Here is a 143,016-nt window from a genome sequence, read left to right as displayed (position 1 = left end):
CCCCTGTCTTGACTGCCGAGACCTTCTGAGGATTCCCCAACTACTTCTTGTAAGAAAAACAGACACCCCACCCTCACCCCCATCCCATCACGCGCCCGAGGAATCAGAGTTACAGAGGATCAAAATCAGGTTCGGGATTTAGCTGGGCCTCCAAGCCCCAACAGATAAAGGGAGCCAAGATGGAGGCGGGCGGGCTGTGTGGGCAGCCGTGTCTTTGCTTATCTTTATCTAAACAGCACCGCTGTTTAGATCCTTGGAGCCGGCTGCAGGCCCTCTGGCTTGCATCCTGGCGTGCGTGCACAGACTCTGAGGAGAGGAGGGGGTCGCCTCCCCCAACCGCCATGTCCACTCTAGGCGCTGAAAGGAAAGGTCGACCAGAGGCCTTCGGAGAGTTCCCTCTTGCTTCTAGGCTGGGTCGGTTGGCGTCTGGGAGAGAACCAGGGAGGTTATTGCCCGCGAATGTGCCCCACAGGACAGGTGAACGGGGCAGGCCTGGGACCTCGATCCACATGGGGCAGGCGTGGGACTGTGCCCTGCTCGGGAAAAGCTGAGCATCCTGGTCTGTACCAAGTGTCCCTGGCCTTGGCCAAAGCTTGCCTTTCTCCATCTGCTTCTCACACCCTCCGGGATCCTTTGTATCGTCTGTCTGTTTATTGAAGGAACAATCACTCCTGACGCCCGCAGGGTGTGAGCCTCCCATCTTGGCTTCTTGAATTCAGAGTTCAGGAGTGACCTTTGTCGGGGATGCGGACCTCGTCTGTGAAATGTTTGGCAGTGGATCACGTTCCTCAGCGGTCAGCCGGTGGCTGTTACGTGTCTGGGAACAGAACCTCTTCTGTGTGAGCAATCTTCAAAAATGACATGGGAAGTGCGTAGTGTGAAAAATTCCAAATTTTCCAAATTGCACGATTTCCAAATCAATTGCTGTCCCCAAATCAGCTTAATGCTGTTAAGGCCGTGTTTTCAGAGGCTGGATACTCTCTCACCTAAGTTCTATCCAAAGTCAAGGAACAGAAGATCCAGCTCAAGACAGAGGAAAGCATAAAGGAGTTTATTGGATCTTGTATCTTGGAAGCTGGAAGAATAGGTCGGGCATCAGGGCTGGTTTGGTCCAGGGACTTAGAGAGGACATGAAGAACAGCATTTTTTTGCTTTCTGTCTGCTCTGACCCTGTTGTCTCTGAAAGTTTCCTTTTCAAGCCGGTCTCCCTCCTGGTGGCAATATGGCTGTAGTAGATCACATCACATCCTGGCCTCTGGCTGCCCAGTGGCACATCAGTGGGCACTCATGTTGGATGGCAGTGAGAAGGGCTGTTGCAGGTCTAAGACAAGGCTAAGATGCATAAGAGGCTAAAATCTGTCCTTGAGGAGTCCCTGTGGGGACCCACATGGGCAGGGCTTATTATCCCCATCCAGGCTTTGGCTTCCCAACAGTCAGTTGTGAAATAACATGCGTAGGCACAAGATTGGTGGGCTTTCTCCCTGCCTCTGCAGGGTTGGGGCCTGGAGAAGCCAGTTGGGGTTCTGCCCAGAACAAAGAAGGAGCTGTCTGCCTTGGGGTTTTGGAAGGTGCCGCAGCGAACACAAGGTCAGGGACCAAGCACCTGCATTTCATACTAGGTTCCCTCCACAATGCCACCAGCCACCGGCTTTGAAAAAGGAAGACAGCACAGATTACAACACAGGGGAAGGGCACCGCTGGAGAAGGCGCGGGACCTTGGGCACTGAATGGCGAGAGCTTCCCCCAGCTGCCCATTACCGTAAGATATAAGTGCCAAAGGGGCAGGCTCTTCGATTTGCTTTTACTCCCATGTCCCAGGACTGAGCTTAACACACAAACACACACACACACACACACACACACACACACACACACACACACGTCACACAATCAATTTGTTTGGAAGAAAGAATGCCACTCAGGAAGCAATTCCAAAAGTCTGTGTTTTACCATTTTTTATAAACAACCAATAACCAGTTTTCACCGATGGCCATGCCATCCTATATCCAGGATGTGACATCTTGAAAGCGTCTAACCTTTGCATCTGTGAAACTCACTTTTCTGAATCACAATGTTTAAGACTGCAGGAAGGTCTGGGATGGAGCCCAGGAATCTGCATTTGTAACCAGACAACTCAAAAACAAAGTGCCGTGTGTGGGAAGGACTTAGTCCTGGAAGCAATATTTTTGCCTCAAGATAGAAAGGAGACATCCCATGAGTTACAGAAGGTGTAGGAGATGGGCCAGTGGAGATGCCAGTCACTCCACAAGTTAAAGAAGAAAATGCATATCGAGGTAAAAGACAATGTATATTTCACTTTCAATGAGAAGGAAATGATGTTTGCAGGCAGATCAGCCATTCAGCAACAGAACCTTTTCATCATGCCATGATTAAAGGTAAGGCATGCGGTCTGCTCTCCATCTACGCCCATCCGCTGCACAGCTGGACACGGCCCAGCTGGGAAAATTATTGCCAAATGTCATGGGATCTCGCATGCCCGGGTGGTTCCACCATTTGATTGGAATTTTCTGCCTGGGACGGATGGGTGTTTGGGAAATTACTGTGCTCCCCTGAGCATACAGATGGTGAGACCCGTGTGGGATTATTAGCCAAACTACTGGTCACAATGACTCATTCCTCCTGAGCCTGCTCTGCACAGTATCCGCTCAGCTGAGCTTGGCCTGATCCCTCCTTCTGTCATCTGACTTGCAGACGGCTGCCTGATCTCCTCTGATAGACTGTAGTTGACGTCCCCACAAACCCTGCTCTTTCATCAAAGGGTTCGGCTCTACGCCACTGGCAGAAGGCAGGGTGGGGCGACCAGGGAGCAGACACGCTCCTGCAGGTCAGACGGAATGAGCGGATTTGGAACAAACCTTTGGCGTAATCTTTGCATCAAGCCCAGGACGACTCTACCGTTGTCATAGGGCAGACGTGCTGGTCGGCAGCTTTAAGCAGCAGCGGGAAAGTGAAAGTTCTGAGATAACTTTCCACAAATGTGTGTAAAAGATAAGGATTCTTGAGCCTGAGTGTCTCAATTTTTGAGATATATGAAGAAAAAAAAGTCCACATTCAAATATACCAGAAATGACCTAAATCTTGGGATTTTAAGGCAGGCTCAAAAGCAAATGCACTACATGGAGACTAGAATGAAAAGAGGAGCTATGTTGGCACAAAAAATGTTTGAAATTCACATACATAAGTCTGTAAAAAGCTCCTAGGAAGTGCATATTGTTGAAAAAATGTGCATGCATTTTAGAATCTATTTATACCAAAATTAAATTTACCTTTCAATATGTAAATTCCATGGACTTCGAGGAACTTTGGATTTTTTTTTTTTGAATGAGAATTTTAAGCTGCTATTTATTTTTATTTGGGAACTAGAGTGAGAGAGAGAGTTGCCATCTATTGCTTCATTCTCCTAGTGCCTACAATGGTCCAGGGCAAGACCCCGGACCCAGGAACTCAACCATGTCAATTTACATGAGTGACCAGGGCGCAACTACCTGAGCCGTTGCCTGTGACTTCCCAGGGTGTGTATTGGCAGGAACCTGGAATCAGGTGTGGGGCTGGAACTTGAGCCAAGATATTTTGATGTGCGATGGGGGTGTCTTAACTGATGTCCTGACTGCTAGGTCAGATGATTGCTCTTCCAATGAAGTTTATTTTCAAGATTTATTTATGTATTTGAGAGAGAGAGAGAGAGAGATTGATTCCATCTACTGGTTCATTCTATAGATGGCCACCATGGTCATGGATGGACAAAGCCGTAACCAGGAACCAGGAGTTTCTTTCAGGTCTCCCACGGTGGGTAGCAGTGTTCCAAACTCTTGGGCCCTACTCTCCTGCTTTTCCAGGCACATTAGCATGGAGTTGGATCAGATATGGACAGCCAGGACTCAAAGTGGAGCCAGTATGGGGTGCCAGCACTGCAGGAGGCAGCTTTACTTGTTACACCACAATGCTGACCACTACATGAACTTTTGGAAGCAGCTTCATACTACTTGAATGCAAGTAAAATTTAAAACTAGGTTCCTGCGTATACATTGATAGTAGGATAGAAATAAGCCAGTGTTCTTTTTCTGAGAGTTCATCAGGAAAGGTGTTCTACAAAGGCTCTCTGATGACAGCCATGCTCAAGAAGGGCTGGGTGAGATGCAGACCATGAACCAGAGGCTAGGACCAATTAGCTGGGAAGGGCTTTTCAAACCTGTGATGTCTGAGATGCTGTCATGTCCACCTGTTGTCTCCACCCCAGCTCACAGCTGCCATGCTGGACCATGGAAGAGCCATATGGGATGTGGCTGTCCGGATCCACCACTGTCCCACGTAACCTGTCTATCTTGGACTCGCAGTGCCCATTCACAGCAGATCCTCACGCATCACCTGCTCTGCCCTGGCTCCTCCCCCATTTTCTAGCAAACCACACCTGCTTCTTTCCAGTGTTTCCGTTGGGACCATCAGAGTCCTTCTGGGAAGGAAGGGATGAATGGAAATGCTCTTCAAGAAAGTGGGTCTGTTAACCTTAGACAGTCTCCCTGGTTTATCAATTTTCACCTCTAGGTGACCTGGTGAGAAAACACCAAGATGCTCTGAGGAAGCTGGGCAGGTGGAGAACCTCCTTGATGACCTGAGCCTCTCCCTGCGATGTCCAACACCATGCTGGCTTAGGAGGCTGTGACAGTGAGTAAGCCACCACGTCTGCCCGCCAAGCAAGGGATCCATCTGTGGGGAGGTGGAAGGAACAATGAAAGATGAAGGTGATCATGAATGACGATAGCATGTGCTCAGCCTCATCTCCTCAGAAGAGGCAGCTGTTGGTGAAGGTGAAGGCCAGGGAGTGACAGACAGGGTGCAGAACCTGGGACTTGCACACTGGTCCCTGTGGCTAAGGCTCAGGTTAGAGAGGAGTGAAGAAGAGGAGAGGCAGAGGAGGTAAGAGAAGAGGCTTTGGAAGCCATGGGGAAACATGAACAGGCGAAGGGAGAGATGTCGGTTCTTTACTTGTTCCATCTGCCATACTTGCACCCCCAGCAACTGCTGTTTTCCGAAGCTAAAACATACCACCCCGTCTTCTGTCTCTCCCTTCTCCGTACTCGCTGCAGCCTTCCTCAACCTTATTCCAGTATACACAAGCCAGCACCTGGGCCCATGAGAGCTGTTGATGGTGTCCACTGAAGCAGTGGCCTTGGCCGTAGAGGCAAGAGCTAGGAAGATAGAAGCTTCCTGCTCAGTGTCGACCATGGAAGCACACATGTGAGTGAAGCCATATGCAATCCCTGCTTTTGTGGCTCTCCCTTGTCCTCTGGGGCAGACAGAAGCCAATCAATGTTCATGTGCAACTGTAGCCAGTGCTGTATGGAGTTTGTGCTGTGATTCACAGCTTGTGGTGTGATTGGTCTTTCAGTGGGGATGGCTGGAAAGTGCTTCCCTGGGAAAGTTTTGCTTGATGTGCTTGAGCTGAACTGTAAGAATGAGCAGTAGCTCAGTCGGAAGGGTAAGGCCGGTATTGTGGTCATTTAGGGAGTAAATCAGCAGATGGAGGATCTTTTTCTCTACCTTTTAAATAAAGTTGTGTTTTTTGTTTGTTTGTTTGTTTGTTTTAAGGGAAGGTTTGGATGGGTTTTTGGTCTAGTGGTTAAGTTGCTCCCATACCGCGTTAGAGTGTCTGGTTTGAACCCTGACTCCACCCCTAAATCCAGCTTCCTGCCAGTGCACATCCTGGGAGGCAGTAGGGGATGGCTGAAGTCGTTGGATTCCTGCCGCCCCCATGGGAAACCCAGATTGAGTTTCTAGTCCTTTGGCCTCGCCCTGATCTAGCCCATGCTCTTGTGAACATTTAGGGAATGAATCAGCGGATGGGTGCTCTCTTTTTCTGCCTCTTAGAGTGAAGGTCGTCCTGGGCCCAGATCATAGAGGAACAGAGCAGAGGGGCAACTCTGGTTGGGGAGGGAGGAGGCGGATGAGGCTGAGAAAAAGAAGAGCAGAGCCCATAAAGCTTTCTGGGCCGGTGAAGGAGTTCTAGTTTATGTACATAGTCTTTGAGAACTCCCAAAGTCCATTAAAGTGGGGAATGTGGTGGGGATGGGTTTGTATTGGGTAGGCCACACGTTGCTTCTATGGAAATGGCATATGGAGTCAGACAAGCTTCCAGAAACAGGACAGGAAGCTCAGAGCTACGATCTGGTTGGTAAGACTGGAACCTACAGTGCCTATCTGGGGCTTTGGGAGAAGAAATGGAAGAAGTAGGTGACACGAGGGGGCCCTTGACTAAGCACACTGAATGTAGTAGATACATGTGCCATTAAACAGACACTGTTCTTTCTTTTCTAAATAGAACTGAGACCACCTTCTCTGCCCACAGGTAATTCCACATTACAAGAAAATGCAGAAACAGTTTACTTTTAAAGTGCAATTTGATGTGTGTGGGGGGTGAGGGAGAAGCAGGTGTTCACAGCGGCAGCTGCTAACACCTGCCTCTTGGGATGCCCGCCTCCCATTGCAGTGTTTGGATTTGAAGCTTTGCACCACTTCAGAACTGGCTCCCGGCTCAGGGAAACCCTGGAAGGCAGCTGGTGATGGCTCGAGAGTGTGGGTCCCTGTCACCACATGGAGGTCCCAGCCCTTGGCTTCAGCATGGCCCCATTCCAGCTGTTGAGGGTGGGTATTTAGAGAGTGAGCCAGTGGGTGGAAGATCTCTTTGTGTCTTCCTCTGTATTGCCTTGGCCTTTCAAATGCAAAATAAATGTGCACATTTTAATATACATATACTTTTGTCCCTACATATATGTATATATATGTACAAATAAAATTTTAAAAATACAACATAGATTTCCAAAGACAGTTATAATCACAAAAACCTGTCTGAAATTAAGAAACACCCTGGAGATTTCAAAAAGAAAGCCCATTAAGAACGTTGGAAGGCCTGGCGCAGTAGGCTAGCGGCTAAAGTCCTACACCCACATGGGAGACCTGGAAGAGGCTCCAGTCTCCTGGCTTTGGATTGGTGCAGCTCTGGCCATTGTGCCTGTTTGGGGAGTGAACCATTGGCAGAAGATCTTCTTCTGTGTCTTTCCTCCTTTCTGTATAGCTAACTTTCCAATAAAAATAAATCTTAAAAGAAAAAAAAGAAGGTCAAATTATCTATGTGTATGTGACACGATTAAAAAAAAAAAGAAAAAGCATGGTGGGAAGGGGCAGAGCTGTCCTTAACCCAGATGTCCACTTGCTCCTCCCGTTTCTGTCTCGTGGCACATAAGCAGGAATCATCTGGCCCGCAGGTGCACAGGACTGTGCAAAGGAGTCAAGGAAGCTCCTGGTGCTCAGTTCTGTCTATAGGCAGGGTGACACCTGACACTTGGGAACAGGGTAGGGAACTCAACCCCCACACTCAGGTCAAAGGTCACGGTCAATGGTGGGAAATGCCTGCTGGCAGGCAGTCTGTTCTGAGAACATTAGGCGTAACAGGCATGGTTTGAGCGAATGTCTCTCAGGGTGGAACTGTGAGTGGGTAATGGAGTCCATGAAAGGAGGAATCAGCGCAGCACGGTAATGAGCAGACACAGAGGTGGGCAGATGCCCGGGCCGGCGTGGAACATTGGGATTGCATTGCACCAAGATTTAACAAAACCCTTCCACTGGGCTGAGATGGACTGGCTGAAAAATGCAGCCTATTTTTGTTTTGCTTGAAGTTTGGAATATTTTGGAAGATTTCACCTGAAGACAATAGTTCTCAGTTCAATTAAGCATACCTTATGACTGACAAGATCAAGATGCTTTTGACATCGAATGGCCAGGAGCCTGGGTCTTACTAAGCTTTCTACCATGGACTCTCCTTGCCTCTATGGTGCCTCTCCCCATCACAGCATCTTGGGATTGTTCAATCCAAAGCACCAATGGTTCTAGAGTTAGTCCACATGAAAAATAAGACAAGTCAGGGAGCGGGGCGATAGGAGCTGCAGCTGTGACGCTGTGAGTTAAGCCACTGGCAGCAATGCTGACATTCCAAATATAAACACCAATTAGAGTCCTGATCACTTCACTTCCAATCCAATTCCCCACTCATACATGGCAAAGCAACAGAAGATGTCCCAAGTCCTTGGGCCCCTGTCACAATGAAGATCTGCATGAGGTTCCAGGCTCTTGGCTTTGCCTAGCCTAGCCCAAGGCCGCTCCAGATTCTTAGAGAGTATATCAGTGGATGGACAATTTATTTCTGTCTGTCTTTTTCTGTAACTCTATTTTTTTTAAAGGAAGGGAAAATTCAATGAAATAAGTGAAGTTGGAACCCACTGAGGAAGAAGGAGGCGAGATATTCTCTTGCTGTGAAACCTGGAGAGCTAGCAGGAAGAGAGGGCTGGGCCAGGAGGCAGTCCTTGTGGCCGAATCACGGAGTTCGCCTGAGTCCACTTCTTGCTGCTAACTGGCTCTGAAAAAAAAAATCCATGGGTTTTGAGAATGTGCAGCACACAGTCAAGAAAGAGAGAAAAATGTATTAGTAAAGCAGAAAGAATGTTGCCGTCAATCCATGTGGGCTGTTGTAAATCCCTTGGAGCAAGGTTCAAGGGAGACCGCAGAGTGACAGGGGCTGGGCTACTGCAATGTTCAGATTCCAAGAGAGGTGTCCTCTGTGGACTGTGTGTTGGGAGGGTTCCCTGTGCTGTGTCACACTTCTTTTTGAAATTAATTTGGAAGGCAGAGTTACAGAGAGGGAGAGACAGCAGGGATCTCTTCCCACTGCTGGTTCATCCTCTAGAGGATCACTGACGTTAAGACATAGAATAGCTCCCTCTTCCTAGAAAGTTATTTGTGATGCTTTTGTAAATCCTTATTTTCCAAGGGCAATGAAAAGTACGCTTCTGAATTCTGTCACCGCAGATTAATTGTACCTGTTCTTGAGTTTCCCCTAGGTAGTTTGTGTGGTACTTTGTTGTGTCTGACTTTTTGAGGGTGCCACAGCGCTCTTGGGGTTCATCAGTGTTGTGGCACGTATCAGCTGTGACATATTTGTTACTGGAAAGTAATCCATTGGGTGCACGTATGCTAATTTACTTATCCATTCTCCCGTTGATGGACATTTGATTGTTTTGGGTTACTGTGAATAGATGTTCTGTGAAGCATTGTACACAAACCCTTTTAAGAACATATGAGCACTGGTTCATGTCCCAGCTGCTCGCTCCAGTTCTGATCCAGTTTCCTGTTTATGGCCTGTGGAGGACAGCCCAAGTCCTTGGGCCTCTGCACCCACATGGGAGACCCAGAAGACATTCCCAGTTCCTGGTTTCTGATCGGCTTGGCTCCAGCCTTTGTGGTCATTTGGAAAGTGAACCAGCAAATGGAAGATATTTCTCTTCCTCTCTCTCTCCCCCTTTCTCCCTAAAAATCTGCCTTTCAAGTAAAAGCAAATCTTTTTAAAAAAAGAGCAATGTTTTCATGTTGTACATTTAACTTTATAAGAAGCTGCCACACCATTCAAAGTAATTCCATTTTATATTCATACCAGCAATGATGGGAATTGTGGTCGCTGTCTATTCCTTGCTAACATTTAGTGGTTTAACTGTACTTATTTTAGTAAACATAGATGGTAGCTCATTATGATTTTAATTTGCATTTGCCTGATGACAAAAGATGCAAAACTCTTTGTTAAAAAATGTAGGTGTGTCTTCATATTTGGAAGGAGAGAGAAAGAGAAAGAGAGAAGAGATTTTCCTTCATTGGTTTGGTTTTGGTTTATGCTGGCAACATTCAGATCTGGGCCAAGAAACTCTAACCTCCATCTGGGTCTCGCATGCGGATGGCAGCAACGCAAGTATCTGAGACTTCACTGCCTCCAGGGAGCACACTAGTAGGAAGGTATAATTGGCGGCATAATTGACTCATAAACCTTGGCCCTCTGCTCTGGAAAGTGGGTGTTCCAAGAGGTGTGTTAACCACTGTACCGGCTGCCTGGCCCTTCAATGTCTTTTCATGTACTTGCCGGTCATTGGTTTACTTCCTTTATGGAATATCTGTTCAGAGCTAGTTCCCATGTTGAATTGGGCTGCTTATCTTTTCATGATAGGTTTTTGGGAATTCTTTTTACATTATATTTGTACTTTTATATTCTGTATGAAAGTCTTAGCTAAAGTAACCAGAGACCATTTCTTCCTGGCCTATAGTTCTTCTTCTTTCCATTTTCTCAATGTTATCTTTTAATATTTATTTATTAATATAAATAATAACAGGGAGATCTATCTATTTGCAGGCTCATTCCCCAGATTCCTACAACGCTGAGACAGGCCCAGGCTGAAGCTGAACTTAGGAACTCAGTTCAGGTCTCCCATGTGGCCGGCAGGAACCCAGCCACTTGACCATCATCACGGTCAATCAGGCTCCATATCAGCGAGAATCTGAGTCAGGAGCCACAGCTGGGACATGAACCCGACTCCCCAATATGAGCCAACGGCATTCAACCTACGGTTTTAAATGCCCACCTTCCCATGTGGTCTCTTGATGAGTAGATTGTTTTTGATTTTCGTGCTATCCAATTTATCCTTTTTTTTTTTTTTTTCAAATGTTCCTGCTTTCTTTGTCCTTTCTAACAGTTTTTGGCCCAGTCTCCCATTTCCCCCCCTGAAGCCATGTGCTCTCCTCTTTCAAGTTCAGACCAAGCATCCATCCAAATTAATTTTGTTGTAATGTGTAATTGTGATCAAGACTCACTTTTCCATACATTTATACCATTGGCCCCGTTTATTGAAAGGCCTTCTTTTCTTTCATTGAATTGCCCTGGTGCCTTGGTTGAAATCATTTATCTGTGGGCAGACCTATTTCCGGACTCTTTTTGTCCATTAATCTATTTCTCTGTGTACTGTCGACAGTTTCTTTCTTTTTTTTTTTTTTAAAGATTTATTTATTTTTTATTACAAAGTCAGATATACAGAGAGGAGGAGAAACAGAGAGGAAGATCTTCCGTCCGATGATTCATTCCCCAAATGAGCGCAACTGCCAGTACTGCGCTGATCCGAAACTGGGAGCCAGGAACTTCTTCCGGGTCTCCCACTCGGGTGCAGGATCCCAAGGCTTTGGGCCATCCTCGACTGCTTTCCCAGGCCACAAGCAGGGAGCTGGATGGGAAGTGGAACTGTCGGGATTAGAACTGGCGCCCATATGGGATCCTGGCGTGTTCAAGGTGAGGACTTTAGCCGCTAGGCCACGCTGCCGGGCCCTACAGTTTCTTGATTATTGAAGCTTTGGCACTGGTTAGTGTGTCTCCTTAAGGTTTGGTAATTTCTTTTTTCACGATTATTTTGCATTTCCACATGCATTTTTAAACAAGATTGATTTATTTATTTTTCGTGCAAATTCAGATATGCAGAGAGGAGGAGAGACAGAGAGGGAATCTTCTGTCTGATGATTCACTCCCAGAGTGGCCACAACAGCCGGAGCTGCGCTGATCCGAAGCCAGGAGCCAGGAACCTCCTCCAGGTCTCCCACGTGGGTACAGGGTCCCACAATTTTGGACCTTCCTCAACTGCTTTCCCAGGCCACAAGCAGGGAGCTGGATGGAGAGTGTGGCTGCTGGGATTAGAACCGGCACCTACATGGGATCCTGGCGAGGACTTTAGCCTCTAGGCCACTGTGCTGGGCCCTCCACATGCATTTTAGAGTGTACTCTGTTCCTATGGAAATGCCCTTTGGGTTTTGATTGCCATTAATCTATGAACCAGTTAGTGGGGGAGGGACTAAAATCTTAACAGCAATGTGTCTCAAGGTATGAACTTGGTGTAAACTTGAATTATGCTTCGACCCTTTGAATTTCACAATGTGCATATACAAGCAGGGAGTTGAAAGGGAAGTAGAGCGGTGGGGACACGTACCATGGGATCCCGGTGCATGCAAGGCGAGGATTTAGCCACTTGGCTGTCATGCTGGGCCCAGGATGTGTATAGATTTTCAAAACACATATTTTCATTGACTTAAAAAGACTCTTCAGATAAATGGTTTTCAAAAATTTTGCACTAAAGTAAACTTATGCTTTTATTCCATTTGCTGTGAAAATGTTTTTGGAATCCTCTGTGTATGGTGGTGGTCATCTTTAGTCAATAGAAACCTCATTAACTCTGCTTCCCATGAGATGAAAACCAACTTGGCTCTAACAGTTTCATAGGAACACAGGTAGTATGTATTTAGCTTGGTCCTGGGACGAGTTGGCAGCAAGAATGATTAGAGAGGGTCATGGTTTTTCCAGATATTAAGTTCAATATGGTGCAAGGCACTGGCAGAAAAGAGATGATTAAAAATGGAGAGAAGTACCCAGAGCTAATACAGCATGCCAAAGAGAGACAGACTGGGTGAGCTTTGCTGAAGTGGCTGATTATTAGCAAAAATTGACTATTAGGCAGATGCAAAGCCATGTGAATATACTTTCTTAATGGCCATGTGTCATTGAGGGTCAGATCTATGGGTCTGAAAGACTTGTAGACCTTCACTCTTGTGACTGGTCACATGAGTGGATATTTTACTATATTAGGAACCCCCCCCCCCCAACAGTAATAACATAATCTAAATCAAGCTGCCGTTCATGGGCATTCATTCTATGCTAGAACCAGCCTGCCATGTTATATATGTGAGGGGCCTTCAAGAAGTTCATGAAACACAGGACTGAAAGAAAAGTTTATTTGGACACCAAAAAGTTTAGAAATCTATGCACATATTTTTCATGTGTACACATTTCCATCAACTCTGAAGACCTCTCATATTCCACTTTCACAGTGACTGTTTTTATTATCTATTTGAGAGAGGAAGGGAGAACGAGAGAGTGATGGCAAGCATGCTCATCCATTGGGCCAGCCTCCCAATTCCCCAAGGTCTTCTGTGGGGCCAGAGCCAGGATCCCACAACTCAGTTCGGGTCTCATTCATTCACGGCTGGCAGAGAACCAGGCATTTGATCTACCATTTGCTGTCTCCCAGGATGTACATGGACAAGAAATTGGAGACTGAAGCCAGAGAGGATATTGAACCCTGCTATTTCCACAGAGGGCCCAAATCCCTTAACTGGTGTGTCTTAACTGCTTGGCCAAACACCCATCACCACCCTGTTGTGCCAGGAAATATTTGTCATCTCTTACAGATGAAGATGTCAAGTATTTAAGTGGCGAAGTGGACCAGGGCTATGTGGACTGCTAACGAAAGAGCCTTTGCTCTAAGCGCTGTGCCCGTGCGGTGTCTCCACACAGCATTGATCTCTGTTCACTCTGATCTCACAGCCTGAGTGCCCTCGAGGACCTCATCATCCTGGGGGAAGCCCCAGTGATGTCTAATTTACCTCCTTGGCAACTCTTCTTCCCCATAAATCTAGAGTAAGGCCAAGCTGACTTCTCTGTCAGAGTCTCCACTGCGCCCTCATTAGCCCAATGGAGATGGACCACTGTGGCCACTGGGGCTGGAAATTAGACTGGGGAAATCCCTGGCGGTGTTGAGGCCATTAGGACTGAGCCTGGGCTCACGGCAGGGCTTTTAAGTGCATTAGAGCACTCTGCGTTGACGGGCCTGGTTGCTCTGCGCCGGCTGACTTGTCAAATTACCTCTCCTCCATAGGGCTCACCTGACGCTGTTGAAGCTCTTTCCTGGCACCAGGAGTTACCGGTTCATCCTGAGGGAGTTACAGTCTTGGCCTTTTATAAATGGCTGAATTGAGTCCGTGTGGAATTGGTCCCTTCAAATGCTTAAGGTCTACCAACTGGAATGGTGCTTTTCTTTGTTCATTGTTTGGGCCTGAAGTTTCAATCTGGAACCTGAATGAACCTCCAAAGGAAGCTGGGTTCTAGAATCCAAGGTTAGTAGAAAGAGGACTGGAAGAAAATGCTGGATTGGGGGGGTTGACAGTCATTAACCCATGTTCCTAGGACGCAGGCTGGGTGTCTAACACCATGAAGTTGTCCTTGTCACTCTGCCACAAGTAGTTAGTTTTTTGGAAATGGCTTGCTACTGGTGATGGCTGAACCAAGTAAATCCTGTGACTCCACTCTGTGTACCATCTCTCCACCTGCTAAGGGGAGTGGCTAGTCAGAAGGGGAGGAGCAATGCATGCCTCCACTATGTCACCAATCTGCCCATTCCCACAGCCATTCCCTCTACATGTTTTGTCTGTGCGACTACCATGGGCTCCATGTGGTAATGGATAGTCGCTTTTAAAAATAAAATAAATCTTTAAAATAATGTAGGTAAATTAAAACATCACTGTACATTGCTGGGGGGGAGGGCAACAGACACTGTAACAGTGCTTGCTCTTGAACCTTGGTCTACGGGTTTAGATTCAGTGCACTGATGAGATAAAGGTTGAAGGCAGTAAGCAATCAAAATAATCAAAGCCTCTAGACGTGGTCCAGGTAAACAAGCTCCCAGCAGGCAGCAGTGGTCCCAGGGCCCCCGTGCCATAAGGCGCTAACAGAGAGTCCCTGAGCATGAGAATAAACAAGTCCTCTCTACAGACTGCAGCTGGGATTAGAGGAAGCGTCCATGTAGGGGAAATAGAGTTGGTTTGCCCTTGGTCAGTCCTCTAGAAGAAATGACTTTCTGCCGAATCCCTTCCCAGTGCAGGAAAGGAGCCTGAGGCCCCTCTATCCTACGCCTGTCTTTCTGAGGTGAAGGAGTCAAGCTGAGCTGTGAGTGAAGGACCCCAGGACAGCAGGAATGGGGACCTCGGAGGGCCAAGGGGAGACAGGTTCATGGGTGTGTTTCTAGATCCACTAACTTGGGGAAATGTCACTTCCTGGCTACTATTCACATACCAAGAGGGTCCCTGGAGCCAAGGGGTCTACTGACCTCTGAGTGTGCCACCCTCTACTTCTGTAAAGCTTAAGAAATGTAGGTAAATTAAAACATCACCGTGCATCATTGGGGAGAGGAACAACAGACCCTACAACAGTGCTTCCTCTTGAACCTTGGGTCTACAGATTCAGATTCAGTGCAGTTGGCATGGGGAGTTGGCTCCCAATGGGGGGCAGTTCAGGAACCTATGTTTTAACAAGACAGCAGAGAGATGCAGAGGCACATGGGGGATCCATGGAGATCTTTCTAGAAACACTGTCAAAATCCACTGACACGCACTTCTGGGTGATGTAGACTTGCCAGATGTGGAAAGGAGATCCTGGCACAGAGGCCTCAGGACAGAATCCTGAAGTACTTTTGCTGTTGCCATCCCAGGCCTGTCCGTGAGGCTTCCTTGCTGGTTTTCCAGTCTGAGGATGCAGGGTCTGTTGCCTGAATCCCTGCTCTTCATTCCTCAAAGTCTAACCCTGGCTCCTAGGAACCAGCTCTTTGCTTGCTGTCCTCACCTTCTGACCTTCACTGCCCCCTAGACCTTGACCTCATGCTGCCCACTTGCCAGGACTCTGTCTCAGTGGGGGACTGGGCCTTGTGGCACCTGGCTACTTGCAGATGAGTGTTTGCATTGGATGAGCCTGTGACAGATGAGGACAGGAATGGATGTGTAGCAGCTGACATAGTGGAACAGCAAGTTAGTGAGATTGCTGGTATCCCATATGGGTCCAGGTTCCTTTCACCTGCCCCGCCTCCAATCCAGCTTTCTGATAATGGACCTGGGAAAACCAAGAAAGCTGATCCAAGCTGTTTGGGGGCCCCGCACCCACGTGGAATGCTCAGAAGAAGCTCCTGGCTCCTGGCTCTGGATCGGCTCGGAAGTGCTGTTGAAGTCATTTGGAGAGTGAACTAGTGAATGGAAAATCTCTGTGTCTGTGCCTCTCTGTGTAAATATGCCTTTCAAATATATATATATATATAGTGAATATTTAGCCTAGCAATTAAGATGACTGCATCTCAAACTACAGTGTATGGGGTGGATTCCCAGCTCCGGCTCCCGAGACAAACTTCCTGCTACTGTAGCCTCTGGGAGGCAGTAGTGATATCTTAAGTGAGTGGGATCTGATCAGGTGAGTGGGAGGGCTGGCTCCAGCCCCAGTCCAGCCTAATCTGTTGCAAGCATTTGGAGAGCGAATCAGCAGGTGGGAGCTACCCTTGTCTTTCTCTCTCTGCCTCTTAGATGAGTAACAAAACTTAAAATCTGAAAAACTGAGGAAGATGGTGGTTTATGTCCAATTTTATGATTAGTCATTTATTTTAAAAGTTTGGGACAGGGAAGAAGAGAGATGATAGACAGACAGACAAAGAGAGATTACTTCTATCAGTATTTCAGTCTGCTAATGCCACAACAGGTGGGCCAGGGCCACAACTGGATCCAGGAGATAGAATGCAATCCGTGTTTCCTATAGTGATCGATGGCAAGAATCCAAGGACTTGAGCCATCACCACTGCCTCCCAGGGTCTTCACTGGCTGGAAGCTGGAGTGAGGAATCAGAACCAGGAATATCAAACTCATGGACTTCAGCGCAGGATGTGGATGTAAGTGAAATGCACTTTTTTTTTTTAAAGTTGTTGGTGGAAGACAGATGCTGAAATTTTCTGCTGTTTCTCTGACTTGTCCTTTGGGGAACATGGTTAAGCCATGCTCCTGAGTCAGGAGGAATGACAAATAATCTGTGCATTTAATTTCATTTGTCTGGGATGATAGCAGGACCCCCTACTGCAGTACCATTTACATGAGAAGTGTATGCATTTGTGTTTGACATGAACAAGTCTTCTCCTGGAGCTGGAGGGAAGACTCAGCAAAAACAATTTTCAGAGTGGTTGGTTGGCCTTTCTTCCAGCTTCTGAGACTCTGATTTTCCTGTAAGAAAGAAAGGAAGCAACCAAGACACTAACAACATAGCAACAACGGAGCAGCCACCCTGGGACACAGATCCACCCATGGATAAGGGAAACACCCTGTGAGTCCATCACTGGAGTTGTGGCCCAGGAAACATTTGGGGACCTTGAACACCCTCCTGGATTCTCAGAATCCACTGTCAGCGATGACCTCACCTGCCTATGCAAGTAACTCCGCTCAGGGCAACACTTTGGAAGGCCAGAGAACAGCAAATATCACATGGGCACTTCGGGTTTTTTTTTTTTTTTTGTTGTTGTTGTTGCAGCTTTGGTTTTTAAGACTTGCTTGTTTTTATTGGAAAGATTTGCAAAGAAAAGGAGAGACAGAGAGAAAGATCCTCCATCCACTGGTTCACTCCCCAAGTGGCCGTAACCATGGCAGTTGAACTGATCTGAAGCCAGGAGCCCGGAGCTTCTTCCAGGTCTCCACGCAGGTGCAGGGTCCCAAGGCTTTGGGCCATCCTTGACTGCTTTCCCAGGCCATAAGCAGGGAGTTGGATGGAAAATAGAGCAGCCAGGACACAAAGTGGTGCCCATATGGGATCTCGGCATGTGCAACAGTGGCACCCCTCAAGCAGGGGCAAAGGAAAGCATGGTGAGCAGCCCCAAAGCTGAATTTCCACAGACATGTATTAAAGAGAAAAGGGCTCAAGAGACTGCCAGAAATCACAGTGTTACACACCAGGGAAGAATGACTGTAGACTACTGGTCACAGGATATGCAAGCCAAAGGACGATGGAAGAACACAGGGCAAGTCATCATAGAATGTTACACCTTGGGAAATAGCTTCCAAAAATAGGTGTGGGCGGACTGTGTGTTGGAGATGGATATCGTGCATCTAAATTAATGACTCAGGAAACAAAACAAGTGCTGTCATTAATAAGCAGAAATAAAATGGAGAGTAAAAAAAAAAGCACTAATTAACACAAGAGAAGACAGGAAAAGAGAAAAGGAGACCAAGGGTAAGACAGAAGAAACAGAAAGCAAATGGCAGATCAGAGACTTAACTCAGTCCTTACGAGTGGTCGCGTTGCCTGTAGATAGCCCAAGCACACCAATGAAAAGTCAGATTGTCAGATTGAATTTCTAAAGCAAAGGATTAGCTCTATGCTATGTGCAAAAAGGCCACTTTAAAATAAAGACACCCGTGGGTTAACAGTAAAGAACAAGAACACATAACATGCACACACTAATTCATGCCCCCAGAGAGCAGCTTGATCTCTATAGCAGCTCATGTGGGAGGCAAGCTCCACTTTTACTCATGAATTTTTCATCCTAGGCATACACAGACACACATTTAATGCTTCTAATTTAAAAAATATATATAAAAAATTTTTTTTATTGGACTGGTCTGGGAATACCTCAGACAAAGTTTCTTTGGGCATCTCCCCAATCGAACTGCCAGACTCAGAACTCTAACCATGAAAAGACAGAAGCCAGAACAAGTCAACCACCCACCTCAGCCATATGTTGGCAGTGAAAAACTGGGCAAATGGAGACTCCAAGATGGACTATGTCAGTCAGTGGATTCTTCAACGACCTCTCCGTGCTTGCAGTGGCAAGATTGGCAGCAACTCATAACTGTTGAACTATCAAAACCACTTGAGCAAGACCCTCGGAGCATGCCCCACATCGGGGACCTGGGATGGATGGGAGACTGGGTGGGGCTTCTCCCTTAAAATCCCCTTTTACCTCAGATACATGAAGGAAACAATGTGGAAATAATAGTCTTACCCACTTTCCTGTAGCCTTTGAACATTTTTACCCTAATTAACTATGTAAAGATTGTAAAAAAATATAATAAAAAATGATTTTTTTTATTGGAAAGGCAGAGATACAGAGAGAGAAGGAGAGAGACAGAGAAAGATCTGCTGATTCACTCCCCTAGGGGCTGCAATGGCTGGAGCTGAGCCAATCCAAAGCCAGGAGCCAGGAGCTTCTTGTGGGTCTCCCATGCAGGTGCAGGGTCCCAAGGACTTGAGCCATCCATCACTGCTTTCCCAGGCCACAAGCAGGGAGCTGGATGGGAAGTGTAGTAGCAGGACTTGAACTGGTACCCATATGAAATGCTGTTATTGCAGGCAAATGATTAGGTTGCTATGACCCTGCATTGGCCCGTACACACATTGAATTCTTAAGAATGCCAACAAAACTCCTCTTACAAGTCTAGTTTAATTCTTACTGAAGCAATTTTTGTGTTATTTGTTCGTTTATTAAAGATTTATTTATTTTTACTCGAAAATGAGATTTATAGAGGGGAGGAGAATCAGAGAGAAAGATCTTCCATCCACTGGTTCACTCCACAAGTGGTCACAACAGCCGGAACTGAGTCAATTCCAAGCCAGGAGCCTCTTCCAGGTCTCCCACACTGGTACAGGGTCCCAAGGCTTTGGACCATTCTCCACTGCTTTCCCAGGCCGCAAGCAGGGAGCTGGGAGGAAAGTGAAGCAGCCAGGACATGAACCGGCGCTTGTATGGGAATCTGGAGCATACAAGGTGAGGACCTTAGAAATTAGACTAACATGCCAGGACCCTTCTGTATAATTTAAAGAATCACCCACCTTTTCCTGGACTCCCAGGACCTCAGCTTCCAACGATCAGACAGACACAGGCTTTGAAGTCTTTCAGTTTTTTCTTCCTTCTCTTGTACAAAGATTTTTTTTTTTCTGAATTTGTTCTTCTTGGAAGTTATTTAGTTGGCTTGTATTGTGGTAGAGCAAGTAAAGCTGCCACATAGGACGCAGTGTTGGCATCCTATGTTTGCACAGGTCCATGTCCCGGCTGCTCCATTTCCCATCCAGCTCCCTGCTAATATGTCTGGGAAAGCAGGAGAGGATGGCCTTTGGAACCCTGCACCCCTGTGGGAGACCCAGAAGAAGCTTCTAGCTCCTGGCCTTGGATCAGCTCAGCTCTGGCTGTTGTAGCTCTCTAAGGAGTGAGCCAGCTCTCACTCTATAATTCTGACTTTAAAGAAATAGACTTTTTTTTTAAAAAAAAATTTATTTATTTGAGAGACAGAGAGGAACAGAGTGAAGGACACAAATATAAGTGTGTGTGTTCAGTCACACAGAGGAGACAATGAGAGAGAGAGAGAGAGAGATCCCGTCTGTGGTTTCACTCCTCAAACGCCAGGGGACTAGGAACTCCAGGTCTCTCACATGGGTGGTGGGGACCAAACCACTTGAGCTCTCACCTGCTCTCCGCCAGGGTGTGGTTTAGCTGGAAGCTGGAATCAGAAGCAGGATGGGGACTCGAACCCAGGCCCTCTGATGTGAGATGTGGGTGTCCCAACCGGGGTGCTGGCCAAACTTCAACTTCTTTCTCTCTGAAACCTTAATGTTTCTGTCCACCATGCTGACATGACCGTGAGGTGCTTCTGGATGCTCACGGGAAATGGGAATAAAAGATTAACGTTTCGCACAAACTTCCAGGAACCTTCTGCATTCATGATTTTCAAAATGTTACAAATCACTGATGGATTTCCTACATTCAAAATCTTGTTTTCCAAACCATCATGCTTCCCCTCTTTCCATCCTCCCAATTTAAAAGCATCTTTTTTTCCCAAATGCAGGCACGTATTTTGTGTTATCGTTATTATGATATTGCACATATTGTTCATAGTTAGAACATGTGTTGCAATTCTGTTCTGCTTCTCTTGTTATGCCATTTTAAATAAGCACCTTACTTTTGTTTACTCAGTCATAGCCACTATGATGGATACAGCCCCAAGCGTTCTCAAAGATCTCCAGCCCTCCTCTCCTGCAAACAGCATGGATAAACCCTAGTTCTGTGCCTTACTCTACCAAATCGCCCCTGCAGCCTGGATCCTCCAATCAAGGAGGGAGCGGGTGGGAGCAGCCGTGAGCTGACTTTTGCTGCTCTGCTCTTCAAAGGGTGCTTCTCCCGCTTCAGAGACCAGGAGGGTCTTTCCATGGCCTAGGGGCTGGGCTGGGAATCTGGGGGGCCTATGGGTTCTGTATTCAGGGCTTTACACCTGCCCAGCTGGCAGCTTTGCCTTGTGCATTCCTGCCCAGCCTCTCCCTCGGCAGGTGTTGTACCTTCATACCTGCAGCTCCCCAGGGTGCTGGACTGGGGGAAGCAGCTTCTGTCCCCCTGTGGCCAGTCTGGGTTGTGCTTGCCTAACTCTACTTGGTTAGTGCCATTTGTCCCCAGATTGGGTGCCCTTCGTGTGTTCTCCCATGTGGCTTCGGGACAAACACAGAGATTAGCACCAGCCTGGCGTAGGTGAAAACCTCCTTTGGTTCATTGCAGCTCCATTGTTCAAGTGACAGAGATGGTCTCTTTGGGGTGAGAGGGAATGAGGGGGCCATTCTATCTAGGTTGCCTCCTATCACACGGTTGGGAAGATGGCCTTCTTAGGGTTCAAGGGCACCTTTCAGGGACAGCAGCAGTGTCTGCTTTCTGTAATCTCCCCCATGCTTTCCACAGGCTCTGGGAATCCTGCTCAGTGCGTGAGCAGAACCATTCCTCCTGGCTGTCTTCCTGATCCTTCTGCCCCTCCCACGCCACCCCACCCCCACTCCTGGCCGCGACCTTGGGTGGGCGCTGTCAGTCCACAAATTAGGCTTTGGGCGTGCATCTCCCTGTTTTGCCCAGACCGTAGCTGGAGATGGGGAAGAGGGGGCCCCAGATGCTGCTGGTGGGATGGGAGGAGGCCGTTATGGTCCATCTGGTCGCCAGGTGGGTTCTCTGAAATATATCAGGTACCTCGTGCTATTGGCATCTCTCCTATATTTTATCATCCTGCCGTGTGTCTGCTTTCTTCCAAGATTTGGGTTAAATTATGAGCACCCTTCTTGATGATCTTAGCCTGGGAGGACATGGGCTTCAGGAAGAGTCTGGAAGAGGAAAAAATAATAATCAGAAAAGCACTTTTAAAACCCAAGCAAATAATGTTGGCTGTGTGATAAAGTATTTTGTGATCCATCATCCTTGTATTTATTTAGATCTACTTAAGAATCAAGTGCAATGGAGCTGAAAGAATGAAGTTACAGTTCTTGCCCATCTTTATTCTAAGCAGTTGAGCAGGCTTCACAAATTTCACAAAAAACACGTTCTATATGCGCTCATTGGAGTGTTAATTTCCCAGGGCATGCCAAGTTCTAGAAAATCAGTGAAGGAACTAGTGTGTGGCACACCAGTTGTGACATTGGCATCCAATATCTGAATGTCAGTTTGAGTCCTGGCTGTTCACTTCCCGTCTAGCTTCCTGCTGATGCACCTGGGAGACTAGCAGAAAACGGCCCCGAGAGCTTGTAAGAAATCTGGATGAAGGTCCTGGCTGTTGGCCCAGCCCCAGCCATGGCAGCCATTCAGGAAGTAAACCAGTGGATGGCGGACCTCTTTCTCTGTCTCGCTGTGTCACTCTGCCTTCCCAGAAAGATAAATCTTGAAAAGAGAAAGCATGGAAATAAGATGCTTCAAAGACATACAGCATAGCATAAACCAGAAACTAAGGAAGAAATGGAAAGATTTCAGAAGTTACGCAAACTCCTCCAAAAGAACGGACAGGGGCCCAGACAAGAAAGCAGGTGTGCACATTAACCCTAAAGCCAATGGGACCCTGCAGGTGCCGAGCGGGGGGCAAGAGGGGAGAGGGCAGGGATAGCAGCAGCCCTAGGGGCAGAGGTTCATTTACCCTACGGAGGGGAGGAAGACCAGGTGGCTCCCGGTGGCGCCTCTCTGCTGGACTCTGTACTGGGATCCCGTGAGGGACACTGGAACAGAGCTGGTCCTCCAGACTCGGGGACTCTCCCAGTGGGGAGAGCAGAGGGGGCAAGGGTTCTAAGGAACGGAGACAAACTTGAGTGCATTCGCTGAAATAACTGTAAGGCTCCGAGCGGCTCAGCTCTACGATGCCACTGAAAGCTGGGTCTGCCTGGAGATCAGGGAAATGTGAGGCAAAAATCTACCAGTTACGAGCTCACACACCCCAGGGAGGATGCTGCCAAGGCCTTCCGGGGGCCAGGAAGGGGTTCAACTCTCTCCCTGAGATGGATCATTTTGGGAAATGTGTGGGGACCAAACTTGGAGCACAGACATTTGCTGCCAGGGTTGGGGACGGGAGGAGTTGGGGCAAGTGGCAGAGCTATATGGACGGGAAGAGGAGAGAACCGGGGCCTCCCTCCACTCCTCACAGTCAGAGGGAAGTAAGGGGGCCGAAATGGGTTCCCAGTATCACATGCGAGTGGGGCTGGGTGGCGGGGGTGGAGGTGTGAAGGGAGCAAACGCCAGATGGACTCAATTTTCTGTTTAAAAATCAGGTGAGGTCATTCGACAAGTGTCAGTCGTGGAGGACCGGGCTAGAATGGAAAACAGCAGAGCTCGGGCTGTTGTTTGAAGGTTTTTTTTTTTTTATCCTTGAATGTATTGCATGGGGGTGGCCAGGATTAGGTAATGGGTGATTTGTTTTGTTTTTAAACAGACAGGAAGGACCTGCAGGGTAGAAACTTGGAGGCTCGCTGGTTTCCTACGTGTTTTTAAGAAATCGCTGCTGCGTGTAGTCAAGATCTTTCAAAGCTGGGAACTGGGCAGGATTTCTTGTTGCCTCCCCAGAGGAGCAAGCAGGTAACGGGTATTTTGGATCTGTGAACTTTCACGCAGTGAACCTGCTCAGGTACCCTGCACCCAGGCTGAGAGATGCAGCGCCACCAGCAGGCATAGCCTCTGCATGACACCCTCCTCCATGCTCTGCTGCCCCTTCCCGAGGGTCACTGATTGCTAAAATCCCACACCAGTTGGCCTGGCCCTGAGTGAATTTCAAAGCCAGTCCATTCCTGCTCCAGAAGTGCACAAGTTAACGTTTGATCACTCATTGGCTGCTCACACTGTGGAGGGGGACACGGTTTATTGGTGTGTACACTGGGGTGTGTGTGTGTGTGTGTGTAGTGCAGCGCTCAAAGGTGGACAGGCATGCAAGCCCTGCCTCCCACAAGATAGAGGCCAGCTTACAGCTACAAGGATGGTAGGGGACAGAGAGGGGGTGTATCCTCACTTTCAATGTCCCCCAAGCTCCAGCTGCTGTGGACCCCTGGGTCCCCAGCATGGGTGGCTAGAGTGAGCGTCAGGGGCAAGGAGAAGTTAGCAGGATGGGGCATTTCCACTTGACCTAGCACCTGCTCACTAAGCTTTTTTCTTCCAGCTTAGGGTCCAATGAAAGGAGCACAGAGGCTCTAGTCTCCTGTGACACAGGGCAGCTCCTTCGCAGGTCAGGTGCAAGCACTTGATGTGATGAGTGGCCAGGACCTGCTGCACTCCAGCCACTTCCCAGGACTCTGGCTTTGCCCAGGGCCATAGGGGACCCTCCAAGGGGACTGGGCAATGAGTGTCAGAGCTTTGCTCCCGGAGGACAGAGGTTGGCCTTGGGGGAGGCACAACCAGTGCCAGGCCGGGCAGGCGTTCAGTGAATGCGTGTACAATGGGTACATCCAACAGCAGATCCCAATGTGTTCGGGAGCCAGGTCCTGGTTCTCTTCCAAGCTTGAGGCGTGAGGCTTCCACCACCAGAGCCTGAGATCAGAGTCAACTGCATCTGGTTGGCTATGTGCCATCTCTCTTAGTCCATCTCCTCATTGCTCAGCTGCTCCCGCATACCTCAAGGAGGGCCTGGCACGACCCGTGCACGTTAGGACATTTTTTTCTTTGCAGACTCGACTGCCCCCTAGGCCCTGGGCTTCAGGCCACTAGATCCGTGCTTTACTGGTGGAGCTAAAATCTGGCCCGGAATATTTCTGAAATTTGCCAGCAGAGAGGCTGAGAAACCGGGCTCTTTGAGACCAAGGATAGGGCGGGCGTGGGAGGTCAGCTCTTGGCCATGCAATCAGTTCCGCCACACCAGGAGCTGTGTTGACAGTTACCAGTGAGTGCGGCCTTGAGCAGTTGCTCCTTGAAACACGGTCCCTGAGCACTTACAGGCTGCAGGCAGCTGCTGCACCTGGAAGCTTGGTAGAAATGTGGACTCCCAGGCCCCAGGGAATTGCTGTGCACACTGCAGGCGCGCATTCAGTCTTGTGCATGGTCGCGTTCAGGGTTTCCCATTGAGGGCCTACACTGCCCCCTATCGTCTGTAATCATAACGGCACTCAACCGACTCGGAAATTTTGATTGGAAATGCGGGTTACAGAGAAGTGAATTTTGGTGCAAATTTTTTTTGAAGTTCATGCATGTCAGGAGTCTTCAAAGATTAATTGAAAAGCTATGCGTTTATTTCAAAAATGTTTTCACACACACAGTTAAAAATATTTATTTAAAAGGGAGAGTTGCACAGAGAGAATCTTCTACCCGTTGACTCATTCCCAAAATTAGTCACAAGAACTGGGGCTGGGCCAGGCTGAAGTCAGGAGCCAGGAATTGCACCCAGGTCCCCATGCGGGTGGCAGGGACCCAAGGGCTTGGTTTGTCATTCACTCCCTGTTCAGGTCCATTAGCAGCACTTGAGGAAACAGAACTCAGGCTGGTACCAGCTATGGGGTGTCAGTGTCACAAGCAGCGGTTGAATTCATTGCAACTTCCACCCCTCCCTCTGGGTTTTCTCAGAGTGATTCAGCGAAGTAGGTCACCGTTTATGTACAATCATAATAGAATGTTCTATGCATTTGGCAAGGTTTCACCATGTCTCGTAACACCCAGGAGCATCACAGTTCCCTACTTCATAATCTACTAAGAAAATCAGTGTCGGTACAAGGTCGGGGACAAGGCCACAGCCGGATCAATCCACTGCTCCTCCCGAAGAGCTTCTGTGAGCTCCTGGCCAGATGTACCCACAGGCAAACCCCCTCCCTGGGCTTGCCGCGCAGCTGTCCAGCTGTCCGTCGGGGCAGGGACTCCAGCTGTGAGCTGGCTGCAGCAGTCAGCAGAACTCAGAGCATTCAGGGAAAGCCAGCAGTGCTCAGGTAACCACAGGTGTGTGCCATGGCCCAGTGATGCTCCTGTTTCCCTGGGCCCTTAACTCCGCCTGCTTTTATCCGGGCATCACCTCCAGCTTCTCGCTGAGTCCAGTTCGTTCCTTGAGGTCCTCGTCTGCCTTTGTGGCCATGACGGCTGAGCAGCTTTCAGATACCAGAGAACCACAGCTGGCGGTGAGTAAAGAGACTAGACCCTGGCCCTCCACTTTTGGCAGCCACATTTACATTCTTTGACATGAAATCAAATAGACTTTCAGAGCCTCCGTTTCTACATTTTAAGTGGCAGGCACAGTTGGCTAATAGAAAAAAAGGAAGTTGTTTGAGAAGCAGAAGGCAGGTAGGAGAGAAAGTCTGGGTGACAGCGAGAGACCTTAACTGTTGGTTCGCTCCCTGAGCACCTGCAATGCTGGGACTGGACCAGGTGGGTCAGGAGCCGGGAGCTCCTGCAGTACAGCTCTCAGCCACTCGAGCCATCGCTGCTGCTGCTGCTTCCCAGGGTGTCCACCAGCAGGAAGGTGGGCACTCGGATGCCAAACGTGGGCATCCCACACCAGGCTGAAGCACCAGGCCAAACGCCTGTCTCAGGGTTAGCGGGGATGGGCCGCCCACGTGGGCATCATTTGCATTTTTCCAGGCGATTCCGCTGGATGACATGCCTTTGAGCTTCTATGCATTCTAGTCGTGGGAGAGAAAGGACAAACATTTGCAAACTGGGGATCTAGATTCACATCTAGAGACTGCAGAAGGAATACAGTGAGAAACGCGGGGGGAGACAGACAGGGACAGGAGGAGCGTGCTGCCCAGGCTGCTGTCGCTGGCTGCTCTGTCTGGCTTGCTTTGCTACTTTCTGTTCTGTTTGATCTACTTGGACAACGCAACGCCATGGGCTTGGATCACTCCTGTCAAGGTTTTTCACATTAAGAACTTCAGCAACACGCCGGTACTCAGCACCACTCAGGTGAGACACGGAATCAAAGCCCTCCCAGAAACCTCCAACAATTCAGGAAATGGCATCAAAGAGCCAACCTGTAGCTCAGACAGGTTTGCCTCGGTCATATCTTGGCGTCACCACCAGGTGGCAGCACCTGCCAGGATGAACTGATTCCCTCCCAGACGCAAAGATAAAACTCTATTTATTAGAAATGAGAAAGAATTCCTCCGGAGAGGAAGTGTCTAAGTGTAAAGGGGCTCCTGTGCTGTGATCGTTAATTAAGATTATGATCCAGAAGTGTTGACAGAGTGCAGAATAACAGAGTAACGTGGTGCAGGTAACTTTATTATGACCTTCGCTTACTAATTCTATTTGCCACTGAAAAGTTATTCTTTACCCAAACGTAAAAAAACCCACCTCTCCGGCTTTTTCTTAAATGGTCCATATAGAAACAACAAGGAAAGAAAGTGTATACCTTGGTTCCTGGTTGCGATGTTGCAAATTCAAGACACATTTAACATCTAGGACACACCCCGGGAGCACTGTGGCCTCACCGGTGAGCACAGGGCTTCCAGAGATGTGCAGAGATGAGGCCTACATCAGGATATCAGGATCTTTATTTTTGAGCAGAAACAACTTTCATGATTTTTTTTCCACGTAAAAAAGTGTTGAAATCAATTTCATCATTGCCCCCCTGCCTTTTACAATCAAGGCCCTACAACCAGTCTCAAACTCATTAACTTGTTGTATCAGACCGAGGACACTGGGTCTCTTCCTGTTGTGGTCCCAGGCTTCCAAGATGGCTGGGGGCAGAGCAGGAGGTGGGCTGGGTCGCAGGAGCCCACCACGTGTCCTCACCGTGACCCCTCACGTCATGTCCGGGCTTCTGGAAGATGCTTAATGATTGGTGTTGACAGAGAATATAAATTAAAGAGCTGGTACCATGGCAGAGCAGGCTAATCCTCAGCCTGCGGTCCAACATCACCTCTGGACACAGGTTGCTGCCTAGCTGCCTCACTTCATCTCTCTGCTTGTGGCCTGGTACAGGACAATTGATCAGATCCGTAGGAAAACAATTGATTAGGGAATTCCTGACAGTGTGGAGCCAGAGTTGGTTGCAATCCCCGCTGAAAAAGCCCTGGGAGAAGTTAATGTGGAAATGAACAGGCAAGAAACTGCCTAGTCCCAGGTTTAGATAACAGATCGAAGAGAGACGCTTCCTCCTCCAGACAGGGGAACAGAGGAAAGGAACCTGCTACAAGAACAATATGTGCATTAGGAGACGCCCTCTTGCTGTTGAAACATAAATTCCTCAACCTTCCTCCCTGATGCCTATGTGACCACCTATCTTTAAAAAGTCTGGTGCTGGGCCCAGCACGGGTGGCCCAGCTGCTAAAGTCCTCACCTTGAACACATCAAGATCCTGTGTGGGCTCCAGTTCTAGTCCCAGCAGCTCCACTTCCCATCCAGCTCCCTGCTTGTGGCCTGGGAAGGCAGTCGAGGATGGCCCAAAGCCTTGGGGCCCTGCACCTGTGTGGGAGACCCAGAAGAGGCTCCAGGCTTCTGGCTTTGGATCGGCTCAGCTCTGGCTGTTGTGGCTACTTGGAGAGTGAATCAACGGACGGAAGAACTTCCTCTCTGTCATTCCTTCTCTATATATCTGATTCTTCAATCAAAATAAATATTTATTTTAAAATAAGTAAAAAAATAAGAAGTTTGATGTTGTTAATAAATTTTGGCTATTAACCATCAGTCAGTAGTCCATGTGTATTTTTTTTTTAATTGGAAAGGCGGATATACAGAGAGGAGAATCTTCCGTCCGATGATTCACTCCCCAAGTGAGTACAACGGCCGATGCTATGCCGATCCGAAGCCAGGAGCCTCTTGCGGGTCTCCCACGCGGGTGCAGGGTCCCAAAGCTTTGGGCCGTCCTTGACTGCTTTCCCGGGCCACAGGCAGGGAGCTGGAAGGGAAGCGGGGCCACCGGGATAGAACCGGAGCCCATATGGGATCCCGGGCGTGCAAGGCGAGGACCTTAACCACTGTGCCACCATGCAGGGCCCAGTCCATGTGTATTATCAGCTCTGTGTACCAAGTCCATCGCCGCAGGACAACGAGCAGCCCAGGAAAGCAGCAGAGCATGGGTCAGCTCCTTGGAACACCTCACCCACGAGGAAGACCCAGAAGAAGCTCCTGGTTCCTGGCTTCGGCTACTTGGGGAGCTCAGCTCTGGCTGTTGTGGCCACTTGGGGAGGGAACCGAAAGATCTCTCTCTCTTTGTCTCTTCTTCTCTCTCTGTAACTCTGCTTTTCAAATAAAAGCAAATGAGTCTTTTTTAAAGAAAACTTAAAAATCTGTCTATAAAAAAAGAAAATATAAATTCAAATGTTATAGGTCAATGATAACCATTTATTGGATAAAACGTATGTGTATATACTATCCTGAAATGAAGGGGAATTAAAAGAAAATCAATGGCAATCTGAGTAACGGAATAACTGATCACAGTAGAAGAAGAAACGGAGTAAAGAAAATGTAAGTGAAAATGCTTACATTTCTATAGGAAAAGATTTATTTTGATTCACAAACAAAACTATCTGGGATACAAGAAGACTTACCCAGCCAAAAATGCAAGACAAAACAATAAACAAACACAGACCAAGGAGCCAGTGTCGTGGCACAGTATGTTAAGCAGCTGCCTGCGGTGCTGGCATCCCATATGGGCACCAGTTTCAGTCAAGGCTGCTTCACTTGCAATCCAGTTCCCTGCTCATGTGCCTGCGAAAACAGTGGAAGACACTCAAGTCCTTGGGCTGCTGCACCCACATGGCAAATCTGGAAGAAGCTCCCGGCTCCTGACTTCAGCCTGGCCCAGCCTTGGCCATTATGGCCATTTAAGGAATGAACCAGCGGATGGAAGCTCTTTCTCTTGCCACCCCTTCTCTCTCTCTGTAACTTCGACTTTCAAATCAATAATAAATACATCTTTTCAAAAATAAACAACATCTATCGGAACAACAGCCTGGAGTCCTGAGCGGTCCTCAGAAACAGAAGAACAGTAAACTTCCATCGGACTCGGGAGAGGAGCTTTCTCTGGTCCTTACTTAGTTCCAACTTTGGCTCCCCACCCTCTCTTGCAATGCCCATCAGGGTCACGTCAGAGTCCCCAAAATTAGATCAGATAGAGACCAATAAGAAAAGCTTAGAACAGACAGGAAAAAGTCATCCTGCACCCTGGTCTCCCGTGTGGGTGGCAGGGGCCCAAGCACTGGGCTGTCATCCACAGCTGCCTTTCCAGGTGCGTTGGCAGGGAGCTGGGTAGCAGTAGTGCCCTGCCAATGCACCAGGATGCAGTTCCAGGTTCCTGGCTTGGTCTGGCTCAGCCTTAGCTGCTGTAGTCATTTTAGGAATGAACCAGCTGATGGGAGCACACCGTCTGCCACAGACACACACATTCTCTCTCTCTCTCTCTTGCTCTGCCTTTCAAATATCTGCTTTAAACATTTGTTTAAAAAATGTAATTGCAAGCTTTTTTGGAGAACAGTCTGAAAAATCTATAGTACTTAGCAAAGCAACATATGACTCCAAAGCTGTTCTCAGGAAGAAAATTCATAGTTTTATACATGTCAATTACAAACTTGAGTGAATAAAAATAAAGTATACGTGCCATTACAGAGCATAAAGAGATTCGGGCTTTAGGGGGCTTTTGTTTATTGCTGTTTGTAGCTAATATTTTGTGAGGGACAGCTGAGTTTCTGGAGGCTCAGCTGAGTTTGGGGGGTTCAGCATGATTGCCACACTGGAGTCTGATCACATTTCAAGCAGTGAGAGCCTGGACATGGCCTGCAATCTGTCAGCCACATTTGGTGCCCAATGGCAGGGCCAGCACACCCAAAGTGCTACCAGATACCTCAGACTCTAACATCCAGAATTCTGGTTTCTGCACACATCCCTGCCGCGTTCCTCATATTACATCCCTTGGTGAATCTCCCGGCAGCCTGACCTGCTTCTTTCAGCCTATGTCAGCCAGACTGGGCTTCTGCTGTGATGACCTTGACCCACGACTGCTCATGTGAGCAAAGCACAAGAAGGAATGTACAGGAATAGACAAGGAAGAGGAGTCCTGCGTTGTGGTGCAGTGGATTAAGCAGCTGCCTGCAACACTCACACCCCATATGGGCACCGGAATGGGCTGCTTCACTTCTGATCCAGCTCCCTGCCAATGCGCCTGGGAAGGCAGCAGAAGATGGCCCAAGAGTGTGGGTTTCTACCACCCAAGCGGGAGACCCAGGTGGGGTTCCAGGTGCCTGGCTTTGGGGACTGAACCAGTAGATCAAAGATACCTCTTTCTGTAACTCAAATCAATCATTCCTTTTTAAAAAAGATCTATTTTTATTAGAAAGTCAGATATATGGAGAGCAGGAGAGACAGAAAGATCTCTTGTCTGTTGATTCACTCCCCAAGTAGCCACAACGGCCGATGCTATGCCGATCCAAAGCTAGGAGCCCAGAGCCTCTTCAGGGTCTCCCCACATGAGGGCAGGGTTCCAAGGCTTTGGGCCGTCCTCAACTGCTTTCCCAGGCCACAAGCAGGGAACTTGATGGGAAACAGGGCTGCCGGGATTAGAACTGGCACCTACATGGGATCCCGCTGAGTGCAAGGTGAGGACTTTGGCTGCTAGACTACTATGCCAGGCCTTCAAATCAATCAATCTTAAAAAGAGAAAAGAAGAGAAAAAAAATCCATAATAATGATGAGTCAATTAGAAAAAAAAAATTGAAGTTCAAGTACTATTGAGAAGGTTCCAAGGAGTCAGATGGCTGAGAAGGTTAAGAAAAACCTTCTCATTAGTGAAAGCTTCTTAAGTTCAAACACGATGCAAATATGTGCCACCATTTTGTGCTTGATTAAAGAGACAAATAACCCCAAGTAACAGAAGCAAGGCATTGGACAACCATGGAAGCAATGGCAACAAGCTGCTTTAAAAAATACAAGGAGGTGCCCGGCATGATAGCCTAGTGGCTAAAGTGGCTAAAGTCCTCACCTTGAATATGCTGGGATCACATATGGGTGCCAGCAGCTCTGCCTCCCATCCAGCTCCCTGCTTGGCACACACTGCAGGGACTGGCTGGATCCTCCTTAGGATGCAGCAAGTCAGGGATAAGGAACAGATCCTGGCTTGGGGCTGCCAGCTCAAGGGGGCGGGAAATGGGGCTAGTGATTCACTGTAGGGAGGCCAGATTCAGGGATGATGCTGGCCTCTGTTCCTTCTGGCAGTGGACTCCCTTCTGGACTTTGGCTCCTACTGGAGTTAGCAAGGAAGCCAGGCAGACCCTGGCTTGATGAATGACCCCTCGGAGGCAGCAGTCGAAGGTAGGGTCAGCACACCAGCGGGGCGAGCTGACCATAATTTAAGGCAAATTACCCAGTCCTCTCAGGGTTCTCAGGTGGCTCAAATCTTTCGGGGTTGGGAGGGCACCTGGGAAAGGCGACCCTTTTTCCTACCGCAGATCCCAGTCCCGCCGCATTTCTCCAGCCCCTTCGCGTCTGCTGTCCAAGGGAAACCCGCCGGAAGAAAGCGACGTTGCTTTTGAGCAAGCCAGGTTTCGCATCAAGTCCCAAGAAGCACATCCTCCCTCTCCCCACCAAGACAATCTCCAAGCCCGTGCGGCTCCTGCTCGGCTAGACGCCCCGCGCGGCTCTGCTCCCCGAACCCGAGGACCACCACCCGACGCCGGCTTCTCCTCCCCCGCCCCCCGTCCTCCCGCCCCCAGGATCTCCACGCAACAATGAGGCGGGGGCGGCCTCGTTCGCACGCCGCCGCGGCTTGTCCAATGGGCTGCGCAGGGGCCTCCGGACGCCGTGTTGCCATCTGCGTGCGCGCGTGTGTGCGAGTGTGACAGCGGCCGTGGCCGTGGGAGGCGGGCCCGGCGGAGCCCAGCGGCGCCCAGCGGCGCCGGGACCGGCCCGGCCGCCCGCTCTCCCAGCCCGCCCGAGCCGCCCCCCGCCCCGCCGTCCCCGAGACCAGCCGCCTCCGGCCAGGCGCAGTCGCGATGTCGGTGGCTGGGCTGAAGAAGCAGTTTCACAAAGCCAGCCAGGTAGGGAGGGCGCAGGGGAGGGAGGCGGAAGGGCCGAGGCTGTGACCCCTGGAGGTTGCCAGGCCTCCCTCGGGGGGCTCTGGGTCTTTGGGGTGGGGTGACGTGGAGGCGAGGAACCGGGGACGCTCTCGCCGCTCCGTTTCCTCCCGCCTCAGGGAGCGCGAGGTGGGTTGAGGGCCCTCCAGCCCTCTCCGGGCCCCTCCTCTCTCCACAGCCCAGGCCCCCCAAGCTCTACCCCAGCCCCTCTTGTCGTTCTGAGAGGGTCGCCCGCGGAGGGAGCTGCGGCGGCCTCAGGGTCTGGAGCGCGGGAGCAAGTGGGCGTGGGGAGGCCTGGAGGCCCTCGCCAAAGCTCCTGGGTCGGACACCGCAGGGTCTGCGCTGTTCCCCGAGACCTCACCTGAGTTCCCTCCGACTTAGGGTTGGGAGTGTCCCGGGGAGGAAGAGGGGCTAGTCCTGCTTCCCACCAACTGCCTGGCTTGCCGGAGCACCTCCAGGGATGCTGCGCCCTGGGCGCTGGGCCGGGCCCCTCCCCGCGCGCCTCCAGATGGATCCAGCTAGACCGCCCCTGGCTAGCCCCTGCCGGGCTGTGAGCGGCGGCCCCCGGGGTCCTTCTCGCGTTGGCCTGGGGCTGGGGGAGCTAAGGGTCTGTCGTGGGTCCCCAGACAGGCACATAAACAAACAGGGCCAGACACACCCCCGCGCGCGGAGACACAGGCGGTGAGGCGTCTGGAAGAGATGCTCTAGGAGTGGTGATTATGGGAGAGCGAGGGGAGAAGGAAGGGCTTTCTGAGCAGGGGAGAGAGGAAAGCAGGCTGGAAGAGAGAGAGAGAGAGAGAGAGAGAGAGAGAGAGAGAGAGAGAGAGAGTGTGTGTGTTTGTGTTCCACCTGCTGGTTAGAGCTGTGTGTGTGTGTGTGTGTGTGTGTTTGTGTGTGTTTGTGTTCCACCTGCTGGTCAGAGATGTGTGTGTGTGCGCGCGCGCGCGTTCCACCTGCTGGTCCCACAGACAGGCCTGTGAACAGCAGCTGGAGTTACAGGATACTGATCTTTCAGCCTTAACCTCATCTGCCAAGTGCTTGCCCTTCACTCACACCTCTTCCCCGAGGCTTGGTGAGGCTCTGTTTCCGGCTGGAGGTACCCAGTGGGCAATGCAGGGCTACTGGGGATTCAGGAGCCCTTCCAGTGCGGACAGAGCAGTGAGTCTGTGGGACAGGTCACTGTCCCAGTGTTAGGGCTCAGGGAGTGAGGCCAGGACTGGAGTTAGACTTGTTTTTGTTTTTGTTTTTTAGAATTTTCAGCATAAATATTAGAGATTTTAAAAAATAAGAGTAGAGGAAAAGTGGGAAAAATGCAGTGGGTTAATTACTCCAGGGAACACCCTCACATTCAGGGCTAATGTTTAGCTCAGAAATGGGTGAACAGTGAGCACTGAATTCAGAAGGGGAGGAACTAGCAGAATATTGGAGAGAGAAGAGTGTTGTGTTGCTAACTGTGGGAGCAATACACAGGTGCTTTGGTGGGCTGAGACTGGAAGCCACCATGGATGGGACAGGGCCGGAGTCCTCGCTGGCTGGCCTTGTGACATTGGCTTGCTTAATGCTGGCAGGGACCACCCTGTTGTTGAACACTTTTTGGATGTGAACTCACAGGAGTCAACCTCAGAGGTAAGCAAGACACAAGCTCCCTGAATGGATAACCTTGGAAGTTCCTGGCATTGGAGGAAGGCTCTGTGTGGGAGGGTCGGCCAGTTTAGCTACCCATTGTCAGACCACTGGCGGTGGAATCAACACAGGATGGGATCTAGCCTTTTTGTGCTCCTCCCTTTTCTTTTTTGCCCGAGCTGAGGTCCTATGTAATTTCATCTAAAAGGATAAGCTCTCTGGACTTGCCCGCCACACTTTGTGGTTAAAGTGCCCAATAGATAAATATTTAATCCATTCCAAGTTCGTCTAAGGCATGTTGCCATGCAGCAGAGTTGGTGGGGAACTCAGCTGTGTTCAACATCGTCAGAACACGCATGACGATTACAGATGCCAGATGTTCTGCCCAGGCAGTGCTGAACCAGTGGGTCTGAATTCCTTCAGAGCATTCCGAGGGGCAGGTCAGGGGGTGAGGAGCCCCTGCTGATGTCATTAGTGAGGTCATTCCGAGGGTCTCAAGCCTGGCTTGGCACTGAGCAGTCCTTGGGGAAGTGGCATGACTCCCGGGGACTTTCACTGGCTCCCTGTGAGGAGCTGGACGGTTTAGACACTGTAGCTGTGTCCTGCCATCAGTTATTGTGGTGACATCATATCGCTGAATGTACTTCATACCATTGGCTTGTCGGCTTTCCTTGGTGACAATGAAATATGTGTTCGTGTGTGTGTGTGTATACAGCTATTGGTACTGCTTTCCCAGTTCTGATATTTGAAAACAAACAAATGAGCATGTGAGAGAGAGCAAGAGCATAAGCTCTCTCCCATCCACTAGCTTACTGCCAAAATGCCAGCAAGCATCGACACTGTACTGGGGCAGAAGGCCAGGAAAGTCATGAACTCAGTCCAGGGGTCCCATGTGGGCAGGTGCAAGGCTCTGCTCGCCTGAACCATCACCTCTACTCCCACTAACGAGAAGCTGTGAACAGGAGCTGAGCCGCTTAGGCTAGGCTAGGCTAGGCTAAATCCCTGCCCTTGGGATTCTTAAGTTCTCTCCTTCAAGTGTTGTAGAGAAATGCAGAGATGTTCAGCCGGACCTTCTGCAGAGGAGGGCTCCAGGGTCGTGGCAGATTGAGGTTGCTTTTCCCCACAAAATAAAATCACCATCTTAACAGGGGTCTGTTTGTTGATACTTTGCCTGTCTCGGGGGAGGGGAGAATCAAAGTTCCTACTGTGTGGAGAATTAAGAACTGTAAGTCCCAAGGCTTATGTCTCATTTGGGCAGCATATGGAGACCAGCAAGAGAGAGGAAGAAGTCCACTACACTAAGAATGTAAGTTAGTAAAAATAAATAAAGTGACATTCTTTGCATCAGCATTTGGGGGCTAGAACCCATATTATCCAAGTTTATAACTGACATTCTTTCTCTTGACTTTAACAAATTATTTTAAGATATTTGAGAGATCGACAGATAGACACATATCTTCCATCTGCTGGTTCACTCCCCAAATTCACTCCATTGCCGGGGTAGGCAGGCTGAAGCCAGGAGCCCTCCACTTCATCCGTCTACATGTAAGTGGCAGGAACTCAGTGCTTGAGCCGTCACCTGCTGCCTGCCAGGACGGATGTTAGCACAAAACTGGCTTGGAAGCAGAACAGTGGGCACGAGGACTAGTTACTCTACAGAGGAATGTGGTATTCCCAGTGGTGACTTAAGCCTGTTCCTTGAAGAGACCAAGGTTTGGTTTTTGCTCTGAGTAGCAGAGAATCTCAAAAACATAGAAGAGTGCCCATCCCCTGGCTTATTCCTCAGATGGCCACAGTGACCAGGGCTGAGCTGGGCCAGGCCAAAACCTACTATCTGGATTCCACTCCAGGTCTGCCCCGGGGATGGCCATCCTGGGGTCTGCATTGGCAGGAAGCTCGAGTTAGGAGCTGGGACCAGGCGTTGAATGCAGAGAGGGATGCGGGCATTGCCCCTGGTGTCTTAACTACTGGGCCAGATGCCAGGCTTGGCAGGAGTTTGGGAGAGAAGCCGTTGATTGTTCCTTCAGAAATAAGATACAAGTAGCTCAGAGCTGGTATTATGGTTTCTTGTTAAATGTGGTTGAATTAACAATGAAAATGCAGTGTAAGATAAGTATTCCATTGACGTGCTTGTCCTGTCTTTCTCTTAGTCATTTTTCTTGACAGTGCTTACTGATTGAGGAAGAGCCTGGGACCACAGACCGCATCTCTCTGTGCTTTGCCCCGGGCACTGCACACGTAGCTATGTGCTTTCTGAATCTGGTCCTCTGGCTTTGTAAGCCCAGACCCTATATATGTATCAGCTTCAATTCCGTCTCTGCCTTTTCCCCCTCTTTTTTCTTGAGGCAAACCAACCTCGTGGGCTCCGTGTTAAATTCCCTTCTTTTTGCCTTAAGGGAAAGCCCAGCACAGCTTGGTGGGTCACATTCCTCCTGTCTCCCTGATACATGGTCCAGAAAGAACGCCGGTGGTCTCAGGGGCCTGCCGTGAGCTCTGGAGTCATGGACAGCCAGGCTAGCCATTTATGGATAAGTGCTTCACTGAAGGATATTCTTTGTAAATCATGAGAGTCTCCAGGGAGGCAGTAAAACATCTCTTGTTTCACTTTCTAGATAGAGGCAACCATCAGGATGCATTTTGCGAAGACCCATACTGATTCAACGTTTCTCTTACATGTGTCGGAAGATATATTAAATCAAAAACATTTTTGCTTCTTTCTGTTTAGCTGTTTGCTAAACGAATCCCTACATCTCTGTGGTTTTCTTTCTATTTATTTATTTTTTAATGTCAGAGCTGCTAGGATAGAAACTCAAACCAAACTGATATTCACTTTTCTAGTATCTGAAGGATGCAATAGAAGCCTAAACATTTCTTTCCACTGGTGATGTTTCGATTTTGTAGAGTAACAGATTTGATTTCAAATTCCAGTTGGAAGTTAGGCCTGCCCGCTGCTATTTTTTTCAGATTGATTTTTCAGGCTTATTAACAAACTTTGGGTATGTTATACTCCCCAAAGTTAAGTGTGTGTGTGTGTGTGTGTGTGTGTGTGTGTGTGTAAATGGGGGCATGTTGGCGTGCTTGACCCAAAAACTAACTGCCATCAGCAGGGTTGGCAATGCTACTTTATTAGGCTGAGGAGGAGGTGAACATATTCTGAAGATTCTGCAATAGGTAAAAGGTGGATTTTACTTTTCAAAGTAGGCTCTTGGGAAAGTGTTGGGAGGCTAGGATGGTCTGGGAGAAAACTGGGGATGAAATGGCGGGGGTAGGGGACAGTTGATACAAGTCTGACATTCATCCTCGTTCTTCTTTGAGATGTGTTCCCAGAGAGCTCACCTGTTACATTTCCCAGAGTCCTCCTTGCTTGTTTTTACCTTGTGACCTTCCTGAGTTCTGGCATGTTCCTTCTGACTTTTTCTTACTCATTGATTGATTTGAAAAAGCCCCCAAATAGCCAGGGCTGGGCCAGGTTGAAGCCAGGAGCCTGGAATTCCATCCAGGTTTCCTGTAGTGAACTTTCCAAAGCGTGTTAGCAGAGAGCTGGATCAGAAATGGAGCAGAGGGAACTGGTGTGCATAAATAAGAAGCCGGCGTTGCCGGAGGGCAGCTTAACTGTCTGAACCACAAAGCCAGCTCCACTTCGCACTTCCTGGGGCTTTGGATCAGGCATCTGTCTCCTGGTACTGGATGATCACTCTGAAATGCTGTGCCCGCTGAGTACTTGGCCTTGCCACTGCCCTTCATCTGTGGTGGAGGCTGCCGCTGCTTTGGACTTGGGCCTTCCCTAGTGAAGATGGTGGCCGAGTCAGCTTTTGCACACACCTGTGCTATTTCTTCCTTGCGGCTCGCAGTCCAATATCCTGAGGGGCCCTGGCTGCTCCTGGCAAGTTGCTTCCCTCCTTCTCAGAATGGTGAGGGACATGGCCAGCACACCTGACTCATCAGGGGCAGTCGTTAGCTTTCATCATTGTCACATAACAGCTGTAATAGCCACCTTTACATGGAGAGAAGACTTAATGTCAGCTCACAGTTCTGGGGCTTCGAAGCCCAAGACTGGTGGCCTCATTTTGTTAATGCTGGGTGATGTCATCCGTGCTGGCCTAGTCTCTGCATGGCACAGCGGGTCCCATGCCTATGCCTGTGGTTCAGACCATGCCATTCTTCTGCTGGCAGATGGTTTCAGATGCACAGAGGATAAACCCACACTTTTTGTCTGGGCCGTCAGCTTCAGCTAAGCTAACCTCTTTTTGTTCCTTTCCTGGACTAAGGTCTGGCCCTCTTAGGGCCCTTTTTGGTGGCCGTTTCCCTGGCCTGACAGGCCATTCGCTTTGATCTTGCTTCTTGTCTGTCAGAGACCCTCCTGGCTTAAAGGTCATAGCTTAAGGGAAGTTGGCTGACCACTCAATTCAAATAAGCATTGATGCTGCCTAGTGTGGAATCCAAACTCTATCATAAACATGTCAGTGTTTTGGTTACTAACTTTAAATATAGTTGATTTCCTATATGACCCCATGTACCTTTTTTAAAAATAAATTTTCCTTTTTTTAAAATACATTTTTAAAATTTTCATTGGAAAGGCAGATTTACAGAGAGAAGAAGGGACAGAGAAAGATCTTTCCTCCTCTGGTTCACTTCCCAAATGACCACATGGCTGGAGCTGAGCTGATCTGAGGCCAGAAACCAGGAGTTTCTTCTGGATCTCTCATGTGGGTGTGGGGTCCCAAAGCTTTGGGCCATCCTCCCGGCTTTCCCAGGTCATCAGCAAGGACCTGGATGGGAAGCGGAGCAGCTGGGACACGAACTGGCACCCATATGGAATCCCGGCACATGCTGGGATGAGAATGTAGCCAGTTGAGCCATTGCTTTGGGCCCAGGCCCGATGTACTTTCAAGTTGCACTTCTTGTTTGGAGATACTTGTAGAATTCATATGAATTACAAGAAACAGTAGAGGACTTCTGTACCTTTTACTGTTTCCCCTCATGGTCAGATCATGGTCACATGGTATACTGTCAACAGGTACAACAAGATAGGGAACAGAGCCATCGGTACAGGGTCCCTTCAATAACCACACTCATATGTCCTGTTCTTACTGCTAATTTGTCCTCTGTTCCCCTACTTTGACATTATAGAAATGTTATATACAGACTCATACAGTTTGTAGCTTCCTTTGAATTTTTCAGCCTGTTGTTGCAGAGCATCATCCCAAGTTGGTGTGTTCCTCAAATGGGTTGTTCTCATTTCCTGAGAGAGGTATTCCCTGGTGCAGGTGGAATACAGTTGGTGCAGGCATCTTCCTGTTGAAGGATGTCAGAGTTTTTTTTTTTTTCCAGTTTGGCACTGTGATAAGCAAAGCTACTATGAAGAATTACACACAGGCTTTTGTGTGAATGTATTGTGTGTGTGTTTCTGGGATAAATGCCCAAGAGGTCATATGTGTTACATGTTTAAAGATGCTGGCAGCTGCTGTTCTGGGGGAGCCATGCCATTTCACCTTGCGGCCAGTGAGGTGGGAGTGTTCCCTGTTCCCCACATCCTCCCCGGCATTTGTTGTTATTGCTTTTTATTTTATCCATTCTGGCCTGTGTGTGGTGATAGCTCTTTGTGTCTTTAATTTGCATGCCTCGATTGTTGATGATGTTAGATAGCATCAAACATCAAATGAGCCATGTGTTTGTTTGCTTTTTGTATCATACTCTCTTGCATGAATTGTCAGTGCATATTCAGCCCATTTTCTAATATTGAGTTCTGAGTTCTTTATATATTATGAGTACTTCACTGAATATGTGATTTGCAAATGTTTCTCACCTAGTGGTTACAACAGCTGAGTCAAAGCCAGGAGCCAAAAACTAGGCCTATACCCCACAGAGCAAACGTCTGATGAAATCCAGTGTAACTTTTCCTGCTTTTCTGCTTATGGTCTCTAACTATGTCGCCTTGCCTAAGATACTGAAGAATTTCCATGCTCGTTTCTGAAAGTTGGATAGTTTTGTAAGTTTGTGATCCGTTTTGATTCATTTTGAAACCAAGATGGGGGGGACTTGCTTAGGTGCCAGGTGGTTTTCCTTGCACCTGGATGGCCACCCACTCCAGCACTGTTTGTTGCAAAGGCTGCTCCTCCCCTGGATTGCTCCAGTGCTGTTCTCAAAGTCAGCTAAGCAAACCAGCACTGCAGCACAGCAAGTTAAGCCTTCACTTGTGACACTAGCATCCCTGATGGGCGCTGATTTGAGTCCTGGCTGCTCCACTTCCAATCCAGCTCCCTGATAATGCACCTGTGGAAAGTAGCGGAAGATGGCCCAGGTGCTTAGACCCCTGCACCCACATGGGAGACAGGGAAGAAGCACCTGGCTTCTGGCTTCAGTGTGACCCAGCACTGGCCATTGCAGCTAGGAGTGGGGTGAATCAGTGGTTCAAAGACCTCTCTCCTCTCCCTGTAACTCTGCCTTTCAAGTAAGTAAAAAGTAAATCTTAAAAAATAATAGTTAGGTGTGTTTGTGTGTGTCAAATTGTGCCTTATCTGTTCAACTCCATTGATCTGTATTGGCTCATACGATCCAGTCTGGATGACTGTAGCTGTGTAGAAGTCTTGAGTTAAGTATATTTATTTGTCATATATCATTCTTTTTCAAAAGCAGTTTAGCTTTTTCGGTTCCTTTCTCTCTCTATGTGAATTTTAATAGAAAGAATTCTGCTGGAACTGGCTAATCTTCCATGTGCATTGCCAACATCCCATACTGGTGCTGGTTTGAGTCACAACTTCCTTGCTTCTGATTCAGCTCCCTGTTTATGGTCTGGGAAAGTAGTGGAAGATGGTCCGTACCCTCAGGCTGCTGCACCCCGTGGGAGACCCCGAGGAAGCTCCTGGCTCTGGATTGGCTCTGGCTGTTGCTGCCATTTAGGAAGTAAACCAGCAGATGGAAGACCTCTCACTGGCTCTCCTTCTCTCTCTGTAAAAATGCACCTTTCAAATAAAAATGCATTTTAAAAAGAAAAGACAGCTATTAAAAATCCTGCTGAAATGTTGATAGGCATTGCATTAAACATATGTTTCAAATTAGGGAGCAGTGACACGTCACTCTGATGAGGCTTCCAGTCAGTGGACATGGCATGTCTTCGTGAATTTTGATCTTTGATTTCTTTTAATCAGCATTTTATCGTTTTCAACAGAGCAATCCTGACCATGTGTTGCTAAATTTATATCTAAGTATTTCTTTTTCTTTTTTTTTCAAAGAAATACCTTTTAAAAGGTAGTGCCTTTCCAGGGTAGCTCTTCAAGTGTCCATCGCTAGCATATCAAGCTGTAGTTGGCTTTTGTTTGTCTTGGAGCCCGCGACCTTACAAAACTCATCCGTTATTTCTAAGAGTTCTGTTTAAGATTCCTTGGGATTTTCTATGTAAACAATTCCATCATAGGCAAATAGGGGAACTTTTATTTCTAACTCCCAACTTTGGTGATGATGACTGTCTTTCCTTGGGTTACTGCATCGGCTAGCACTTTCAGCACGATGTGGTAAGAGCGAGGCTGGTTCTCCTGGTCTCGCTGTCTGCTCTTAGGAGAAACTGTTCACTCTTCCACTGTTAAATACCGTGATTGCTACAGGTCTTTGGTAGGTTTTTTTTTTTTAATATATCGTGTTAAGGTGGTCCCTTATGTTTCTATCTTTCTGTTTATTTTTCCATCATGAATGGTATTTAATTTTGTTAGAATTTATGCTTTTACTATATCAGTTGATAAGATTTTTATTTATTCTAATTGATGTGATAGCACAAACTCATTTTTGAAGATTGGAACAAATGGTTCTTTTTTAATTTAAAGATTTATTTATTTTTATTGCAAAGATATACAGATATACAGAGAGGAGCAGAGACAGACAGGAAGATCTTCCGTCTGATGATTCACTCCCCAAGCTCCAGAGTTGAGCCAGTCCAAAGCCAGGAGCCTGGAGCCTCTTCCAGGACTCTCTCCCACACGGGTGCCGGGTCCCAAGGCTTTGGGCCATCTCTGTCTGCTTTCCCAGGCCCCAAGCAGGGAGCTGGTTGGATGGGAGGTGGGGCTGCCAGGATTAGAACCAGTGCCCATATGGGATCCTGGCATGTTCTAGGTGAGGACTTTAGCTGCTAGGCTACTGCGCCAGGCCCTGCAGCTTCTTGTTCTTAAAACCTTTGGGCATGTTGTATACTATTTTTATGTGTTAAGGAATGCTATTTCCTAGTATTTGCCATGGATTTTTGTATCTTTATTCCTGAAGGAAGACAATATTTAGTTTTCATGTTATGTATTGTCTTTGTTTAATTTGGCTATCAGGTCATAACTACCTTAATAAAATGAAGAGGGCAATGTTACAGAAGGAGATTGTATAGATCTGCTCCTCATTCTTTTGTCTTTTAAATTTTGAGGTGGGGAGGTTGCAAACAATTTTGGGCATGCTTCATTCCTCCAGATACCTGCCACAGGTTGGGTTGGGCCAGAACCCCGAGTTGGGAATCAAAATCCAGGTCTCCAGTGTGAGTGGCAGGACTCATCAGGGTCTGCACTGGGGGGAAGCTGGAGTCGGGCCCTCCAACGTGGGGTGCAGGTGTCTCCACACAGGGCACAGTGCTTGTCCTGCTGAAGACACTATGTAGAGAGAGAGTTTGTTTCCCTCTCTTGACCCACTCTCCAGATAGCCACAATGATACTATCACCAAGATATGCTGAAGGCCAACAGCCAGAATCTGTCCAGATCTCCCATGTGGGTGGCAGGAGCTCTGTCCCTTGAGTCATCACTGCTTTCTCCAGGATCCACATGAGCAGGGAGCTGGAGCCGGGAGCCGGAGCCAGGAGCTGGAGCCGGGAGCTGGGCCAGGAGCTGGAGCCGGGAGCTGGAGCCTGGAGCTTTTGCTTTATAAACTAATGATTAGATATGTTTTTTTTAAGGTTTATTTTATTTTTTTAATTTGAAAGAGTTACCAGGAGTAGGACAGAGAGACAGACAGAGAGAGAGAGACAGAGAGGGATAGGCCTTCCATCTGCTAGTTGTTCCCCCAACGGTTGCAAGGCCAGAGCTGAGCTGATCTAAGCCAGGATCCAGGAGCTTCATCTGGGTTTCCCATGTGGGTTCAGAGGCCCAAGGACTTGAGTCATTCTCTCTGTTGCTTTCCCAGGCCAGAAGCAGGGAGCTGAATTGGAAGTGGAACAGCTGGGGCACAAACTGGTACCTATGTGGATGCTAGTGGTGGAGGCTTACACTTCTGTGCCACAGCACTGGCCCTAGGCATCATGGTCTTGAAATGTGTTATCTTGGCTTGTTGTGATAGGAAAGGGGAAACATGTGGCAGTCCATCTTCCCGCTGTTGCATGGCTCTTGGTCAGGAGACTAACTGGCTCTAGTGGGCAGATGTACTGGGTGCTCCACAGAGACTGGGAGCCAGTGCATGTTTAATCCCCATGAGTATTCCACACAAAGGGCACTCTTCTTATCCTGTTCCTCCAAGGAGGAAGCCAAGGCTGGCATGACTGGGTAAAGCTTGCTCAAGACCCTCCCGCTGGCCAGCACTTTTTCCAGGACTCCTGGATGGGCTGGAACACAGCACAGCCCATGTCATCATTATGTGTCCTCTAGCGTCTCCTCCGTGACGTGGGATCCTTGCACAAGTTTAAGGTGATGTCATCGCTGCTGCTGGTGTGGAGTGTTATTTAGGCTAGGATGGAAAACTACAGCTTATGGGCCAACTGTGACCCCATGCCCTCCCCCTTTTTTTTTGTATAATTTATGAAGTTGGAATTTTTTTCATATTTTCAGAAACTTTTTGTTAATTAACTCTCCCATCCATTGGTTCACTCCTCAAGTACCTGCACCAGCTGGGGTTGAGCCAACCATAAGCCAGCAAGGAACGCTGAACTCAGCCCAGGTCTCCCAGTTGGGTGTAGGATACCAGGCAGCTGAGCTATTACCGTGGCATCTCAGAGTGAAGATGAGCAGGAAAGCTCATCTTGAACCCTGGTATTCCAGCATGGCACGTGGGTGCCCTAAGCAGTGGCTCAACTCCCTTGTGCCAAAAATCCCGCCAAGGTCTTTTCTTTTAATGGTTGAGAATAAATAAAAGGAGGAACGGTTATTTTTGTGGTGTGTGATAATCCCATGACACTAAACGCTCCATGTTTATAAAGTTTGATTGGAACACAGCCAAGCACTCACTCACGTGTGTTATCTGTGGCTGTTTTCTCCCCCAAGGGCAGGGTTGTTGTGACAAGGCACAGCGTGGGAGTGCCATGTCTGGAACATTCTGTCTAGCCCTTTCCAGATGCAGATTGCCTGGCCCTGCTATGACCTGCACTGCTAGGGAATGGACACGTGGTGATCCACCTGTATTTGGACAGCATGCTGGAAATGGTTGTTTTGATTAGGCAGTTCCCTTGTGCAGCTTTTGGAGCTGCTCCGTTCGCTAGACAATCCTCATTTGTTGTGGTGACCTGCCTGGAACAGACTCTCCCCTTGTGGTGCAGCAAGCTCAAGGGCTTGTGCCTAGGAGTCCTTTCTGCTAATGCCTCACCCAGCGCCCATGCCCCAAACCCTCTCATTCTCATCTCACAGATGGGAGCAGGAGGACCATGGTGAGCTTCCTCCATGGGGGCTGCCCTGCAGGGAGGACTCAGGAAGTGGTGCTTGCTCTCCTTTGCTGGGCATTTTTTAAAGATTTATTTATTTTAATTGCAAAGTCAGATATACAGAGAGACAGAGAGGAAGATTTTCCATCTGATAATTTACTCCCCAAGTGGCCGCAATGGCTGGAGCTGCATCAGTCTGAATCCAGGAGCCCAGAGGCTCTTCTGGGTCTCCCACGTGGGTACAGGGTCCCAAGGCTTTGGGTCGTCCTCGACTGTTTTTCCAGGCCTCTGCAGGGAGCTGGATGGGAAGTGGGGCTGCCGGGATTAGAACCGGTGCCCATATGGGAACCTGGTGCATTCAAGGTGAAGACTTTTAGCTGCTAGGCTACCGTGCCAGGTTGCTGGGCATTCTGTATGCCTAGTCCTTGCCAGAGACATGTCTGGCCCTCCTTGCCTGGCTTTCCTCCACACCCATCATCTTTCCCTTCTTGTGTTGGTGATGCCAGCCTCATGTTGTTTTCTCCTTGGCTTCATTGTGACAGCATCCCCATTTGCTTTCCTTGCCAGTTCTCTTCTGTACTTTACCCACCTCCCAAAAGTGATGCTGGAAGATGATGTCATTTTGCTGTGTCTCTTGCCTCCTGGGTGTGACTTAGATAAAATATATATTTGATTGAGGAGCCATGTTCTGTGGATCAGCTGCGGTTAACCTGTATTATTTTGAACAATGACAGGGTACTGCTTTCCTTCTGTCAGGGCCAGCGTGGCTTGCATATGTTCCATTGGCGTTTTAGAAGTTCTATGCAAAAATTACAGGAGCCAGATGGTACCCTTTTAAGTTGCCAGACGTGCACACTTGAAGAAACGTGGTGCACTTTTTCTCCTGGAGAGGCATAGAAAGTGGGTTTTTTTTTTTTGGAAATGGCAATCGGCTGCAGTTGTCCAAATTGAAAGGTTCCTTGGAGCTTGGCATCAAAATGTGGAAGTTTAGTAGTAGGAGACCAGCAGAGATTAAAAACTTTTTAAAATTAATTTATTTTTTGCTGGGCAAATGGAGACTCTAAGGTTGACTTGTGTCAGCAAACGGACATTGGAAAGGGTTCCTCATGCTTGGATCGGTGAGATCGACAGCATTTCAGAACGATCTAAACCACTTGGAGCATGCGCTACATGGGGACCCTGGGTGGATATCTGGTGGCTGTTCCCCACAGGGATGATTGGGAAACTAAAAACAGTGATCACACCCACTTTTCCCTAACCCTTGACCCTTCCTCTCCCCATCGACTATGTAAACATCGTCAAAATAAACATTAAAAAATTGTAAAAATATTTATTTTTTGAGAGGGGTAGGGGAAGAGAGAAAGAGAACTTCCCTGATTTTTTACTCCCCAAATGCCCGCCACAGCCAGGGCTAGCCCGCAGCAGGGAGCCAGAGCTCTGCCTAAAGCTCCCATACAGGTAACAAGGACCCAGTTGCTTGGGTCATTATGCAGCCATCTCCCAGGGTCGTTGGCAGGAAGCTGGAGCAGAAGCACAGTGGTTGGGACTGGGAATGGCATTCTGATACAGGATGCGGGCACCACAAGTGGCAGTTTAGCATGCTGTGCCACAATACCTGTGCCCCAGCACATTTTTTTTTAAGGGACAAATAATTTATTCCTGTCAGACTACTGATTTGTTCCTTTTGAACCCTTTGGGCTCCTCTTGGGCAGTCAGAGCTATGGGCATGGGGGATTGGTGAGGGAGCTGGCACAGGTGCCATGGGATGAACAGGAACCGCAGACCAGTTCACAAACCATCACTGAAGGGACAAGATCTGGTCACTCTGAGAGCATAAAGCTCAGGGAAACCTGAAGATTCCACATTGGAAGACACCTGCTGGGTTTGCTCGGAGCTCATGGAGGCTGTAGACCAGCCCCGGTCAAATCTGAGCACAGAGATTCTGGGCTCTGTAAGGATCGCAGGGGCGTGAGGAACAAATGAGCACGCTCCAGAAGAGAACTCACGCACAGAAGACTCCGCAAGTCCCAATCAGCACAGTTCTCAACCGGACCGCTTTATAGCGGTATGGAGGGGGAGAATTCCTCTCTCGGTGGGTGGAAAGGTGCTGGTGTTATTCGCTTGAATTGTATTGTAAGAGAGGACTTGAGAAGCCAGGGGCCCGGGATGGCAGGGCATGAGGTGGGCACTGGATTTCCAGTCATTCGTAAGTTTTGCTGCACTGGGCTAGCGCGTCTCTCCTCCTGCTATGTCAATATAGTTAGGCCTTTATCTAGTTGTATTTGGCTTGAGTTACATGAAAACCGGCAAAAACAAACAAAACAAAACTAACCACAAAAACAAACAACAACAAACCTTCTTGACAACAGGAAGTCATGCAAAGAGGTTTGTTTGTTTTCTCTGAAAGGTTACTGGGATCCATTAGGATGGCAGAGGTTTAGGCCTTCGTATTGTACATAGGATTCTTAAGTGAGTATTGATATGTTGTAATTCTATTTGCAAGGCAGAAGCAGAGAGAGAGATCTTCCATGTGCTCATTACTTCCCAAATGCTCACATCAGGTAGGACTAGGCCACACTGAAATTTGTATGAACCCATACTCCATTCCATCTCCCCCATTGGTGGCAGGGACCCCGGTACTTGGGCCATCATCCAATGCCTTTCTAGATTCATTTGCAGGAAGCTGGCTTGGAAACAGAGTATATCAAATGAGCTCTCTGATATACATCCTGGACACCCCAAGGGGTGACCTGCCTACAGCCCCGTGCACCTGCTCTTGTCTGAGGGTTGTTTAGACACTAAAGGATTTATCTGCTCTTTAGTTTTGTTATTAAAAACAAGTGTTCATTGTAGGTAGGTAAATGTGCAGTTTGCATCGTCTTGAAGGAAAGCCACTTTTACAGATTCTGTGGTGTGGGAACGGTGCTCTTGGATGTGTTTTTTTTTCTGAGAAAAAAGTAGTGCAAAAAGCTACCAGACGGGGCATTTCCATTGGTGGTGGGGAGGGAGTCCCATTTTATTTTCTCATTACAGAGTGGCCTTATGAATAGGGCCAACCAGTTTTCATTTATTGCCTGAGAAAATGAGTGATTCTGTTAGGCATTGAGCCTCTCACTGATGGTGTTTTAGGAGTGCTGGCTGTCCCATGGTAGGTCTCGCCATCTTTTGAGTGGGATGTCGTGGGATGTCAGCCCAGTGAGCAAACAGTGACAGATAGATGTTCGCATGAAAATGGGCTTATTTTGGAAGTGGACATGACAGGGGCAGTAGCTGGCCCGTGCTGAGCTAGGAGCTTATTCAAGGGCACTGAAGCAAGGCTGGCTTTTAAAGGTGAAATGAGGAGGATTACAAAGTTTTGAATTAATTATCCTTGGCTGCGAAAATCAGTAATGAAGGTGAATCAGGCCGGCTTGGAGAGGTGGTTGCTGGACACACATGTGTGGGGGTGTCTTCTGTGTTAGCTATGGTGGTCCTCACCACCCCCCCCCAATCCACATTCTAGCAGGGAATTTTGGCACAGTTCTTTTTTTTTTTAAGATCTGATTATCTATTTTTATTGGAAAAGCAGATTTACACAGAGAAGGGGAGACTGAGACACAGATCGTCTGTCTGTTGGTTCACTCCCCAAGTGGCCGCAATAGCTGGAGCTGAGTTGATCTGAAGCCAGGAGCCAGGAGCATCTTCCTGGTCTCCCATGTGGGTGCAGGGTTCCAAGGCTTTGACCTGTCCTCAGCTGCTTTCCCGGGCCACAAGCAGGGAGCTGGATGGGAAGTGGAGCTACTGGGAATACAAACTGGCACCTATGGGATCCTGGCACGTGCAAGGCAAGGACTTAACCACTAGGCAATCATGTTGGGCCCAACTTTTTTTTTAAAGATTCATTTTATTTTTATTGAAAAGTCAAATATACAGAGAGGAGGAGAGACAGAGAGGATGTCTTCGGTCTGATGATTCACTCCCCAAGTGGCCGCAACGCCAGAGCTGAGCTGATCCGAAGCCTCCTCCTGGTCTCCCACGCAGGTGCAGGGTCCCAAGGCTCTGGGCTATCCTAGACTGCTTTCTCAGGTTGCAAGCAGGGAGCTGGATGAGAAGTGGGTCTGCCGGGATTAGAACCAACGCCTGTATGGGATCCTGGTGCATGTAAGGCGAGGACTTTATGGGCCCAAATTTTGCCACTGTTCTTATTAGGTTGAATAAACAGGATTCTAGTTCAAATTCCCTGCTGCTCCACTTCTGATCCAGCTTCCTGCTTATGTGCCTGGGAAAGCGGCAGAGAATGGCTCAGGTGTTAGGGCTCCTGCAGCCACATGGGCAAACTGGGGGGAGTTTCAGGCTCCTGGCTTTAGCCTAGCTTAAAAATACGTGTCACAGGCCTTTGGGAAGTGAATCAGCGGATAAAAAAATCTCTCCCTCACTTTCTGTCTCCGTCTTTGTCTCACTGGAACTCTGCTTTTCCAATAAATAAACATTTTTTCAAAAATGAAATGGAATGAACAGTTGTTCCTTTTGGTACGAAAGTACTCTGAAATTCATGCAAATGAGAGTTCCTCCAAAGATGCATATTATGACAAAAATATTAATGGATTTCAAAAATTTTGGCACCAAAATCCAGATATCTTTAATTGTATTTTTCGAAGACTTTCTGAAACTCCCCTCATAGCTTGTTTTCTGTTCTTGATAAGTGTGTGTACTTGAAGTGTTTTCCTAATCAGAGCAGAAAACAAACCCACCAAGTAGGTTAAGAGTTAACCTCATAGACCTTTTGCTTTACATGTAAATGAATGAAAATGAGAAATTAAGTGTTCCAATTCTGCCTTCATCCATCTGTCCTTTGCACCGGTCACGTTGCCAAGCTGCGGCTGCCACATCTGGCAGCTCAGATCCTGCCCCACATCCATCCCCAGAGACACAGGTGGAGCATCTGGAGTTAACACTGCTCTCCTTGTGTCCTGCCTTTGAGAAAGCAGGAGGATTAGTATATACCTTTCCCACACTCCATCTGGGCTGGACAACCATGTGTCCCCTGCTGACACCAGATGCATTAAATACTTTCTTTGAAGAGCAAGCAAGAGGTGTGTTGGGTGCGGTAAGACGATGCATGAAATGCTGACATCCATGTTGAAGTGCTTGGGTTTGAGTCCCAGATCTAAGCCTACTTCCAGGTCCCTGCTAATGTGTGTTCTGGGTTTCTGCCATCCACATGGGAGCCCTTGGCTCTGGTTTGGCTCAACCTCCACCATTGCAGGAACTTGGGGAATGAACCCGGCGATAAAAATAGAAACCTGTTTGTGGCCCATCAGGGGTCTATAGGAAGATGGCTTATTGCTTGATTAGGGTCTGGAGTTCCCCTAAGCCCTTCAAACTAGACTCTGGTAGCCGAATGGTACCCATAGAGCTGATCATCAAAAATGGATTTTTAAAAATGTGAAAGGCAGAGTTACAGAGAGGGAGATACATAGGAAAGAGCGAGATCTTGAATCTGTTGTTGGTTTACTCCCCAGATGACCACTGTGACCATAGTAGAGCTAGGCTGAAGCCGGGAGACAAGAGCTTCTTCAGGCTGCAGGGACTCAAGCACTTGGGCCATCTTCTGCTGCTTTCCTGCGTGCATTGCCTGGGAGCTGATGGGAAGTGTAGCATGTGGGTTGCCGGCATTATAGGCTGTAACTAAACCATTTACATGACAACGCTGACCCCTGGATGCTGAATCTTGTAACCTAGGATCTGGTAGGGACAGCCTGACCCTTGTACCATTCCCTTGATTGAATTAATCTTCAGAAAGGAGTTGACTTGTTGTTGTCAAAGTGGAGACGGAGGAGCAGCAAGCTAAGGGAAACTGTGGGCAGAGACAGACTGGGGAGGCACTCAGGTTCATTGTTGTCATGGCCTGTTTGAGCCTGAAACTCATCAAAGATCACTTGTTGCATTTAGTTGCTATGTCTCTTCAACCTCTCTCTTTTTTTAATAGAGCTGAAATATACCTGACACCATCCATCATCTCAAAGTGGTAAATTCCGTGTCATTTAGTAATTCACAGTGTTGTCCAGTCAAAGTCTCTGTATAGTTTGACAGCATTTTTTTTTTTTACCTCTCAAAATAAAACCCTGTGCCCTTCAGGCAGTGAGCGCCTGTCCTGGCCATCTCCAATCTCCTTCCCACCTCTGTGGATTTTCCTGTTCTGATTGTTTCTTATAAACAGAATTGCATGCTAGATTACCCTCTGTGTTTGGCTCCTTCCAATTTGTATGATGTTTTTTAGACCCAACCATGTGGTAGTGTGTACCCTTACTCTGTGTATTTTCACAGCTGGATGCTTTCTCCTTATAAGGGATTCAGCTCCGTGGATTGTTGCTATGACGGTCACTGGAGTCTTCCCACCTGTTTGCAAGCAGTGAGTGGCGAGTAGAATTGTCCTAGTCAGTTTGAGCTGCTGTAAGCAAGCACTGCCTAGTCGGGTGGCTTAACCAGCAGGCGGTTGTTTCTATTTGCTAGTTTGCTCTCTGAATCCTCTCAACACCCAGAGTTGGGCTAGGCTGAAACCAGGAAGCTGGGACATCATGTGGATCTCCCATGTGGATGGTAGGGATTCAAGAATTTTGAGGCTCATTACCTGGGAGCTGGACTGGAAGTGTATAGTAGCCAGGACTCCATCAGGTTCCTGGTTAATGCAGGCATCCTCAGCGGTGGATTAATCTACCGTGCCATGATGCTTGCCATCTGGCTATAGTTTTTCTTTTCTGAGTAGAAATTTTTTCTCCCTCAGTTTTTTGTTTGCAGATGGGTGGTGTCCATGGATGCATGGGTAGATGGGTGGATAGATACTTGGATAATATATATAAACAGACAGATAGGTGGGTGGCTGGCTGGAAGGATGGATGGATGGAAGGGGAATGAATGGGTGGGTGGGTAGGTGGGCAGATAATGTATACACAGGTGAATGGGCAGGTGGTTGGGTTGATGGATGGGTAGATGGATAGACAGATAAAGGGAGCCAGTATGCTGTCTTTGGCTGGGCAACTGGTCAGAAAGGGAGAATAACTTTGGTGATGGCAGAGCTGTGGTCCATAGAGGAATGCTACGAGTCTGGAACAATATCCACCATAGGTGTAGGTGAGGCAGGGGAGGGTGCTGTGCAGACAGGAAACCGATGCTTATCTCCTGCACCCAGAAAGGACCCAGTACTTCTGTGCCCCTGACATGTAAACACTGCCACTGGGCTTCTTTGTGGATGGTTTTGAGAAGCAGTCACGTGAGCAGGGTCACCTTCTCGAATTCCCTTGCTTTTCATTACATATTGCTCAGAAGTATTTATAAGACTATGTTCCCAGGCCTGGAGTGATGGCTCAATGAACTAACTTCCCCTTGCCAGGGCTGGGATTCCATGTGGGCACCAGTTTGTGTCCCAGTGGTTCCACTTCCTATCCAGCTCCCCACGTGTGGTCTGGGAAAGCAATGGAGGATGGCCCAAGTCCTTTGTACCCTGTACCTTCATGGGAGACTTGGAAGAAGCTCCTGGCTGCAGAGCAGCTCAGCTCTGGCTGTTCTAGCCATTTGAGGTGTGAACCAGTGAATGGAAGATGTTTCTCTCTGTCTCCCCTTCTCTTTGTAAATATGCCTTTTCAATAAAAATAAATAAATCTTAAAAAAAAAAGACAGTGTTCCCAGCCAAGGAGTGTCCTAAGCATGGAGAATGCTTTGAAGTTCTGAGACAAGTGGCTGGCATCTCTACTGGCTTAGCATGTAAATAACCTGTACCTTGGCTACCCTCATTGGCAGGTGATGGGTGGACAGGTGTTGGGAGGTGGTGTTGAGGAAGAAGCGTGAACTTTACAAACTCACCTGCATCAGCACAGATGCACCCCAGGAGCCAGCAGATCTTAGCAGCAGAAGGTGGAGAGCATGCATGGTGGGGAACCATGACTGACAAGACCTACGCTGAGCCAGGGAGGGTCCAAGCCCTGCAGATACAGAGAAAAAAGCAAGAGCCACTTCCATGGACGTGAGTCACTGCTCCACAACGGCAAGTTCTTGATGACGTCACTGAGTTGTCCCCTTCTGTTAGAAGCCAGGCACTCACCATCGTATGTCTGGTCAATGAAACCTGACATATATGCTGAGAGTTGTTGGTCTGGAAAGGTGATGATTAAAACTGCATCGCAGCGGAGGTCAGGAGGAACTGCCCACAGTGGCCAACAGTCCCTGAGCTTCCACAGTCAGTGTTTCTTATTGCATCACCGTAGCATGGACTGCAGTCTGGGGAATGCCATGGGTAGGACAACGCAGAGGAACTTAGACAATTATCCAAATCACAAGGAAACTCTTTCCCAAATGCTGTGATGAAAAGCCTTCACCTTGGGGGTGGGCATTGTGGGACAGCAGGTTGAACTGCCTTTTCAGAGCACTAGCTTGAATCCCAGCTACTCTGAGTCCCATCCAGCTCCCTGCTAGAGTGCCTGGAAGGCAGTGGGAGATGGCCCGGGCACCTGAGCTTCTGCCACCTGCATGGCAGATTTGGATGGAGTTCCTGGCTTCAGCCTGGCTCAGCCCCAGTTGCTGTGGCTATTTGTGGAATGAACCAGTGGGTGGAAGATCTTTGCCCTGATTCTGTTCCTCTACCTTTCAAATAAATAATTCAGTAAGAGAATATCTTACCTTGTCAACATTGTCAAACATTGCATTGGGTTAAATTCTCTGAACATACTTTTACCATTCATACAAGGGCCTTGAATTGTTCTTCAGTGTGCGTCTCATATGCATTCGTGTGCATTGACACTTCATTATGAAATGCCTGCAGAGCATGTAGAGAATCTGGAGTTTGCACAAGTGCAAACAGATTCACACATCCAAACCCCAGAGTCCGAAATACACACGGGTGTTGTGTTGCTCTGATGCACATGTCAATTTCCCAGGAGCTTGGCATTTGGAAGGTGCTGGAAGATGTGGGAAACTAAGTCTTCAAGTGTTTGCTGCCAAGACACAGCAAAGCCTGCTCAACATTTGCAAGGCCTGTGAGTGACAGGCAAGCCTCCATGGTTCACTCTGGGTTTGTCCAGCTCTGCGCAGCAGAAGGAGGAAGTGGGCATGCTTGCTGGCGGAGCTGCAGAGTTGAGGAACATAACTGAGCAGCAGGAGGTGAGCTCAGCAGGTGTGAAGCCAGGCTCGGCTGGTCATCATTAGAAGCAGGTACTCCCTGAAATCATGCAAGAGGACAGCCACAGAGAGCAGGATGGAGAGCCGAGCCTCCTTCTGTGCAGTTTGTAGACAATACAGAGGATGGGGGAGTCATGAACACTGTGGGGATGTGGTCTGCCAGATTTATTTATTCTTTGTTTGACTATAAAGATTTGTTTTGTTTATTTGACTAGGACATACATACACATGGAGAGAGAAGGGAGAGAGAGATCTTCCATCCTCTGGTTCACTACTCAGATGGCTTTATCATCCAGGGTTGGACCAAGCTGAAGGCAGGAGCCAGCAACTCCAGCTGGGCTTACCTCGTGAGCCATCTTCCTCTGATTTGCCACATGCATCAGCAGGGAGCTGGACAGCATAGGAGCTGGTGCTCCTATTGAATGCCAGTGTCATAAATAATGCCACTTTGCCACAATGTTGGCCCCCATGCGTGTTAGATTTAGGATGTGGAAATTCTAAAAGACAAATGCCACATCTATTTGATAAATCAATGGTAAAGAAAAAAGAGGACAATATTGTTAACTGAAGCAGCTTTTGATCTTTTAGTATTTATTTTTTTTTAATTTGAAAGGCAAAGTTGCAGGGAAAAGGAAAGGGAAATTTCCATCTGCTGGTTTACTCCCCAAATGGCCGCGATGACCTGAGCTGATCTGAAACCAGGAACCCAGAGCTGCTTCCAGATCTCACGTGTGTGCAGAGTCTCTGAGAACTTGGGCTGCCTTCTGCTACTTTCCCAGGGTATAGACAGGGAGCTGGATGGGAAGTGGGGCAGCCGGTCTGAAATCTGAACCCATATGGGACGCCTGTGTCACAGGCAGAGGATTAACCACTGCGCTGGTCCCTGGAAGAAACATTTTAATGGAACTTGCCAGGTGCAGTTAACACTGTGCCTGTATTCCCCATACGTCTGCTCTACAGCTTGCTGGAGACTGTTCTAGGAACACCTGCAAGCCCCCTTGCTGGAGGGCTTTTGTTCTGTCCCCAGGACCTGCAAGACAGAGCAGGGTGCCTGAGGATGAATGGTGTGGGGAAAGCAGTGTCCCCGGAAGCTGTCCTGTGTTGGACAGGAAACTAGCAGTACGCTTGCTTCCTGCCTGACTCCAGGGTTGGGGTCTCTCTCAGGGATTCCCCAGAGCTGCCCATTTGGCTCCACCGTGGTAATGCATCCTTTGCTGCTGTTCCTCTCTTCTCTGGCTCACTTCGCTGCTCTGCTAGCGGAAACCGAACAGATGGGGTCGGGCTAGCTCAGCCTTGAACCTGCTGGCATCCTTATTCAAGGGCGCCAGCTGTCCAGAGACCTTTGTGAGTCTCCTGGAGAAGCAAGGTCACCGGCTGATCTCAGATAGTGTTGAGAAAGTGTCGGTTCTTTTAGTGATAGTTGTGTCTTGGTGATCTTGAAAATGTGTTAATATCTCAAGAAGTTTTTGAAAATGAAGCAATATGATGTCTAGGATTTGCTTTATATTTTTAAATTATTTTATTTGAAAGGAAAAGTGATAGGGAGAGACAATTAAAAAAAAAAAAGGAAGCTTCTATTTGCTGGTTTACTCCCCTGCTGGCTACAATGGCTAGAACTGTCCCAGGCTGAAACCAGGAGCCAAGAACTCCATCCGGGTCCTTCATGGGAGTGTAGGGACTCAACAATCTAGGTCATCTTCCGATGCCTTTCCAGACTCCTTGGCAAGGAGCTGGATCAGAAACAGAACTGATGCTCATTTGGGATGTTGGTGTCGCAGGTGGTAGCTTAACCCACAATGCCACAATGTTCCTGGGATTGACTTTAAAATGATCCGATGGTGGTGGTAATTGTGGTGAAGGAGTGCCAAGGAGAGGGGGTACAGGAGATAATTGTAGGTACAATTGAGCAGATTTGTGATTTGCCTACTCCTGTGCTATGTGCAGAGATGAGCTTAGTAAAGTGTGAAAGCAAATGGCAGCACTGGGGTACGTTGCTGGTTCTGTGTTACTGTGATGCAATATTCAAGGCAGACTGAATTTATCCAGACTGCAGGTTTACATGGAGGGAGGGCACGTTCAGGCCATACCCATAGCTCTTTGCAGCCCTGTCACCCTCACACTGAGAAGTTCCTCTCTGGTGGGTCAGCGCCTGGGCAGGTGAGCGCCTGGCATCTCAGTTTTTAGCCCTTGTGTACATTGGTGACCTTCCCTTTGCCATGTGTGTCCCCTCATCCCACAGCCAGGACAGAGTCAGGCATCACCCAGGCCCTCCTGGCCTGGATAGCTGCAGGCCCATCCCATGAGCTTCTGCTCTGAAATTGACCTCTTCCTCTGATCCCGCTGCAGCTGCTTTCCAGTCTGTAGCCCCTTATGAGCTCATAATCTAGGTATTTGTGGACATTAGATGTCAGCCCTGCATTCATGTTTGGGTGCCTTGCCAAATGTCCACAGCAGCAGGGGCTGGGCCAGGCTGAAGTCAGGAACCAGAAACTCTGTCTTACCTGGGTGGCAGGGACTCAGCCAGGTACTTGAGCCAACCCCTGCTGCCTCCTAGGCAGCGCATTAGCAGAATGCTGGACCTGGAAGCAGAACCAGGACCTTGAACCCAGGCATTGTGATGTAGGATGCAGGAGTCCCAGGATGCTTCATTGCTGTGGCAGATACCATCCTAGAAATGGTTGCTGCATGCCACTTGGCACTTCCCTTGCTGCTGAGTTGGGGCTGTCTTTTCCTGCTGGGCACTGAGATGTTTGGAGAGAGACCCTGACTGGAACTGCAGCCAGCCATACCTGGTTTAAAAACAAGCTTCACCTCTAGGTCTGCAGTGAGAATTCAGTCCTTCCAACTTTAAGCTGATTGGAAACTCACGGCCAGCAGCATGGACAGAGCCAGGATCCTGGTGGAGGCAGCAGGGATGGGAGTAAGGGTGCAGGGGACAGTGCTCAGGCACTGAGGTGCCTCCTCCCTCTGCTGCCTCTCCTTCGCCTGGTGCTAGGCACTGGGACAGCCAGGGAAACAGTTCTTAGGGGTCCACACCTGCAGCAGATGTGTGGTGTGCAGCTTGCTGAGGTAGCCCTGGCTCTGTCTAACCGAGGTGGAGTTTTCTGGCATGGTAGAAGCCCTGCAGGGTTGGGGATGGGGAAGGGGATGAGGAGGGGGAGGGTGGTGTGTGAGCAACTTTACCACCATCTGCCTGCTGTAGAGTGGCAGCAGTGTCTCCCTGTGGCCTCCACAGCAGTGTGTGACCCCAGCCATCCTCTTCTCTCAAAGCTACATCCATCACTCACCCCGAAGACCCTCCAGGAAGTCCCCCTGGGCAGCTCTTGGATGCTGTGCCTCGATTCACAACTGTTATTGAGTTCTGGGAGCCTTTGGGGTCCTCTGTACGTTTTCTGGAGAACTTGTAGCAGGAAGGTGGGCTTCCTCTAAGTGGGTGTCCTGGCGCCTCCTTGCCTGATTTGGGGGGTTTGCAAAGCATCCCCATCATTTCCTCTGAAACAGCAGCTATTATGGCCACAGGACACAGTGTTGTTCTAAGTGTGTGTGGTAGTTTAATTCCTTTGGACCTTGTGACTGCTGTATCTACTCTATAGCACCATTCTTTTACATATATATTTCTTTATTACTATATTTTATTTTATTTGAAAAGCAAAGAGACAGTGATGGGGAGGTCTTCCATCTATTAGTTCACAAGGATTGGAGCTAGGCTAGACCGAAGCCAAGAGCCAGGAGTTCCATCCAGGTTTCCCACATGAGTGGCCATGGGCCAAGTACTTAGGCCATGCTCTCTTGCATTCCCAGGTGCCTTAGCAGGGAACTGGATCAGAATGGAACAGCCAGGAATTGAATTGTTACTCATTTGGGCTACAGCACTGGTCACTCAAAGCAGTGTGCTCATCACAGCACCAAACACCGCCCCTGCTGCTGTATTCTGCAGATGAGTCTCAGGATCAGAACGAATGCATATTGCACTAGAGCAGAAGCCTTAGGAGTTGACAATGGTGGGGTTTCAACCTGGCCTAATTCCCCCCAAAGATTCATTTATTATTATTGGGAAGGCCAATCAGATTTGCAGAGAGAAGGGGAGACAGACAGAGAGAAAGATCTTCCATCAGCTAGTTCACTCCCCAAACGGTTGCAGTAGCCAGGGTTGAACTAATCTGAAGTCAGGTGCCAGGAGCTTCTTCTGGATCTCCCATGTCTGTGCAGGGTCTCAAGGCCTTAGGAACTACTGCTTTCTGAAGCTATCAGCAGGGAGCTGGATGGAAGTGGAGCAGCCAGGACACTAACCAGCGTCCATATGGGATCCCAGCACTTGCAAGATGAAGATTTAGCTAAGTGAGCCATTGTGCCAGGCCCTCTTTTCCATTTTTTGTTCCTCTCCAGATCCACTCCTGGTGTTGCTTTGGGAGCATCTGGTGGGGTTGGGGGTGCACCGGAATAGGCTTGGCGTCTATTTGCAAAGCATATTGAGCAGGTAGCTAGCGCTGCAGCTGGAAGCTGGTGATGACTGTGGATGTGTCATGAGCTTTCAATGCCTGGCCCTGAGCCTTGGCTGAGACTATGGCAGTATGGAAGTCCCACTGTCCTTGTTCTTCATCTCGTCCGATGGTGTGGATGGACAGGCTGGAGCCCACACAGCCTCTCCTCCCTCCTTCCCAGATCACCCTTCTCACAGAGCTGCACATCCCTCCCTTGTGTCCCGTGGGTGCCTGGCCAGCTGCTGCCCTCTTGCTTGTGTAGGGGCTGCCGGGAGCTGTGGGAAGAAACCTTACCACTGTCACGTGCTGCAGGCCAGGTCACTCATTCCTCCTCCTGGCCCAGAATGTCTGCTGCTTCCAATCTGGGTGCTGACTTCCTCAGACCCTCGATAGCCCTTGAGGCATCAGTCACAACACCTCTTGCCTCATCTTGGGCTTCTCTCTTTTGGCAGGCATGCCTGACCCTTCTTTACATCCTTCCATGACTCTGCCCCTCATCTCATTCTTCTCTTGATTGACAGATGTCCAACAAAGCTCGTCTCCACCCATGGCTTCCTGCTCCTTTCTCTACTCAATGGAACATGCCATCCCCTCCCTCCCTCTATAGACCTCCTTCAATTAAGGTCACCAAAATCTTCCTAAAGGACAATTGCAGTAGGTTCTTTGTGCATTCTGGTTGCCTCCTTCTGGAAGCTTTCCCACCACAGCTCACTGCTGGTTAAACACTGTCTACTGTGTGAATTTTCTGGCCTTGCTTTTCCTGGCCACTTGTCTAGAATCAGGTGCATTAGGCACTTGCCTTTGACCCTTAGCTCATTGTCTTGGGGGGGAATGCCATGGTTCTTAGGACAACCCCTGTGTCCTCCCATGAATAACTCCCAATCTGCTTCTCTGTCTCCTGACATTTCTCAGGAGCTTAAAACAGCTTATCTGGACATCTGAACTTGGGCACCTCCTACAGAGCCCAAATCGGTGAGCAATAAAAACCAAATCCATGCAGCAAACTTTCTTCCTGTGTCTGGGAATATCTTAATTGTTGCACAAAGGACTGTAGGGTTTTGATGGTCCAGATCTCCTGAGTAGCAGGATGAGCTGGACCAGGTGAATGCAACATCCCCATGTCTCAGTTTCTAGAAAATCAACAAACCTGCTTCAAAGGACTGATGTGAAGATGAAATTAGATACTGAAGGTGAAGCTCCTGGGCTGCGGCTCAGTTCGTAGTAGCTCTCACCCTGTTTTGTTATTGTCGTTGTTGTCCTAGCCATCGTCCTCTCGGTCACTCAGCATCCTCGGTGAGTTCCTTGGCACTGAACCACACACTGCCTCCACACCCTCTTTTTTCAGGGCCCACACTCTGTAGATTTTTGCCTCTTACATGATCCAAGTTCTCTTCTCTGTAATGCCATCCCTGCCTCACAGCAGGGCCTCATTGCTTAGCACCTGCTAGGGAACATGCCAAACAAACAAACAAAAAACAAAAAAAACAAAAATAGAATTCCATGCCCACAAAGGGTCTTCAAAAAGTTCATAAAAAATGTACATGATGACAAAGCTATGCATGAAGTTCACATTTTTTCCCCCCTAAATGAAATCCATTTTTTAAATTTTATTTTTTTCCTTGGGCTTTTTGTTATAGTGTTACCTCATCCACCCGTCTTTTCTTCCCCACCGGGCTGCCTGTAGTTGTAGCATGATTGTGCTAACCTGCAAGTCTGATTTAGTCACATCCACTAAAAAAAAAAATCCCACAGCAGCGCTTGGAAATAAACCTGAAATGTCTCACATGGCTGCATGACTTTTGCATCTGTGTGCCTCCCTTGAACCATCTGGTCAACCCTCTGGACCAGGCCCAGGTCCCGAGTTGCTGCTGAGGTATGGTTCTACATCCACGTCCTTCACAAAGCTGCTGAATCATTTCCCACTGCTCTGGGAAACATTCCCTTGATTTCCTTCATCTCCCTCCCCCTACCCCCTACTAACATGGGAAAGGGAAATTGATTGCAATTCATACAGACCTTGCTGCTTAGGATTCAAAGATTTTTTTGTTCCTTGGTTTTGTGATATCTGAGAGATCAGAGAACACTCAATATGTAATTTAACAAAGTCACAGATGTAAAAAAACAAACAAAAACAAAAAACTCCAAAAAACTTCTGTTTTAAGTCTTTAAAAACTCCCAAATCTTTTTAAATGCATTTGTAAATCTAACAAGATGTGCGCGAAAAACATTTTTTCTAATTCTTGGAGCAAGGCTCTGTTTATAAATTTAACCAAACTAGTCTTTCAAATAATTGATACCATGCCTAAATTCTGTTAATTTCCCCTTGAACACTTAGGAAATCTATATAGTTACAAGTTCAGCCACGTGATTGTGATATAAGTTAACACTCCATAAAATGATGCAGATGAAGCGTCTTTCTTTATCAGTACTCCTTGTTACAATTATTGTAATGAATAGAAAATCATTAAATCAACCAGGATTTAACTCACTTCTTTATCCCCTAGTTATCAAACCAAAGGAATGCAGTCACTCTGTTGGGACAATCTGTGGTTACTCCTCCAGACACTGGGAACTGCTGTGGTCAAGCCTGTGTAACTGGCTGGAGATTGGGATGTGAATTCAGAGTATAGGTGAACCTTCCAGAATGATTCCATCTCAGTTGACACTGGATCAGCAAGTCCCTTGTGTCATAAAGTGCTTGCTGCATCGACAATCACCAGTCCTTCTTCACCATACTGCTTTCCAGGGGGGTTGATGTAGTATATGCCTGGGCAGCTAGATGGGCCTGCATGAGCTGGAAGTTGTTGCAAGAGCCCTGTATTTAATTTTTATCTTTCTACTTGTCAGTTAGAATGTCCTGGGATGCACCTGTTTCATCTGGAACCTACAGGAAGTCTCCATGAAAACAGGCATATTGCGCTCCATATGGAACTTGTGAAGGTGCCATGGAATTCCCAGGTGCCTTCACACTGATAAAGGTGCCACCTCCTTTGTGGCACAGCCCTCCCTGGTGGGAACCACAGCTAGGGAAGCAACACAAGTACCCTCCCTCTTCTTCCCTACCCCTCCTTTGGCCCATTGCCCACCCATGTCATGTATGTCACTAGCTCACCTTGGAGTAAATGTTATCACTTTATGCACCTCAGATGTGTCTGCACTTAGCAGTCTTATCTTTTGTAAGGTGAGATCCTGGAGTAAGATGAATAAACCCATGCCTCCGTCAGGGTCTCATCCAACATCATGAGCCATTTTCTTCAGGAGACTGGCGCCTTTACATGAAATAACACAGCTTGGAAACAACATAGCCACCAATTTGCTAGGGTCTTGGGTTCTGGTTGCATTTTCTAGATTTTATTTCAGTCCCCCCATTCTGTGCCCAGGGACTGATGTGGTACTGCTGTGAGTTCATCTGTTTGTTCTAGACCCCTGTGTACTGGTGGGATATTTAGGCACTGGACGCAGGAGCCAGGGACACTGGTGAAAACACCAGTGATGGCTTGCTTGCGTGTACTGCTGGTGTCTTTCTCCTTGCTTACTACTCTGTGCTCTCAGTCTCCAGGCCCAGGGCGGGGTCCTGGACACTTAACGTTTGCGGAATGAGGGAGAGCCTCACTTTGCTTGAGCAGACTGGATCTCTCTAAGGACTGGGTTGTCTTACTCTTTTGCTGGAACCTGGCACAGACTGAACCTGGATTGTGATAGCTACTTCTTCATGCATGCGAACGAGTGAGCAAGACCCACATTGCTTACAGTGATGGCTGATGTACCTGTTAGCACAGTCAGGGCTCTGCTTATGCCGAGGTCCAGTGCTGAGTCCAAGCATCCTCCTGAGTCTCTTCACACTCTCTTCTCTACTGCATTCTTTTTTAATCTCTCCCCCAGCTGCACCTGGGCCGGCCCTTCACTGGCAAAGCTGAGTGCCAGCAGGGTGTTGGCCCTCTCCAGTGGTACCCTGCTCTCCACCATTGGTCTTGAATGAAATGCTGCCCCAGGTCACAGGCCCAGCTGCTTGACTCCCTGCCCTATAGCTGGATGATGCAACTCAGAAGTGTTGGTTATGGGTCTGGGGTGAGCCCTAAACAAGGATGGGACCAGAGGAGGAACTGGTCAGATCAACCTCCCTTCCGTTCTCTGTCCCAGCCTCTACTTCTGGTCTCAGTGTATCCTCGTAGCTTTTTCTGAAAGATATTCTTAAGTTCTGGGATTTTGAGGGGCCTTGCTACATCACTGTAATTTGATTTTTCGACAGCTTATGCTACCAATGTCCTACAGACCAGGAAGTGTTACCCTTCTAATTGCTTCTGTGTGATTTTTAAAAAAGCACATCCAAGTTGTCCTAGACTTATCAGAATGAAGCAAGAACTCTGCAGTTCTTTGAGGGCCAGTAGTTAGTCACCCTGTGTGCATCATAGATTATTACTTTTTGAACTTTAGGAAAAGCAAATGGCGTGTATTTCAATCCTTGTCTGAAGGAAAATAGCACAGTTAACAACTTTATAATGTTTATGAGAGAAAATGGCTTGCATTTCAATCATTGAAAGAAAATGTACTATAATTTTTGCACATTTGATGCAAAAATTTATAGTTTATATTGTAAGCTACCTCTTTATTTTGGATTTGTAAAGTACATCATAATATAGTTTTTGAACCAATGACTTTCTCTCTTGACAGTTTTTTTTAAGTCATTTTGCTATTCATGGTCCTGTCTAATCTTCTTGGGAAGGTTAGAAGGGGTTTCAGGTGTTACAGGTGGAATGGACTCAGAGATCCGAGTGTTCATGTTTGGGGCCAGATCTCACTTGCCCACCCTAGTCTAGAAGGTCTATCCTTTGGTCCAACACACACTGGCTTAAGGCTCAGTTGTAGGAAAAGAAAGAAACATAATGACCTATTGGAAGAGTAGCTGTTTTATAAATAATGTTAACCATAGTTATTTTGCATGCATATATAAATATAAATACCTAATAATAGTAGCTTATTAGAGAATGATAGAATATTCTTTCTGGGAATAATGGAAACCTTTAATAGCATGATGCAAGTTGTCACAAGATATGGTTATGCTCTTAGACCAAATGGCAACTGCATCTACATTACACTTTTTTAAAAAAAGATTTATTTGTTTTTATTGGAAAGGGAGATTTATGGAGAGAAGGAGATACACAGAGGAAAATTTCCCATCTGCTGGTTCACTCCCTAAATGGTCACAAGGCTGGAGCTGAGGCAATCTGAAGCCAGGAGCCAGGAGCTTCTTCCAGGTCTCCCACGTGGGTTCAGGGTTCCAAATTTTTGGGCCATTCTTCTCTGCTTTCCCAGCCCACAAGCAGGGAGCTGGATGGGAAGCGTAGCAGCTGGGACACAAGTCAGCATCCATATGGGATCCTGCACATGGAGGTGGAGGAATAGTTGGTAGAGCCGTTGCACCAGCCCAATACATTATGGCTTCTTTCCAAGGCTCTACTTTCCTGTTCAGGTGTGTTTCTCCCTATCATGTGTGTTTTTCCCAGTCACAGGGCTAAGGGTGGAGATCGTTTAGCAAGCATAACCACCACCAGTGACCTATTTTCCTTGGGATTGCCTTGGAACTGTGGCTATAGGGGTAGAAGGAGGTGGCCCAGAATGGGTGAGTGAGTGCAAGGCATAAAACACACAGGAGGAAACAGGGCAAAGCTGCATGGTCCCCACATCTACTGTCACACACAGCCGGGGTTCTGTTGGCTGTTTCCTGCTTGCTCCTGGATGAATGCCTCATGTCTGGGTCTGCTGAGCCCATTGGCAGTGACATGTGTGAATGAATGAATGAATGAGGAGCTGTGGGTGAGTGAATGGGCCTGAGGTTTTCCCCGCATATCCCTTGCTCAGTCTTTCCCACCTGTGCCTATCCAGTCTTCGCAGTGGCTATTTTTTCTTGTGAATGTGGATGAGCTTCCCACGTACTTCCCAGTGGCTTATTGACAAGAGGCTAGAGTGCCGCCTGTATTTCTTCAGAGCAATGGATCACGGTTTGCTGTTTCATGACGGCGGTTTGTCCACAATCTGACTCCCAAACTCATGCAGAAATGAAACCCTGAAATCTTGTTAAGGTACCAAGCAGGTGGAAGTGACCACCTACTGTAATTTGAGGTGAGGCTCCTGGGAGTGGGCTGTGCTGTACAGAAGGTGGTTCTTGCAGGAGGGTTGGTTATACAAGCCTGGGTCAGGCCCAGCATCCTCTCTGCTTCCTGCTTTACCATGTGAGCCCTACTGTGTGCATGCTCCCCCATTGCCATCTCCACCCTCAGCAGGCACCAAACCAGCAGGGCCACTCAACCTTGGGACTGGACATCTTAAAACCATGAGCTTGAATAAATATCTTTTCACTGCTAAGAAGCTTGTCTCAGGCACTTCATTGTTGTAAGAAGCTGACTGCTCTGCTAAGGGCACCACCAGTGCCCTTTCTTCCTTAGGATTGCCTTGGACGTGTAGCTATAGGGGTTGAAGGAGGTAGCCCTGAGTTGGGTGAGTGAGTGCAAGTGTGGACTACAGCTGCTGATGGGAGAATGCACAGGGATGCACTGGGTCCAGGGCCTATGAGGAACACAGCTGCTACGCTCTAGGAGCTCAAGTAATACATGCACACTTTTTTAAAAATAAAGTTTTGGAGCTAGTGCAATGGTTCAATAGGCAGTAGCTGTTGGCATCCCAGATGGGCTCCAGTTCTAGTCCTGGCTGCTGAGCCAAGTGACTGCCTCCAGGATTAGATTTTTCAGTATCTTCCAGGACAGTTCTGTAGTTTCACTTCCATGCAGGTCTCACAGATTCCTCCTAGGTGTTCCAAATCCTAAGCAGCATTGCAGGTGATATGAATCGTATCTTCCACGCCTCTGTCCTTCAGAGAGCAAAGCTTCCTGACAGAAATAGGTAGCCAGGAATTTTTCTTTACCGTGATGTATGTTTGTGTATTTCATTTCCTTTGTTTTGCAAAACTGGGTTTTTTTTTTCCTGCTAATTAGTATTGAGATTTGAAAGCCTATTTTTTTTTTGTGTGCTTCTATGCTTCCTTTTAAATATTTATTTATTGGGGGGGGTAGAGAAACAAAAGGAGAAAGAGCTTCTGTCCGCTGGGTCCCTCCCCAGATGCCCACAGTGAGTGGAGCTGGGCCAACCTAGGGTTAAGCCTGGGAGCCAAGTACTCAGTTCGGCTCTTTCACATGCTTGGCAGGAGCCCCTTTGCCTTTGTTTAGGCCATCACCATGGCCTTCCAGGGTCTGCATTAGTAGGAACTGGAATCAGGAGATAAAACCAGGACTGAACCCCAACGCTCAGCTATGGGATACAGGTGCTTTAAGTGGCAGCTTAGCTAGCAGGGCAAACCTTCAGCCCCGAGTATATCTGCATTTAGTCAATGGCCTTTACTGACACCTTTTTTTTTTAGTATTTATTTTTATTTGAAAAGCAGATTTAAAGAGAGAAGGAGAGAGAGAGAATCTTTCACCCAATGGTTGACTCCCTCAGTGACCACAGCAGCTGGAGCTAGGCTGATCTGAAGTCAGGAGCTCCCTCTGGGTCTTCCACATGGATCCCAACGACTTGAATCATCCTCTGCTGCTTTCCCAGGCCATACGCAGGGAGCTATATTGGAAGTGGAGCCACTGGGACACAAGCCATATGGGATGCTGATGCTGCAGGTGGAGGCTTGGCTCCCTATGTCACTACACCGGCCCCAATATCTTTCATTTATGGTGTAGTGATGCCATCTTGGATCTTCTAAATATTCATTCTTTTACTTACCCACATTCTACCCATGGAGTGTCCACCAGGTACATGTTTCTAGATGTTCAGAATGTGAGAACAGCATGGCTAGATATGTGATATAGAAATCTCCAAAGCGATCAGCTCTGTGGAGAGAAGTTGTAGAGCAATGGTTGGCTGGATAGGGTTGCTAGGTGTGGGGAGATGGAGAACAGGTGCCCTGAAAACACGGTGGTCAGCGTAGGTATCATTAAGGAGGTGACATTGGCAGTGAAGAAGCCAGCTGTGCAGACACCTGCTGGAGGTTTGTGCTAGGTGTGCCAAGATCTTGAGGCAGGAGGAGACTGTCTGGGGCTGGTGAGGGAAGGAGAGAAGCATGGTCAGGAAGGAAGGGACATGCTCGTGTGGAGTTATAGTGAGGGCTGCAGCTCTGCTGCTGAACGGATACTGCAATGTCATTCTGATCATCCCGTTGAGTAACCAAGGCAGAGGCAGGGAGGGAACCCTGACGGAGAGGCTGGCACAGGTACGCCTCACCTCGGATCTCATGGTGGACTAAGGCAGGGGTAAGGTTTTAAGGCATACTTTAAAAAAAATCACTATTGTTTACATTGAACAGTGGAAAACACCTTAAGACACCCCACATGCTGGGCAGGTGTTTGGTGCAGGGTTAAGTTACCATGTGGGTTGTGCTTGGGCTGGACTCCCAGCTTCCTGCTGATGTGTGTCCTGGGAGGCAGCAGGTGGGAGCTGCAGTTCTTGGGCCCCCTGCCCAAGTATACCCACCACCCTCGTGGTGACCTGGTTGGCAAATGCGTGCCTTCTGCCTGGCATATTGCAGGCATCTGGGGAATAAAGCAGCAGATGGAAGATCTCTTTTCGTCTTCCTCTCTGCCATTTCAAGTAAACATGAAAATAAATGAATAAAAATGTTTAAACTGCACACTTTTTAAAAACATGCATTTTTCTTGTGAAAGGGATGGGATGAAAGAGGCATAATCTCTGAAACAGGCCTTTTTTGCTCAAGCTGTGGCCTGGGGTAAAGATGGTGAGGGAATGAGAGCTGGCATCCTCCTTGGAGGTGATGCGAAGTAAGATCCCACCCAGGCACTGCCAGGCCAGCCCTGGTAGGGGCTGTTAAAACAATAGAGCTGTGGGCTTCGCCACCAGGTGGTCGCTGCAGGATTTCTGGCTTCTGATTGGTTTGTCTTCTGTCCATCGAGGAACCAGAACACCTGGGTGAATTGTTGCTTAGTAGTGGCAGAAATGAAGAATGTTGTTAATTCTTCATGTTCCAGTTGCAATTTTATGGGTGCCCTAAATGTGGCTTCTTGTTGCATTTCACCACTTGGTCCGGGGTGGTGCCTGTTGCATTCAAGAATGATATTTACAGTTTTGAGAGGATGATTTAATCATTTTGGAGAAAGGCTAGAATGAAAGCCTTTGAAGAGTAGGTTCTTTTTGTTTGTTTTGTTTTGTTTTAATCATCGCTTGCTAATTACCCGGGAATCGGCAACACCCCATTTGGCAAAACCTGTTGTCAAATTCACTCAGAACTCTGCTCACATGAATCCGGCGTGCGGTTACCCATCCCTGGTGCTCGCTGATCTGACTCTGGGCCCATGTACTTGAGCACTGTGGAGAGCCAGCTCAGTGCTCGGTCAGAGTGAACGTATTAATGCGTGTGTTTGCCCGTCGGTGCCTGTGCTGAGGGACAAAAGGAAGGGTGTCCTAGAAGGGGCCTCCCCCAACTGCCAGCCCTCTTCTGGTGATACAAAGTGCTTTTTGTCATCTGATGCATGTGCCGCCATTGGACAACTTCATCCAGAATGTACAGAAATTCCGTGGTATGACTCTGCCTGGTGCTAACGACCTCATTCTGCATAGAAATGCAGAATCGCTTCATGTAGTTGGAATAAAAAAAACACTTGGCTTTATTCACATATGAATAAAATGCCTTTGTGCCTGGAAGAGAAAGGGGCCTCTTATTGTTTGAAAGCTGTGTGAATTTTAAATTAAGTTGATGGCCCACTATAGTGTGCCTTTGAAGAAAATAGTTTCGCTTGTCTCAGCTTGAACCCTGTTGTCAAATCTGGCGACTTGCATAATTTTTGCTTTGCCGCAGTCTTTGGCTAGTAATTGTTTTTTGGTAAATTTTTGTAGTTTTAGCTTAAATAGTTCCTATGTGTCACCTCTTATTCCACATAGGATTAGAAAACAGCTCTTAAAAACAAACAAGCAAAAAAAAAAACTACATGTGAATGGAGTCCCGATCATGGAGAACTTAAGCAAGCCAAGGTTTGTGGAAGCATGCAGGGGCGTATTTATTTGTAAGTGTATCAGAAGGTGCGTGGAGTGGCTATGGCTGGTTCTCATATGTGTGTTGAGCTTCCTGGCAGCCCAAATGAAAAGAGGGAAGGACTCCATTCATCCTTTCTCTGGCTTTGCCAAGGAATCCTTTAAGCCAGCAGACAGGGTACGCCATCTTTCAGGAAAGCTCAGACTCATGCAGAGAGCAGGTGAGTTAGCCGACCGCTGTGGGCCCTGGAGCCGCAGCATCCATGCCATGAGTCGAGGGCTCCTTCTCTGGCAGCTGGAGGGCTACCAAAGACCCAGGGCTGGCAACGTGCCTCATATTGTTGGATGGACTCTCCAGCCTCACCTGCCAGCCATGGTCATCATCGTCGTCTTCTTCTTTTTTAAAGATTTTTATTTGAAAGGCAGATTTATATATAGACAGACAGATCTTCCGTCCGTTGTATCCCCAAATGACTGCGATGGCCGGAGCCAAGCTGATTTGAAGCCAGGAGTTTCTTCCTGGTCTCCCATGTGGGTGCAGGGGCCTAAGCTCTTGGACCATCCTCCACTGCTTTCCTAGTTGGCACCCATATTGGGATGATAGCCCTGCAGGCAGAGGATTAACTGGCTATGTCATTGCCACAACCCCAGGTTCTGGCTTTCTTTAAAGCATTCCATGATTTTAGCAGAGTGAGGGGAGAAAGAAAGGCCAGATAAGGGATCAAAGCAAATTTCTTTCAAATCATAACTGACTTGGTTTCAGGTGTTATATTCTTCTGTGATTTTATTAGTAAAAGTACTCTTTAAAAAAAAAGGTTTATTTTATTTTTATTACAAAGTCAGATATACAGAGACGAGGAGAGACAGAGAGGAAGATCTTCCGTCCAATGATTCACTCTCCAAGTGAGAGTAATAGCTGGTTCTGTGCTGATCCGAAGACAGGAGCCAGGAGTTCTTCCTCGTCTCCCACGCAGGTGCAGGGTCCCAAGGCTTTGGGCTGTCCTTGACTGCTTTCCCAGGCCACAAGCAGGGAGCTGGATGGAAAGTGGCGCTGCCGGGAATTAGAACCGATGCCCATATGGGATCCAGGCACGTTCAAAGCAAGGACTTTAGCTACTAGGCCACGCTGCTGGGCCCTAGTAAAAGGACTCTTAAAATGAATAGTAGTAAAAGAAAAAAATCCAATCAACAAACCTTTCCTTACCTGGAAAAATAAAAGCAGCACTTGCTCATGCAGTAATTACGAAAGCTGTTGATAAAATTAGTGTTAAGATCCCCAGAGTCTGATTCTCATGGACGTGAAGTCCCCACAGCTGCTTGTCTAAGATTTTAGCAGGCTGTCATAGGGTGCATGTGCCCCCCGCCCAAGCCCTCCCGGGAAACCACACCCTTAGGTATCCCATCCCTCCAGGCCTTCTCCTTCCACCTTCCCATCCCCTGCACCCTCCCACTGTCCCATTCCCCTGCACCTGCTCCAGGATCCTATGTTCAGTGGATGTGACACTTGGGATCACACTGGACCTAAAGAAAGCCAGGTCGTGGGCAGCATCCTGAACTATATATAGCCTTGCCCAGGGCTGGCTGTTACTGCCATTTCAGAGTGATCCAGACAATGAAAGATATTTCTCTCACTCTGTGTAACTCTTTCTAGACAGATAGATGGGTAGACTGACAGACAACAGACAGACAGATCTTTTCTTTTAAAAAGACTTAGATGAGGCCCGGCGAGATAGCCTAGTGGCTAAAGTCCTCGCCTTGAACGCTCCTGGATTCCATGTGGGAGCCAGCTCTAATTCCAGCAGCTCCGACTCCCATCCAGCTCCCTGCCTGTGGCCTTCGAAAGCAGTGGAGGACGGCCCAAAGCCTTGGGACCCTGCACCTGCGTGGAAGACCTGGAAGAGTTCCTGGCTCCTGGCTTTGGATTGGCTCAACCCCAATGAACTAAAGATCTTTCTGTGTCTCTTTCTCTCAATCTGTCTTTCCAATAAAGGTATATATATATATGTATATCTATAATATACAATATAGTCATATATATAATATACAATATATATTATATACAATAAAGTTATATATATATAATACACACACACATATATATATATATATATATTTTATTAAAGACCTAGAGCAGTAAGTATCCCACTTGTGGTAACTTTGAAGTGCATGTTAGATAGAATAAAAAATTCAGAATTTTATGGGATGCAGAGTATTAACTCATCCTTTTATCTACCCATCCATGGGTGATTTTTTAAAAAAACGTTTGCTCCTCAGGATCTCTCATTTCAAAGACCTCAGTGGGTTTTGGATGAGACTGGCTTGCTGTCAGCCAGTCGCTGCTTAAGCATGTCAGCTTGGTGGTGCTGTTCGAATGTTCCTGCCAAAACTCAGGTTGAAATTTCGTCTTCATTGAGAGGGTGTGAACTGGTCTGACCCACTGTGGCATTTGGAGGTGGAGTTTCTGGATGGGACCTGGAATTCAATGAGGTCAGAACAGGTCCCCTTTGTGGTGGCGTTGGTGACGTCATAGAAGGGGAAGGGAGGCCTAGCTGGCATGCTGGCTCTGTCTCGCTGTGTGATGTCCTCCACCGTGACCCGCCCTGACCCAGCAGGAGTCAATGGCGTGCTGCTGGACGTACAGAACTGTGAGTGAAAGACGTGTGTGTTCTGTGATGGCCGTGGAAGGCAGACCAAGACCGTGTTGGCTAAGTTGACTTGCAGAAAACAACTTGGAGTTAACAATTTTCCATTCTGTACATTGACTTTGTATGATCCTATTTCTGGCTGCAGTTGAGGGAGGCACTGTGAGTTTTTCATCTTAAAGCTATCCATGTTACAGCCCTTAGTCCTTCTATTTTATGATCTATTTATTTACTTGAAAGTCAGTTACAGAGAAAGGGGAAAACAAGGGAGAGGTGGAGAGATTGTCTGCTGATTCACTCTTCCAAATGATCACGACAGACAGGGCTGGAATGATTTGAAACAGGAGCCAGGAGCTTCCTCTGGGTCCCCCATGTGGATGCAGGATTTGGCCATCCTCCAATGCTTCCCCAGCCATAAAAAAGGAGCTGAATTGGAAGTGGAGCAGATGAGGTTACAACTGGCTCCTACATGGGGGTGCTGGCACTGCAGACAGAGGATCAGCCTACTATGCCACAGTGCCAATGCCGGTGTCCTTTATTTATTATTTTTAAAATTTTATTATTATTACTATTATTATATTATTATTATTTTATGATGCAGTTCCATAGACTAGGGGATTTCCTTTGCCCCCGCCCAAATCATCTCCTTCCCTCCCCACCTCGCTGAGTTCACCTATATCATTACTATAGTATAGTCCTTCATAAACAGTCATGTGTCCATCATTGTAGGCAAGGACAGTGGCAGAGAGTCCAGCATCCTATTGTCAAGATGTAGTTGACAGTTTCATTGGGAGTCCCTCTTTGATCTGGAAAGAGAGATGCATACAGCATTGTATCCTCACATCTGGATATGACAGTCTCCATTACATAGTTACTGTACATCCCTTAAATGAAAAGCCACAATACAAAATCAACAACAGGAAGAAAAATAGAAATTGACAACACCATGAAGTTAAAAAACATGCAACTGAATGACCAATGTGTTGCTGAAGAAATGAAAAACAAAATCAAGAAACTTCTTGAAGAAAATGATGCTACTGTATGACCTAGGAGTCAGTGAAAATTTTAATGAGAAAGAAAGTGTTTTGGGGAAATGAAACAAACAAAAAACCCTTAAAATCCAAGAGATATAGTTTCCGCTAATATTTGTTGGTGAAGTGTGTCTCCTGTAGGTAGCAAATAGATGGGTTATGTTTTGTAAATCCAGTCTACTAATCTATGATTAATTGATGAGCTTAAGCGATTTACATTGAGGGTTGATATGAATGGGTGGTAATTTAGTTCTGTCATTTTAGCAATAGGTTGTTCATTGATTTAGTCGTCTGTTGTTATTTCACTGGGATGTTCTTTACATTTGCCTTTGGTTTTGGTGGGCGTTATTACTTTCTCTGTCAAGAGAACATCTTTAAGTATCATTTGTAGGGCAGGTTTGGAAGAGGCACATTCTCTGAGCTTTTCTTTACTGTGGGAGAATTTTAGTTCATTTTCACAGACAAAGGAAACCTTTGCTGGGTATGTTATCATGAACCGACACTTTTTTTTCTTTTAGAATCTGGAATATTTCACTCCATTGTTTTCTTGCCTGTAGAGTTTCCTCTGAGAGGTCAGCTGTGAATTTAATTGGCATACCTCTATATGTCATTTGATTTTTTTCACATACACATTTAAGGTTTTTTCCTTATGTTTGATTGGAGAGAGCTTAATTATCCTGTGTTGTGGTGAAGATCACTTTTGGTCAACTCCCAACAGGGAGTTCTGTGCCCCTCCTGGATGTTGTTTCCCAATTCTTTCTCTAGATTAGGGAAAATTTCCCTTATTATTTCATTAAATACATTTTTAATCCCACTTTCTCTTTTTTCACTTTCTGGGACTCCCATGACTCTTATATGTGGTCTTTTATTTGGACTAATTAAATCGTGTCTTTCAATTCTTCAATACGTTTCTTTAGCTTGATCCAGCTCTGCTTCCAGATATTTGTTTGTTTCTCCCTGGTGACACGAAATATCTTCCAATTCTGAGATTCTTTCTTCTGCTTCATTCATTTTATTTTGGAGACTCTCCATTGTACTTTTAATTTGCTCTGTTGTAGTCTTAATTTCTGTTGTAACAGCTTTTATTTGATTCATTTCCAGAGTGACATATTCCTTAAATTCCTTGAACTCCTGCTTTACGTGCTTCTCATTGTTGGTAAGAAGCTTTAAAACAAGTGTTTTGAATTCTGTATCCCACACTTGCTCGATCTATTCCTCAGTTAACACTGAAGTTGGCAAAGGCTTTTGCTCCTTTGCAGGGGAGTCTGCAGTAGTATAGGTTGTGCTTGTGCCACTTCTTTTGCTCTTGGTCATTGCACTTCAGGTTAACAGAGTCTTCTCCTTGGGGCAGATTTCTAAGCTGTGTCACTCACAGATCTACAATTTGATTTTACTTGTTTACACGACTCTTTGTTTGGAGTCAGTTGTGCCACTCCCACTTGCGAGTTCCAAGTCTGGGATCTTAGGTTAGATTTCCCCCATGGTCTCTGTAGCCCCAGCTCCTGGCTCAGCACTCTCCACCTCGTGTGATACCGTGCTGAGATGCACTGTTGTCTATACAAGCTTTCTGCCAGTTCCGGTTGGAGCAGGTTCCAGGAGTAGGGAGACACCAGGAGTCCTATATAGCTAGATTGTTGTTGTTATTGGTCTTGCTGGAACCTGTTGACTGTTAGGTCTGAGGGCCACCCGGACCTATTTTGACCCATACGATGCTGAAGTCAGTATTATTTTCCCTGTGGAGAAGTCACTGATCTTAGTGAATTCACTCCAAGCTCAGCATTTCACTGTTGTCCCTGCAGTCTTAAAGCCTTTGACTCCTTAAACAAAATGGTGTCTGATGCGCCACTACCAGAGTTCTTGATCCATTGGCGGTCAGGTCTGAGGGCTACCTGGGCCTTCTTGGGTGGAACCTGTAGGATGCCACGTTGTTGCAGTTCACTGAGCCAGAAGTGAGTTCACTCCCAGCTCAGCGTATGCTCAGTCCTTTCCCTTTCCTTTTCCTCCTTAAACAAAATGGGGCCCGATATGAGTCTAGGGGACATACTGGGCTATGAAATCCAGCCTGTTCCCGCACTGCCCATCTGGACCCTGCCACTCTGTTTCTGCTTCTCATCAAATCAAACAGACCAGCAGGATGAGTGGTTCTTTGTCTGGGTTTACCTCCTGTGCTCCCCCAATGAAATTCTGTTCCTACCCAGTTGCTGCAGTTCAGAGCCATTGATTGAACACCTCTGGGATATGGGTCACTGCAACACCACACTGTTGTGTTTGCTGCTTTCCTGTGTCATTCTCCAGGTACCCCTCTGCTGTTATTCTGTCCTTTCCTATTTCCTGGAATGTGCCCTCTCTGCTTCACACTGGCTATTGTTTCTGCGTCCATTTAAACGTTTCCTTACCCCGTTTCGCCATCTTGATTCTCCAACCCCATGTCTTTTTAATACCTAGGTTGTGAGAATTGGCTTGTGGACAATAGCTGCAGTTTGAAAATCTGCCATTTCCCTTGTTCCCCTGGTCAGCATAGCCGTTTTTCTTTCTCAGAAAGTGATTTTTATTTTATTTGACAGATAGCAAGGGTAGTCTTCCATCCACTCATTCATTCGCAGATGCCCATAACTTCTGCTTGGTCTCCTCCTTGGGTGGCAGGGACCCGAGCCCTTGAGCCACCTGCTGTTGCCCAAGGTACATGTTAGCAGGGAGCTGAGATCAGAAGCAGACAGCCTTCTTCCCAGGCACTTGCTATGGGACATGGGCATCTCTGGCTGGGTTTCACCATCACTCCATCTCCCATCGCCACTGTCTTTGACTCTGATAGCTGTCCTGCAGGAGAGCTCTGGCAGGTTCCTGTGCTCAGCCCAGCGCCCTCACCTGCAGCTTCCTCCCAGCACCCTCCATCCCCATTTTTGCTTGGTTGGCCGTGCCCTCCCCCTCGCTCCCCACCAGATGAGGTTTTATTCTGCATAGAACACTTAAAAGTGGTTGTGAACTAGATAAATCAGCTGCCAGAGCATTTAAAAAATTCTTGCATGTTAAAAAGGTTATATCTTTTTTTTCCCCCTAAACTTCAGAGCAAAATGAAAAGAATCTTTTTGGAATGCATTTGCATAGCCTGGGCCCTTCATGACAAAGGCAATTGCTTCTTTTCTGGCAGGTCCCAGTGACATGAAATGACCCACGTGATGTGAAGTTGCCCACGGCACACAAAAGCTGTCCTTCACGGCTGCAATCTGTGTTACTTCTCCACTGAGCAGCTTGCAGTGTCTTCCCAGGCCTGCCTCCCAGGGGCAGTGCATTACTCTCAGCATGGAGCTGGGGCCTTGGCGATAGAAGGGGTCTTTAGCAGAACAAGGTCAAGGTTTTGCAGGTTCTGCTTGTGGGATGGTAATTTCTTGGCAATTAGTTTTCTGAAGGGCCAAGCCTGGTTACAGAAGGAAGATCGATCATGATCTGCAGGGCTGAGCAACCCAGCCCTGCCTCCCCTTGTAGGTCCAACTCTGCAAACGCTTCATTGTTGAGCTAGGGCAGCTGTGTCCCCTTCTCTCCCTGGTTCCGCTCTGGGCCTGCATCCTCTGGATGTGGACGTGGCCTCTTCGTGTGTGGCTTACATGTATGCGTCTCTGTCATGTTCCTGCATTCATTTCTCCTTCCCACTCAACCCCGGACGTGCACACCTTCATGTACACCTTTGTCTTTGCCAAAGAAATTTTCCCATCTAACCCTAAGGGTTGCCTGAGCGGAAAATCCTATTCATTGTGCGTCAATGGGATGACCCCAAAAGAGAGTGTGTTGGTGTGTGCAATGAGGCTCATATCCTAGATGGATTGTTTTTTTAAGATTTTTAAAGTTTTATTGCAAAGACAGATATACGGAGAGGAGGAGAGAAAGGAAAATCTTCCATCTGATAATTCACTCCCCAAGTGGCTGCAACGGCCAGAGCTAAGCTGATCCAAAGCTAGGAGCCAGGAACTTCCTCAGGTCTCCCATGCAGGTGCAGGGTCCCAAAGCTTTGGGCCGTCCTCGACTGCTTTCCCAGGCCACAAGCAGGGAGCTGGATGGGAAGTGGAGCAGCTGTGACATGAACTGGTGCGGCATGGGATCCTGGCACATTCAAGGCAAGGACTTTAACCACTAGGCTATCACACTAGTGCCCCTAGAGGGATCTTAAAGAATTATTTATTTGGAAGGCAGAGTTAGAGAGAGTGTGTGCGCTTCCATCCTGTGGCCTTCTTCCCAGATTGCCAGAATGCTCAGGGCTCAGTCAGGTTAGTGCCAGGAGCTTCGTCTGCATCTCCCTTGTGGATACAGGGGCTCAAACACTTGGGCATCTTCTGCTGTTTTTCCAGGCCATTAATACGGAGCTGCATGGGAAATGCAGTCAGGACTTGAACCAGTGCCCATATGGGGGTGTCAGCATTACAGGCAAAGACTTAACCCCCACAGCCAATGCCAGCCCCAAGGAGAGTTTCATTCTACTACTTTAGGGTGGGCACAGAGGAGACAGTGAAGGATGACTTGTTCCTATGTGCTGTCTAGTCATCGCAGTACTGAGCTTCCCTGTGCTGGGTTGGGAGTCGTGCTGCAGGTACCTGCTCACACAAGGCTCAGGAACAATCACAGGATCTGAAGTCTGAGATGAGGTCATGTGAGAATAATTTTCTGCGGTGTGATGAGATGCCCAGAGCCTCCAGAACAAAGTTTGTCCCCTTGACTTTGAAGACCTCGGTGGTTTCAGTCTTGGAAAGCTGTTCTCTGCTGAAGATTCAGCTCTTCGCAAGCCATTTTAGAAGCTAAAGTGTGTGGGAATTACACAGCAGTCAGAAAGGGGGCATGGTCTTAGCAACTTGTTCTCAAAATAGTTCATGAGTGAGAGCATGCGAGAGAATAAAGTAAATGTTGGGGGCTGGCACTATGGTAGGCTAAACCTCTGCCTTAATTCTGGCATCCAATGTGGATTCTGATTCATGTCCTGGCTGCTCTGCTTCCCATCCAGCTCCCTGCTTCTGGCCTAGGAAAGCAGTCGAGGACAGCCCAAAGCTTGGGACCCTGCACCCGCATGGGAGACCTGGAAGAAGCTCCTGGCTTTGAATCATTTCAGCTCTGGCTGTTGGGGACATTATGGGGGAGGTAAACTAGCAGAGAGAATATCTTTCCCTTTGTCTTTCTGTCCATCTCTGTTCTGCCTTTCAAATAGCAATAAAAGAAATACATGCTTTTAAAAGCAAATGTAAAATTTAGGGAAACTGATGAAGAATGTCAGAAAATTTTTTGCACAGTTGGAAAGTCATTGTAATCTCTTAACCACTGCCCTGTGTATCAGTTAAGATTTCAAAATAAAATTTCTTTAATGCAAAAGCAAATTCTTTAGATTATTTGTCTAGCTGGAAAGAATGAGATGGTTGTGAAAGAAGGCTGTGTTTTCTCTCTATCAAGAGAAATAGTAGCGCTTTGTATGTTAGGATGAATGAAGCCATATAGAAGTAATTTGCCTTCTGGACAGGTGTTTGTGCTCTTTTGGACCCCTGGGTATTTAAACAAAGAAACAGCTTCTTTTCATTCACAACTCCTGTGGGCCCACTTCTGCTGCCCACATGTGGACTGGCTGTGAGTATGGGTCCTGAATCGCAGACCCTGTTCTGCACTGCCTAGCAGCACCCCCGTAAGCCGGAGCTTGGTGAAAGAGGGAAGCAGAGTGGAAGAGGAGGTGAAGAGAGAGGTGGGGATGGATCTGATGTGAGGAGGAGGCTGGCAGCCACGGAATGCAGAAGCCATGGAAGGCCAGGGCATGGACTGCCCACTAAAGGCCTCCGGGAGCAGCCAGCTGTGCACATGCTTCGATTTTAGTCTGTTAGGACCAACTTTGGACCGGGGACTTCCAGGACTGCAAGGAACTAGATTTGTGCTATTTTACACCAGTCAGATTTTGGTCATTTTGGAGTGAGTTTTCCACCTTAAGGTTGTGGCAGGTAGGAGTGGGGTCAGGCCTGAGTCCCCAGTTATCCCTTGACCCCAGCATCCGTGGGTCACATTTGGGAGGATTCCTAGTGCCTTGTTCTGGTCTTTGGGTGACTGGTGGACTCAGAGTGGAGTCCCGAGGTGACAGGTGCAGTGTTGGGCCTCCTGTCACAGAATCTCACGATGCCTTGAACACCACATCTTATGCTTGAAATGTTTGGCTCAACTGTGCCATGCCTGACCTTTAGGTCACAAGTGTGGTTCTTGTTGTGGACCAAATAGAGGGACTGAGTTCTGGGGGACTCTGCATTGACTTAAATCTGGTTTTACTGTATTGTTATGTTATCTTAAACCCAGTTTACTGTATTGCTACCTAAATCTGTGTCAGCGTAAAATGCAGTGTTCACTTATGCTTCCAGCTTTAAGAAACTATGAACCCAAACTCATTCAGAATTCGATGCACATGAAACTGTAAACGCAATAAACTTCAGATTAACACCGCTAAGTTCATGTCAAGGATGCCGTTGTTTTGCTCAGTCTGAATGGGTGTTCTCAAAGTGACTTCACATTATCTTTTATTTCAACAAAATATTGGTATGTGGAAGGGGTCATGTGCACTGAAGGAGTAAGTTAATTTGCCAGGAACAGCTTGCTGACTCCAATGCACCCATTGGGTTCATTTATGTGGAAAGCAAAATCAAGCGTGGGCATTGGCTCAGCAGCCAGGATGCCCTTTGGGACATTTGCATATTAAAAGATCTGGTTCAAGTTCTTGCTCTGTTCCTAGCTTTGTGCTAAGCCCCAGCCGCAGGAGTCACAGGGGATAACTCTCCCATTGGGTCCCTGCCACCCACATGGGAGACCTGGGTGGAGCTTGACTCCCAAGTGTCCAGAGAATGACACAAGTGAGACCTTTCTTGTCTTGGAAATAATTTTAAAATTTAAATCGAAAAAGTTAAAACCAGGCCAAAGTGGAGCATCGTCTGTGTGGATGCATGTTCCCTGGATGGAAGTCAGGAAAGTGTTGCCTCAGGAGGCAAGGTTGTGTTGGGGAGGAGTCGCAGGGCTCTGGGGAACTGGCAAGGATCAGTGCCATGGCCTGAAACTGCTGGCTTTGATATTGTTTTTCTGTGCTAGTTTTTAAGGGCCCATGAGACATTGGTGTATGGACTGTGGAGTTATTATAAAGCAACTGCTAGTGCAGCCCGATCAAGTCTGTGATACAGAACAAACCAGCCCCTTGGGAGGCCCACAGAACCCTGCATAGCTGCCTCCAGCTCTCTGTGCCCCGTTCCCCTGCCACCCCAAATTCACGACCATCTCACCTCCTTCCTTCTGTGGCTGTTGCTGATCGCTTTTATTTTCCTGATTTTGCCACCTAAGTAGGCAGACCACACACTAAGGGTTCCTTTTTCCTATCTGTTGATTTCTAAAAACAGGGCCAAGTTGCAGCTTCAGTGTTTGGCTGCTTTGTACGCGACGTGTATCTTTCTGCGATCTAGCCGTGTCATGGCGTGTGGCTGTGGTCTGCACGATTTTCTGAATGTCCCTGTGTGACTTCTACAGCAGTCGCCTGATGCACGCAGCTGCATTCAGCTCTCTGGTGGGACAGGTAGGAGTGGAACTGCTCTGTCCCAGGGTGTGCATGGCCTGGACGCTGTCACGCTGTTCTCCAAAGTGGTTTCCCAGGGTACTTTTCATCTGGATTTGTGTTTCCTTAGTTGGAAATGAGGTTGAGAACCTTTTCATACAGTTGCTGCCCGGGTGGATTTCATTTTGCTAGGCTTTCTGGAAACCAGCCCTTGTCAGCGTGTGTATCTATACTACATTCTTTGTTCTCACCCACCTCTTCCGGCTTTCAAGGACACACACGGATCAGTGGAAGTTCTTTATTTTAACGCACTCCCCTAATTCTCTTGGGCTGCGAGGGTAGAGGGCAGGCAGGGACAGGAGGGGGACTTCTCCACCAGCCCAGATGAGAAAGCCCCAGCTCAGGCAATTTGACCTTTGCCTGCAGGCTAATTTGCCCGACCTTTGACCCCCAGGGAGGTGGACTCCTTACACAGTCTTCTTCCATGAGGAGTGACACGGGTCTTCCAAGACTGTCTGCCAGCCAGACAATATGGGGCAGATAGTGTAGGACACGGGGCTGGCGAAACAGGAGACACCCAGGGAGGGTTGCCTCCCCAAATGTTTAATGTACATGTTGCTGCTAAGCTGTGCATTCTGGGAGGTGAGGGAGCGTCACTTTCCGTGCTGTTATGAACGCATTCCAGCACGGTGTTCGGGTATAAATACGATGGTGTTTCCCGCGAGAGAAGTCTAGGTGCATTAGACATGGACTTGGAGTGGGGCTGCTCTGGCGGAGGTGGGAGTGTGAAGAGGCCGTGTTCCACGGGCAGGATCTGTGGTGGAGGCGTTGTCGGGGAAGGGCCCAAAGACAGAACATGTTCAGAGTGAAGAGCCCTGTTTTTTAATTGTATCTTTTTTTCTAGAGATTTATTTATTTATTTATTTATTGGAAAGTCAGATATACAGAGAGGAGGAGAGAGAGCTTCCGTCCATTGATTCACTCCCCAAGTGACTGCAATGGCTGGAGCCGAGCCAATCCAAATCCAGGAGCCTGGAGCTTCTTCCAGGTCTCCTACATGGATGCAGAGTCCCAAGGCTTTGGGCCGTCCTTGACTGCCTTCCCAGGCCACAAGCAGGGAGCTGGATGGGAAGCGGGGCCACTGGGATATGAACCAGTGCCCATACAAGGCAAGGACTTTAACCACTAGGCTATCACACCGGTCCCTTTCATTGCATCTCGAAATGCACTGCATCAACAGAGGAGAAATACATTTAATATAGTCCTGTGTGCCAATGTATAAGTTCACAGAAACTTTCTCAAATACACCAAGTTTAAAATCTTTTTGCACCAAAGCAAGTATCTTTTCATTCCATTATCTGTGGGCTTATTGAAATATGATCATGTATGTTGACTAAACGTCATGTTGTATATGTGACATATGTGCCATAAAAATTCCAAGTCAAAAATAGAGGGCTGTTTCTCTTTACCTGCTAAACCAATAGTCATAAACAGCTGGATTTACAATCTGAAAGTTTTGGTTGCCCGGACCATGGATCCCACAGTCTTAATGTTGAGCTGGCCTCTAGCTGAAGTTTCAGCTGCTTCTTCCTGGGATTATTCATCCTTTTCCAGTATGAAAAGACTTCTCCTTGGCAGAATTATTGGCACCAAATGTGGAGTTTTCTTAGTAGGTGGGACATGACATTTTGTGGGGGAGAAAAAAAGAGAGAGAGAGAGGAGAAAGAAAGAAGGAGTGGGAGAGAGAGAACGAGCTCTTTAATAAAACAAACCAAACCATGGGGGAAGAATAGTTGGTTTCCTGTTAGCCGTATGGGCGACTTGGCTCCCAGGTTGAACCTGACCCAATTCCAGCCATTGCGGCCATTTGGGGAGTCAACCAGCAGATGAGAACTGTACGTGTCTCTCCTCTCTCTCTCTCTCTCTTTCCTACCTCTGTTTTTCTGCCTCTCTCTCTCAAAAAAAAAAAAAAATCAGGATTCAGTTTGATTACGAAACCACACTAAGCATTTCACATAAGAAGGATTTCTTTATTAATTTGAAAAACAGAGTTACAGGGAGAGAGAGATGGAGATATTCCATCGACTCCCCAAATGACAACTGAGACCAGGGCTGGGCCAGGTAGTATCCAGGAGCTCAGAACTCCTGAGCTGCCTTCTGCTGCTTTGTCAGGTGCCTAAGCATGGTTGTGCGTCAGAAGTGGAGCAGGAAGGACTCTCCCTGGTGCGCTGATATGGGTTGTTGGTGTTGCAGGTGGCAGCCGTGCCATAACCTTGACCCTGACAGCAGCTTTGTGAGGTGAGAGGAGCCCAGTGAGCATGAGAAGAAGACCATTCTAATGGGGCGGAAGTTGTGACTCTTTTGAACAGATTATTGACTTGAAATGTACATCCTGGGTTTACTTATTTACATTGATGGAGAATGCACCTGTAACAACCTTGATGGAAACTTGAAGCCCAGATGCCAAAGCACTCAATTTTACAGTCTCCTTCACCCTCCACTTTCCAGACATGTTGCTGTGGGCAACATGTGTCTCCTCATCTTCCTGTTCTCAGGGTAGATAAAGAGGTCACCTTTGCTGGAGTCTGGCTTTTGTTTGTTGGTTGGATGTTACTCAGGTATTCTGTGTTCTCATGGCTACAGACTTGTGCCTTAGTTTGACCTTGGAAATGGACTTGAGCCATGATCAGGATTTTTTTTTCTTACCTTGACATTATAGCTGCTCTTTCAAAAGAAAACTAGATTTTTCTCTTTTCTTTTGAGTTTACAGTTTGTAGGGGAAGAAAATAAAATTCAAGAGTAGATCCAAAAGTCCAAAGAAAATAGAATTTAAAAAATAAATTTATTTGGGAGCCAAGATATTTGAAGTTCATACACAGTTCTTTTTTCATAATATCTATTTTCCATGAAATTATTGAGGATCACTCCATAGAGCAGGCTCTGGAGTCTGAGTGGAAGTCACAGAAGGCTGCTTTTCTGATTCAAATTCCCAGTAAACTCTCCTGTATGACTATAAGAGAAAGCCAATGTAGTTTGGACCACTTGGAAAAATTTTAAAAATAAGTTTTAATGGATTTTTCCTGAATCATAGGTATGTTGAGCATTTTTTTAAAAAAGCTGGTGTATCCCCTATCTGAACTGGTAAGGCAAATTGAAGGATGGTTTTTTACATCAGTCAACTTTAATCTTAGCAAAGGGTTCCTTGATGATGCTTGTAAGCAAACGAGTTTCTAAAATGAACTTGAAATGTGAGTCAGGCAAAACAGGTTAATGTACAGTTTACCAAGGACGTGTCACTTGTCAAGTGTTGAACAAGGTCAGGGGAAGGGAAAGAATGCCACAGTTATTTCTATCTTTCGTTGTCTCTTATCAGCCTCCCAAAATAACCCAGCAGTGCACTCCTCTGTGCACTTGCCCCTGGCCCAATGGTGTCTCCCTTAGCTTGAATCCTTTAGCCTTGAGGCTGCAGCGACACTGGACAGACATGGGTGCTGTGACGGCCCCTGGCCTTCAGGAGACTTTGGCAGGACTGGGGTGGGGTGGAGGTGGTTGTCTGGGAAAGGAGCCCAGAGCTCTAGGTTTTTCAACTTATCATTTCGTTTTTTTGAAATAACATTTTAAGAAAGATTCACTTTATTTTTACATGAAAGGCAGTTACAGAGAGGAGAGGCAGAGAAAGCTCTTGCATCCATTGATTCACTCCCCAAGTGGCCACAATGCTGGAAGAAGGGGAGCAGTCAGGACACCCACCGGCACCCCTATGGGATGCCAGCACCACAGGAGGCTTAGCTTACTATACCACAGCCCAAAAATAACATTTTTAATTTGTGTGGCAATCAAAGGCTGTATGGCTCTCCTCCAGAAAGAGTTCAACCACTAATAATGTCCACAGTCCATTAAGAAGATATGCAATAGCTATACATGATAATCAGATTGAAAAGATATCCAACTTCACTCCTATGAAGCACCTTTCAGGGTCGTCACAAATCATCCAAGCTATAGTAGTATATGATTCCCATCTGTTGGTTTGGCCGAGTTTAGCCTAGGGGCTCTGTGGAAAAGGGAGCTGCTTCTCCCACAAACCTGTGTAGGTGTCCCTCTTCTTATTCCACCTGTCATGCTGAGGAGAAGGACCAAGCCATCCAGGCAACACTGAGGTATCCTGACCCTAACGTTAGAGCCATGGCTTCAGTTGCATGAGCAGGTTTTGGCGGCCCAGCAGGTGCTAGAAAGCTTTTTTAGAACCCTTGCTCGTCTAACCCTTGCTTCTAGTTGGGGATCGAGCCCGACACTGTGCATCAGTGTGCTCTTCATCACTTGTCTTCTGTCCCTTCTGCTTCTGCTTGTTGCCACTCTCGTAGTCTTGTGGCCCCCAGTCTCCAGAGACAAGCAGATGTGGAAGGAATCAGTGAGGATCCTCCTCCCTGAGTCTGAGGCATAGGTGAAGGCAACACCCACCACTGGAAAAGCCAAAACTTTCCAGTGGAGTGAGTAAGCAGGGTGCCATGTGCTACTCAGCAATCTTGAACGCAACCACAGCCCAGAGAAAGTGAAGGAAGCTGAAACCGATCATGCTGTGGGGATGAGTTCTTCTCCATTGGCTTGGGAGTTTCTGGGAAGACTGGCTTTTCTGGCAGTGTTGGGAAGTAGACTTGGCCTGAGATTGGATGGCAGTGGGATACTATGCATTGGAAACTTGGAGAGGAGGTTGAAGATGCACCAAGTTAGGCAAGCCTGGCAGCCTTGAGGGAGGCCTGAAGATTCTTACTGCAGGATGTCAGCCTTTCTTTCTGAAAGCTTCAAACACGAGGTGCCCATTCCTGGTCTGCTCTTAAAAAAGGAAAAAGCCTCTTAAGTTGGAGCTGGTTTTGGATGTTGATTTCCTGTATGAGTGTTTGTTCGGGTCCCAGCTGTTCTATTTCCAATTCAGCTGCCTACTCGTGCTTCTGGGAAGGCAGAAGAAAATGGTCTAAATGCCTGGGTCCTTGCTGCCTACATGGGAGACCCGATTGGAGTTCTTGGCTCTTGGCTTTGGCTTGGCCCAGTCCCTGTCATTGTGGCCATTTAGGGAGTGAATCTGTGGCAGAAAGCATACTCTTTCTCTTTGTAACCATTTCCCCACCTCCCCCAATAAATAAATGAATCTTTTAACATATTTTGAAGTACCTATGCATCATTATTTATTGTATCATTTTATTTGCTGATAGAAACCAGATAGTACTGTCTCTTCTGTTCAACTGCTTCCAGGAAGATGCTTTTCTGTTAACTTTGTGGGATTATGTCCTATGTAATTCTTCTAAAGTATTCCAGAGGCAGAAGTCACATTTTTTTGTGTGATGTTCCCCACTTATGTCAGAATTACTAAAGTGTCACCTTTGCTTTTTCTCAGTTGATAATCACCTTTCCCGCCCCTGTTATTTGCCCAGCTAGCAGTTGTATGAGAAGAACTTTCTCCTGACCTTCCTAACTTTTCTGGACAGCTTCAGGCTGGAAGATTCCATGTTTAGAGGCAATAGTAGCCAGCCACCACACCTGTTCCCACATGTCTAAGGCTTGTTTCTGGAGCTGTAACTGAAAGCTGTAGACTGGGTAATGCATAACGGCTACAAGCTTATATGTACAAGGCTTTTATATCTATATACATGTGTGTATAAAGGATTTAGACTTATATTCATCATTGTTCTGAGAGCTGCGAGGTTCAAGCTTGGTGGACTGAGGGAGGGCCCCAGGCTGTGTAAGTCAGAGCTAGCTGTCTCTGGAGGACTCACCTTCATAACACAGCTAGCCCATGTGGGCCCCGAAATCCACCACAGGACAAGTGAGTTCATCCATTCTGGAGGCACAGCCCTCAGAGCCTAGGCACCTGTTATAGGTTCTACTTGATTCTAAATATTCTTCAGAGGGGATGGCATTCAACCCACAGCATCACACAAAAGAGTGTTGTCCTGTTGGTGGGACCGCATTCAGGGTGCTGTCTTTTTGCACTTCTCAGTGGGCCAAAGTGTCAGGAGCAGAAACTCAAATCATTTCCCAAGGTGACATAGGGAGCTTCAGTGTGGCTGGATCAAGGGGCCTGTTCTATAGTGTCCTGGTCTAAAGCTGGGGACACCGTGCTGGCCAAGACAGACAAGCTCCTGTCCCCCAGGCTGCTGGAGGAGGCTGACACATTAGTCACCTGCCAAGCAGGTGTTAGTGGACACCAAGGGTCCACCAACCTGGGGTGTGCTGATGTTGTCAGCCTCAAGTGAGAGTTGCTCAAGGGAGGGCTGTCCTTGCTGTATCTAGCAGAGGGGACAAAAGGATAGCAGAGGTCCCTCAAGGCATATGCTACCCTGATAGCTTGCCAGACCTTGTCTAGCCAGGGTTAGGGGACCATCTGGGTTGTAGGAAAAGGAGAGCACTTCACATTGGTATACAGTACAGGTTCATGTCTGACTCAAGACTTGGCTCTCCCAGCTTGCCCATGATCAGCAGGTGGCCTGGCCCCTCTCAAGCACAAAACTGTAAGACAAGCTTTGCTGAAACATCTTCAGAAATACACGCCCTGAGGAGCTAGTGGTGTCAGATCCTCTGCCTGTGGCCCTATACCCACACTTTTGATGACACAAGGTGGCAAGTGCCGGGTTCCCATTTAATTGGACAAAGGGGCCCCAAGGAAGGGGAGCCCAGCTGGGTCTTTGGAGTCTGGGATGCCATCCCCACGACACTTTTGAGCCCTGAAAGCCATGGGAGGCCAAGCTGGGTGGACTTTCTGGACAGCGGGAAGAGTTTGAGGAGAGGCAGAAAGGACATGGTGATTGAGGTGGTGATGGAGTTCAGGAGTGGTGGAGTGTGGGTGCTGCTGGGGCCAGCGCAGGAGGCCAGAGGGAGGGAGGTGGCCAGCAAATTGTGGGGATGCTGTGTGAAGCAAAGTGGACTTTCTTTTAGGGTCAATGAATTTGGGAAAGGAGGTGATTCGGTGGGTGGGCGTTAGGAGCGCACATGGCAGCCACTAGGAGAGGATTTGGGGAGCTGTTAGAGTGTTCAGGGTGAGGTGACGACAGGCCTGATGTTGCCTGAACTGGTGTGTTCATGGAGGTGAAGGAATGGAATTGGAACTGAGACATTTGAAAGAATGGACTTGGGACAAGTGGCATGTATGTGTGTTGAACAATGGAGAACTGCTGACTGTTTCTGATTTTTTGTCCAAGTTTTGTATTCTTCCCACTGTTTTGGTATGAAGGATGTATTCTCTCACCTTCACAAAGAGAAATCGGAGATGTTGATGTCGCTTTCTGTGCTGTTTCTTTTTTAAAATAGGATTTATATTCATGTACACCCACACACAGAAGTCACAAAATATTTATGGAAGATGGAAGTAAAAGATGAGTTTAATTTTAGTGCCAAATATGTAAATCCATGCGTGCATAAGGTCTTCTGAAAGTTTGTGAAAAAGGCATATGATGCAAGAAGTGGATGAATGTATGTTTTTGTGTCAAAATAAACTTATCTTTCAAATTGATTTTTCTGTGGGCTTTTTGAAGTACCCGTGTATGTGTGTGTGTGTGTGTGTGTGTGTTCCGGGAATCCATTAATGCTTTTGTAAATCCTGGGCTCTCTGGTGACTTTCAGATTCCCACTTATCCGCGCTGTGAGTGGTGGTTCCCCTGACTGTAGAGGGGACATAGACAAAACAGCAGAATGATGATGTGTTTACATATTTTGGGTTTGAAGTATCTTTGGGGTTGTAAAAGAAAATTTTCAGTTGTGAGGGGAAAAAAAAATTGGCACTTAGGAGAGAAATTTGGGCTAAAGTTAAGAGTTTTCAAATAAATCCATGATAAGGGATAAAAATCACCCAAGGTGATTGATTGTTTAGGACAACGGAGATAGTTGCAGAGAGAAAACTTCGAAGGTAGTTGAGGGATTCTAGACAGGACGGAAATGAGGTAGAGATCATGGAAGCCAAGGAAAAGAAGGGAGAGGCCGGTAGGCCAGTACAGGCAGAATGCCCCAAGCAGGTCATCAAGTCAAGAGCTCAAGTTACTCCTGGGAGTACAGCTGTTAAATGGTCCCTGGGGTGGGCAGTTGGAGCAGAGCCAGACCACAGGTGGAGGAGAGGACATCATTTAGGAACGAATTTGGCTGCAAGGAACAGAAAACCCAGCCACAGTGACTTCAGGTTAGCAGCCCGGAGGCTGGAGGCTGCGAGTGCTGGGTCCAGAACTTCCTGCCATCAGGATCTCTGTCTTGGCAGTTCTTGATACATGTTCCTTATGGTTCCATTGTAGGGGAAGAAGGGAGAAAGAATGGTGTCCTTAAAGCAGGAACCCAGAAACAGCCTACAAGCCTCCACCCGAGTCGACTGTGTCTCAGACCCCATTGGTCCTATGACTGGAATGAGAAGCGTGGGCAGTGTACTGGCAGAGTGACCCGTTGGCACATGGCCACCTGGAACAGAGTCTGCATTCTGATCCAGGTCCCGTGGAGCAGGCAGCTCTTCGTGCTGGCCTGGCAGGGGATGAGAAACAAATGGGAAGTAGGAATGGGAGCAGCCTGTCCCTGGTCCTCTTTAGGAGGTCATCCTGAGAAACTTGGTCTAGGAGGTGGCCTAGGAAAATACAGGGAAATTGGGATTAATGTTGTGGTACAGTGGTTAATGCTGCTGCCTGAATACCAGCATCCTATACTAGCTCTGGTTCTACTGGTGGACTCCACTTCCAAACCAACTTTCTGTTCATGCACCTGGGGAAGCACTAGGTAATGGCTCAAGTACCCGGACCCCTGCCACCCATGTGGGAGACCCAGCAGCAGAGTTCCAGGCTCCTGGATTTGGCCTCGCTCAGCCCTGGCCATTGTAGTTGTTGGGGAAGTGAACCAGCAGATAGAAGATCTCTGTCTCTCCCTCTCTGACATTCTGCTTTTCAAAAAATTAATCCTTACAGAATAAAAACAGAATCATGCAGGGAAAACAACAGAAGGTGGAACCTTGAGGGCAGGTCAGCACTGCAGTGAATGGGACGTCATTGTTCCTCCCCATGGGCAGTGACCAGAGACCTGCAGAAGGGGTGTGTGTCTGTGGGACCTTCTGGGGCAAGTGCAGAGGGTGAGGACTTGGGAATTTGTCCCTGGGAAACTATGCATGTTTGGGCCCCATCTGTTTTCTGGTTGGAACCTTTCCCCTTGCTGCACGTCATATGGTGTGGCAGTTTTCGTTTGGTCATTAGGATTTCTCACTCCCTGTGATCATTGTGACTGGGACATTGATGGAAAGTAAACCTTCTCCTCTTCCCACAAGGATGTCCTGGATGCTGAGGACCCGCTCTGGCCCCAGAGTTTCCTGACCCTTCCTAGGCCTCCATGGTCGGGGAGGCAGAATTGCTTTGCAGTGTTGCAGGTGAACTCTCTGCCCTTTGTTAGGAATGCGAGAAGGCAGAGATCTTTGCCTCTTGATTCTTCAAATTCAATCAGAATATTACTACAGTTTGCACTATTTTTTTAAAAAGATATATTTATTTTTATTGGAAAGGCAGATTTACAGAGAGAAGGAGATAGGGAAAGATTTTCGTCCATTGGTTCCTTTCCCAATGGCCATAACGGAACAACCTGAGCTGAGCTGATCTGAAGCCAGGAGCTTCTTCCAGCTCTCCCATGTGGGTGCAGGGTCCCAAGGCTTCGGTCCATCCTCGATTGCTTTCCCAGGCCACAGGCAGGGAGCTGGTTGGAAAGTGGAGTAGCTGGAACATAAACTGACAGACTTTGAGTCATTGCACTGGGCCCGATTTAGCTCTATTTAAAAAAATTTTTTTTTCATGTGATATTTGCATTTTTCAAGATGCGCTCCTGATGGTAAGATTATTGATTTAAAGCAAAGGGTTCTGGCTTATTCCCTAAGAACTAGAGTGTTAGGTGTGCTGGCACCGTCTTTAGGCTAAGAAAGCCAGGAAATTCTGACAGGTTGCACCTGGCAGTTTGAGGAGGCTCCCTTCCAGAGCCAAACCCTTTCCCAGGGCTCAAAACTTACCCTAGAGTTCAGCCGACAAATTCTGGGAAGACAGGGTCTCCTAAAGAAATCCAGCTCTGTCATCAGTTAACACTCCCCAAGACTCTGCCTTTCCCAAGCTAGGATGTCTGCCAAGGAAATTCTACAAGAGCATGTTTTTCCTTAAGAAGGTCTTCAGTACCAAAACCCAGAACAAATCTGGCTTTTCAGAAGGTCAGCTTAACAGTCGTTAGCTTGGGTGGGGTGTGGCAGCAACTTGATCGGTCAACCCTGATTGCAAATGGACCAAAAGAGTCACACAAATGGGTGGACATGGCCAGTGGTATTGGGAATGGAGCAAAGAGAGCACTGGTGGCTTGGAGGGAGTCCACCTGGGCTGAGTCACAGATGTGACTCTAAGAAAGCAGTTAGGTACCACCAGAGATGGCCCTGAATGTCCAGGTGTGACAGCTGGGAGGGGCCAGCCTCTGTATGCACTGGGGTCATTGATTCCAAACACACTTATGCTGTCTTTCTGTAGAGGGTTCACAGCTTAGAAGGAAGCTAGCTGCAGGAAGCCCAAGCCACACCTTATGAGAGGACCCCACACCTTCTTCCTGAGACGATGTGCATTGGGAAGGTGGGTGGTCCTGGATCAGCTGGAGCTCAACTTCTGTGTAGCTTCCACCTCTTCTCTTGCCAGGATATATGCTTGATTTGGTCCTCCCAAGATGCTGTTCTGAATCTGTGTTCCTTTAGATTGCTCCTTTTTCCTAGTAGCCTTTTCTTGCTTGGTGTATATAATAGCTTCTCAAATGTGTCTATTAAGGAAAGTTTTTAAAAGCTCACCTGTATATACCCCAACTATTTTTATTTCCTTTGGCATATTCTAATGTTTCCCCTTGAGTGTCCCGATCTTCCTCACATTTCTGAGATTCCTGGTTGTCAGTCTGTATATGAATGAATGATGGACTAGGTTGGTTGCTGTACGTAGCTAGAGTGGCTACAGTTTGTTGCCCTAATAGGCCACCCTCCTAACTGGAAGATCTAGAGTGTAGCATGGGTGTGCTGATTGGTGTGGCTTTCCATGGGTCAGCGACCACAGAGGACCAGATAAGAAGGCTGGAAAGACATTGCTCTGTCCATGTTTTCTTTGTCTTTTGGGTATCTGGAAAGAGCTCTGACTTCTCTCAGAGCCTCGTGTGTGGGTATGGAGCTCAGTCTATGGACAGGCCACCTATGGTTGATATTTTGAGAAGACTCAGTGGGATTAGCCACTATTCCGCTTTGCGTACGCAGACTCTACGAGCAGGTGCTACTGTTAGCCACATTTTGCTGCAAGGGAATGGAGGGCAGTGGTTGGATCAGACTTCCCTGTCCTGTTGGCAATGGAGCAGAGATTTCAACCAAGGAGTTGTGACTGTAGAGTTGGCTGTGGGTACGGAGCCAGGGCATGGGTGTGGAGGTGAAGGGCACCATCGTCCATCTGCTCTTCCATGCCGCCCTTTGGTTTTGTCCTCTAATGACTCCCCAGGGCTCAAGTTCTGGCTTTTTTTTTTAAAAAAAAAATGGTGATTTTAGAGTTTGAATTTCTCTGTATTCTCCTTTAGCGTGGGAGTAGCCTTCTACCACTACTTGGCTCTCTCTCAGCTCGCTCATCCCATCTGTTCCATGTCTTCTAGGAATTTCTCACTGTGGAAGATCTGCTGCTGGCAACCTTTCTGCTTTGCCAGCTCTGTGATGGATGTGTCAGATTCCCCATCCTCTGCCCCTAGAGAGGCTTATTTAAAAGAACTTGGTACAGTAGAGAGGAAGATGTGTGCCTTGGGTCCAATGTCTGGCTGCAGTTTCTGTCATATTTACTTCATTCTTTTTATCTGTTCATTATATTATGATGGGAGTTCATTGATTTTTTTCCACATTTAAAACTTCAGTTTATTGGGTTGTAGGTTTTCTTTTTTTAACTTCTTTTTGTTATTATCACTGTATGATACAGTTCCATAGTCCCTGGGATTTCTCCTATCCCCTTCGCAACACCCTCCCCCATCACTGAGTTTCCCCTATAGCGTTACTATAGCATAGTTCATAACACACAGTCATATGTCCATCATTGCGGGCATGGACAATGGCAGAGTCCAGCATCCTATTGTCAAGATACAGTAAACAGTTTCATTGGGAGTCCGTCTTTGTCTGGAAGTGGAGATGCTTACTGCATTGTATCCTCACATCTGGATATGACAGTCTCCATTACACGGTTACTATAGATCCCCTTAAATGAAGAGTCATAATACACGTCAGCAACAGGATCAAACATAGAAATTTACAATGCATGAAGTTAAATAATGTGCTGCCAGATATGATAGTCTCCATTACAGTTACTATACATCACCTTAAATGAAAAGCCACAAAACAAAATCAACAACAGGAAGAAAAAAATTAACAACACCACGAAGTTAAATAACATGCTACTGAATGATTATGCTGAAGAAATGAAAAAAATTACAGGAACCTTCTTGAAGAAAATGATGCTATTGTATGATCTATAAGTCACTGAAGGATTTAATCAGAAGAAAGTGTTTTGAAGAGGTGAAGCTAAAAAAAAAAAATCAATATCTATGAGATGTAGTTTCCACTGACCTGTATTGGTGAAATGTGTCTCCTGGAAGCAACAAATGGATGGATTTTGTTTTTTAAGCCAGTCTACTAATCTATGATTAATTGATGAACTTAAGTGATTTATATTCAGGGTTAATATGAATGGGTGGTAATTTAGTTCTGTCATTTTAGCAATAGGTTGTTCATTGATTTAGTCTCCTGTTGTCATTTTACTGGGATGTTCTTTACATTTGCCTTTGGTTTTGGTGGGCGTTATTACTTTCTCTGTCAAGAGAACATCTTGAAGTATCATTTGTAGGGCAGGTTTGGAAGAGGCACATTCTCTGAGCTTTTCTTTACTGTGGGAGAATTTTAGTTCATTTTCACACACAAAGGAAACCTTTGCTGGGTATGTTATCATGAACCGACACTTTTTTTTCTTTTAGAATCTGGAATATTTCACTCCATTGTCTTCTGGCCTGTAGAGTTTCCTCTGAGAGGTCAGCTGTGAATTTAATTGGCATACCTCTACATGTCATTTGATTTTTTTCATGTACATGTTTTAGGATCTTTTCCTTATGTTTGATTGAAGAGAACTTAATTATCCTTTGTTGTGGTGAAGATCATTTTTGGTCAACTCCCAACAGTGAGTTCTGTGCCCCTCCTGGATGTTGTTTCCCAATTCTTTCTCTAGATTAGGGAAAATTTCCCTTATTATTTCATTAAATACATTTTTAATCCCAGTTTCTCTTTTTGCACTTTCTGGGACTCCAATGACTCTTATATGTGGTCTTTTATTTGGACTAATTTAATCGTGTCTTTCAATTCTTCAATACGTTTCTTTAGCTTGATCCAGCTCTGCTTCCAGATATTTGTTTGTTTCTCCCTGGTGACACGAAATATCTTCCAATTCTGAGATTCTTTCTTCTGCTTCATTCATTTTATTTTGGAGACTCTCCATTGTACTTTTAATTTGCTCTGTTGTAGTCTTAATTTCTGCTGTAACAGCTTTTATTTGATTCATTTCCAGAGTGACATATTCCTTAAATTCCTTGAACTCCTGCTTTATGTGCTTCTCATTGTTGATAAGAAGCTTTATAACAAGTGTTTTGAATTCTGTATCCCACACTTGCTCGATCTATTCCTCAGTTAACACTGAAGTTGGCAAAGGCTTTTGCTCCTTTGCAGGGGAGTCTGCAGTAGTATAGGTTGTGCCTGTGCCTCTTCTTTTGCTCTTGGTCATTGCACTTCAGGTTAACAGAGTCTTCTCCTTGGGGCAGATTTCTAAGCTGTGTCACTCACAGATCTACAATTTGATTTTACTTGTTTACATGACTCTTTGTTTGGAGTCAGTTGTGCCACTCCCATTTGTGAGTTCCAAGTCTGGGTTCTTATGTTAGATTTCCCCCATGGTATCTGTAGCCCCAGCTCCTGGCTCAGCACTCTCCACCTCGTGTGATACCGTGCTGAGATGCACTGTTGTCTATAGAACCTTTCTGCCAGTTCCGGTTGGAGCAGGTTCCAGGAGTAGGGAGACACCAGGAGTCCTATATAGCTAGATTGTTGTTGTTGTTGGTCTTGCTGGAACCTGTTGACTGTTAGGTCTGAGGGGCACCTATTTTGACCCATACAGCTCAGGGTATGTGCATTTCACTGTTGTCCCTGCAGTCTTAAAGCCTTTGACTCCTTAAACAAAATGGTGTCTGATGCGCCACTACCAGAGTTCTTGATCCATTGGTGGTCAGGTCTGAGGGCTACCTGGGCCTTCTTGGGTGGAACCTGTAAGATGCCACGTTGTTGCAGTTCACTGAGCCAGAAATGAGTTCACTCCCAGCTCAGCGTATGCTCAGTCCTTTCCCTTGCCTTTTCCTCCTTAAACAAAATGGGGCCCGATATGAGTCTAGGGGACATACTGGGCTATGAAATCCACCCTGTTCCCGCACTGCCCATCTGGACCCTGCCACTCTGTCTCTGCTTCTCATCAAATCAAACAGACCAGCAGGATGAGTGGTTCTTTGTCTGGGTTTACCTCCTGTGCTCCCCCAATGAAATTCTCTTCCCACCTTGTTGCTGGTGTAGTTCTGGCTATTGGTGCAATTCAGATTGCCACTCAGTGAATGCCACTGAGGTATCTGTCACTACAACACCACACCATTTTGTCTGCTGCTTTCCTGTGTCTGTCAGTCTCCAGGTGCCCCTCTGCTGTTGTTCTGTCTTCTCTTGTTTCCTGGAATGTGCCCTCTCTGCTTCACACTGGCTAATGTTTCTGCGTCCATTTAAATGTTTCCTTACCCCATTTCGCCATCTTGATTCTCCAACCCCATGTCTTTTGAATACCTAGGTTGTGAGAATTGGCTTGTGGACAATAGCTGCAGTTTGAAATCTGCCATTTCCCTTGTTCCCCTGCTCAGCATAGCCGTTTTTCTTTCTCAGAAAGTGATTTTTATTTTATTTGACAGATAGCAAGGGTAGTCTTGCATCCACTCATTCATTCGCAGATGCCCATAACTTCTGCTTGATCTCCTTGGGTGGCAGGGACCCGAGCCCTTGAGCCACCTGCTGTTGCCCAGGGTATATGTTATTAGGGAGCTGAGATCAGAAGCAGACAGACTTCTTCCCAGGCACTTGCTATGGGACATGGGCATCTCTGGCTGGGTTTCACCATCACTCCATCTCCCATCACCACGGCCTTTGACTCTGATAGCTGTCCTGCAGGAGAGCTCTGGCAGGTTCCTGTGCTCAGCCCAGCGCCCTCACCTGCAGCTTCCTCCCAGCACCCTCCATCCCCATTTTTGCTTGGTTGGCACCAACAAGGGTTTTCTTTTGAGTAGAAATGTTTAGACTTTGGGTGGTTTTGTTGTGATGTTGTTGAACAGATTGTCAGATGTGGGAATCATGGGGAAAGTAGGGAGCAAGGATGACAGTGAACTCCCCGGGGTGTGAATGGGGGTTGAAATGGTCTGAGTTCACCTTGGGGCTTCATGCAGCTGTGTTGCTCTCCCGCCTGCCATTGTTGCTGCGGTTCAGGCCTTCAGAGATGAGCAAAGCACTAGGGTGTTTAATGAGCTGTCTCCTTTTTGGGCAGCCCTGAGCCCCGGCTTTTATCCCCTGGTCACGGGGATGCTGCAGGAATCTCCACCAGCGGCGTCTCCGTGCCGGCTTCTCCATGCTGTGTGCATACTTGGCTTAGGAACTGCCAAAGCCTCAGGAGGAAATCGAACGCAGCCCATCAGCTTTGCTTCTCTCTGTTTCCCCTTTTCCCAGAAATCCAGCCTCTGACGTCCCGGTTTCCTTGGTTACAGCGCTCTCTGATTTTCCTTCGCTCATAGCTTAGTGAGACGGCTGCAAACTCCAGCCTGGGGATTTCTGCCCAGACTTCTGTCCTTGGGTGCAAGACGGACAATCCCCCAAAGAGAGAGAGAGAGAGAGAGAGGGAGAGAGAGAGAGAGAGAGAGAGAGAGAAAGAGAGCAGGCAGTTGTGGACCCTTGGTCCTTCTTGGGACAGTTCCTTCCTTGAATGCGGTGTTGGCCCTGCTGATCTTGGCTGCCTCGGTCATCCTGAGAGCTCTTTCTAGAACTGAAAACACTGTAGACCACCAAGGCGTACAGAAAGTTGCCAATACTGAACAGAGAGCTCATCTTTCCCTCTTGTTAACAACTTAAAAACAAACCGTGTGCTTGCTGCTTGGCTTGAAGATGGCTGCAGTTGTTGAGCTGCCAGAAGGCAGAACAGGCTCACTCATGGGTTGAAAGGAAAAGCAAAGGCCGCGATAGAGAAGCTGGCATGTTTGGTGAAGGGCTCCCGGAGGGCGCCCCTCGGACCCTGCTGCTTGGAGCTCTGGCCTAGGTTAGATGTGCCCATGAGTTAGTCCAGTGAAAGACAGGAGAAAGCTTCTGGAGGGGTCGGTCTGTCTGTCTTTCGTTTATTTATATTATTGGAAAGGCAGATCAGATTCACAGAAAGAAGAAGAGAAGAAAAGTCTTCCATCTGCTGATTCACTCCCCAAATGGACAAAAGGTAGACTTGGAAAGAGATCTCAACCATAGCGCGGTGAAATCAAACCACTCCTCAGAACTATCGAAACCACTCAAGTACCACCCTCAGAACACTCTTCCCCATGTGGGGGTCTCTAAGGTGTCAGCAAATGACTGTCCCCAATCCCTGGGTGCTGATGTGATTTAACAGCAAGGAGCAGCCCCCATCCCATACCCGCCCCCCCCCCGTGACCACAGGAGGAAAAAAAATAATCTGAAGCTTATGTCCCACCCCACCTTCCTTCATATCTGACCCTCCCCACCCTAATCAAAGGCCCACATGGGTGTGCATCTCTCAGTTATATAAACAATATTAATGGGCCCAGCGCAGTAGCCTAGGAGGGCTAAAGTCCTTGCCTTGCACGTGCTCAAATCCCATATGGATGCCGGTTCTAATCCTGGCTGCTCTACTTCCCATCCAGTTCCCTGCTTGTGGCTTGCGGGAGCAGTCGAGGATGACCCAAAGCCTTGGGTCCCTGCACCCGTGTAGGAGACCTGGAGAAGGCTCCTGGTTCCTGGCTTTGGATTGGCTCAGCAATGACCTTTGCAGCTGCTTGGGGAGTGAATGATTGAGTGGAAGATCTTCCTCCCTGTCACTCCTCCTCTCTGTGTATCTGACTTTGTGACCGAGGCTGTGCTAACAACACCTGCCATTTAAGGTCCCACAACACATCTGGATGGAAAACTGCAGGCAGGCAGAAGCTTCCGGGCTCCCAGATAAGTGTCTCTCCTATGTTGTCAGTGCTCTGGTGGCAAGGGTGCGTCTCTGCCCTCAGCCCCAGCATACCTCCAGATGCGTCTCCTTGATGGAGAAAATCTCTCCCAGTGTGGGTGGGTCACTTCCATCACCTGTCCCCAAGCCCAGGCTGGGTGCAGTGTTGGTGGTGGGAGGCTGGGGAGCCGGGGACAGCCTGTGTGTGGAGCCAGCCGAGGAAGGCCAGCAGGAGGGCTTCGGAGTGGACGTTAAACACATTTTCTGCTCAGGCCGTGGGTCCCCAGCCTGATCGTGGACATGTCTCCCCAGCCACTGCTTCTTTCTCCCTAGTCTGTTCTCCGTGGACCGCTGGCCTGATTTTTCTCAGATTGGGTTCTGTTCACGTCCAGGCCCATGGAATCGTGCAGTTCAGGCTCTCGCCCGGGTTCCTGCCCACACTGCTGTCTGTTCCTTCCCGCCTGAGTCAGCAGCCCTGGCTGGCCAGTGACCCTTGCTGGTTGGACACAGTTGCCTGCACACTCCCGCGTGCATTCTCTGTTAGCACCATTGCTGCCTCTGCTGTGTTCTCTGCCCCATTGCTGCTTCTCCTCTTGTCTCCCTGCGGGACTCCATCCATGCCTTCCTAGGTTCTGTTCTGGAACACACTGAGCACACGCTCCCGGCTATCATCTGCCTGCTTCCCTCTGGACGCTCTTGGGGAGTTGGGCCTCTCCGTTACGGAGCGGTACTTAGCCACTGTCAGGGTCTTTGTGTGTGTGTGTTCCGCCTCCTGGGTCTGTGGGGGTTGGGTGGAATGACAGAAGGGTGGGTCTTTGTGTCTCTAGTCGTCTGTATTCACACAGTTGGTAGCTTTGCAGCTCTGAATATTACACGTTTCCAAGTCAGATCGCATGGCATCGTATCAGTGTGAAATGTTAAGTGGTAATGTGGGGTTTTTATGATGTAATTATGTTAAATGGTGATCTCTAAACATGGCTTTTGTTGTACTATAGGGGTTTTGAGGTGCCATTTTTTAAACTGTGGTTAAAGAATTTTTTTTCTTTCAAGCCTTGCTTGTTAATCCTTTGTTATTCGGGACAGAATTCTAAAATTGTGATCTGTGTGTTGATTGTTACTGTCAGTTTCCACTTCAGTTGCATGATGGTAGAAAAACAAACCCAAATCAAAGCAAATTTAGAATTCTGCACGGTGGGACTCAGGTTGTGGACTAAAACAGGTGCAGGGAAGAAAAGCTGACCACCCATCCTGATGGGGACCTGTGATGCCATGCGGTCATGGTTACTGCCAGCGCGGCACACTGTGGAGAGGATGTATCTTTTTAAATTTTTTCTGTCATATGCCCAGAATATTGCCTTCCCAATGAAGAACTGATGTTTTAGATGACTTTGTAACTGAACAATAACAACAGCAAAAACATTGGGGATGTCTGATATATGCAACGGTTTACTAAAAACCATAAAGAATAGTTTGAGACAAAGAACGAGAGAGAGGGGGGTCTTCCATCTGCTGGTTATTTCCCACATGGCTGCACTCAAAGCCAGGGCTGGGCCAGGCCGAGGCCAGGAGCCAGGAACTCCAATCAGGTCTTTCCCACGGTGGCAGGGACTCAAGTACTTGGGCCGTTTTCCGCCTTCTCAGGGACATCAGTAAGGGGACTTGGTTGGGAATTAAAGCAGCTGGGACTCCGATCCAGTGTTCTGACATCATGCGAGGGCTTCCTAAGCGTCTACACCAACACCCTTCCCAGGCTTAGAAAATACTGCAAGGTGGCAGAGGCAGACACTGGCCTATTTCTGTTCAAGGTTGTATACCTTGTATCAATTTTCTCAGACTTCCCGTGCCCAGCTATGACAAGTTATGCCTCTTGTCTGGTGTTCTAGTTAACGTCTCTTGAATAGCACACCACGCAGATGGAGTTCTGGTCTCATACAACGCCATTGGCCGGACACGTGTGTCCCTGAGTTGTCGGATGAGGTTGGTCCCGCTGGGCGCACTCAGGAGTGCAGCAGCTGCAGGCTAACTGGGCGGCGTGGATGCTGGGAGCTGGCTGGTTGTCACATGAGGGGGTGTCTGGGCCACTGCACAAACTGGCGGGGGACGCTTGCTCACAGCGCAGCGGCAGGCTCTCCAGGCAGTGAGAGCACACAGGGGTCCTTAAAGCCAAGCAAAGGCTGGCTCCTGGGGGGTGCTGGGCCTTGTGCTTTGGGGTGCTGGTTAGTATGTCCCATGACAGGACCCCTGGGCTTGGTTCCTGGCTCCGCTGCTGGCTGCAGCCCCCTGCTGAGGCAGATCCTGGCAGGCAGCAGGGGGCGACTCAAGAAGCTGGGTTCTTGGCGCCTACTGGGACACCTGGGCTGAGCTCCTGGTCCCTGGCTAATGCAGGTATTCAGGGCTGTCAACTGGCTGACAAAACAGATGTCTTCTTGTGCCTTAGATAAAGGGTACATTTAAGCAAGGCTCCGTGTGATTCACTGATGGATAAAGAGATGAGGAAACTCCTTTTCAGGCCAAAAGAGACTGCAAAGCCAAGGGCAGGGGCACCAGGATCATGGCCACCATCGTGGTGTGTGTGTGTGTGTGTGCGTGCGCGCATCTGTACTGTGTGCCTAGGCGCATGATGTGCCTGTATGCATGTGCGTATAGCCATGTCTGTATGTTTATTTGTGTGGATGTGCGTATGTGTGCACATGTATATCATGTTTATATGTGCTCATACGTGCATGTATGTAGCTTACGTGTGTATTCGGCCCACGCATGCTTGTGTAATGTGTTGATGTTTATCACACATTTTGTGTACGTGTCTCATGTGTGTTGTACATGTGTGAATACACATTTGTTTCCATGCGTGCCCGTGTGCACGTGTGTTTGTGTGTGTTTGTGTGTGAATGTGTTTGCATGTTTGTGTACGTGTGCATGGGTACAGGTGTGTATGTTTATGTGTGTGTGAATGTGTGTGTGTTCCCAGCACCTGGTGGGTAGAGAGTAGGGCTGCTGCTCACCGTGTGACACTGACTGGCACTGCCCCACTGCAGGGTGACCTGCATTCCTGCTCTCCTGTGCCTCCGTCGAGGGCCTGTCCTTCAGAGCTGCTCACAGAGACCCCCCACCCCCCTTCTAAGCAGGCCAGGGCCAAGGCAGGTTGGTGAGGACACAGGGCCCGGGCGGCCCCACGCGGAAGCTGTGGCCTCTCGGAGTCTTTCCAGGTGTCCCTGAAGTGCCTGCCCTGACTGCGTGGACAGTCATTTATATCCAGCGCTGCTGGTGGTGGATGGTCCCTGCCGTTCCTGCCTCGTGCTGGAATCGACCGTGGGCCCAGGCGTTGGCCGCACGGTGTGTTTCTGGAGGCCCTGCTGGCCTCCCCTGGCCTCTGCCTGCCTTGGGGCACCCCGGGCAGTTGGAGCCCACCCAGCTCAGGCAGAACCGGTGTCTCATGGGCCCCTCAAGTGCATCGACACTCCCTCTTCCAAAAACCCCAGCAAGTCGAGCCTGAGGTCTTTGTGTTGTTTTTGCTAAGTCAGAATTGTGACAAGGACTTACTGAACGTGGCGCCTGCTTGTGTTTGTTCCTGCAGCTGTTCAGTGAGAAAATCAGCGGCACCGAAGGAACCAAGTTGGATGACGAATTTCTTGACATGGAAAGGGTAAGAGCGTTTTCCTGTGTTCGTTGCATCAGAAATCGGCTGTCAGCGTGATAGGAGGCATGCTGCTGCTGTGAAGGCCTTTTGGGGGTGCCTTGCAGAATCCACACAGGAGCACACGTTATCACGGGTTGGGGGTGGGAGGGTTGTCCTGGAAAGATCCACACGTGCTCAACTCCCTGGGAGGAAGTGGCGTAGTGTTTTCTGGAAGCCATGCGATCATTCCATGAATTTTAAATCACCTCTTCGTTAAAGTATGCAACACTACCAATGACATGTTCCAGCAGCAATGCAAGAAGTGGCTGTGCATGTCCAGACAGACAGCTAGACATAGGCATATAATTTGGTGTATATGTATATGTATATACATAAATATATATATATATTTTTTTTGACTCACTGTTGGTCCAATCCTGGCCAGGATCTGCAGCTGCATCCCATCTTGGTAGTTTAAGAAAATGGAATATGGCTAGCTGGCGCCCTCTAGTGGCTGCATGTCAGACTATGCCCACGTGGGACAACCTGAGCCAGATGACTTGCAAGGCCAGTATAAAGGCAACATCCACAGGTGTTTCAAAGAAAAGACCCTTGGGTCTGTCCCAGGCGACCCAGCATGCTCAACACTGTGACTCTGGACCCGTGCTTTTTACCAGCTTCCAAGCAAGTAGCTTGTACACTGTTTTGCCATTGGAACTAGTGGCATGAGTTTGTAGAAACTATGTTGAACCAAGTATTGAGAGAACATCGAAAAAGACCACTGGCTTGGTAGAGATGTGGTTCTAACACGATCCATGGCAGGGCTGCCAGACACCTCAGCAGCTCTCTGTGTGTCCTGCATGGCGTGGGTATGGCTTTAAGGTAGGAGCAGAACTGGATCCGCCTGCCGTCACCACCATTTCTGTCCTTGGACTGGAGCAGGAGCTGGAGCAAAGTCTGTGAGGTGTCAGGGAGGCCACAGGAAGGAGCAGGCAGGGGAGACGTTGGCAGATGTCGAGCCGCAGGCTGTGGGCCTGGAGTGGATGGGGAACTTTCAAAGTGTGTGCTAAAATGGAATAGGTTCAGCTTGTGGTGGTGAAGTTGTGAAATCCGACTTAATCTGGACTCTCCATGAACTTGATTGAAGAACCTCCCCCCACACACACTTTTTACAGAGTCTGCGCTCTGAGTAAAGCCGTCCTTTGGGAATAAGCAGCTGGGTGGCTGAATCTGTCTTTGCTTTTGCAAACAGACTTGCTTATTTCTGAAAACTTGGTAACCGAGGAAAGGCATTTTGTGTAGCTAGAGCCTTCCAAACCAGAGGACTCAGTGACAGAGTCGGGTTGGAAGCCATATTTCTGGAATTTTCCTTGTACCGGGTTCCTCACCTCCTCCCCCCTCCAGGCATCTCATGGAGTAGCAGGAGAGAGACAGAATAATCTTTGACGGCTTTTGTGATAGTGAAGAACTTGGAAACATGTGATGCTTGACCCTGTGTTTTAAGAACTTTCTGGAAGAAATACATCTGAGGCTACCAAATTCACCCCAAACAAGAAGCAGAAATGACCAAGTAAAAAATATTCTGTGGTGGGCCTGGTTCAGCAGCTTGGTGGCTAGAGTCCTCGCCTTGCACACGCTGGGATCCCATACAGGCGCTGGTTCCTATCCCATCAGCCCCACTTCCCATCCAGCTCCCTGCCTGTGGCCTGGGAAAGCAGCAGAGGACGGCCCAAAGCCTTGGGATTCTGCACCCATTTGGGAGACTCAGAGAGAAGCTCCTGACTCCTGGCTTCAGATTGGCTCAGCTCCGGCCATTGTGGCCACCTGGGGAGTGAATCATTGGATGGAAGGTCTTTGTCTCTCTGTGTATCTGACTTTCCAACAAAAATAAATAAATCTTTAAAAAATATTCTGTGGTGAATGCTAGCTACAGAGGTGCAACAAATAGGTACATCCATGGTAAAGTTCATGTTAATTTAAATTTCATGTTAATAAAATCACTAAATGGATGACAACCTAAAATAGATATTAAATGATGCGGGCAACACAGACTGCAATATAGTATTTGTGAGCCACTTTGCACTACACAACATGGTATCTATGTTTGCAAGGTGAAAGCAGTCAGAAATACATGGAGCACTGACCCGAGGCAAATGCTTCGATAACCTTTCCATAGAACAACAAATCAATGAGCGGTCAGCAACAGGCCCATTCGTGGAGGGGTTGTACAAAATGCAGTAAGTAGCTTTGATTGCAGCTCAGGGTAGCCCTCTGCATTCACTCTCCAGATTAGAGCACACCTTTTTTCCAGTTTCGTTTGGAATGGTTGTAATAATCATGAACCAGGCAGCAGGGGAAACACATCGATAGCATACCCCAACTAGGACAACAGAGCGTGGGAAGTACAAGGAAGGCGTGCTTTCTGGATTCCAGACATGTGGAAACGTAAAAACGTTAAAAAGTTATATTTAAATGATCTATTTATTATTTATATATGTATTAAAAGAGATGGAGACATAGAGAGGATGTACCATTCTGTGGTTCATTTCCCAAATGACCACGCCAGTGGAGCCAGGCTGAAGCCAGGAGCCAGGAACTCTGTCCAGGTCTCCCATGCGGGTGGCAGGAAGCGAGCAGTTGGAGCATATCCGAGTGTCCCCAGGCACCTCGGCAAGAAGTTGGATCAGAAACCGAGCAGCCAGGATTCACCCCCCTCTCTGACACGGGACACTGGCATCTTTGCAAGCAGAGGCTTAACCGACTGCGTTAAACAGCTGACCCTAAAAAAATCTGTGAAACCATTGTCGGTTTAAAGGTGGAAATAAAAAGTAAAATCCCAGATGATTTTGTCGTGTGACACAGAATTATTAGTGTCAAAACCTGCGATCCATAGCTAAATCTTAGCATGCATTTAATAGAAAATAGATGTTGAGGCAAAATGAAGCATGTAATGTAAGAAGCTAGAAATAACAAATGAGGTCACTGGGTAGAGTGTGGAGGGCAGCACAGATGAGAGAGTTTAATAAGGAGACCCCCAGACACAGAGAAAATACACACGCATACATAATCATACACATGCACACACCCATAACACACACATAGCATACATACACACACACACACAGTGCTCTCCAAGTAGATCAGCATTTGTTGTTTGTCTCCTTGTGTTAAATCCTTAGGGGCTATTTTCTCAATGCTTTATCTGGCTGCCTTTCTTGGCTAACGCATTCCGTGGGCGCCCTCTTTGATTGGCCAAAGTTGATCTCTGGTTTTGATGCCTGTCTGTCCCAGGAGGCACTGGCAAAGTCTTTGATCCCATGATTCATTTTGTTCCCCTGGAAGTTGTAAAAAGACCAGCAGAAGATCCTTCCCTCAGCATTTCTGGGTGTCCATCAGAGGGAGTGCTTGAAGTTGCATTTTAATGAGCTCAGAGCATCTCGAAAAGTATGTGGACAATGGAATTAGGAGACACGTTTATTTCAGTGCAAGAATGTGGGAATTCAAGCATAGGAGAGGTCTTTAAAAGAATTTCTAAGAAATACGCATTACAAGAAACTGATGCATGTACTTCCAAAGGTTTTGAAAGCGAAAGAAAATTTTCATTTCCCCCTTTAAAAAGTGTATATATATATGTATGGAAGGCAGAGTTGAGAGAGAGAGAGAGAATCTTGCATCTGCTGGTTTACTTTCCGAATAGCCACAACGGGTAGTAAACACTGGAGGTTGGGCCAGGCTGAAGCCAGGAGCCAGAAGCTCCACCTGAGGGTCTCATGTGGGTGACAGGTTCCCTGTCTATTTGTGAAGTGTCCCGTGAGCTGGGACAGAAGAGGGAAGGGAAAGCCCCTCCTGAGAGAGCCAGAAGGTGGGGGGCCTCTGGAAAGGAGAGAGGGAGAGACACCAAAGCTTTGAGGAAGGGCCCTGGGGGTTTTAAGCTTTCCCTGACCCATCCTTGTTGGGCAGGAACCTACAGATGTAAGGTTCCCCATTGGTGGTCTCTTAGCCAGTTAGGAAGTGGCTGGACAATGCTTGTACCACCCACCGGAAGGCGTGGCCAAGACTCCGCGGAACTGTCTCAGAACCCAGCCTTTGGGCCTCCCTCTGCTGCTCCCCCATGTGTGTCAGTGGGGCACTGGATTGGAAGTGGCACAGCCAGGACTTGAATCTGTCCTCTCGGGGACACTGGCACTCAGGTGGCAGCCACCACCCAGCTCCTTCATTCCATTTTACTACGTGAAATTTTACTACGTCTAAATTGTTAAAATTGTAAATATAACAATTCTCTGATTCTCATTTACAAATCTTAGTGGTTTGGGTTAAAAATAAAACAGAAGTTATCTTTTTCCCTTTTACTTCATCTTTATTTAAGATGCCCTTGACTCATACATTGAACAGATTTCATCTTTAGGTATTTACAATTGGTTTCATCGTTAAGCAAATTCTCTCGGCCAGTTCAGGTTGCACTGGGGTTCCTTCAAACTTCCTGTCGACCTCAAGGAATGAATTTCCTATCTGCCTACATTTCTGATAGTGCTAATAAAACATGAATATTTTAGTTATTAAATTCTCTTAAGTGTCACAAAGCTCTTCATATGCAACTGAATGCATTAAAGAGCTCAGAGTTTATGCAACTTGTCGCCCTGTCAGACACACATGTACACACATGCGACCACGCCTGTGCACACACAAGAACAGACATGTACATTCATCTGCACACCACACTGCTGTGCATAATAGAGGTTTGATTCATTTCTTAGCATCCTTTTTTTTTAAACCAACACTTTCCTGGGCTCCAAATTGAGCCAGTGTACTAAGGGGAACAAATACAATTTCCAACTGCGTGAGATTGCTGGGATGGCCACACGTGACCCTGACCATGGGTGTTCAGAGCACAGAAATATTTGTTTTCAATGATAGGTTACTGTGCAGCAGTGGGCATGGTGCATAGAAACCCTTCTGAGCTTTGTCTCATCTTTATGAGGGGTTGGGATGCGGAGGTTTGGGGGTAGGAAGGTGAGGGGTGTGGGGGTGGGGCCAGGGGACTGGGGAGGTGGCGAGTCCTCCTTTGACCACGGTTTGGGGTGTTGCCAGTGTTTAATACCATGGAGAGCGGTCTGATCCACACAGTGCTGCATCTGGGCTGTGTCCCCGTGATAAACTCCTGCACCTGTTATGTGTGGGATGAGCCTTCATTCCACACTGCTCTCACGCCAGTTATTGCGTAGAATCTATGTACAGCCTTTTTTTTTTTTTTTGGTCAATCTAATACATCAGATGTGTTTCCTTTGGAGGTATAGTTCTTCTGAATATTTTGTCAAATGTTTGTAGGCGGCTTGTATTGTCCCCTGTTTATGGATTGCCACTTAATGGTGTAGTTGGATTTAATTTTTTTTTAATTTGAAACAATGGAAGTTTGTGTTATTTGAGAGGAGGGAAGCGGGACGTGCCCATTTGCTGGTCCACTCTCCAGATGCCTCTGTGTGTGTGTGTGTGTGTGTGTGTGTGTGTGTGTGTGTGTGTGTTTTAAGGAAGGCAGTCAGAGAGAGAGAGAGAGAGAGAGAGAGAGAGATCTTCCACCTGGTGGTTTGCTCCCCTAATGCCCACAGCAGGCAGGCTCGGGCTCTGTTAGGAGCTGAAACTCTGTCCGGGTCTCTTACTCGAGTATCAGGGGCCCATGCGTTGGTGCCATCATCCAGGGACTTTGCAGCAGGCAGCTGGCCCGCAAGCAGAGGAGCCAGGTCCCCAACCTGGTGCTCTGATATGACATGCTGGTGTCCCTAAGTAGCAACCTCACCGATTCTGCCACACTGCTGGCCCATTTTTTTAAAATTATTATTTTTAAAACTTAAACATGTTTATTGATCAGAAAGAGTTTCTGGGGTGAGGATGGTGGTGGTGGGGTTGATAGAGATCTTCCAACCACTGGTTCATTCCCCGAAAAGCTCCAATAGGCAGAGCATCAACAGATCCCAGGTAGGAGCCAGCAACTACTTCCAGGTCTCCCACGTGCATGACAGGTGCCCCAGGCACGTTGGCCACCCTTAGCTGCTTTTCCAGACACATTAGCAGGGAGCTGGTTGGAAGTGGAGCAGCCGGGACTTGAACTGGTGGCCACAGGGGCTGATGCTGGTGGTGTAACATGCCGTGCCACAGCAGGACCCCCCTGTTTGTTTGTTTAGTGGGATTTGGACGCCAGTGCTGGGTTCTTCATAGATCCCACTGCTTGTCACTTGATTGGACTTGACATGTTGTGTCTTGCAACAGCTTTAGTTTTTGATTTTGATGGAGTCTGAATTTGGATCTTTGTGTGGATGACACCATGGCTTTGGGATGAGGGCTAGAAGTTTCTTCCCATCTCGGTGTTTCACAGGATTCTCTATACTCAGCACTTTCCTAGTCGGTTTCAAAGGCCATTTTTCTTCCACCTTGTATATTGAATATCAATTTGCTAAGTGTTAGAGAGAGAGAGAAAAAAACTGAGTTGGTGATGATATTTGCATTAATTTTCCGTGCCAGCTTAGATAGAGTTTGTATCTTTGCAAAGCTGAGTTTTTTTTTTTCCTTCCAGGAATGTGTTTTTGTTTTTTTCCTAGAGGGGTTGTAAATTTGCTGTATTGAGGGGGATCCCCTTTTCTGCTATCTTTTCTTTGGGGCTCCTGCTGTTGCCCAGCACTGCACGCTTGCCTCGGTGTACCTTCCCACATCTTCTGGTCATCTGCTCTGGTTATTGAATCATCAAAAGCTGCGGGGTTGGTCTTGTGGGAGGGAAGACTGAGCTAACATCTTCCACTGATGGCACAGCTGAATGGGCTTGCGTTATTATCATGTAAATGGTGATTTACTTGTTTTTGGCGATGAGTAAAATTTCTAATATCAATGATTCCTGTGGCTTCCTTAATTTGTATGGAAATTCAAGTTCACCCAGAAGAGGAAGTTTGGTTTCTAGACTCCCTTTTGAAAGATCTATAAGAATTCAAAGAAGCATGGAAACATTCCCCTGTTCTCCAACTACTGCGTCAAGATTCATTTGCGTGTCATAAGAGAAACCAACCTGTGTGTACAGCATCTTTGGGAGACAGCCACACCCCAAAATATTGACTCCCTTCCCTGCCCAAAAATGTTTCAAAGGAGTATGCAAATTAAAAACATCCTGATGGCTTTTTAAGCGTTAACCAAATGAAGTTTACACTTGTCTGTGAATTGACCGAGTTTGATATTTAACATCCTGCTTTGTGTCTGTTTTGTTTTTAAGAAAATAGACGTAACCAATAAGGCTGTCACGGAAATTCTTTCCAAAGCCACCGAATATCTTCAGCCAAATCCAGGTAAAGTTAGAAAATGGAAGTTTTCTGTTATCTGTTGACTCTCCCTGACTGTAGGAGCCCGCACTGCCTTGGCATTGGGTTGAAGGGGCCTCTGTATGGCGCATGATGGTGTTAAGGACTGAGGCTGCCAGGGCCATGGCAGGTGCACTCTGTGGGTGCGAAGCAGACAGGCACTTCTGTTGCCACCCATCGTTTGGGTGCAGTTCTGGGCTGAGTTGCCATCAGTTCTGTTAAGTTTTCCTGTTAGTTGAAAAAGGCAGAGACAAGGGAGAAGCTTTCCATCTGGTATTTATTTGAGAGAGTTGGGAGAGAGAGAGAGAATCTGCTGGTTCACTCGCAAAAAGACTGTAATGATCAGGGCTGGACCAGGTTGAAACTAGGAGCCAGGAGCTTCATGCGAGTCTCTTACATGTGTGGAAGGAACCCAAGCACTGGGGCCATCCTCTGCTGCTTCCCAAATGCATGAACAGGGAGTCGGGAGCTGTCAGGACCAAACCGGTGTTCCTGTGGGATGCCAGCATTCCGGTGTCAGCTTTACTTGCTCTGTCGCGACACCAGCCCCCTGTTACTCCACACTTTTGTAAATGTTCTTCTACTTGGTTATTTCCTCCTGAGAAAAATAAATACTGTCCATTTTAGAGACATACGTTAATGCAAAGGGGCGTTGACTTGGTGGCTGCCATGCCAAGGAAATGTGAAGGAGAAGGGTTCAGGAGCCAGTTTCATTGATGAGGGGTTCTCGGGTGGTCCATCATAGAGACCGCCAGAGGGCGCACGAGCCTCGAGTCTCAGGATACAGTGTTCTAGTGCAGTTACTGCTGCAGCCTTGGCTGTGAGATGCAGCTCAGACCCCAGCCCTCTGAACACCCAGGAAGGAGAACACTGCGGGATACGTTGGGGAATACTTTAATTCCACGAGGAAAGGAGAAATTAATTCCGGGCAAAAATTGAAATGCATGCAGTTTTTTTTTTTTAACAGTATGCAGTTTATGTGGCATTCATGGATTTAAAATTGTTTTGCACCAAAATAAAGTTGTTGGTTTTTTTTTTTTTACACTTTATTGCCATAAACTTTGGAAGTATCTTCAGAGATCCTGAGGGCTGGGTACAAGGCGCTTTTAGCGCATGGTCTTGCTTTAGCAGCCCTAATGTTGTGTCTCCTTGGCTCCATCGCTGGTTGAGAGGCACCGCACACGTTCCTCATAGCACTTTACCAGTCAAGAAATGTGTGAAAAAAGCAATTATTTGAAAAGCAGAAAAAGAGAGAGCAAATGAGCGCAACAGTTGCAGCCTGACCAAGCTAAACCAGGGAGCCAGACTCCATGCAGGCGTCCCAAGAGGGCCTCCCAGGATGGGAAGCTGGGGTCCGGGCAGTTACTACATCAATGCAGGCACTCTTATGTGGGATGCTGGTAACCCAGGCGGTGCCTTGTGGCCAAGCCAAATGCCCAACCTCTTAGTCAATGCAAAGTTGGCAGGTGTGTTCTCTATAGTGGAAGCTTCCAGGGAATGCTGGCACCCTCTGAGTCAAACATTGACCTTGTGCTAAAGATCTGACGTTTGCATGGGGCTTTGGAGGTGATGGCCTACAGTGATGGTCCCCACACGAGAGTATGGGAAATGTGGCAGCCTCCAGGCAGTTGAAAGGCCCTCACTCATATTCTCTCAGATAGTGGGAGAGGGGAAGGAGTGTGTGTGTGTGTGTGTGTGTGTGCACGCGCACGCGCGAAAGAGAGAGAGAGAGATTAATATAAGGCTCCTCCAAGACTGGCAGAATTTGACTGTATGTTTTTACAAGATCTTTGGGTTATTTGCATGGGCTTAAAGTTTAGGAAGCTTTTGTCTGGAATGCATTAGGAATTAGTGTGTAATGAATAAAGGAGACAGAATCTTTGCCCCTGGAGGAGCTAAGATGATGTCAGGTGAGGCTCATTCTGTGAGCAGCCCTGGGCTGCTCAGATCCGGCTTCAGTTACAGGTGCTAAGGTTTCTGGGTGGTGCCACCCTGACGATCGTGTGAGCAGATTAAATGGGACGCACACACACACGCATGCACGCACACTCTCACTCAGGTCTCTGGCATTTTGTCCAAGGGGACCTGCATTTTGGCAGCTCTGTTTGTTCAATGCTTTGTACCCTGTCACTGCACCTTGTGACTTTAAGGAATTACCAATGACAACGTTTTCAAGCATACAGAGCTAAGCTGGGGATGCTGAACACCGTGTCGAAGATCCGAGGGCAGGTGAAGACCACCGGCTACCCGCAGACCGAGGGCCTGCTGGGCGACTGTATGCTCAAGTACGGCAAGGAGCTGGGTGACGACTCCACCTTCGGTGAGTGCTCCCCCTGCTGCTGGGGGCAGGTGATGCGCCAGCCTTAACATTAAGCAACATTATTATCCGTTTTTTTTTTTTTTTTCTCAAAATAATGGATACGGAGACATCTTCAATAGCGTCGGTTGGAAAGGATGAAAATTATGAAAACATTGTGTGTATCTCAAAGACTTTTTCTGACTGCAGCTAGCTAACTTCCCTTTACATTCCAGTTTTTTTCCCCCCTCACATTTTGTTTGTTTACAATTGCAAGGGGATCAGGAACACAGGCGAGCTGGCACAGACACGGGCCCCACTCCAGGTGGGATCCTGTCTCCACTGAACGCCCAGCAGCGAGCCTGTGTGTGGTGTGGTCTTGATTGAGCTTTACCGCTTTACACCTGTTTTCTTTTGTAGTGTAACGAGGGGGCTTCAGAAAGGAAAGGAAAAGAGATGGAGTGCAAGGAGGTGTTTATTTGCATGAGGCCCATGATTTCTGAAAGCCAGCCTAGTTCTCCCGTCTACACGTCCCCATGAGCCCTCACCTGTTTGGGTTGCCATGGTTTTCTGTACCAAGATAATCCTTCGACTCCATTTTCCACGATTGCTTTGAGTCGCCTTGTTATGCCTTTCTGTGATTGTTTCTCACTGACTATATCATGATCATTCCATAAAAAATTAACCTGGGCCCGGCATGGTAGCCTAGCAGCTAAAAGTCCTCACCTTGCAAGTGGCCAGGATCCCATATGGGCACCGGTTTTTAATCCCTGCAGCCCTGTTTCCCATCCAGCTCCCTGCCTGTGCCCTGGGAAAGCAGTCGAGGACGGCCCAAGGCCTTGGGACCTTGCACCCGCATGGGAGACCTGGAGGAAGTTTCTGGCTCCTAGCTTGTGATTGGCACAGCACAGGCCGTTGCGCTCACTTGGGGAGTGAATCATTGGATGGAAAATCTTCCTCTCTGTCTCTTCTCCTCTTTGTATATCTGCCTTTCCAATAAAAATAAGGGGTTTTAAAAGAATTAACCTTTAATAACATGATGTTGTAATAACATAATGTTGTTATACTCTCTCTATATATATAGAGAGAGTTTTCTTCTGGTTTTGGATGTGCAGTCTTTTTCATTCCTATTACCTACTATACTATATTATTTATCTTGCAATTATCAGCAAGATGGACAGAGAGGGGATGTGATGGAAGGACCTAAGCTCTCATCCTCTGGTTCATCCCCCAGATGCCCTCAGCAGCCAGGGCTGGGCCAGGTCCACAGCCTGCACCTGGGGGCCCAGTCAGGAGCTCCCAGGTGGGGCGCAGGGGCGCAGGGGCGCAGGTTCTGGGGCTGTCACCGCTGCTCCCCAGCTGTGCGTTAGCAGGGAACTGGAGTCGGGAGCTACGAGGTGGACATTGCACCCAGGTCCTCTGCTCTGGAGCCACAGGCCGACACCTGCTCCACCAAGTGCGCTGGAGTCAGACTGCCCCCAGTGGTTTCACGGCAAACATCTCCTGGACATAGGTGCCCGTGAAACTCGTCCCTTTGGAATCCTTTTTATTGAAGAAAAGAACAGTCATGAAATCTTCATTGATAATGCCTTAATAAAGTGGGAGTGAATTAAATATGACAACATGAAAAGTTCCAGGAAAATAAGGCATGTTTGATATTTAGGTCCTGGTACCAAGGCAGGATATAGAAATTGGGAAATTAATATTTGGCTACACTAGTTATTCTGGGAAGCTGGGGGGAGGGGAATATTTTTTGAAAGCTTATATATATAATATATATATATATTTAAGCCAAATATTCTATTTTCTTGTAGGTCAGCAACAAATTTTCAGACAGGCAATTCATGACCATAGCAATATCACCATTGTAGTAACTGTTTTGTAACCGAATTATTGTTAGCAAAACACCGTTTTTTAAAAACTTGCAGACCCTGCAGGACGATTTCTGGGACCTCCGGCAGGATGCCTAGAGAGGTTGGCCCCCAGAATCCCCCAGCCCACCCCCGTGACCTTTGGTTCTGTTGTCATGTTTATTGGTTAATACTCAGGAGCGTTCTCGCCACCTAGTGGTCAGCGTGGTAAGTGCTCCTGTCTGTGCTGTATTTCTGCAGGTGGCTCAAAGTGTAGAGGGGAAATGTAGAAAACAAAAAGACTTCTTTTTTTAGTTCTGGGTCAGGAATCAAAGGTCTCAGAGAATGGGCCTTCTCGCTCCAGCATCCGTTGGCTTTAGGGCTAGCGTCCAATAAACATCTTTGACAACATGGCCTCTTCTGAAACATCCTCTTGTAATTTGTGTTTCCTTTCTCCTAGGCAATGCGCTGATAGAAGTTGGGGAATCCATGAAGCTCATGGCGGAGGTGAAGGATTCCCTGGATATTAACGTCAAGCAGACTTTCATCGACCCGCTTCAGTTGCTGCAAGATAAAGATCTGAAAGAGATTGGAGTAAGTCCTCGTGGCAGCAAATAGAATACATGCATTTAAACTGACGTAAGGCAGTACTACCGGCACTGCATGAAAAGCATCACTTCCTTGTGCCAAATAACAGGGTTAGGCTTTGTCTGGGTCAGCTGGGAGCCAGCTGTGGGAGTGGTTCACTCCGTGAGCTGTGGCAGTGGGCTGTGGGGGTGGGGACATCCTGGTCTGAGCCAGGTAGAAGCCAGCATCTTGTAGTTCCATCTGGGCCTCCCGTGTGGGTGCAGGCACCCAAGCACCTAGTGCATTAGCAGGTGCATCTGCAGGGTGCTCAATTGTAGGAACAACAACCGGAACACTAAATCAGTGCCCATATAGGATACTTGTCTTGGAGGCAGTGGCTTAGAAGAATACACAGTGGCAGGAATACAACTACTTGCGTCACCAACACAGCCTCCTGGAGTCTGCAGCCGCCGGAAGATGGAGTCAGGAGCCGGAGCCGGGACTCAAGCTTGCGTGCTATGATGCAGGGCAGGGCATCTAACGTGATGTTACTCAGAATCTCCTACTCTGCGTACAGTGACTTTGCCTAAACACTATGTGGATAGGATGTTGGACCAACCATGATCCTGTGCTCTGCATAACCGTTCATTCTGTCACCCATCCGTCTATCTGTGCACTCCTTCACTTCCCAGGGCGGGGAGTCCCCTGGGCAGCTGGAGAGCCACACACACGGCAGGAAGGGCAACACGGGTCCCTGCCTTCTGGAAGCTAAGCCGAGAAAAGCCAAAAGGGCAACCTTTGTAGGAGTAATCGAGAATCTTCATTGCTGTCTTCTGAACCTGACACTTATCCCGGGGACCCCCTTGTCTATTTTTTCGTTCTTTCCAGCACCACCTGAAAAAACTCGAAGGCCGCCGCCTGGATTATGATTATAAGAAGAAGCGAGTGGGGAAGATACCCGATGAAGAAGTCAGACAGGCGGTGGAGAAATTTGAGGAGTCCAAGGAGCTGGCTGAAAGAAGCATGTTCAACTTTTTAGAAAACGACGTGAGTATCCGAGGCAGGCGGGAGAACCTTAAGGCAGGTCACTAACAGCAGTCCTTGTGTGTGCAAAGACCATCTGAGGCCAGGCCTGGCAGGAAATGCTTCTAGAATTTTCTGGAACCATTATCTCCTGACTCCAGAGGTGGGTGGCTTTGGTCATCTAGCAAGTTCCCACTCAAGAGCCGAGATCTTGGGAAGCCCCCCGTTCGTGTTGGGATGGTTCCACAGTGGGTCAGGGTCTCCTGGGGTGCGGGGAGTGGTTGTCTGGAGACTTTAGGTTGGGTGGTCAGAGTTTTGCAGGGACTACAGTGAAGCCCAGGTCCCGGGGTGATGGACAGTTTTGCTAAGCCTAGGGATGGGGCAGGAAGTTGGCAGGGGAGCAGCCCTCTGAGCTTCCCCTCGTTGCTCAGTTCTGGGGTTGAGGGCGGGTGGGGCTCAGCATGTCAGCATGAGCCCTGAGGGCGGATTGTGGCCTCGGGGAGCTGCAAAGACCTGGGGGACACATCCCCCAGCACCATCAAGGTCCTTTGCACCATTTTTGACATGTCCCAGGGCTGGGGCTGCCACACCTGCCCCAGTTGTGTATGGAGCCCTTAGACAGTTTACCTTCAAAACAGAAGGTACTTTTGACTGCCCACGTGCCTGGGGAGGGTTCCACGGCAGCCTGGCCCTGCTTTGGCTTTGGACCCGTTTAGTAAGCCCTCCAGCCAGTGGGGAAGCCAGCAAGGGCCTCTGTGTATCCTCTGAACGGCTTCTACAAGATCACACTGGGAGGAAAGGGCAAGTGTGGGCCCAAACTATCGATGTCCAGTCGGCTTTCCCAGGCCAAGACCTTGGGCCACCCACAGTGAGAGTGATGGGGAAAGATCAAATGCCAGATGTACATGTGATGACTTAGCTACTCTCTGGAAGAGCCCAGAGCCAGATCCTACTGTTGGTTGTATGCCCTGATAGTAAGCATCAAGTGGGTGCCAGCCCACCCCCACCCCTAGTTACACCGTGAGATAGATCACTTCTCTGCCTGTGGTGGGGGAAGGGGGAGAGGGGTTATGAGGGTGATGGCTGCTACATTACTAAGTAATGGTTCTATCTATTTCCCCATCTGTTTTGGTAAAATCAGGACTGGGGGGGAGTGGAGGTCTCCCTGGGCCTGCACTGTTGCCGTGCTTCTCTTCTCAGGATTCAAACCTTGGCCATCACATCACTTCTTGCTTGGGACCAGTCGCTTCATGTTCTATTGGCAGGGATGCAAGCTGGGAAGCAGTAGTTGGGACATTTTTCTAGGGGTCCCAGAGAGCCTGGTCAAGATGGAGAGCTTTCTGCCAGGCCGGGTCAGGACCGGCTGGGTCCCCAGAGGCCCCCGAGGCAGCCCTCCTTTTGGAAAGGGGTCCCTGGGCCTGCCATGATTAACCAAGAAGTGAGAGTACCTGAGAGTCAGCAGGCTGGTTCTGACCTCTCGTTGCCACTTTCTGACCATGGTGAATCACCCACGGTCTTGTTAATCCTCTTTCCTTCTGCATCTTGTGCCTTGGCACTAGCCAGGTTATGCTTTGGACAGCAGCAGATGTCAGAGATACTGCCTTTAAAATCCAGAGGGGCCAAGCACCTGCAGGGGTCACCAACTCTCTCGGTCCAGAACCCTCAGCCTCTGGGAGGTCCCGCCAACTCCTGCTTCCGTCCAGGGGTTCCCAACACTTGTTGACTGATGAGTGGCCAGGTTCTTGAGTTACTCCTGTTGGCCAAGAGTAGCATTTTCCGGAAATTGTTCCATGGGTCGTTACTGTATGTGTAGTGTTGGATGTCTCCATGATATGAAGGTTGAGGACCCAGAGTCACACAGGGTTTCTTTATCATAAGACTCTTGGGAATGCTTCTGGGATCCCAGGAAAGATAAGTCTCTTGGACCTAGCAGTTTACCACGTTTACTGGATAACTGAGCTCTACTAGGCACTGTTGTTATCAGGGTTGGCATGTCACTGGGATGTGTGGGACAGGAGGCATCCCACAGTACTAGAAGAAGCTCCTGGCTCTGTGTTTGGAAGGACCCAACACTGACCTGAGGTGGATGGAGGATTTCCCTCTGTGTGTGTGTGTGTCTCTCTCCCTTTTTCTTTCTGTAACCCTGCCTTTCAAGTAAAATCTTTTTTAAAAAAAAAAAATGGAAGGGATTAGGGCCCATGCTGTTCATTTCCTGGCCTTGTCAGCCTGTCTCAGACATTCTGACGGAGATTCTGGCTCCCTTGGACCAACGGGCTGCACAGTTGATGAGATGTTATCCCCTGGCTTCTCCGAAAAACTCAAGAAGACTAGAGGTCTCTGATGTGGTGGAGCAGGAGATGACATGGAGCCTCACAACCTAGATCCATGATGCAATGATTTCCATCGCTGAGGAGAGGAACCTGTCTCCTTGCAAGGATGTGACTTCCCCAGTCCTCACTCACTGCACATCTTGGGCTTCTGGACAGGGCTCCCCCCACATCAGACCTGAGACTCACATCCCAGGTCTCTCCCTGCCCTGGGGTCCTGAGCGTGCCTCCCTCTGCCCGCTCATCTATCTGCTAATCAGTTGCCTGGTAAAGGGTATTGGGGGAGGCATCACAGCCCTGTTCCTTCTTCAGCTACCCATGTCCCCTCACCGAGAGTTGGCATTTTCTGAACTGTGCAGGCCTTTGGGAATCACCCAGGTCCTTTGCGATGGATCTGCAAGACCAGGTCAGTGACTTTGGCCCCACCCTAAGTGCTGGAGTTTTGCACAGCTCCAAGGAACTTCCAGTGCCTTGATCCACACACACACACACCCACACCCCAGAACTGGTTTCTTTTCCAGTATCCACAGCTCCATCCTATTAGCCTCCTGGGCTGTGAGATGCTTAGGCAGGCCGCTGAGATGCAATGAAATGAAATGGACCAGAACCGAGGCAGATGCTATGGGTGTGTGAGCTTTGCCTGCGTCTCCAAGGTTGATATACCACCAGCAGCCTTCTAGGCTGGTAACTGGCATGCAGTAGCACAGGAAAAACTCTGCACATAGATGCGACACAGGCTGTTAGATGATTACACATTCTGCACAGGAATGCCAGCTTGGAAGTTGCTGTGCCATGATGCCGGCCCACCCTCTCCGTGTCGATGTCCTTCTGGGAAGAGAATGAGGAGCCATGGTGTAGACTTGAGGCAGCCATGACCACCCATTCCCAGCCACCATAGGCTCTTTAACCCTGTAAGTAATGAGTCCCAGTGAGTCTCCAGGCAACAGCTTCCATCCCCAGTAAACAGCACTAATCCCATCTGGGAGATTGTGCTTGGTCTGAAAATGGACTCGGGCAGCCCTGTGGCTGCTATGACACATGACCCCAATGTGACTTTGAGTGACATGACTTCATTATCTTTGCAATCTGAAGATAGAGTCCACTAAAATTAAGTTTTTAATGGGGCTGTCTTTCTCCTGGAGGGGAAAATCCATGTCCATGCCTTTGCTATCTTGTAGACCGGTGGCTTCCCTGGGCATCCTTTTAGATTGCACAGTCTAGAATTCTTGCCACATCAGAGAGAACAGATTCCACCCCTTACCCTCCATGCCTTTGGAGACAGGGTCACACCGCTCCCTGTCACTGCTCCTTTGCAGATTATAGAACACTGAAGACGTTTCAGCGTTGGTCCCAATGCAGGATGAACTGATGTGACTAAAGACAGAGGTGTGCTGCGGGTAGCATTGTAGCAAGCAGGAGGTCTTTCCATAGTGAACTGAAACGTGCTCTTGCTGAGCCATGACGCTGGATCTATTTAAAAGCGTGTGTGACCGCCAAAGGGGCGAGACTAAAGAAATCCTCGGGGTTTTTCTGGGGCCAGACTGTCTTTGTTTGGTTTGTTGGGTTTTTGGAAATGTAAGGCTTTTTGCAGCCACAGAGGAGAGCAGGTGCGATGGGATTTTCCCAATCAGTTGTTGACCACAGCTTCGGAACTGGTGGCAATGCCATGTTTGTCCCCTAGGCCTCCTGAGCTCCTGTTTAACGTAGAGTGTGTGGGTGAGGGCAGTTAAAGAGCAGGCAACAACACGTGAGAATAGCTTACATTCTGGAAGGCAGCAGGTCTGTGATTGGTTCTGCCTTGGGGAGATCTTTGGATGAAGTTGGCCAACTTTGGTCCCCAAGCTGGATAGGCAATGAAGACAAGGCTGAGGCTTGAGAGAACATCTGGGATGAGGGACAGTGACATGGCTTGGTCCAAACCCGGGAGTGCATAGGATCCATCCTGGCGGTGGCTGAGGGGGTACCCCTTTAACACTCTGGGGTTCCCCAAAATAAGCGTAATGAATGCTTATTTCCTGTAGCAATTCCTGGGACATTCAGGGAGGGACGAAAACCACTCTGTCTCTCCCCTCACCCTCCACCTCTTGCCTCTCAGGAGATTGCGTTTTCTCAGCGGATGCAGTCCCAGGTCTGCTGTGTGTATGTGGGATTTGTCTTTGTGTTTGATTTTTTAACTTCTGGTGTACATTGGGCACTAGTTTTGTGAACGTCTCGATTCGTGGGAAAGAGAAATGCCAGTGTCTTCCAAGGTCATTCATTTAGGCTGTGTGTCTGGGGGAGACAGAGCAGCTGGTGTGTGTGTTCTTTTGCACTCGTCTCCCGCCCCCCGACCCCTCCCCACCCCTGGGGTCTTACTTGAGAACAAGTTCACGCATTCCTTGATTTGGCTTAGCTGAAAAATGTCTGTGGAGACTGCTCATATGGTAAGCGGCTCATTTCCTAAATGTTGATGGCACTTGTCATCAGAAAAGCTTTATCTGTCTGTCTGCAGGTAGATAAGCTTCTCTGGCATAAAACCTCCCAGGAATATCGTCTAATTGAAACAATGGGAGTTTTATTGCGTTAACATCAAATGCATAATCTCACACACACACACACACACACACACACACACCCCAGAACTGGTTTCTTTTCCAGTATCCACAGCTCCATCCTATTAGCCTCCTGGGCTGTGAGATGCTTAGGCAGGCCGCTGAGATGCAATGAAATGAAATGGACCAGAACCGAGGCACAGATGCTAAGGTTCCCAGCAACACTGGGTCTTTGTGGCTGGGCTCCCCCTCCCTGGACACTACATAAACTCCCAAGCCTCCATGGAGTAATTTTCCACTTGTGCTGCAGGTAGAGCAGGTCAACCAGCTGGCCGTGTTTGTCGAGGCAGCATTAGACTATCACAAACAGTCCACGGAGATCCTGCAGGAACTGCACACCAAGCTACAGATCCGGTAAAGACCCCTGAGCTTCCCCCACACCACAGGCTGCGGAGTCCTCACCGGCCTCTCTGCCCTCTGTCTCCCATCTCCACCTTCGCCAGACCGCCCCTCTCCTCTGATTCGAGGTTTTGTAAGCTGCCTTTCATGGGGGGTATGGGATGGGATGGAGAGAACAGAGGCAGGGTTTTAGCCCAAGGGACATCCCTGAGAAAAGGGAGTCATTGGCAGTTTTTCCGTGTTTGCTTTATACTAAAGCCCTCTTCGTGTGGCCTGACCCAGCTCCCTGGGGACGGAATGAGGGTCTAGGCCCCCACGGACAGCTGGGGGTGGCAATGATGTATCTAGGGGTGAAGGGAGAAGAGTTGAGATGATGCTCAGGAAATACATAAATGCCTGTTTTAAAAGAATGAAATTATCAGGCTGTTTTCTTAATATTGACTCTGAGTAACCATGGCAGAGTCCAAAGCACCTTGCCAACGATTAGAGAAATGATCGCCAACTTCCTGACAGCATGAAGGATAGTCGGTTCCTGAGTTTTTCTGAAAATTAGAAATATCATGTGTGGCATGCACATCAACCCTGGTGGTGAAAATATGCAGCTAAAATGCAAGGCCTAATTTTGGGGATCAGATTTGATCACAGAAGACTTCTGAAAGCAATGGCGCTGAAATTGAGGCCATAATTATAGAGAGGAGACTGAGGTTGTTTTCATGCCCGGGCAGCATCCCTTTCTGTAGACAGCTGCTTGTTCAGGCTCTCGCGTGTAGCATGTTTGAAGGCACTGCAGTGTGGGGTGTCCTCTATGTCTCAGTTCTTGCTGCCCATCCCAGCAGCTTGCGGATGCCTGGAGAACTCATCCTACTGAAATGAGTTCTGTTTAGAAGCTGAATTGTGGGCAGGCTCCATCCAGGCTGTTCCCTGTGTCACTGTGAGCTGCCCAAGAATCTGTGTGTGGAAGCCAGCACCTTCAGGCCCACCCCTGCACCTGAGTTGGGATGCTCATCACGGGGTAGTGTCGTGATGGTGAGTTTCTCCAACAGGTGCCTTGCTCATTTTACAATATGTGTTACAGAATATCTGCTGCGTCCAGCATCCCCCGACGGGAGTACCGGCCCCGGCCTGTGAAAAGGAGCTCAAGTGAGCTCAACGGAGTTTCTACCACGTCGATGGCCAAGACTTCTGGTAGGTTGATCCTTGCACGTGTACCTGTGTCTGTGAAATGTTTAGTTAGTGCTTGGGCCTGGATCTTTCAGTGGGACTATACCCAGACCCGGAATGTCTTTCTTTGGCTGCTTTGTGAATCCCTTCTGACTCCAACAACGCCCCTTCCTCCTATTTCCTGCTGTCGTTTACTTTGGCAAGAATCATCAAAATGTTCATGGAAAATGTGCATGACAATAAATATGCACAAATTCCAGTTTTTTTTTTTTAAATGTGTCCCTAGAAACGTACCTTTCCACACTCTTTTTGAAGTTCCCTGGTATATCAAACTTGGAAAGCCAGCCCCAGGACACATTCCATCCCTTCACGCAATGACGTCAAATGTGGCCATCAGTCCTTGGCCTCAGAACCAAGATTTCCACGTTGTTTTCTGTACTTGATTTTTTATACTCTTTCAAAAAGTTGTACTGTTTGTTTTCAGGTTTGAATTTACATTGGTTGAGCACTGCTAGGTAGGAGGCATTGTCTTAAATGCTGCGGCACTATTTTTGTACAACAAAGGACACAAAATATTCTTGAGTTCAATCATCAAAGTGAGAAAAACAATTCATCCTGGGATCTGCTGGGATCACCCCCTCTATCCATGTTCCCTCCCTGCATGTAGCCATTGTTAACAACTTGGTATTTATATTTGTCACATGTGTTTCTGTGCATTTATGAGGGGCCTTCAGAATGTCCAGGGAAACCACATATTGTGAAAATGCTTTCAAAAAAAACTCTTGCACTGAAATAAACTCATCTTTAGTTCCATTTATGGTGAATTTTTGGAGGTACCTTCTTAAAGACACGCAGTTTTAGATTTTCTGTTTGTTTTTTTTTTAATGTGAGATTAGTTCAGGCATATCATTCTACAGCTTCCCTTTTTGGATGTAGTATTATTTATTGAGGATTATTTCTGTGTGTACCATCTCCATTTTTTTTTAACAGTTTCATGGTTTTTCATTAGCATCCCTATGGGATACTAGTGTCACAGGTTTCAGATTTGCCCACCAGGCCACAGGTGCTGACTCCTCAAACCTTTTCTTAATACTTGGGTCTTTATCATGTGTATTTTATTTTTATAAATTAGGTTTCCGCACTTCAGAACAGCAGTACCATTTTACATTCCCGCCAGCAGTGTGTGAGTGAGCCGGTTTCCCCACATTCCTGTTGGCATATGTTGTTGTCACTGTATTTTATTTTAACCATCCTGTTAGATGTGTGGTGATATCCCAACTGTGGCTCTGACTTTTTTTTTTAGCATGTATTTATTTATTTGAAAGGCAGAACTACAGAGAGAGGGAGAGAGCAAGAGAGAGAGAGTGTGTGCGAGAGAGAGAGAGAGAGAGAGAGAGAGAGAGCGCTTCCCTCTACTGGTTCACACCCCAAATGGGCTCAGATGACTCGGCTGAACTTTTTAAAAACTGAACTTTTAAAAAAACTGAACTTTTTTTTAAAAAAAAGCTAGCAGCCAAGAGCTTGAGCTGGTCTCTTTGGAGCCCAAGGACTTGGACCATCTTCTGCTTTCCTGGGATGTTAGTTGGGAGCTGGCAAGAAAGTGGAACAGCTGGGATTTGAACCGGTGCCCATGTAGGAGTTATAGGTTATGCCCTAATATCGGCCCCTGTATTTTCTCAATAGATGTCTCTTGATATCTGTGTGGATTACAAACTAATATCCTCTCACTTGGTCACTTATTTTGTTGTTGTTGCTCTCTTAACAGGATCTTTCAAAGGTTCAAGGCTTAAGGATTTTGGTGAATCCTAGCTCATTGGTTTTTCCTGTGGTATATTGTGCCTTTGGTGATCCCTAAGCCTTCCTCGGCTGGCCTTGGATTCTAAGGATTTTCCCTGTTGAATCACTTTCCTAAAAGAAGGAGGCTTTGGTTGAAGCCTGCTTGTTTTGCCTGTGACTTTCCCAGTTCTCCCTGGCACACTCGGCTCACGCCCACTGCAGTCCTCCTTTCCATCCATCACAACTGCCAGCCTGTCAGGTGTTTTTCAATGGAAAGTCAAAATGGGCAGAGAAAAATGTGCCTGTAGAACTGTAATTTATGAAAAACTTCAGTCTGTCCTGCTCTTTGCTGGAAGTCTAACAACTCTTTTCCCGCATTCGTTCAATGCTGAATGTTATTCTTTTCCATCAAATGCGTATGTGACTCTGCCTTGATTTGTTTCGTTTTGTTTTTTCCATCTTGGGTAATGTCTGCTGATTGCCTGCCGTGGAGGATGAGGGTTTAGCTCTGGGTCTTCAGTCTCCTGCACCCGTGTGTTTGCCCTGCACCTTGCTGACTATTTCAATCTTGCCTGCCTGTCACCTCCACCTCTTTCCCAGTGATGTCACACACAATTGTCTCCACTCTGAATGAAAACAGGAGCAGATTTTCTGGGAACTTTTCACTTCACCAGAGTTCAGTAGACGCTCGACTTTGCCAGTGCAAGCTCCTGCAGCCTTCGAAATGCTAAGACCCAGGTCCACAGCCAGAGCCTCTATGTGTTGCTTTTTAATTTTTATTGGAAAGAGCAAATTTACAGAGAGAAGGATAGACACAGAGAAAGATCTTCCATCCGCTGGTTCACTCCCCAAAGGGCTATAAATTGCTAGGGCAGGGTCAGACCAAAGCCTGGGACCCCATCCTGGTTTTCTAAGTGATTGCCATGTGCCCAAGCCCCTGGGACGTCTTCCACTGTTTGTCTTGATGCGTTTAGCAAGGAGTTGGATCAGAAGCTGAGCAGCCAGAACTCAAAGTGGTTGGTCATGTAACATGTTGGCATTATCGATGGAACTTAATCCACTGTGACGAAACACAGGTACCATGGTTTCTTTAAAAAAAAAATCCCAAATGCAATTTACGATTAGTAAGATTTCCTCACTCATACATGGAGAGTATCCCAAGAGGCTGGGTCACCGTCATCCTTAAGCTCGCTCAGGTCTTCTGTCGCAGGCATAGGCTCCTGGTCACCTGACCTCCAAGTTGTTGCCCTAGCCAACAGGAAAATGAGGAAGAACAGATATGCCTGTGCTAGAAATTTCCAACAAAGTGGAAGCGATGTATTCACCTTGCCCTGGAGAGGGCTCACTGGAACAGCCACACGCCCTGGCAAAAAATGTTTGGAACATGCAATTTCTGCCTGAGCGGCGCCTGCCCTGTGACAATGGTAACTTACTTTGTCCATTGAGACTTCTGTAACAAGAAACCTTACATTGAATAATACAGTCCTGGAAATTCCAGGATCAAATTGCTGACAGATTCAGTGTCTGGTGAATAGGGCACCTCCTTGTCTTTTCCTCCCTGCAGCCCCGCAGGGCCTCTTTGATAAGCACACTGATCTGATTCTTCTGTACTAATGTCTTCAACACATCCTAAAGACACCTCCTAATGTTATGACAGCAGGAAGGGACTGAAGCCCTGCCAGCCATAGCTGATGGAAACGCCCTGCAGGTGCCAGTGTGTAACAGTGGTGGGACCACTGCCCTCCTTGATTCAGACAGGCTCCCTTGTGCTTCATTCTGCCTCTCAGCAGCCTTCCCCCTTCTTGAGCTGTGGCCTTGCGGATCTGTGCTCACTGCTGCTTGGGAGCCTGGAGGGCGCCTCAAGGTTTGGTCCATGCACCTGTTCTTGCTCTCACAATTTCATTCCTTCAAAGACTTCTGAACTGTCCTGGGCATGCAGGTCCTGCCTCTGTAATCACACTCAGGGTCTTACGATTGCCCTGTTTCTCTCGTTCCTTCATAAGTCCCATGGCTTTCTCTTTCAGGGCCAATGTGGAGACCATGGAAGCAACATATTTGAGTGAGAAGGCAGTGTCTTTTGTGTTTGCCACTCAGCTGGCTTTGTTTTTTTTTTTTTAATATTTATTTATTTGAAAGGCAGAGTTACTGTGAAAGGGAGGGAGGAAGAGAGAGAGATTTCCATGTGCTGTTTTTACTCCCCAGATAACCTCAGACCAAAGCTAGGAGCCAGGATCTTCATCCATGTCTCTCATATGAACAATAGGGAATCCAGCACTTAACTATCTCCCCCTGGTTTCTTGGAAAGGGAGTTGGATCAGGAGCAGAACAGCCAGGATACAAACATATACCCATAGAGGAGGGGCTGGCACGGCAAGTGGTAGCTTAACTGGCTGCACCACAATGACTGGCCAATGGTTTTTTTTTTTTTTTTTGGTTGGTTGTTTTATGGAGGACTCAGAACAATCTGGAACAGCCACTTGTTTATCTTCTATTCTTGGGGGATAGAAGCAGTTAGCTTTCCTTCTACGGCCAGACGTGCCCTCTGGTCATTCTCTAACCTCTTTACCTTCACTTGCACACATGGACTGTTCTTCTGTTTCTTTCATGGCTGGACGCCATCAGAGAGTTCCAAATATACACCAATGCGCTGGCTTTATCTAACTTCTTTCTTTAGAGCTGTTGGCAGGTGGTCTGGGTTCAGAGTTAGCAGAAGGATAAGTTGTACCAAATATTTTGCTGTAACCTGACAGGGGTCCCCAGCTTTCAGGCCTGTTGGATCCAGGTCCCTCTTCCTCACTGCTTCTCAATTTAGCTTATATTCTGAAAACACCCCACTTCTTGTGCTGGTCTCTGTATTAGTAGCTGCTGCTTCAGAGACACACAAGAAAGCAAAGATTCTAACAAGATAAAAATGAAGATTGGCCAGAGATGTGATTTTGTTTTGGATGATTTTTACTTGCTTTTTGTGAGGGAGGGAAGAAGAGAGGAGTGTGAGCCTTCTGTTCACTGTTTACTGCCCAGCTACTCTCAACAGTGAAGCTGGGATCCCAGAGTCCAGCCCAGGTCTGTCATGGGGTCAGCAGGGACCTAGTTATGTGTGGGCATTCCCCACTGCCTACCAGATCTGTATTATCAGGAAGCTGGAGTCAGGAAGTAGAGCTGGGAATTAAACCCGGGCACTCCGAGGTGGTTACAGGCATGTCAAATGCTAAACCACCTTCCCGCCCCCAGGGATTTATTCTTAAGGAAACAGGCCTAGTGTGTCACCCACCATTTTTCGCTCCTGTCCTACAGGCCGAGGCCCGGTCATGTGGCCACACCTGACTGCAGACGCTGGGAGGGGTGTGCTGGAGACCCACTTCCCCCCAATGCCTACGTCACTGTAGAAGAAAGGAAAAGTGGGCAGTGGCGGTCGCTGGCTTGCTCTCTCCCGTAGAGACATGTGGTTCAGATTTATTGTGGAAGAATATGTGTATCATTCACTGCCCTCTATAGGGTCCTGAATGAGCCAGTTCTATTAGGATGTGGTACATTCCCAAGAGCGGTGTTGACAGATATGCTAGGATAGCCCAGACGTGGGGGAATATTCTGGGAGGAGTGTCCTACAGTGACTGTTTTAATGTCTTTTTGGGCTGTACAGTTGCTCTGTTTGTATGATGTGTAAATATTCACAAACGATATAGAAATGGATGGGTGTACCTATAACCATTAAAATATTATCTGGGCCTGGGCTTTTTGACTTGGCAGAGAAGCCCCTGCTTGGGACACCTGCATCCATGTAATTCAGTGTTGTGGTTCAAGGTCTGCCTCGAGCTCTGGAGTCCATGGGAGAGCCAGCTGTCCATTGTAAATGGGACAGCTTAGTGACAACTTTTACTTATGTCTATTTTGCCAGTAGAAGAATGGTAAATTACTAGATTATATATACACCAAATGGGATCTTCTGCAGTTGTTCAAATGTGTTGATGGTAGTCGAGATGAAAAAGAAAGATGCAAAGTTACAAGTCTACTATTATAACTTTGCACATCTCTGTCTGTATGCATACATCCGGATCCTAACACAGAACAGTGTGGACAGTATGTTTATTTTGTCAGGCTACTCTTTAAGTTTCATTTCAGTAAGAATATTGGAACAGACAGAATAGTGTTTAATAATGTGAAAAGTTGGGCCTGGCATGATAGCCTAGTGGCTAATGCCCTCACCTTGAATGTGCTGGGATTCCATATGGGCACTGGTTCTAATCCCAGCGGCCCCACTTCCCATCCAGCTCCCTGTTTGTGGCCTGGGAAAGCAGTCGAGGATGGCCCAAAGCCTTGTGACCCTGCACCCGTGTGGGAGACCAGGAAGAAGCTCCTGGCTCCTGGCTTTGGATTGGCTCAGCTCCAGTTGTTGTAGCTGCTTGGGGAATGAAACATCAGATGGAAAAATCTTTCTGTCTCTCCTCTTTGTACATCCGCCCTTCCAATAAAAATAAATAAATCTTTTAAAAAATAATAATAATGGGAAAAGTTGATTCCTGTTGAATACTAAGAGCGAATTTCCTTTAAATAAACCGTGTTCCCCATCTTATTCTCCTTTAGCCTGCACTGCCATGAAGCTCAGTGTCACATGTGAGGGCCCAGCACAGTAGCATTCAAGCGGCAGCTGCTGCAGGGTCTGCCTCTCCTGCCCCTCTGACCAAGCAACCCCACACTCCAGGCTTGGGACAGTCCGGTGTCTATCCATGATTCTTAATGCTGTCCCCTTTTAATCTCCAAAGCTTTGTTGTTGTTGTTTAATTTTTTAATTGTTTTTCCTTCCTACCTCTAATGTCAGAAAAGTTTATTTCTTGAGCAGATATCGATGCAGTCACTTTAAAAGTTCTAGTGAGAAAGTAGTTGGACATAAGGAAATGAACTAGAAACCTGGAGTGGGACTCCGTCTCTGGCTTCCTCTGCCCCCAGGAAATGGAGTCTGACTGAGGCTGAACCCACAACCCAAGCCCTGGTCCATGCCCTGTTGTGTCTACTCCTTCTAGCTCGTACCCACATTGAGGGAGGCCCAACCCGGAGTCAAGTTCCCCAACACCACGTGCCCATTTGCTACAGCAGGCACCCAAGTTTCCTATAACTTCCGTTCCAACTCGAACAGTGTGGGGTGTTGAGTCTGAATTGTGAGACACAGTGTATGCCTTCAATAACACTGCTTCAAGATATAGGGAGCTAGCGCATGGGGGCTGCAACAAGCCATGTGTTATTTTGATGCTTTATCTAGAAAGGAGGCTCAAAAAGGTTTGTGGAAAATATTAAAAGGCAAGTTTATTTGGGTGCAAATAGTTTTGAAATCCACACAAAAACAAGTGATCTTCAGAAAGTTCATGGTAAATGTATATCAAAAAACTGCATTTCAAATTGGCTTTTGTGCCCACAAGAACTTACCACTTAATTCCATTTTTCCATAAACTTAAAAAAAGGATTTATTTATTTTTATTGGAAAGTCAGATGTACAGAGAGGAGGAGAGACAGAGAGGAAGATCTTTCATCTGCTGTTTCACTCCCCAAGTGGCTGTAATGGCCTGTGCTGACCCGATCCGAAGCCAGGAGCCTGGAGCTTTTTCTGGGTCTCTCACATGGGTGCAAAGTCCCAAGGCTGTCCTCAACTGCTTTTCAAACTACAAGCAGGGAGCTGGATGAGAAGTGGGGCTGCTGGGACACAAACCGGCACCCATATGGGATCCCTGGTGTGTAAGGTGAGGACTAGGTTACTGCACCAGATCCTCCATAAAATTTTTGAAATGCTCTTGAACACAATTCATTTCACTATCATGCAACCCTGCAAGGAAGTGATCCTCAAACAGTAATAGTTAATTATATAATGATAGTTGCAGTTACTCTTGTTGAGCAACTAGTGCAGATTAGCTATTTAGTTAAATATTGTATATTCATTCCTAGGACTGTTCTGTTCCCATTTCACAGATGGGCAAGTGGAGGCTCAGAGAGATCGAATGAGATTTTCTCAAGGTCTTAAAAGATCAAATAACAGATCCCGGGGGGGTTACTTGGTAGATGTTGCATTCTGTGTTCCTCAGCAGGAATTCTGGGGAATGCTACAAAATGCCCAGGAGTGTGGGCCATGATTTTTTTTTAAGATTCCGATGGCAGAGAGACCGTGTGGAGCATGTGGTTGCATAGAGAGTCAGCTGTGTGTGTGTCAGACTCAAGTGAACCCACACAGAGAGAGGACAGTGCGTGTCAATAGTTTTGTGTCCCTCCCTTCTTGGCTAGTACCAGGTAGATGAGGTTGTTAGAAGGGAGGTGTTCAGCCAGAGATCAGAGTTGTGCTAAGGATGGCTTCGAAGGAGGCTCCAGATCCCCCACCCTGCTCCTGCCACCAACAGCCGCTGTGCCACGGTCCGCGTCCCCTGCAGGGCTGTCCCTGGCTGTCTCCCGAACCCCATCCCACCTAGCCAGTGGCACCGTGCTTGGCGTGGCCATGTGGATGGAATCTGTGAGGGTAAAGGGGCTTCCCAGAACCATCCTGTTTCCTAGGCACAGTTTCAAAAGAAAGTGGCATTTTACAGCCTGCATTTAATGGAAATTGCTTTCCATTAGGCTTCTGAATGGTTTGCACATAGTGTTTATAAAGACAAGGAAAAATGTTAAGCATCTCACTAACAATTTAAAGCAAAGCTCGCAAGGCTCTGCCAGAAACGAGTTCCAAGAACGTTTTCTTCATCATTTCTGCTTTCTAAAGAAGCAGAGCGGGGGCAGGGCGGTGGACAGAGACCCCTGAAGCTGGACCCTTGTAGAGACGAGGTGGAATCGTCGATAAGATCACCGCTGGCTAGTTAAGGGAGTGGGTGAAGCAGGCCAGCACGAGAGAAGCAGGGAGTCCTAGCTTGAGGTGATGGATGGTGGACAGAATCCAAGGGCAGGTCCTGGCCGCGGGCACTGGCTGTCCTGCCAAGCCCGTGAGTCTGCGGACACGATGCCGCGTCGCTGTCCCCAGAGAGGAGAGGAGGCCAAGCAGAAAGGATCACTTGGGCCTCTGGGAGGAGCTCTCCAGGATCTTGGGGGAGCCCTTACTGTTCCCCGAGTCTCCAGCAGAGAACAATTTGCATCTTTTTAGTAAAAATGATTTATTTATTTGAAAGAGTTGAGAGAGAGAGAGAGAGAGAGAGAGAGAGAGAGAGGTCTCCATCATCTGGTTCGCTTCCCAATGATCCTAGAGCCTGGAGCTTCTTTCTGGGTTTCCCATGTGGGCGCAGGGGCTCAAGCCTCCCAGGTGCATTAGCCAGGAGCTGGATGGGAAGTGGAGCAGCCGTGACTGGAACTGGTGCCCATACGGATGGGATGCTGGTATCACAGGTGGCGGCTTTACATGCTGCCCCATAATGCTGGCCCCTGCTTTACATGCTTTGCCCACTCTTATTTATTAAGGTTAGAACTTATGCAAGGGTATTTCAGAGAAGTTGTGCGGACGGAATTAAAAGACAAGTGTATTTTGTTGTAAAACTTAATTTTGGAATTCAAGCTTTGTTCTCATACTATGTATTTTCCAAGAACACTCCAATATTCACAACGAAGGGTTAATAAGCTCCAAAATGGAAGAAACTTTTGAAAATGTGGAGGGTTGAGGTTCATTCCTCAATGTGCGCTGCAAGCGTGTCAGAGCGCGGCGAAAGAAATCTCTCCTATGGCTTGTATTAAGATACGTTAACCCTCTGTGGCTATAAAAGACACTTTTATAACTTTTTCGACACTTGTAAGGGCTCAGAAATCATTTCTACAGCCCCGGTCACTCCCCTTGTCGGAGTGAAATCTCTAGGATTCCATTAGAAAATAAACATTTCTTCAAAAGTGAAATGTGAAGTTGGAAGATTAAAGAAGGTATGTGCCTTTGCAAACAGAAATGGGTGCATTTTCAGCCCAAATTTCCAAAGAGGAAATGAAAAACTTTCACAGCATGCTGGCAGGGGACTGCTCACTCGGCGGGCATACCTTGCGGTGTCTCTCTCTCTTACCCCTCCTCTTTCCCTCGCACCACCGCCCTTACACCCACACCCGCACCCACACATTCCCTTAGTTCCATATGCACATCAGAACAGTCGCGGCAGGCACTCTGAGTCATTTACAGAAGCGAAATAAGCAACTGGGGGTCCCAGGTCCTGATGCAGTTTCTGGTGATTACGAGCTGTGTGCCTGGTGGCGAGTCTCTGGATCTCTGAGCCAGTTTGGACTTGTTCTCAAATGAAGGGATGGGACTGAAACCATTCGTGTGCTTTTTTTTTTTTTTTTTGGTTCAGCATTCTGTGGCTGCCACATTCTTTTGAATGCTTAGCATTCTTTACAGAACAAAATCGACAAGTGGGCAGGCTGTGCCAGTAAGATTTCCTCTAATGTTTTATTGATGTATAGACTCTGGTTGTTACTGTTGAACACAGCTGTTAATGCAGGAAGGAGTGAGGGGGGGAAGCTTTGTTACATTTCTGAAGATTTACACTCTGTTGAATACACTCTGTTGAAGGAACCTTTGGTGGGAAATGGACTCCTCACATCTAAATGGGCTGAGCAGAGGTGTTTTTTTTTTTTTGCCTTTTTAAAAATTTTATTATATTTTTGACAATCTTTACATAGTTCATTAGGGTAAAAAGGTTCAAGGGCTATAGGAAAGTGGGTAAGACTATTATTTCCATATTGTTTCCTTCATGTATCCGAGGCAAAGGGGGATTTTAAGGGAGAAGCCCCACCCAGTCTCCCACCCCGCCCCCCCCGGTCGTGGATGTGGGGCAGGCTCTGAGATACTTGCTCAAGGAACTGGTTTTGATAGTTCACCAGTTATGAATCACTGCCAGTCTCGCCACTCCAAGCATAATGAGGTCGCTGAAGAATCCACTGACTGATATAGTCCATCATAGAGTCTCCGTTTGCCCAGTATTTCGCTGCCAACATATAGCTGAGGTGGTTGATTGACTTGTTCTGTTCTCGAGCAGAGGTTTTACAAAATCTGGAGAGGCAACCTCTACATTGTGGGAACTTTGCTACTACTTATCAGACCTGGTTGTATGATCATGTTATCCCTAACAATGAAATTTCAAAAAACAATTAATATGTATTCTATCATAGCATTTGATTTTTACAAACTAAAATATCGTCCCCTAAATACAAATATGAGGGTGCTTCAGAGAGTTCCTACAAAGTGGAATGGAAAGCCAAGTTTATTTTGCTGCAGAACATGTTGAAATCCATACATAGCTTTTTTTTTTTTTTTTATAATCTAGTTTGGAAGACCCATAATTACCATCCTGGGATTTCAAAGATTTTACATTAAAATACACTTGTCTTTTCATTCTATTTTCCACAAGCTTTCTGAAGTACCCCGATGTTATCATCATCTGAATATTAAAATATCAGTTCCTATAGTCTAATTAATAATTAATAGTCATATTAGTATGACTATTCATATATTGATATCACAGTTTCTATACTTTTTTATTTTTTAAAAAAGTGTAAAAGTCAATTGTTTGTGGGGATTTCCAAACAGAGCAGCTATGAAACACAATGCCTGGGACAATCTGTGTGTCCCCATGTGACCTGTAACCCCCTATAGTCCCTTGAGGGTGGCTGCAGATACAAATGCTAATGCTGAATTATGGGAGTGAGAGCTAGAACCAGTGTAAGAAGCCAGTGCCGGGCTGGTATTAAGGTGGGACCTGTGTGAATGGTGGACGATTGCAGTGAAGACAGACCATGATGGCCTGGCTTTGTAGGTTATGGTGATTAAGACTGAGTTCCTGTGACGGCTGATTGCACTAAATCCCATCTCCCATGGAGCAAGGCTGGGCTGTGCCTTCTAGAGACACTTGGTAGACTTGTACTGGCCCGTCCCTGGTAGTTGATTACTTGGCCCTTACAAATGAAGGCTGAAAACTTGGCAGATGATTGTGTCAGAACCAGAGGTTGCCAAAGCTAGAGCCAGGAGCCAAGGGGACGTGAGTGGAGTGCAGTGAGTTCTGTGATATTTATCAAGATGAGGCACCCATGTGTTTCCCAGTCCTCTAAAAAGAAAGTATGAAACTACTTCCTAAAGTTAATGGAAAATGCATCTTACGGGAAACACACACACACACACAAGTATTTGTGGGTCTCAGAAGAAAAAATATTTACACCAAAATAAACGTACTGCTTTCTATTGTTTTTTGTGAACTTTTGGAAGTGGCCTTGTAGTCACTTCAATTCTGAGACTTAGGTCTGAGATCCTTCAGTGGGCGAGTGAAGCGATGGTGAAGGGAGTTTGAGCTAGATGAGTTTTGTTCAGATTCCAGAGAAAGGGTGTCTCACAGGTGACCCTTGGGATGCCTGTCTCAGGCAGGTCTCAACTGGAAATTGGCTTTGAAGTCCTGAGGCATGTTGTTGCCCAACACGGTAGGAGATGACACGGTCATCAGCGGATCTCAGGACAGTCCTGCCCATGGCTTCCAGTGGGTGACTTGACTTGGGTCCATTCCCAGACTGGGTCTCTGACTGCCTCTGTGGGCAGCATGAGCCTTAAGGCAACACTGTTGAACTTCCAGACTTTAGAACAGGAAGTGAACAGAAAATGAGCTTCATCCCCAGCACTCCCCACCCCAACACCCTGCCAAAGCAGTGAGCTGCCCTGCGCACTTTCCAAACAAACAGGCTTTGCAGGCTCAGAGTTGCCAGGATATCAGCTCTAGAATCTTGCCCCTCCCAGCTTCCCTTGGTCACCTACAATATGGGGATGGTCACTCCATGGCCCCGGGTTCTCCTAAGGACTCAATGAAATAATGGTGTAAGTGAGCAATGCTGACTGCAGTACTGAACTACAGAATAAGAGCTGCCATGGCGAGTGGCTCCTGATGTCACCTAACTGGTTATCTGATTTCCTAGCCTACAGCAGACTGGAGCCAGCAGATTAGAAAGTCCCCAGGGGAACTGCTTCGGGAAGGTCCACTGACCACAAGAAAAGTGGCAGGCAAGAGAGAAACTAGACAAAGCGGGAACAAGGCTCAAAAGGCACTCAGCAGTCTGGGGCAATTTGCTAAGACCAAGAGCCCTCCTCAGGTCAGTAGCTTCCGGGGCACTCCAGACCTGCTGGCAGTGGTGGTGGTGTGGATTCTTTCTCTCTTCCTCCCCATGGGGGTGCCTGGATCAAATGCTTCCCAAAGTCAAGGCTAGTAGAGGAGGAGAAGCAAATCAGTGCATTCCCTTGGTGGGCTTAAGATCATCCAATTACAAGCGCAAGAGAGCTGTAACCTTTAGTGTTATAGAGACAGGGAGCCCCCACCCCCATACCCCAGCACCCTTACCTCCCCGACAGCTCCTTCCTCTTGCACCTGCCTCGGCGGCAGAGTTAGACATGGAGACCTTGAGAACAGCTGCTCCTAGCCCCTGTGTAGGACAGAGACTGGGGAAGGGGTGGATGGAGAGGGAGAGAGAGAGAGAGAACAAATGAACAATTACAGATAAGAAGTCAGGGCTGTAGAAGAGCCCATCCTTCTGCTAGAGTATCTCTCTCTGTCTTTCTCTTACGTGTATCCTGCACCATGTGGTGTGGTGTGGGTCTCTTAAACTTCCTGCTTGGAAGCACGAGCTTAAGTCCAAGATAGAGAGCACACAGGGTGGAGTCACTTGGGACTGGCAGGCTGGGTTGGAAACCTGGGCAGACACGTGTGGGGAGCAGGTGGGATGCAGGGAAAGTGTGCTCTTGGGGAGCCTTCTGAGGTCTGAACCCTTGGCTAAGTTTGGATCAGAATGGAATGGGGAGATAACTTGCTAGGGCACCCATGGCATCACAGCCAAGGGCAGAGACCCAAGGGTGAAAATTTCATCCTTACTGCTTGGTTGGGTCAAATCCCTGAGTGTCTTCATTTCTCTACCCCTCCGCTGGGGCAGGGATAAGGAGTCCCCACCTCGGGCCCTCTCTGGGAGTTCAATGCATGAGCATCTCTGAAGCAGGTTGAGTTTTCATCCTGGCTCAAAATCAAAGCAACCCTGAAAGTTAGCACTGGCCTTGCCCTACCTGCACAGAACATGTGTAGTATGTCTGTCCGAATCTGTGGGGTGCTCACAAAGCCCACAGAAAATGCATAATGTGAAGGAAGGTGTACTTTTCAAAAAAAGAGAAAGAAATAGCACTCAAGTGCCTTTGTATGTTTGGGTGACCCTTGATTGCCTGGACATGGATAAAAAAATGAATGTAGAATTGGAGGAAGTGCTCTGTGAAGAATTTTCTGTTGATCAGGTAGAAGAGACCCCTGATCTTAGAAAATGGGGTGTCTTGTTGCTAAGAAAGAAATGAAACTTCCATCAGGGGAAGCCTGTTGGATGTTACTGATCCATTGCTTACTGCCTGGCTTTCTCCAAACTGCTGGGGGTAGACTCATTCATTCTTTCTCTCTCTCCTTTCTCTCCCCCCCTCCCTAATGGTATGAAACCAGAGCTTGAATGTTTTACAGGGACACTCCCCTCATCTCTGTGAGAATGCACTTTGCTGCAGTATCTGGGTGAGGGACAGTGTCTTTCCCATCCTGCTCTTATGTTACCTGAAGGCCAGCAAGTGCAAAAGAAAATAAACCAGGCTCCGTGGGGAGGGCCAGAGGCGGCCAGCTGAAGTTGTCAGCTGCCTGTCTTATAGCACACAGACTCCAAGCAGCCTGCTGGGGGTGTACCAGTGCTCTTCTCACTGGGGTGTCAGGTGGCAGCCTCTGAGCCTGTGAAGCTGGGAAGTGGAAGTAGACAAGAGGCATGGCTGCAGGAGAAGAGGACTGGCCAGTCGCCAGCAGTGGGTTGTAGAGTGGGACGGGTATTCCTAGCATGGGTCCTGGGAGATGCTTGTATCTAAGGTGATATGAGAGCTTCCCCAGGGACCTAAAGCCTGTTTGCTGGGACCCTTTGACATGGGGACTCGTCCATGTTAAGAGAAAACCTGCATGCCATCCCTCAGGTGGGCAGATACTTCATTTCTCTTTAACTCAGCTGAACTCGCTTCTCAGCCTACATTTAGACTAGCAGCGGAAACAGCTTAATCTTTTTTCCATTTTTCTCCAGTTGGCCAAAAAAAAAAATTAATCTTTTTTCCGTTTCTTCTAATGGTGGAAAGAAAACGTAATCTTGCCATTTGAAGGTACCTCCATCTCTTGCATGCGCTTGAATGTTCCAAGTCCTGTCTTGATCAGTTAGGGATCTGCACAGTTTCCTGGGTTAGTGGCTTTTCTCAGAGGCGTTCTCCTCCTGCTTGTCCACTCCTAAGAGGTGGCCTGTGCATGATTGGGAACCAGCAGAAGTTCGGGGTGGCCGGCAGTAGGGATGTGCTAACACCAAGGCCTCAGATCTCTGCACACTGAGCCCTCCACACCTGCCATGGCAGCCTTTGGCCTGGCAGGGTGCTGAGCACGTCCTGCTGAGACATGAGGAGGCTTCGGGGGCTGGCTCCCTCTCTGTTCAGTTGCTCCTTCCCAGTCTCTCCAGTAAATCCAGAGCCCGGGGATACTGGCCCCTTCTAAAGTCCCAGTGAAAAGTAGAGGCCCAAGACCCCAATCCCAACCCTTGATGGAATCCAGTTAGCATTTCCATCATCCTGTCCACTCACCTTTCTCGGGACCCCTTCTCCACATCTTCTAGGACAAGCTTCTAGATCTTCCATGGTGGTGGGGCGTGGAGAGGGCAGAAGCCAGCCCCTCCCTCTCCACTGCTTGTAATAAAATACTGGAGCCTTGGAGTTCTGCAACCACTAGAGTAGGTCTCTCTCTCTCTGAAATCACACAAAAACCAAACTCACTCTGGCAGAAAAGTCAGAGAGCCTTGGCTTTCATAACATTTCACAACCGAAACGGCATTGCTCTGGAACCTGAAAGCGAAACATTGACTGCTTTGTTCATATCTGGCTTCATCTCCTCCAGTAACAGAAGCCACATTGCATTAGGGTGGCGACCCCAGACAATGAAAATGCTGCCCCCACATTAGACTATGCATCCGTCGAGAGTGATCTGGGGACCCAAGGCAGCCAGTCTGAGCCCTGTTGAGGGATGTGGGTTTGTCGAGAGGCCACACCACTCAGAATCACGTGTGGCATTGCCGGTGGTGTACAAGGTAGAGGGAGAGCTGCGTGCACACCCTCCTGTCGGCGGGTGGCTCCCATTCAGGGTCTCTGCACACAGTGGTCCCAGAAGAAATGCAGTGTCTTAGGTGATTTATTTATTTATTATGGCTGATGAAGTGTAACGGAGTGTTGGTCCTTTTTGCTGCTCTTGGAGTCTCTAAGTGAAGGATGTGGCAGTGGTCCCTGGCCTGGAATGAATGAAGTGAGAAGTGAGGGCTGTGCTTCTTTGGCTTGTTCACAGTGTGTGAGTGTGAGTGCAGCATGCACAAGTGTGTGCACATGTGGGTGACAGCTTGGGCGGTGCTCTGCTCTTTGGGTTATTACAGGTGGCTTTGAGAGTTGATTAGGGCTGGGGACTGTGCTTGGCTCCAGGACGGGGTGCTGGAACACAGACTTGTTTTGGCAGCCCTGAATGATGTCATAGATCATGTCTGAGCTGGGTCATGGCTGGGGGTCTGGAGCCTGGCATATCATTCTGGTCTGGTCGTTAGTCATAGGGCCAGTTCACTGTGAGCCCTCAAACCATGGCCGCCACCTCTTCAGTAAAGAGAATAGGGGTCCCTGGAAGGTGGGCAAGCTCTCTTCCAGCCTTGACCTTCTGTGCTCAATGAAATTCATCCCCAAACTGCCACGTGGTTTAGCACCTGCCTCCTCCTTTTCCTCCTTTGTTAAAAACTGGTAGTAGGAGAAAGGCTCAAAAGAATACTAATCATTTTATGCACCACTTTAATACAGTTTGTACACATTCATAAAATTGACTTTGATTTGTGGCTCAAACTGCCCAGTGCTCGCACACCCACCCACCCAGACACACACCATGCAACCAGCAGAAAAAGAGAAATTCTACGTTCTCAACTTTGTATTCCCCATGCCTTTGGACTCTCAGCTTCAATATCATGAGCTTGATTTAGACCTGGAAGAATGCTGGAAAGACTGTTGTCCGGTTCTCATGGCCAGGACTTCTGGTTTGAGTGTTCTAGGACTGGTCCCTGGGTGAGCACTGTTTAACTCTATAGCCTTTAGAAAGTGCTGGAACCAACCCACCATGACCTGCAGGGGATTCCACTACGGACAGCTCCTCTGGTGGGTGCCGGCTAGATGTGCCTATCTGTCCACTCACCCACCACCTGGACACCCCAAGGGCTGATCCTGTTGCAGGTGTGTGGTACCCCATCAGAGAGCATCTGGGCCTCTCACATGGGTGGCAGGATCCAGCTACTTGAGCTGTCACCTGCCACCTCCCAGGCCATTCACTAGTAGGAAGCTGGAAACTGCCAGGGCAGAACTGGGATTAGAATCCTGGGACTCCAGTGTGGAATGTGGACATCTCAAGGAGGCATCTTAACCACGGGCTAAACAGCTGCCCTTAAGCCTGCTTTTTAAAGCTGTAATCATGGTGGTCCCGTAGCTGGGGTAACCATAGCATAAAAGAAATGATGTGGTATCTTGAAGTGATCACCATTCGCAAAACAAACAAGCAAAAAAAAAAGCCCCTCATTAATCGAGAAAACTTGTATAATCTAGTCAAAATTGAAATGAGATTTTTGTGAGAGAAATTTGACGGATTGATGTTATAGTTTATCTGTTTACCTGATTTCATGAGAACAGATTTTGAAATAGAATAATGAAGAGGAGCTTACTTTCCTGATACTTTTTTTTTTTCAGGCCATATTATTTACATTGATATATTATTGAAAGGAACCCGTGGAACAAAATAGAAAATTCTAGAACACATCCATGTACCTATGATAATTAAATACATGATACAGATAAAGGTAGCATTTGAAATCAGTGGCGAGGTGGATTATTTTATAAATTATGTTGTCTTAACTACTTAAGCATGATAAACATAATAAATTCTTCCCTCTTGTTGCCAAAATCCAAATTAAAATTTCTGTCATGCTAAAAATCACATAAAAATGCTATAATAAAGTTTAGTAGAATACTCATAAATGACAGTGGAAGAAAACCCATGTAGAAAAAACTGTGACTTCTTTTATTGTTTGAAATTTCTGCATTTGTAAACAAACAAACAAAACAAAACAAAAACAGCTTGTATTCCACCCCAAAACCGGAAAACCAGAGATTGTAGTGAAAAGGGCTTCCTTGAGGTTTCCAGAAACACAATGATAGAAAAGTAGTTGACAATAGGTGTCCAAGACTTGGAAAAGTTCGTATCTGTGACCGTCTTGGAAATGTATCCTTCACAGTGAGTTGTGCAGTTACAGATTACACATGAATCAATTATGTTTTCAAAAGAGTGGCCCATGAAATCCAAGAGGAAATGAGAGAGAGAGAGAGAGAAATGATGGAGGGGAAAGGGTGGGAAGCAGACAAAGAAGGGAGGGCCTTAAATGCCCACAACAGGTGTTTGAAGAGATGATATCGGTTGGTGGAGTTGGCTGTGTTTGATATCTAAAGTTCTCTGGGAAGATATAAGGGTGTGTTCCAGAAGATTCTGCAATGAAAGCAACCATAGGAATCTGTTCACCAAATATGGCATCTGAATGCTTTGCTTCCCATTGGTTACTTCTGAATTCATGGCAAGGGACTTATCTCAATGTATATGCATGTGTATATATACACACATATATGTTTATTTATAGTTATTTATATATATAGTTAGTTATAATTACCATATTTCAATTTTGAAAAAAATTGTTTTCCATGATCTGAGGCCCCCAGGCTTGGTGCCTTGGGTACCCCAAAGCATTGAGTTGGTCCATGAATGTTCTCCTGGGTCCTGTCTCCTGTCTGTGGCCTGCTGAATGGCAGCTCCAGGTTATCAGCCACCGGAAGAGCTTCGTCTTTGGCCTGTTTCTCAGGCATTATAGTCACAAAGGAACTAAGGCCTGAGGGCCATGGTCATGTCATGTCTTCTTGTACTGCATGTATAGTGGGTGGGGGAAGGCAGAGGGAGGGGGCCTGGGGCTTGGATTGGCTGCCTGGGACAAGTGACAAGACAGATGCTATTCCCCCTTAGTGGTCAACCCCTGGTCAGCTGCCTGGTGGTCAACTGCCTGGTGGTCTCTCCCGATTCCTCCTCTTCCTTCCCCTCCCTCCTTCCTTGCCCCCACTGCCGTGAGTTCATCGCCCTAACCTGTGCTTTTTGTCTTCATGTCATGTGGACAGGTTCTAACGCTTCCATGGACCAGCCGTGCTGTCGTGGTCTCTATGACTTTGAGCCAGAAAACCAAGGAGAATTAGGATTTAAAGAAGGGGACATCATTACGTTAACCAATCAGATAGACGAAAACTGGTATGAAGGAATGATTCGTGGGGAGTCGGGATTCTTCCCCATTAATTATGTCGAAGTGATTGTGCCTTTACCTCAGTGAGTGTGCCCCGTGCCTGCGGACGACCTCTCAGAACTGTCACGAATACAGTGTTCTCCCCGTGTGCCGCTCTGTGACCTGCTTGCGCCTCACTTCTCTACACGTGTTCTCTTTCTCATATATTTTGTACCATTTTGGTTTGTATAAATGTTTTTCTTCTTGTTCTAGCTCCCCCACCCCCCCTTTTTTTTTTTTTTGGCTTCTTGTCCTGCAAGTCATGGATTAAATATCTGTGCTTCTTGTTGCTGCAAGCAAATGGGCCCCAGCAGCGCCACCTCAGCCACCTGCCCTTGCCCCTCAGCTGTGGCAGAAGGCAATGTTTGAACCCGAGAAATGCTCCAGTGTCTTTGTTTCTTGACCTTACTGATGGTGGATGGTCCTTTCCCTTCATCTTGTTTGCAGCCAACCTGTGAATAGCCTAATAAACATGACGCACTGTGCTGCCCAGAGACCTCGGTTCTTTTTAGCGTTGAAGTGTTTTGTCAGTGATCTTCCAAATCACTACTTCCCCCAATGGCCTTGGGGTTGTGGCGGCCATTGGTGACTCCCAGATGATGGTTCCTGACCTACATGGGCAGGCCCTGGAATGAATCTCCCTTTCCACCTAACTTAGACATATCCTCCTTCCATCTGTTTTCAAGGTCATTTGTAAAAGACCCCAGTTCCACAAGCTGCATTAGCTGCTACATCTTGGGGTGGTTGTTTTTCAGGATGAATGAAAAACCTGATATGGATACTTGGGAGCGGTCATGGATGGGGGCGGGGATGGGTTGATTGCCCAATAATATGATCACCTGGGCTCTGAACGAGGACCTGGCTTTGACCCCGTGTGTACTTGCTTGTTCCTCTGGGATCCACATGGTCCTGCTAAAGGGACAGGCAGGCCTGAGAGTCCTTGAAAGGTTGACCTAGGATCCAAGAGCCACGTGCAGTTGGAATTCATATTGTGTATTACACTGTTCACAGAGGTGCTCTCCAAAGTCACTTGGAAAGTTGCAGCTGTTCACTGATATTTGTCACACCTTTGCCCAGGGGCCAAATGGTTTCTGTCAACCTCGTTTCCAAATGAGACCATGGTGTATTGGTAAATTGACAATGATATGCTTTTCCACAAGACACAAACGTACACGCATGACATATGCACACACATACATGAACATTTACATAGAGCAAATATTCGCATATGCATACATATGTGAACATATACACATGTACGCACGTGCATGTATGTCTTTCAAATGCACAAGCTTCAGTCTTCCAGACAACTACTCCCTGCAGAGCCACAGACTAGCCCTTAGCCTCCTGCTGCCACATTGGAAATTAACCAAAGGTAGGGCCGACATGGTGGTATAGCAAGTAAAGTCGCTGCCTGCATGGTGACATCCTGTGTGGAAACTGCCTCATGTCCTGGCTGCTCCACTTATGATCCAGATGTCTCCTATGAGCCCTAGGAAAAATAGTGCAAGATGGTCTGGCCCAAGTGTTTGGACCCTTTGCTACCCATGAGGGAGATGTGACTTCAGCCTGACCCAACACTGCCTCTGGGTAGAGGAATGAATGGAACACCTCTGCTTCCCCCCACCCTGCCCTGCCCATCTTCCACTCTATAACTTTGAAAATAAATAAATCTGTAAAAAGAAACTTACCAAAGGTAATGAGAGATCAAGGACCACTCAGTGCCTTGCCACCCTGTTAAAGGAAACAATTGTTGAAGTTAATTGGGAATGATAGTTTAGTGAAGTCTAAAGTTGAGGAAAAGGTTTAGTATAAATTTTATATTTAATGCTTGGGTGACAAAACCACTGGATATTTCTAACTCATTGGATATTTATAATATCATTTGTGGGCCAAAAAATTATTAAGGTAGAAATTGAACTGCTCAGGCTGGAACTGTGCCATCTCTGATGCCAGCATTTCTTGTGGGTGTCAGTTCATGTCCCAGTTACTCCACTTCCTATCCAGCTCCTTGCTGATGGCCTGGGAAAGCAGCACTGAGTGATCCCGAGTCCCTGGGCCTCTGTTCCTCACGTGGGAGACTGGCAGAAGCTCCTGACTCCTGGCTTTGAATTGGCCCAGACCTGGCTATTGTAGCCATTTGGGAAGTGAACCACTGAATGGAAAATCTCTGTCTCTCTTTCTCTCTCTCTCTCTAGCTCTATATCTCCAACAAAAATAAATAAAATATGTAAAAACAATAACCTTCTCCAGGTTCACTGAATTTCGAGTCATTTCTGCAGTTGCCCTGGCATGGCCAGACCAAATTATTTCACAGGCTTTATATGCCCCATAGCCCGGATGGTCCCTACCCCTGCTAGAGGAATTGAAATGAGTTTGGAGGATTGTGACCAGACAGCACATTACAGCACAGTGCAGTTCCTGTGCTGGTCGCTGGCTAGTGGGCCTAGCTGTCCTGTAGGGTCCCCATCTCCACCCAGAGACTCATGAACGAATCTGATGAGTTACCACGGAACAACAGCCACTTGGCCTTTCCTTGATGCAGTTCTTTCAAGTCCACTGCCTGCTCCCTTCCTCTGGCCATTAGGGCTGCTGCTGAATCTGCCTTCACTGGGACCACTCACCAGCCTACAGGGGACGTTGCTCCATTACCACCCCCAAACCTCCTGGAAAATGCAGATGATTGCTGCTTCCTCTGCCCATGCTGCTTCCTGTTGGAAGGTTTCCAAAGCAAATGCTTTCAGATTCTGCTTCTCCAGGAAGCAACAGCCTTGACAGCCAGAGCAGAGGAGGTACCTGGAGGAGGTAGTAGGCTTGAAAGAACTGCTAAGGAGTTGTTAAGGTTGTGGATGCAGGCTGGGTGGCTCTTCATGTCACCCACAGGGAGGGCAGGGAAAACTGACTGTTGACTGGGATGACCCAGCTCTGCTTCACACCTCTCGCCCTCCAGCACGCTAGCCCAGGCATGTTCTCATGAAGAAGACACAGCTGTGAGGATGTGCCTGCATGGAAAGGTGCAACAATGTTTTTAAGTCTCTGTTGACCTCCATCTGTTACCATCCAACTAAACAAGTCACAACGGTCTGGCACAATGGCTCAGTGGCTAATCCTCTGCCTGAAAATGCTGGTGTCCCTTATGGATGCCGCTTCATGTCCTGGCTATGGCACTTCCAATCCACTTCCCTGCTAACGATCTGGGAAACCAGCAGAGGATGGTCCAAAGCCTTGGGATCTTGCACCCCTGTGAGAGACACTTCTGATTCCTGGCTTCAGATCAGCTCAGCTCCGACCATTATGGGGAGTGAACCAGAAGATGGAAAATCTTTCGGTCTCTCCTTCTCTCTATAAATATGCCTTTCCAATGGAAATAAATCTTTTTTTTTAAGTCACAAGGCTTAGGAAGAGTGTCCAACAACATACGGTAAAGGATGAAGTCGGATGGCTCCTGCCATAGAACTAAATATTCACAGACACATTGATGAGGTCTCAGGCATGTTCAACCATCTGACTGCTGCTTTTTGAGGCTCCTGGGTCTTCTCCCAGGGATGTGTGCCAGATGTGTTCAGTCGTTGGTGTCACTCAGCTTAGATTCAGAATCACAGCCTTAT

The 143,016-nt window shown here is 47.7% G+C and overlaps 1 protein-coding gene across 5 annotated transcripts; it reads left to right on the top strand.

The window, feature by feature from the left end:
• The first annotated feature begins 32,653 nt into the window (after positions 1-32,653).
• SH3GL3 (SH3 domain containing GRB2 like 3, endophilin A3) lies at positions 32,654-139,893 on the top strand. Of its 5 annotated transcripts, XM_040969050.1 has the most exons (11): positions 110,264-110,407; positions 112,694-112,827; positions 113,689-113,847; positions 118,992-119,095; positions 120,156-120,204; positions 121,603-121,607; positions 122,051-122,066; positions 134,655-134,690; positions 137,414-137,428; positions 138,252-138,255; positions 139,251-139,893. In XM_040969050.1, the coding sequence occupies exons 1-11, from the start codon at positions 110,284-110,286 to the stop codon at positions 139,454-139,456; spliced, it is 852 nt and encodes a 283-aa protein (XP_040824984.1). In that variant the 5' UTR covers positions 110,264-110,283; the 3' UTR covers positions 139,457-139,893. The 5 variants fall into 5 exon arrangements, with proteins under 5 accessions (XP_040824981.1, XP_040824982.1, XP_040824984.1 ...); XM_040969047.1 differs by lacking the exons at positions 121,603-121,607; positions 122,051-122,066; positions 134,655-134,690; positions 137,414-137,428; positions 138,252-138,255 and adding exons at positions 32,654-32,716; positions 100,712-100,780; positions 108,003-108,075 and having other exon boundaries at positions 120,156-120,265; XM_040969049.1 differs by lacking the exons at positions 121,603-121,607; positions 122,051-122,066; positions 137,414-137,428; positions 138,252-138,255 and adding an exon at positions 129,027-129,083 and having other exon boundaries at positions 134,655-134,682.
• Positions 139,894-143,016: the final 3,123 nt, after the last annotated feature.

This window comes from Ochotona curzoniae, unplaced genomic scaffold, assembly GCF_017591425.1.
Source record: "Ochotona curzoniae isolate NIBS_2020 unplaced genomic scaffold, NIBS_Ocur_1.0 scaffold_4701, whole genome shotgun sequence".
NCBI classification, from domain to species: domain Eukaryota; kingdom Metazoa; phylum Chordata; class Mammalia; order Lagomorpha; family Ochotonidae; genus Ochotona; species Ochotona curzoniae.
Note: the sequence above shows the minus strand (reverse complement) of the source record. Positions and strands in the feature narration are given on the sequence as shown.

Coding starts and splice junctions, on each gene's coding strand:
- SH3GL3 (XM_040969047.1), top strand. CDS start 32,672: ATGTCGGTGGCTGGGCTGAAGAAGCAGTTTCACAAAGCCAGCCAG. Junction 113,848..118,991: donor TCAACTTTTTAGAAAACGAC/GTGAGTATCCGA, acceptor CTTGTGCTGCAG/GTAGAGCAGGTCAACCAGCT. Junction 120,266..139,250: donor GTCGATGGCCAAGACTTCTG/GTAGGTTGATCC, acceptor TCATGTGGACAG/GTTCTAACGCTTCCATGGAC.